The following is a 101418-nucleotide window of genomic DNA, read 5'->3' on the forward strand; positions in this document are numbered from 1 at the left end:
ACTAACAAGCACCTCCACAGATGGCACTTTTGTCCACACCAGAGGACTCCCCAAGCACCTCCACAGATGGCACTTTAGTCCACACAGAGCACCGCTCAAGCACCTTTACAGATGACACTTTAGTCCACACCAGAGCATTGCCCAAACACCTCTACAGATGACACTTCAGTCCACACCAGAGCACCGCTCAAGCACCTCCACAGATGTCACTGTAGTCCACACCAGAGCACCGCCCAAGCACCTCCACAGATGGCACTTTAGTCCACACCAGAGCACCGCCCAAGCACCTCCACAGATGGCACTTTAGTCCACACCAGAGCACCGCCCAAGCACCTCCACAGATGGCACTTTATTCCACGCCTGAGCACCTCCCAGCACCTCCACAGATGGCACTTTAGCCACTCCAGAGCTCTGACACAGATGACACTGTAGTCCACACCAAAGCACCTCCACAGATGGCACTTTAGTCCACACCAGAGCACCGCCCAAGCACCTCCACAGATGGCACTTTATTCCACGCCTGAGCACCTCCCAGCACCTCCACAGATGGCACTTTAGCCACTCCAGAGCTCTGACACAGATGACACTGTAGTCCACACCAAAGCACCTCCACAGATGGCACTTTAGTCCACACCAGAGAACTCCCCAAGCACCTCCACAGATGGCACTTTAGTCCACACAGAGCACCGCTCAAGCACCTTCACAGATGTCATTTTAGTCAACACAGAGCACCGCTCAAGCACCTCCACAAATGTCACTGTAGTCCACACAGAGCACCGCTCAAGCACCTTCACAGATGACACTTCAGTCCACACCAGCACCACCCAAACACCTCCACAGATGGCACTTCAGTCCACACCAGAGCACCGCCCAAGCACCTCCACAGATGGCACTTCAGTCCACACCAGAGCACCGCCCAAGCACCTCCACAGATGCCACTTCAGTCCACACCAGAGCACCGCCAAAGCACCTCCACAGATGACACTTTAGTCTATGCCAGAGCACCGCCCAAGCACCTTCACAGATGACACTTTAGTCCACTCCAGAGCACTGCCCAAGCACCGCCACATAAGACACTTTAGTCCACACCAGCACTGACCAAGAACCCCATAGATGACACTTTAGTGCACATCAGAGCACCACCCAAGCACCTCCACAGATGACAATGTAGTCCACAGCAAAGCACCTCCACAGGTAAAACTTTAGTCCACACCAGAGCACCTCCCAAGCACCTCCACAGATGAAATCTTAGTAGACACCAGAGCAACGCCCAAGCACCTCCAGAGATGGCACTTTAGTCCACGCCAGAGCACTGCCAAAGCACCTCCACAGCTGACACTTTGGTCCACACCAGCACCGCCCAAGCACTTCCAGAGATGACACTTTAGTTCACACCAGAGCACCACCAAAGCACCTCCACAGATGGCAATTTAGTCCAAACCAGAGCACCACCCAAGCACCTCCACAGATGGCACTTTAGTCTACGCCAGAACACCGCCCAAGCACCTTCACAGATGACACTTTAGTCCACGCCAGAGCACCGCCCAAGAACCTCCACAGATGACACCTTAGTCTACACCAGAGCACCGCCCAAGCACCTCCACAGATGACACTTTAGTCTCCGCCAGAGCACCTCACAAGCACCTCCACAAATGAAACTTTAGTCCACACCAGAGCACCGCCCAAGTACCTCCACCGATGGCACTTTTGTATACGCCAGAGCACTGCCCAAGCACCTCCACATAGGACACATTAGTTGACACCAGCACCGCCCAAGCACCTCCACAGATGACACTTTAGTCCACACCAGCAACGCCGGAGCACCTCCACAGATGGCACTTAAGTCCACAGCAGAGCACTGCCCAAGTACCTCCACAGGTGACACTTTAGTCTACGCCAGAGCCCTACCCAAGCACCTCCACTGATGGCACTTTAGTCCACGCCACAACACTGCCCAAGCACCTCCAGAGATGACACTTTAGTCCACACAGAGCACTGCTCAAGCACCTCCACAGATGACATTTTAATCCACTCCAGAGCACTGCCCAAGCACCTCCAGAGATGACACTTTAGTCCACACAGAGCACTGCTCAAGCACCTCCACAGATGACACTTTAATTCACGCCAGAGTACCTCCCAAGCACCTCCACAGATGGCACTTCAGTCCACACCAGAGCACCGCCCAAGCACCTCCACAGATGGCACTTTAGCCACTCCAGAGCTCCGACACAGATGACACTTTAGTCCACACCAGAGCACCGCTCGAGCACCTCCACAAATGACACTTTAGTCCACACCAGAGCACTACCCAAGCACCTCCACAGATGGCACTTTTGTCCACACCAGAGCACCGCCCAAGCACCTCCGCATATGGCACTTTGTTCCACACGGAGCACCACCCAAGCACCTCCACAGATGGCACTTTAGTCCACACCAGAGCACCTCCCGAGCACCTCCACAGATGGCACTTTAGTCCACACCGGAGCACCGCCCAAGCACCTCCAAAGATGGCACTTTAGTCCACACCAGCACCACCCAAGCACCTCCAGAGATGGCACTTTAGTCCACACCAGAGCACTGCCCAAGCACTTCCACAGATGACACTTTAGTCCACACCAGCACCGCCGGAGCACCTCCACAGATGACACTTTCCTTCCACACCAGAGCACCGCCCAAGCACCTCCACTGATGTCACTTAAGTCCACACCAGAGCACTGCCCAAGCACCTCCACAGATGGCTCTTTATTTTACACAGAGCACCGCTCAAGCACCTCCCCAGATGACACTTTAGTCCACGCCAGAGCACTCCCCAAGCACCTCCACAGATGGCACTTTAGTCCACACAGAGCACCGCTCAAGCACCTCCATAGATGATACTTTAGTCCACGCCAGAGCACCTCCCAGCACCTCCACAGATGGCACTTCAGTCCACACCAGAGCACCGCCCAAGCACCTCTACACATGGCACTTTAGCCACTCCAGAGCTCCGACACAGATGACACTGTAGTCCACACCAAAGCACCTCCACAGATGGCACTTTAGTCCACACCAGAGCACCGCCCAAGCACCTCCACAGATGGCACTTTTGTCCACACCAGAGGACTCCCCAAGCACCTCCACAGATGGCACTTTAGTCCACACAGAGCACCGCTCAAGCACCTTTACAGATGACACTTTAGTCCACACCAGAGCATTGCCCAAACACCTCTACAGATGACACTTCAGTCCACACCAGAGCACCGCTCAAGCACCTCCACAGATGTCACTGTAGTCCACACCAGAGCACCGCCCAAGCACCTCCACAGATGGCACTTTAGTCCACACCAGAGCACCGCCCAAGCACCTCCACAGATGGCACTTTAGTCCACACCAGCACCACCCAAACACCTCCACAGATGGCACTTCAGTCCACACCAGAGCACCGCCCAAGCACCTCCACAGATGGCAATTTATTCCACGCCTGAGCACCTCCCAGCACCTCCACAGATGGCACTTTAGCCACTCCAGAGCTCTGACACACATGACACTGTAGTCCACACCAAAGCACCTCCACAGATGGCACTTTAGTCCACACCAGAGAACTCCCCAAGCACCTCCACAGATGGCACTTTAGTCCACACAGAGCACCGCTCAAGCACCTTCACAAATGTCATTTTAGTCAACACAGAGCACCGCTCAAGCACCTCCACAAATGTCACTGTAGTCCACACAGAGCACCGCTCAAGCACCTTCACAGATGACACTTCAGTCCACACCAGCACCGCCCAAGCACCTCCACAGATGGCACTTTAGTCCACACCAGCACCACCCAAACACCTCCACAGATGGCACTTCAGTCCACACCAGAGCACCGCCCAAGCACCTCCACAGATGGCACTTTATTCCACGCCTGAGCACCTCCCAGCACCTCCACAGATGGCACTTTAGCCACTCCAGAGCTCTGACACAGATGATACTGTAGTCCACACCAAAGCACCTCCACAGATGGCACTTTAATCCACACCAGAGAACTCCCCAAGCACCTCCACAGATGGCACTTTAGTCCACACAGAGCACCGCTCAAGCACCTTCACAGATGTCATTTTAGTCAACACAGAGCACCGCTCAAGCACCTCCACAAATGTCACTGTAGTCCACACAGAGCACCGCTCAAGCACCTTCACAGATGACACTTCAGTCCACACCAGCACCACCCAAACACCTCCACAGATGGCACTTCAGTCCACACCAGAGCACCGCCCAAGCACCTCCACAGATGGCACTTCAGTCCACACCAGAGCACCGCCAAAGCACCTCCACAGATGACACTTTAGTCTATGCCAGAGCACCGCCCAAGCACCTTCACAGATGACACTTTAGTCCACTCCACAGCACTGCCGAAGCACCTCCACAGATGACACTTTAGTCCACGCCAGAGCACCGCCCAAGCACCTCCACAGATGACACCTTAGTCTACACCAGAGCACCGCCCAAGCACCTCCACAGATGACACTTTAGTCCACACCAGAGCACCGCCCAAGTACCTCCACCGATGGCACTTTTGTCCACGCCAGAGCACTGCCCAAGCACCTCCACATAGGACACTTTAGTTGACACCAGCACCGCCGAAGCACCTCCATAGATGACACTGTAGTCCACACCAAAGCACCTCCACAGGTGGCACTTTAGTCCACACCAGAGCACCTGCCAAGCACCTCCACAGATGACACTGTAGTCCACACCAAAGCACCTTCACAGATGGCACTTTAGTTTTCACCAGAGCACCGCCCAAGCACCTTCACAGATGACACTTTAGTCCACACCAGAAGACCGCACAATCACCTCCACAGATGGCACTTTAGTCCACACCAGAGCACCGCCCAAGCACCTCCACAGATGGCACTTTAGTCCGCACAGAGCACCGCCCAAGCACCTTCACAGATGGCACTTTAGTCCACACCAGAGCATTGCCCAAGCACCTCCACAGATGGCACTTTAGTCCACACCAGAGCATTGCCCAAGCACCTCCACAGATGGCACTTTAGTCCACACCGGAGCATTGCCCAAGCACCTCCACAGATGGCAATTTAGTCCACACCAGAGCACCGCCCAAGCACCGCCACAGATGGCACTTTAGTCCACACCAGAGCACCGCCCAAGCACCTCCACAGATGGCACTTTAGTCTACGCCAGAGCACTGCCCAAGCACCTCCACAGATGGCACTTTAGTCCATGCCAGAGCACTGCCCAAGCACCTCCACAGATGGCACTTTAGTCCACTCCAGAGCTCCGACACAGATGACACTTTAGTCCACACCAGAGCACCACCTAAGCACCTCCACAGATGGCACTTTATTCCACACAGAGCACCTCCCAAGCACCTCGACAGATGGCACTTTAGTCCACTCCAGAGCTCCGACACAGATGACACTTTAGTCCGCACCATAGCACCGCCCAAACACCTCCACAGATGGCACTTCAGTCCACAACAGAGCACCGCCCAAGCTCCTCCACAGATGGCACTTTAGTCTACGCCAGAGCACCGCCCAAGCACCTCCACAGATGACACTTTAGTCCACACCAGAGCACTACCCAAGCACCTCCACAGATGACACTTTAGTCCACGCCAGAGCACTGCCCAAGCACCTCTACTGATGACACTTTAGTCCACACCAGAGCACTTCCCAAGCACCTCCACAGATGACACTTTAGTCCACGCCAGAGCACTACCCAAGCACCTCCACAGATGACACTTTAGTCCACGCCAGAGCACTACCCAAGCACCTCCACAGATGACACTTTAGTCCACGCCAGAGCACTTCCCAAGCACCTCCACAGATGACACTTTAGTCTACGCCAGAGCACTGCCCAAGCACCTCTACAGATGACACTTTAGTCCACACCAGAGCACTGCGCAAGCACCTCCACAGATGACACTTTAGTCCACACCAGAGCACCGCTCCAGCACCTCCACAAATGACACTTTAGTCCACACCAGAGCACTACCCAAGCACCTCCACAGATGGCACTTTTGTCCACACCAGAGCACCGCCCAAGCACCTCCGCATATGGCACTTTATTCCACACGGAGCACCACCCAAGCACCTCCACAGATGGCACTTTAGTCCACACCAGAGCATTGCCCAAGCACCTCCACAGATGGCACTTTAGTCCACACCGGAGCATTGCCCAAGCACCTCCACAGATGGCACTTTAGTCCACACCGGAGCATTGCCCAAGCACCTCCACAGATGGCACTTTAGTCCACACCAGAGCACCGCCCAAGCACCGCCACAGATGGCACTTTAGTCCACACCAGAGCACCGCCCAAGCACCGCCACAGATGGCACTTTAGTCTACGCCAGAGCACTGCCCAAGCACCTCCACAGATGACACTTTAGTCCACGCCAGAGCACTACCCAAGCACCTCCACAGATGACACTTTAGTCCACCCCAGAGCACTACCCAAGCACCTCCACAGATGACACTTTAGTCCACGCCAGAGCACTACCCAAGCACCTCCACAGATGTCACTGTAGTCCACACCAGAGCACCGCCCAAGCACCTCCACAGATGGCACTTTAGTCCACACCAGAGCACCGCCCAAGCACCTCCACAGATGGCACTTTAGTCCACACCAGCACCACCCAAACACCTCCACAGATGGCACTTCAGTCCACACCAGAGCACCGCCCAAGCACCTCCACAGATGGCACTTTATTCCATGCCTGAGCACCTCCCAGCACCTCCACAGATGGCACTTTAGCCACTCCAGAGCTCTGACACAGATGACACTGTAGTCCACCCCAAAGCACCTCCACAGATGGCACTTTAGTCCACACCAGAGAACTCCCCAAGCACCTCCACAGATGGCACTTTAGTCCACACAGAGCACCGCTCAAGCACCTTCACAGATGTCATTTTAGTCAACACAGAGCACCGCTCAAGCACCTCCACAAATGTCACTGTAGTCCACACAGAGCACCGCTCAAGCACCTTCACAGATGACACTTCAGTCCACACCAGCACCGCCCAAGCACCTCCACAGATGGCACTTTAGTCCACACCAGCACCACCCAAACACCTCCACAGATGGCACTTCAGTCCACACCAGAGCACCGCCCAAGCACCTCCACAGATGGCACTTCAGTCCACACCAGAGCACCGCCAAAGCACCTCCACAGATGACACTTTAGTCTATGCCAGAGCACCGCCCAAGCACCTTCACAGATGACACTTTAGTCCACTCCACAGCACTGCCGAAGCACCTCCACAGATGACACTTTAGTCCACGCCAGAGCACCGCCCAAGCACCTCCACAGATGACACCTTAGTCTACACCAGAGCACCGCCCAAGCACCTCCACAGATGACACTTTAGTCCACACCAGAGCACCGCCCAAGTACCTCCACCGATGGCACTTTTGTCCACGCCAGAGCACTGCCCAAGCACCTCCACATAGGACACTTTAGTTGACACCAGCACCGCCGAAGCACCTCCATAGATGACACTGTAGTCCACACCAAAGCACCTCCACAGGTGGCACTTTAGTCCACACCAGAGCACCTGCCAAGCACCTCCACAGATGACACTGTAGTCCACACCAAAGCACCTTCACAGATGGCACTTTAGTTTTCACCAGAGCACCGCCCAAGCACCTTCACAGATGACACTTTAGTCCACACCAGAAGACCGCACAATCACCTCCACAGATGGCACTTTAGTCCACACCAGAGCACCGCCCAAGCACCTCCACAGATGGCACTTTAGTCCGCACAGAGCACCGCCCAAGCACCTTCACAGATGGCACTTTAGTCCACACCAGAGCATTGCCCAAGCACCTCCACAGATGGCACTTTAGTCCACACCAGAGCATTGCCCAAGCACCTCCACAGATGGCACTTTAGTCCACACCGGAGCATTGCCCTAGCACCTCCACAGATGGCAATTTAGTCCACACCAGAGCACCGCCCATGCACCGCCACAGATGGCACTTTAGTCCACACCAGAGCACCGCCCAAGCACCTCCACAGATGGCACTTTAGTCTACGCCAGAGCACTGCCCAAGCACCTCCACAGATGGCACTTTAGTCCATGCCAGAGCACTGCCCAAGCACCTCCACAGATGGCACTTTAGTCCACTCCAGAGCTCCGACACAGATGACACTTTAGTCCACACCAGAGCACCACCCAAGCACCTCCACAGATGGCACTTTATTCCACACAGAGCACCTCCCAAGCACCTCGACAGATGGCACTTTAGTCCACTCCAGAGCTCCGACACAGATGACACTTTAGTCCGCACCATAGCACCGCCCAAACACCTCCACAGATGGCACTTCAGTCCACAACAGAGCACCGCCCAAGCTCCTCCACAGATGGCACTTTAGTCTACGCCAGAGCACCGCCCAAGCACCTCCACAGATGACACTTTAGTCCACACCAGAGCACTACCCAAGCACCTCCACAGATGGCACTTTATTCCACACAGAGCACCTCCCAAGCACCTCGACAGATGGCACTTTAGTCCACTCCAGAGGTCCGACACAGATGACACTTTAGTCCGCACCATAGCACCGCCCAAACACCTCCACAGATGGCACTTCAGTCCACAACAGAGCACCGCCCAAGCTCCTCCACAGATGGCACTTTAGTCTACGCCAGAGCACCGCCCAAGCACCTCCACAGATGACACTTTAGTCTACGCCAGAGCACCGCCCAAGCACCTCCACAATGACACTTTAGTCCACACCAGAGCACTACCCAAGCACCTCCACAGATGACACTTTAGTCCACGCCAGAGCACTGCCCAAGCACCTCTACAGATGACACTTTAGTCCACACCAGAGCACTTCCCAAGCACCTCCACAGATGACACTTTAGTCCACGCCAGAGCACTACCCAAGCACCTCCACAGATGACACTTTAGTCCACGCCAGAGCACTACCCAAGCACCTCCACAGATGACACTTTAGTCCACGCCAGAGCACTTCCCAAGCACCTCCACAGATGACACTTTAGTCCACGCCAGAGCACTGCCCAAGCACCTCTACAGATGACACTTTAGTCCACACCAGAGCACTGCGCAAGCACCTCCACAGATGACACTTTAGTCCACACCAGAGCACCGCTCCAGCACCTCCACAAATGACACTTTAGTCCACACCAGAGCACTACCCAAGCACCTCCACAGATGGCACTTTTGTCTACACCAGAGCACCGCCCAAGCACCTCCGCATATGGCACTTTATTCCACACGGAGCACCACCCAAGCACCTCCACAGATGGCACTTTAGTCCACACCAGAGCACCTCCCAAGCACCTCCACAGATGGCACTTTAGTCCACACCGGAGCACCGCCCAAGCACCTCCAAAGATGGCACTTTAGTCCACACCAGCACCACCCAAGCACCTGCACAGATGGCACTTTAGTCCACACCAGAGCACTGCCCAAGCACTTCCACAGATGACACTTTAGTCCACACCAGCACCGCCGGAGCACCTCCAAAGATGACACTTTCCTTCCACACCAGAGCACCGCCGAAGCACCTCCACTGATGTCACTTAAGTCCACACCAGAGCACTGCCCAAGCACCTCCACAGATGGCTCTTTATTCCACACAGAGCACCGCTCAAGCACCTCCCCAGATGACACTTTAGTCCACGCCATAGCACTCCCCAAGCACCTCCACAGATGGCACTTTAGTCCACACAGAGCACCGCTCAAGCACCTCCATAGATGATACTTTAGTCCACGCCATAGCACCTCCCAGCACCTCCACAGATGGCACTTCAGTCCACACCAGAGCACCGCCCAAGCACATCTACACATGGCACTTTAGCCACTCCAGAGCTCCGACACAGATGACACTGTAGTCCACACCAAAGCACCTCCACAGATGGCACTTTAGTCCACACCAGAGCACCGCCCAAGCACCTCCACAGATGGCACTTTAGTCCACACAGAGCACCGCCCAAGCACCTCCACAGATGGCACTTTAGTCCACACCAGAGCACCACCCCAGCACCTCCACAGATGACACTAGTACACACCAGAGCACCACCCAAGTACCTCCATATATGGCACTTTCAAGGAGCAGGTTTGGCAGGCACCAGAGCCCTGTCAAGGCAAATCTTGTTCCACAGGGTCAGGCCCTGCACAACAGCTCCTCCACTGTCGTCACAGTGAGTCTTCACAACCAACCAATGTGAGGTTCAATCCCTCCCATCAACATGCCAACAGCAATCTCTCCAACTACAACAGAAGGTAACATACATTCCACACAAGGGACACACTTGAAACACCCTCCTCAGGTGACTAGGGAGACTATACCACTGGCCTCCCTAGGAGATCCACTCACAATGCCACTTTATCAAGACAGGAGACATAGCGGCTCCACGTAATACACAGAAAAAAAAAAATAGAGAGGCAGCCAGAATGAAGAAACAATCATATCCCAAATAAAAAGACAGAATAAAACTCAAGAAAAAAAAACTAAACAAAACAGACAAGCTATCTGCCAGATGCAGAGTTCAAAACACTGTAAGGATGCTCAATGACCTCAGTGAGAACTTCAACAAAGATATAGGAAACAAAAATGCAGGTAAAAAACATAAAGAAGCAGTCAGAAATGAAGACACAATAACCAAAATGAATGCCTTAGAAAGAATGAAAAGTAAATGAAGCAGGGGATTGAGTCAGCAGTTTGGAAGACAAGGTAGCAAAAAATGCCCAATCAGAACAACAGAAAAATAATTTTAAAAAATGAGAATAGTTTAAGGGACCTCTGGGACAATATTAACTGTACCAACATTTGCGTCATAGGAGTACTAAAAGGAGAAGAGAGAAAACAAATTGAAAACCTGTAATCTTAAAAGCAGCAAGAGAAAAGTAGTTAGTTACCTATAAGGGAGCTCCCATAAGACTGTCAGATTATTTCTCAATAGAAACTTTGAAGGCCAGAAGGGATTGGCACAAAATATTCAAAGTGATGAGAAGCAAAGACCTACAACCAAGATTACTCTACTCAGCAAAGCTACTATTTAAGATCAACAAAGAGAGCTTCCCAGACAAGAAAAAGCTAAAGGAGTTCATCACTACTAAACCAATATTAAAGAAATGTTAGAGGAACTTATTTAAGAAAAAGAAGACTGAATAATAAAATGACAATAACTATATATCTATCAACAATGACTTTAAATGTAAATGGATTAAGTATTCCAATCCAAAGATATAAGGTGGCTGAATGAATAAGAAAACAGTACCCCTATATATGCTGTCTACAAGAGACTTCAGATTGAAAGATACACAGACTAAAAGTAAAGAGATGGAAAAAGACATTTCATGAAAATGGAAATTAAAAAAAAGAAAAGCTTCAGTATACCAGACAAAGGCTATATATAACAAGAGACAAAGAACTCAGCAACTCCATTTTTGGATATTTATCCGAAGAAATCCAAAGCACTAATTTGAAAAGATGTATCCATATGTTCATTGCTACATTAGTTACAATAGTCAAGATGTGGAAGCAACCCAACTGCCCATCATTAGATAAATGGATAAAGAAGTGCTGTATATATACAATGGAATATGACTCAGCCATAAAAATAGAATAAAGTGTTGCCATCTGCAGGAACATGGATGGACCTACACAGGGTGCTTTCCTGGGTGAAATATTGTAGGTCAGACAAAGACAAATGTCGTATGATTTCACTTATATGTGGAATCTAAAAAAAATAAATAAAACAGGAACGAACTCAAATAGAAAACATTTTGATCATTGCCAGATAGAAGGGAGTTTGGGTGAATGGGAGAAAAGCAGAGGATATTAAGAAGTAAAAAATGGTAGTTACAAAGTAGTCACAGCGAAAAGAAAGTTACACAGAAAAAATTAAGTCATGAGGCTGTAAAGTACAGCATAGGAAATATAGTCAATGATATTGTAAAAACTATGTTATCAGGGTGACCACTTCATAAGTTATATAAATGTCTAACCACTATGCTGCACACCTGAAACTAATACAATATTACATGTAACTGTAATTGAATAATAAATTATTAAAAAGAAAATAAAAACCAGATAGTCTGTCAGCACCTTAAATACAGTCTGTCTTCTTATGTCTGGACTAAAGCAAAAGAATCAAAATATGTTGTAATATTTTGATTTTTGTGAAATGTTAAATGTCCTAACCACTAGAGACATATATCTATAATACATAGTAATCATATACTGATTAAATTAGTCCTCAGAGCATGCAGATATGCTCTGCATGAACCCTCTGTGCAACAGTCTGGTTCAGAGTGTTCCAAAATACTCCGACAGATGCGAAAGGAACTTCTGGTCTTATTTCCACTGGAATCCTCTTTTCTCCCCTAATATAATCCTTACTCTGCTGCTCATTTATCCACAGGGAGGTAGTAGCAGTGGGTCTTATACCCAAGGATTTGTACTCTGTGTTTCCTTTCATTTCTGAGAACCAAAGGCAACAGGAAGAAAAATCCGTCATGACCAGAGCTCACTCTGAGAGTCAACATAAACCGAAGTGTCTTATTTCACCCCCAGACCTGCTTGTTGCTATTTCTTTTCCCCAAGACCCTTTGAAGAGGATCAGTAACCTTGATATCAGATCTTGCCACTGGATTCCACACACACAACCCTGTGGCTACCTTCTCTGTGGGATGGTGACCTCACATCTGTCTCAATCATGCAGGGAAATCTTATGCTGGGCCAGGTCCCTTGCTCTTATGGTCAGTGGCTTTGCCAGTCCTGCTAATCACAAAGCTGTGGATAGGGAGGGGAGAAGTGCTTGACAAGTAAAATGATTTTAAAGAGTTCAGTATTGCTTCCTAAACTTGGCACCCACGCCCCTTGCTACATAGAGGGCAAAGGGGAAGTAGTGGCTGAAATGAAAAATCCATTTCTAATCATATTGTTTCTCAACCAATTAATCACAAAGGCCCTCAGCTAGTGTTTAAAGGTGGAAATTCCAACGATTTGATAGTAACAGCAGTTGGACTATTTTAAAAGTATAATTAGCCCTGGCTGGATGGCTCTTGTTTAAAGCATTGTCCTCAAGTGCAGAGGTTGCCAGTTCAATCCCTGGTCAGGGCACGTACAGGAACAGCTCCATGTTCCTCTCTCTCTCTCCTTCTCTCCCTCCCACCCTCCCTCACTCGCTTCCTCTCTCACTAAAATCAATAAATAATTTTGCCGGTTTGAAACCCTGGGCTTGCCTGGTCAAGGCACATACAGGAAGCAACTACTATGAGTTGATGCTCCCTGCTTCTCCCTTCTCTCTCCTCTCTCTAAAAATCAATAAATAAAATTTTTTTTAAAAAGTTCAATTGTAAAAAAATTTTAAAGAATTATTTTTTGTGATTATTAATTCATATTAAACACAAAATATGGCTAGGGGATTTTCAGTTCTGGACTAATCTGTATGAAAAGGTCACTGGCTCCTTTGACAACTTTTAAAGGAATCTATTCTTTTTTACCCAATAAGCAAAGCAAATTCTCAGGATTCACTGGACATATGGATTAAACACTGAGTGTCTAGCATATGTCTGGACACCAGATCACTGGGAAGACACCTGTAGTCAGACTGCCACCTCCACACTTGTTTGTGTCATTAAATACTTCTCACCAGTCCCCTTCAAACATTTTCTGTAAAGTGCCAAGTAGATATTTTAAGTGATACAGGCCATATGGTTCCTGTTGTAACAATGCAGCTCTGCCACTGTCTCACAAAAGCAGCCATAAACAATTATAAACAAATGGCCATCTTTGTGTTTCAATAAAACAAGAACAGAGCCTGATCTGGCAGTGGTGCAGTGGATAGAGTGTCGGACTGGGATGCGGAGGTTCAAGACCCCAAGGTCGCCAGCTTGAGCACGGGCTCATCTGGTTTGAGCAAAGCTCACCAGCTTGGACCCAAGGTCGCTGGCTCGAGCACTCGGTCTGCTGAAGGCCTGCAGTCAAGGCACATATGAGAAAGCAATCAATAAACAACTAAGGTCTTGCAACGAAAAACTGATGATTGATGCTTCTCATCTCTCTCCATTCCTGTCTGTCTGTCCCTCTCTCTGACTCTCTCTTTGTCCCTGTAAAAAAAACAAAAAAAACCAACAACAACTACAACAAAAAAACAAGAACAGAAGGCACAGACAAGATTTGGGCCACACACATAGTTTCTAAACTGATGGTGAAGCATGAGAAACACCTATCTATAAGCTTTTGCAAGAAGTTAGGCCAACTGCTGCCCGTGCTCTCATTTGCTTTGGTTTGAGGAAAGCTTTCTTGTGTGTTGGCAACTGCCAGGGGGACGTGTAGGTATCTCAGTGGTGCCTCTCAGGTTCAACTATCTGCACACAAAATCAACTTCTATTTAAAAGACACAAATCAATTTTATAGTGCCTCAGCTTTACTACTAGACAAAAAGCTCCTAAGCCATATAGGCTAGATTAGAAAATTCACCTCATGCAGCGTTAATGTCTAACTTTATGTTAAATACATACCGTACAGTATCTTAAAATACTGTATACAGCTAAATAAAAATCATTGTGTGAAGAGTGCGTTTTCCCACACAAAGTATAGTACTGAGCATTCATTTTCCATTTATTAAAAGTGAATCACTTGTGGGCTTGTGTTTCCAATGGCTTTTATTTGAGGGAATTGAAAACTAACAATTGATAAAATTCCATTATAACTTTTTTTCACCATAATTCTTAGAGCATTTTGATTTTCTTTCACTACTGTGAAAAGAAAATGTGTGTTATGTAAGGATTAGGGATCTAGAATCTTTAATAGCAAGTTTTCTTTTGTTTTATTGTTGCTGTTGTGACTAGGTTTCATTTCTTTTTAGTTGGGTTTAAAAATTATTTTTTATTTCTTAATTTTAGAGAGAGAGAGAAACATCAATTTGTTGTTCCACTTATTTATGTGAATGCATAATTCATTAGTTGATCCTTATATGTGCCCTGACTGGGGATCAAAACTACAACCTTGGTGAATCAGGATGACACTCTGAGCTACTGAGTCAGGGCCTTAGTTGGGGATTTCCTACTAAATCTGGAAAAAAATTGGTTGTTTTTAAGTACAACTTTGCAAAAAGCTTCATCTCACTGGTGGTTTTGTTTTATGAAAGTCTACATCAGTGATTTTCAGCCTTTTTTATCTCATGGCATACATAAACTAATTATTAAAAATTCTGTGGCCCACCAAAAAATATATTTTTTGCCAATCTGACAAAAACAAATAGGTGTAATTTTGATTTATTCACACCAGATGGCAGCTGTTCTGTTGGCTGTTGTCATTTTTTTATTAGACAATCTAAGGGAAAAGAGGTCAGTGCCCCTGACTAGTCAGGGACTGCACATTTGGAAAATACTTGTGGCACACCAGTGGAAAATCGCTGGTCTATACTAATAAAAATAGCTGAACTTGTTAAACTTTTCAGCCCCATTTAACAGGACAAGAGAAGAGTCATTCACTTATTGTTCAGTAAACCCCGGAAATGACACCCTTCCACCGTCTGCAGTTACAAGGCTAGCTCTGTCGCTGCCCCAGATTGGAATCTCATCATCTCTCAGTCTGGATGCTTGCCAGCCTCTCAAACATTGAAAAGAAAAAGCTGCAACTATTTATTGAATATTTTATATATGTTAGAGGTGGGGAAGGATGGAAGGGAGGGTATAAAAAAATCTCATTCATCTTAACAATATTAGAAAGTGGACAGAATCCTAATTTTACAGAAGAGGAAACTGAGACTAAGGGTCCGTTGCAGCCGAGTCCATAGAGCTCAGTGAGAAATCGGGATCTACGTGGCCCAGGTCCATCTGATCCAGGATGTCTTATGTAAGATGTTTTTTCTCTGCCCCCAACACTCCTATTAAATTTTCAAATTCTTCGCTTGTGCCTTACCTCCCCTTCATCCTCAGTGATCACTGGCTCTGAGACCCATCCCTAGCCTCACAGCCTAAAAACTTTCTGTCTTTCCTTTCTCTGCTACCCAGTCTAAAGGCCATGGTGGGCCATTTCATTCATCTGCTCTCCCCTGCCATAGATGCCCAACTCTCTCTCACCTTTTTTAAAATATTGAAGCTCCCTATATAGGCAGGGACCATAGTCCGTCGGCAGGAAGCAGTTACTGAAGACTGTCCTCCCTCATTCCCCCTAAAAGATTTCAGGGATGGAAGTCTGGGAGAGGGGGGATTGAGACAGGCCAGTAGCCAGGACATGTGGAATAGGGGAACTGAGACAGTTAAACAGCCAAGCATTTTTTACTACTTTACAGCCATATAGTAAATTACAAATTTCGGCCCTGGCCGGTTGGCTCAGCGGTAGAGCGTCAGCCTGGCGTGCGGGGGACCCGGGTTCGATTCCCGGCCAGGGCACATAGGAGAAGCGCTCATTTGCTTCTCCACCCTCCCCCCTTCCTCTCTGTCTCTCTCTTCCCCTCCCACAGCTAAGGCTCCATTGGAGCAAAGATGGCCTGGGTGCTGGGGATGGCTCCTTGGCCTCTGCCCCAGGCGCTAGAGTGGCTCTGGTCGCAGCAGAGCGACGCCCCGGAGGGGCAGAGCATCGCCCCCTGGTGGGCAGAGCGTTGCCCCTGGTGGGCGTGCCAGGTGGATCCCGGTCGGGCGCATGTGGGAGTCTGTCTGTCTCTCCCCGACTCTCCCCGTTTCCAGCTTCAGAAAACGAAAAAAAACAAAACAAAAAGTAAATTACAAATTTCTGTCTTCCCTAAACAAGGGACATTTAAAAGTAAATGGTTTAGCCCTGGCCAGTTGGCTCAGCGGTAGAGCGTCGGCCTAGCGTGCGGAGGACCCGGGTTCGATTCCCGGTCAGGGAACACAGGAGAAGCGCCCATTTGCTTCTCCACCCCTCCGCCGCGCTTTCCTCTCTGTCTCTCTCTTCCCCTCCCGCAGCCAAGGCTCCATTGGAGCAAAGATGGCCCGGGCGCTGGGGTTGGCTCCTTGGCCTCTGCCTCAGGCTCTAGAGTAGCTCTGGTCGCAACATGGCGACGCCCAGGATGGGCAGAGCATCGCCCCCTGGTGGGCAGAGCGTCGCCCCATGGTGGGCGTGCCGGGTGGATCCCGGTTGGGCGCATGCCGGAGTCTGTCTGACTGTCTCTCCCTGTTTCCAGCTTCAGAATAATGAAGAAAAAAAAAAAAAAAAAAGTAAATGGTTTACACTTCTCCCCAACCAAAGGGTTAATAGCTTAAATCTCCCTGCTCAGGAGACAGATAGCAGAAATTTAGTTAGTGTCATTTGTGCCAACCACACCCAAGTACCAATGAAGTCAGGGGAATAAATCTCATTTTGGCGCATCAGCCTAAACTGATGAATATTCCATTGAGATCTTCCCCTAAGATCTCCTCGAACGCCCAGCCTTTAAAACCCTCAAGAGGAAGGACCCAGCGCACTCAGCATCCCAGGAGCACATCCGCCCTTTCCCTTCCCTTTCTTCCTCTGCAGGCATGCATCTCCTAAACTTTGAGGGTCCCCATGAGACTTGCATCCAGGGGAGCAATGGGCAGTGGCAGTTCATCCTGGGCTAACCCCCAAACCTGTCTCCAAGGCCCCCTTTTCTCTCACTTTCCAGTGAGCTGCCAGCAGCCCCACCTTGACTCACTTCTTTCACGGTGACTTACTTCTCAGTGAGCCACAGCAGCCGTGCCTGGGCTCATTTCTTTCCAATAACATTTCTAGAAGCCACAGCAGCCCTGCTTTGGCTCTCTCATGTTGCTTCTTCAGCCTAAACCCTTTCTCATTTCACTGTCCCCAGTTTTAATAAACAGACTGTCAAAATAAAAGAAATAATAAATAAATGAGGGAATAAGGGGTCGTATTCAAGGTGACCCTAGAATTGATGTAAACACAATTAATTAAATTTAAAAAGAAAAAAGAAATAATAAATAAAATATTGAGGCTAACCATGATGAATACATCTAAATTCTGTCAATAACATGACCACCCTTCCTCTAAACCTCCCCACCTTTAACCTCCCATTTATTTATTCATTGACTCCATTTATGGGCACATTTGATAACTGTCACAACTATAATCCTTTTATCTCAGGTTTTTGTTACTATCTCATTTTTTCTTCTGGGAACATTCCTTCAAACACCGTCTTCTTAGTCACAATTTCTATCTCTCCTGGGCTATAGGCTCCTTGTCCTCCAGTCTCTCCACTCCCCCACCCTATCAGTCAGTTACTAACAAATTACTTCCTTAAAACATGTCAACTCCCTTTCCCCTTGATAAAAACTTCACTTTTCCTCTACATAGTCTATTACTGAAATCTAATCTCCTTGGCCTGGAATTCAAGACCTCACCCGACCCCCACACATACACACTGGAACTCAAGGCCTCCCTGTTACGTTCAGCCAGAAAAGGTCATAGGGGATCAACACTGATCAAAAAGAATATTTATCTGAGGCTTGTTTGAGCTGTGGGAGGTGGTGTCTTAAGGACAGCAACCTACCCAAGCTAACGTGGGGAGAGGTTATGGGTTATGTAGAATGTAGAGGAATGGTTCACGCAGGTAGCTGGCATCTGGTTAGGCTTATCCAGTGCTCTGAGGACAAGCACATTCTCATGAATGTTCAGGAACATTCCTTTGTGCCCTCGGGGATGGAAGCTTCCTTTCAGCCTGAGGTTAGAACTTACAGAAACTATCATGATTCACATCTAGTTATTCAAGTTATTTGTACAACTTACGGAGACTGGCTTGGGGCTAGACCATCTTGATTTTGTTAGGGACAGTTATTTTTGTTATTTTAACTGAAACTAGTAGCTGCTGGGGACAGCTTTTAGCTTAAGCCTAACAATTCCCCCCTGTTGTCTATGGAACTAATCTTAGAAATATGGACAAAAGTCTGCCTGACCTGTGGTGGCACAGTGGATAAAGCATCAACCTGGAAACACTGAGGTTGCCGATTCAAAACCCTGGGCTTGCCTGGTCAAGGCACATATGGGAGTTGATGCTTCCTGCTCCTCCCCTCTTCTCTCTCTCTCTCTCTCTCTCCTCTCTATAATGAATAAATAAAATCTTTAAAAAAAAAAGTGGAAAAAAAAAAAGAAATATGGACAAAGGTCTATGTTCTGTAACTTCTTCATGCTGAGTTATGGATGTAGAGCTGTCCTTGTTTGAGGGGGTTTATTGTCTGGCAGGTGCTGGGATGGCAGACGATGGGAAGGATAGGCCTGCATGCTAGGGCAATCTGTTTGTTTGTCAAGGCTTGTCCTTGGACTTAGATTTCGCATTGGTCAATAAATAAGAAAAAGCTTATAAGGCAGGGCCCAAGAGTAACAGGAAGATTAGAACAGTGAGAGATCCTAGCAGGGTTAGGAACCAGGTGGTATTAAGCCAAGAGGTGAGGGCATTTGTGGCTTTTTGGTTTCTGTGGTTATATTTATATAACTGTTGGTCAAATAAATTTTTAAATATGACATATATGTTTACTCGCTTTGTGTGTGGGAGACAGGCTATAAGCTGGTAAAGTCATTATAGCCTAAGACTTAGTTTTAAAACTAAGCTTTTCCCCATACCCTTGACTGTTGCATGATAGGGGGTGGTGCACTCTTATGAGGAATCCCATTTATATCTCAGATAAGTGACTTTTTTTAAACACTTTTTTTTAAAGATTTTTAAAATTTTTACTTATTGATTTTTTGAGAGAGAGGAATGAGAGAGAAAGAGAGAGAGAGAGAGAGAAGGGGGAGGAGCAGGAAGCATCAACTCCCATATATGCCTTGACAAGGCAAGCCCAAGGTTTCAAACCGGCAACCTCAGTGTTCCAGGTCGACGCTTTATCCCACTGCGCCACCACAGGTCAGGCATCAGATAAGTGACTTTTTATCAGAGACTTCCTTATTTGTATATTGGATTAAAGTTTTTGATTGCTACACTATAAAATGGGGACAGACCGGGGGCTTGATCTCTCTGTTCCTGCTATCACCATTGTAGGGGCCTCCCTGATCCCTTACTTCTCTTGTGATTTGCCTGTCTTGGTGAGACACCAATTAACAGAATGGCTCACCATCCTCCAACTCCGCCATTTCTTCACTGTCTGCCTGACACCAGTGGGAACCTGCATGTGAATGGGCACGATGGCGGCTCCTGGCCTTATAATAACCATTTACATTTAGCCTGTTCATAGATTCTTTTTTTTTTTTTTTTTACAGAGACAGAGCGAGAGTCAGAGAGAGGGATAGATAGGGACAGACAGACAGGAACGGAGAGAAATGAGAAGCATCAATCATCAGTTTTTTGTTGCGGCACCTTAGTTGTTCATTGATTGCTTTCTCATATGTGCCTTGACCGCGGGCCTTCAGCAGACTGAGTAACCCCTTGCTCAAGCCAACGACCTTGGGTCCAAGCTGGTGAGCTTTTGTTCAAACCAGATGAGCCCACGCTCAAGCTGGTGGCCTCAGGGTCTCGAACCTGGGTCCTCCGCATCCCAGTCTGACACTCTATTCACTGCACCACCGCTTGGTCAGGCCTCACAGATTCTTATTATGTTAGTTTCTACAAGTCCTGAGCTGTTTATGTATGTGCAGCAGGAATTATTGATGATTGCACACACCCCGCCCTTCTCATTTAGGAGATAGTAAAGGGCCAGTCAACTGTCCATTGACTAATGAATCTAGTGATGTGAAGCCAGTAGCCACGGCCAACATCACAGCCACCTGGCCCAAGCAGGTTCGCATTGGATTCGGACAGACGATAATGAAACAATGGAGCCAAGAACTGGTGGGCCATTAGCTTTAATCCAAGCATGCACCCAGCAGGCAAGAAATACACACAGCTGGAAAACACTTCACTTTCCATTCAGGGCTCCCAAAGCCACTGACTTATCCGAGTTTCCTAGAATCAAAGGTTCTACCTCACCAGCCTTATTCACCTCTCTTCCCCAGCTCCTTTTCTCTGCACAAACTCTGCACAAACTGGCTTCTCCTTCAGCACTCCATCATCTTGGCTGCTTCTCCTCTCCTCCACGTGGCCTTTCTCTGCTTTGCTCTCTAATGCTAATCTCAGAGACTGAGAGAGCAAGCTCCTGGTCTGCCCCACTTTATAGTGTAGAAATCAAAAGCTTTAATCCAACATACAAACAAGGAAGTCTCTGATACAAAGTCACTTATCTGAGGCATAATGGGATTTCTCATGAGAGTGCACCACCCTACATCATGCAATCAGTCAAAAGTGTGGGGAAAAGCTTAGTCTTAAAACTAAGCCTTAGGCTGTAAGAATCCTGCCTGCTTACAGCCTGTCCCCCAAACCCAATGCAAACTATAAGCAAGCAAACATATATATCATATTTACAAACTTATTTGACCAACATTCCACCCCTTTTGCTCACTTCACAGTCTAAAGCACAGGTATTCCTGCACAAGGAAATTGAACACACAAATTACAATGATATGACAAATCATACAATTTCAGCAATTACAAAGGTACCTTTCACCAGTCTTTGAGCACTTTGCCAAAAGCACAAAATGTCCTCGGCCTTCATTCTAGCCATGGGAAAAGCTTCCTGGGGCAGGGGAAGGGCCTCTAGCAAAGCCACCCCCACCCCCATCAGGGTATTTCACATTGTCCAAAATCTGTAAGTCCATCTAACAAAGGAGCCAGTGCCCACTCCGGTTGTAGTCCAGGAAATCAGTCCACGCACATGGGGCCTCAGCCACCCCCCTCATCCCTGCCATCCTGGCAGGTCTTACACTGTCCCAAAGAGGAGCACGTGGCAATGGCAGTCAGCATTTCCATCTGTGCTCCAGAGAGCATGATGGCATTCACCCCTATGTCCCAAAATCGCAGACCTACCAGGGCCATAGTAAGAACTCCTTGCTTCTGGGATCTCATCTTCTGGAGACTGGAGACTGCAACTCCAGCCCGATTCTCCTCATCCTCCAAAGAGGAATTGAAAACACCAGCTCCCACTGCTGGGCTCGAGCCCCGGGCTGCTGCTGCCTTCTGTTCCACAGACCTTGCAGCCCCAGCCCCAGCCTTAGTCCTGGCATCCTGACGCTGCTGGCTCTCCACAACGTCCAGGGCAAGCTGCAACTCATGGACCTGTGATTCCTTCTCCAACGACTACTCCATTTCCAGGCGAATCTCGCAAAGCTGGTCGGCCTCCTCCTCCAGTGCTTCCTCCAGCTCCAGGGTCAGCATCTGTTTCTCCCACATTTGCTCCAGCTCCTTCCACTGCTCGGTTTGCAGGTCCCGGGTAGCCTCTTCCACAGAGCTCTTGGTTTTCTCACCATGGCTGTAAAAATCAGCCAGCCTACGGTCCACAAAAGGACAGCCATGGGGAACCATAACAGCAGCCAGTCCTCTACTCCACTGCTCAAAGGTGGTGGTGGCTCCATACCAAACTGTATTGAATCCTGCCACAGACTACGCCAAATGGTTTTTTTGTTTGTTTGTTTGTTGTTGGGTTTTTTTTGTACTTTTCTGAAGTTGGAAACGGGGAGGCAGTCAGACAGACTCCTGCATGCGCCTGACCGGGATCCACCCGGCATGCCCACCAGAGGGCGATGCTCTGCCCATCTGGGGCGTTGTTCTGTTGCATCCAGAGCCATTCTACTGCCTGAGGCAGAGGCCATAGAGCCATCCTCAGTGCCCGGGCCAACTTTGCTCCAATGAAGCCTTGGCTGCGGGAGGGGAAGAGAGAGACAGAGAGGAAGGAGAGTGTGAGGGGTGGCGAAGCAGATGGGCACTTCTCCTGTGTGCCCAGGCCGGGAATCAAACCTAGGACTCCTGCACACCAGGCTGATGCTCTACCACTGAGCCAACCGGCCAGGGCCAGACTATGCCAAATGTAAAGCCAGTAGCCACGGCCACCATCACAGCCGCCTGGCCCATGCAGGTTCGCATTGGATTCAGACAGATGGTAATGAAACAATGGAGCCAAGAACTGGTGGGCCATCACCTTTAATCCTAGCTTGCACCCAGCGGGCAAGTAAAAACACACTGGGCTCCAAAACCCACTCATTCAGTGCTCAAAAAGCTACTGATTCATCCGAATTTCCTAGAATCAAAGTTTCTAGCTTACTAGCCTATTCACCTCTGTGCCCCATCTCCTTCTCTCTGCACAAACTGGCTTCTCCTCCATTACTCCACCATCTTGGCTACTTCTCCTGGCCTCCTCCATGTAGCCTTTCTCTGCTCTCTGCTCTAATGCTAATCTCAGGAACTGAGAGAGAGCAAGCTCCAGGTCTGCCCCACTTTATAGTGCAGAAATCAAAACCTTTAATCCAATATACAAAATAGGAAAGTCTCTAATACAAAGTCACTTATCTGAGGCATGATGGGATTGCACCACCCTACATCAAAAAGGGTGGAAAGGCTTAGTCCTAAAACCAAGCCCCAGGCTACAATGATCCTGCCTGCCCACAGCCCTCCCCCAACACACATTAATATCACCTGAGCAATGGGCTTCCACATGGGCAGCGCCATCTTTAACAAAGTGAGCATAATATATTTTATCTGCCCAACAGTTACACTTTTGGGAGCTTTTGGAGAAATTAAAAGGCTTGAATGTTAATGTCATTAAGTGGAAGCATAAAGGGGGGTTTTGTTCCCATCTGACTCGAAAAGAGAGGGTTGGGAGGGCTTCCTGAGGAATTTAGAGCCTTGACTAGAGAGCTATGGATATAGGCTATGACTGTAGGAGAGTCTTGTACCTTGAGGGGCATCTCAGGATTAGGATGGCAGATCCAGGACTGAGTTAAATTTTCTCCTGCCGCTGGAACCCTGGAAATGTTTACTAGAAAGTTGAAATTCCATTTCCTAAAGCAAAGCGCAAAGAGGGGAATAGCAAGTAAAAGTATGAGTAGAGGCGTTTTCATTTCTGGTTTTTTGGTTTTTCTGTTTCAAGATATAGGCAGAGTTTCTGATAAGTGTAGTGTTGGTCAAATAAGTTTTTAAATATGATATATATGTTTGCTCGCTTATAGTTTGTATTGGGTGTGGGGACAGCCTGTAAGCAGGCCAGGTTGTTATAGCCTAAGGCTTAGTTTTAAGACTAAGCTTTTCCCCACACCTTTGACTGATTGCATGATGTGGGGTGGTGCACTCTTATGAGGAATCTCATTCCTCAGATACGTGACTTTGTATCAGAGACTTCCTTGTTTGTATATTGTATTAAAGGTTTTGATTTCTACACTATGAAATGGGGCAGACCGGGAGTTTGCTCTCTCTCAGTTTCTGATATTAGCATTAGAGGAGAGAGCAGAGAAAGGCCCCGTGGAGGAGGCCAGGAGAAGCAGCCAAGATGGCAGAATGCTGAAGGAGAAGCCAGTTAGTGCAGAGTTTGTGCAGGAGAAGGAAGGAGATGGGGAACAGAGGTGAAAAAGTCTAGTGAGCTAGAAACCTTTGATTCTAGGAAACAGTTAAGTCAGTAGCTTTGTGAGCACTGAATGAGTGGGTTTTGGAGCCCAGTGAGTGTTTTTGGTTGCCTGCCGAGTGCAAGCTAGGATTAAAGCCAATGGCCCACCAGTTCTTGGCTTCGTTGTTTCATTACCAACTGTCTGAATCTAATGTGAACCTGCATGGGCCAGGAGGCTGTGATGGTGGTCCTGGCTACTGGCCATACATGTACTCTTAAAAGTTCCCCCGTAGGAACTTTCCCTAGGCCAAATAAAGTTAGAATGACTGAGAGTATTTGGTCTTCAGTTAGCCCTTGATAAGAGAGTCTGGGGGATAATCTTTGATGTCCTGTAGTAAGGTGTCAGAGAACTTTCCTGCTCTAGATACCATGTGGAGTTAGCAGTCAGTTTCTGAGGGATTTCCTCCCACAGTTGGCCCCTACCCCGAAAGGGTCCCCTCTCATGGTTTTCCTAGGTCTGGTCTGGTCCAGTTGTGTTTTGAAAATTTTTAAAAATTTTTTATTGATTTTAATTTATTGTGTTTGCATAGATTCAAGTGTCCCACCAAATATATCTCCCCCTCATCCCCATAAGTGTTTTTTTGTTTTGTTTTGTTTTTGGTTTTTGGTGACAGAGACAGAGAGAGAGACAGAGAGAGGAACAAATAGGGACAGACAGACAAGAAGGGAGAGAGATGAGAAGCATCAATTCTTCATTGTGGCTCCTTAATTGTTCATTGACAGCTTTCTCATATGCGCTTTGACCCGGGGGGGGGGGTACAGCAGAGTGAGTGACCCCTTGCTCAAGCCAGAGACCTTGAGCTCAAGCGAGCGATCTTGGGCTTCAAGCCAGTGACCATGGGGTCATATCTATGATCTCATGCTCAAGCCAGAGACCCTAACTCAAGCTGGTGAGCCCATGCTCAAGCTGGCAACCTTGGGGTTTCAAACCTGGGTTCTCAGCATCCCAGGCCAGTACTCTATCCACTGTGCCACCTCCTGGTCAGACTGCTTTGAAAATCTTGACTCTGGTTTCTCCATCCTTGTGCAGAGGTATTCTTCAATTGGTTCCTCCTCTTCAAATTGAAGAGACTTCAATTGGAGCCTCTTTGGGGCTCCTTTGGGGAAGGTTCTTCTGTCTTCTTTAGCCTAAAGAGATAGACCCAAGAAGGGACCCCTAGTAATCTGGCAGCTGTAGGGATAAGGATTACTTGGTATGGGCCCTCCCACTTGGGGTATAAGGATTGTGCTTATTCTGCCAGGACCTTTAAGAGAAACCCAGTCTCCCAGCTCTAAGGGTATTAGGGGAATATCTATCACAGCCACTGGTCTGGGTAAGTAGAAGTCATCATGTTTTAAGAGGAGATGCTCTTGGGAGATAATCTCCAAGGTGGGAATCATCAATGGAAAGAAGAGCAAGTCTGCCAAGTAGAAAGGGGGACCATGCATGAGTTCACAGGGGCTGAGGAAAGTCGGGGCTCAAGGTGCTGCATGAAGGTGGGTAAGGGCAGTGGGGAGAAGACAGACCCAATCTTGCTTAAGTTCACTGGAGAGTTTGGTGAGTTTTTTTGAGGGTGACATGAGTTCCTTCAATCTTTCCGGAAGATTGTGGCCAGTAAGGGTGGTGTAGACACCAGGTGATGCTGAAGGAGTGGGAAACCTGTTGAGTAATTTGGGAGACAAAGGTGGGGCCGTTGTCACTTTGGATGGAAGCTGGGAAGCTGAAGCAGGGAGGAGGATATATGTTGGGTGAGGGCCGAGGTGACCTCAGAGGCCTTTTCAGAGGAGGTGGGGAAGGCTCCTAGCCAGCCCAACAGTGTCAAGGAAGGTAAGGAGTGGTGGGAATGGACACGGGCATGTGAGTGAAGTCAATCTGCCAGTCCTGCCTGGGGAATATGTCTGTGGGCCTGATGGGAAGGGAAGGAATAGGGTGGCCTGAGACTTCCTTGGGGGTTAGAAGTTTTGCAGATCTGGCAAGATTGAGTAATTTTGGCCAGGAGAGATGACAGGTTGGGGTGAGTAATGGGAGGTCTGAGGAAGACAAGTAGACATCGGTGGCCAATATGAAGGGAATTATGAAAGGGGGTTAGGGCATCAGGGGTCTGGGGAGTGGGCAAAATGAGTTTGCCCTGGGAAGTCAGACAGGGCCCTTCCCAAATGGGTCCTGTTGTAAGAGACTTTTTGACTCTTTGGGGGCAGAAGAGGGTTGAAACTTTGGAATGGCTGAGAGCTCAGTATCTGGTCCCTGAAGAAGGATGGCCCTTCACCTCTCGGTCCACCTTGTTGCCAGGGCAATAGGTCCTGGGCCTTTGTGGTGTTGGTGGCAATGGAGAGTTATGACTCATCCAAATAACTGCAGGGCCTCAGTAAGGCAGAGGATAAAGGGGACAAGTGCCACGGGGAGCCTGGTGTGGTAAGAAAGCCACGTTCAGCCCAGATGGCTGCATGGGACTGGACTCCATGAACACAGAGGCGGATTAAGGTTGGTTGAGGCCCTGGGCGCAGAAGAAAATATTGGGCCCCTTAAAAAAAAGAGACAGGAGCCTGACCTGTGGTGGCACAGTGGCTAAAGCCATCGACCTGGAACGCTAAGGTCACCAGTTCAAAGCCCTGGGCTTGCCTGGTCGGGGCACATATGGGAGTTGATGCTTCCAGCTCCTCCCCCCTCCTCCCCCCCATCTCTCTCTCTCTCTCTCTCTCTCTCTCTCTCTCTCCTCTCTAAAATGAATAAATAAAATCTTTAAAAGAAAAAGAGACAGGAAAAATAAAATACATGATAACCATATTTTTAAATAAATAAAAAATATTGTGTACTATTAAAATTGCACATATGAAACCAAACTTGTCATTAGAAAAAAAGTGCACGATTGGGGTTTTGCGGGGCCCTTCAGAAGTCGGGGCCCAGGGTGTGCACCCGGTGTGGCAGGCCCTTAAATCTGCCTCTGCATGGAAAGTACAGTGTGTCCGTAAAGTCATGGTGCACTTCTGACCGGTCACAGGAAAGCAACAAAAAATGATAGAAATGTGAAATCTGCACCAAATAAACGGAAAACCCTCCCAGTTTCTGTAGGATGCTGTGGCAGCATGTGCACATGTGCAGATGATGACCGTGTATACAGCGGAGCAGCCCACGGCCATGCCAGTCGAGATGTGAATGGTACAGAGGAAAGTTTAGTGTGTTCTGTGGCTCGCTAAATTCGAATCCATGACCAAAGTGCAACGTGAATATCGGTGCGTTTATAACGAAGCGCCACCACATAGGAATAACATTACTCAGTGGGATAAGCAGTTGAAGGAAACCGGCAGTTTGGTGGAGAAACCCCGTTCTGGTAGGCCATCAGTCAGTGACGAGCCTGTAGAGGCTATACGGGATAGCTACCTAAGGAGCCCTAAAAAATCTGTGCGTGAGCCCACATCGAACTGCACTGAATAGGTATGAAACTGGGAGAGTTTTCCTTTTATTTGGTGCAGATTTTGCATTTCTATCATCTTTTGTTGCTTTCCTGTGACCAGTCAAAAGTGCACCATGACTTTACGGACACACTGTATATTTGGATTTGCTGTAGATGCTGACAGACTGGTCCTTAGTTGGAGTTAGGGCACGTGTGCAAGCGACGAGTTCAGCCTTCCAGGCAGAGGTGTTGGGAGGTCAGGGGTGCCTCAGACTGTAGGCTGAGGTGACAGCATAGCCTGAGTGGCATTCACCGTTTCCAGTGTAACTACAGCCATGAACAAACCAGGTGACATCAAGATCAGGGAGGACGCAGGAGGCCCCTAATCCTTCAAGGCATGAGTGGGAAATAGGGACACTGGTGGGAAGGAGAGTGGGAGGATTTGACAGGGGAATGGAGGAGGGAAGCATGAGAGCTACTAAGTATGAGTTGGTACTGGATGAGGCGACCGAGCTAAGAAAGGAAGGAGCCTTGTGTAGCAGGCTGCGGACTGCAGGAGGGGAGCAGACAGTGATGGGTTGGGAGTAGCTGAGTTTGGAGGCCTCTGTGATTAGGACAGTAGCTGAAAGAATGCAAAGTTGGGAAGGCCAGCCCCAGGCTGTGGGGTCTAGTTGCTTGGAGAGCTAGACCACTGCTTTGAAGTCTGATCCTGCCTTCTGTCCTAGGAGGCAGAGAGCAAGGCCTCTCTACCCTTCAAGGCTCATGGGTATAGAGAATAAAGGGTTTGGTGAGGTAAGGGTGTATATGGGTGTGTGCTGAGGTGAGGACAGCTTTGAGTTGAGTAAAAGCATTTTTGGTGAGGAAGGAGGGTAAGATGGGCTCTTGTAAGGAGCAAAGTGTAGCCTTGTATAAGGGTTTGGCAATGAGCCAGAAGTTGGGAGATCCGAATATGGAAATAACTTGCAAGGCCATGGAAAGAAAGGAGGTCCTGTTTAGCAGTGGGGAAAGGAATAGTGTCTATAAGGTGTTTTCATTGGGTGGTGATTTCCCGTTTGCCTGGAGACAGACCAAAGCTCAGATAGGTGATAGTGGGGGAGGAGAGCTGAGCCTTATTGTGGGAAACCTGCAGCCAAAGGAAGCCTGGTGGTTAAAAAGGAGGCATGTGTTGGATTGGGAAATTTGTGCCATGGGGCTACATAGTGGGAGGTCACCTACATATTGGAGGACAGTGGAGCCTGGGAGGGAGAAGGAGAACTTTCACAAGGCCTGGCCAAAGAGGAGGGGGCTATCCTGGAATCCCCAGAGGAGGGCAATTCAGGTAGTTATTGGGAGTGGTGGGTGTAAGGGTGGGTGTAAGGTGAAAGCAAAGAGGTCTGTGAGTCATGATGCAGTGGAATGGAAAAGAAAGCATCTTTTAAATCTAAGTGCAGAATTGTCAGTCAGGGGGAATTCAGGAGAGGAGGGTGTAAGGGTTAGGGATGACAGGGTGGGGAGGAACTACGGACTCATTTATGAGGAGAAGGTCCTGAATGGGCCTGTAGGAACCATCTGGTTTTTTGACAGGTAAGATTGGGATATTATAAGGGAGGAGGTTGGGCAGAGAATGTCTGCCTGAAGGAAATTTGGAGATAAGGTGTTTAAGTCCTATTTGTCCTTGCTATGGGACAGGGTATTATGCTCTGGCTGGGTAGTAGGATGGGTTTCTTTTTTTTAAGGAAAAAGAAATAGGGGAATGGTAGGTGGCTCTAACAGGTTGGGAGGCATCCCAGACGGGGTTGTCTGTGTCATCTAGCATGGGATCAAGGTTGAGATGAGGGCGTCAGGTTGGAGGAGGGAGTGCTGTACAGCAGTTCAATGAAGATGGTGTCAGAAGAGGAAGAGCAGACGGAGCAAGTACAGAAAGTAACGGTGGTGTGGAATTTGGTGATGTCTCATCCAATGATGGGATTGGGACATCGAGGAAGAATAAGGAACGAGTAGGTAGAGGTGACTTCCTAGATGACAGATGATTGGGGGGGGGGCATGATCAGCAGGTTGGAGAGAATACTTTCTACCCCATTAATCACGATGGAAGACAGCAGTCCCGAGAATTTGAGGAGTGCAGAATAAGTGGCCCCTATGTCTAGTAAGAAACAAATGGCCTGTAGAGTTACCCAAAGCTCCATTCAAATGGTGGATGCAGAGGCCTATGGTGAGGCCAGGCCCCTGTAGTCTTCTTCTTCCCCCAGGATGCCAAGTGCTGCTGCATCCAAGCCAGCACTGAGAGACCAGGGCTGGGGAAGGATGGCCCCGCATCTTGAGGGGCTCGTGGGCAGTCTGACTTCCAATGGCCTGCACAACCATAAAGAGGGCAGGGTCTGGTCGGTGGCCTGGGGTTGGGACAGGACCAGCTCCAGGGTCCCTGTTTGCATCTAAAGCACGCTTCTGGGGGAGGGCTGGAAAATCCCTGCTGGGATTTTTTGGGGGCCTTTGGGGCCTTTGTCTGGTTTTATAGCCTGGAATACTACTTTGGCAAACATCTGTAAGGCCTGTGTTTGGGCTAGTCTGTTTCTCCTCCCAATTATTTTAGACCTTAAAGGCCAGGTCTAGAGTTCCGTCTGGAGAGTCTGAGGGCCTTTTCCTAGTTTTTGAAGTTTAGGTATAGTGTCAGGAGCTGATGGAGAGATGAAGTGCATAGCCAAAATGGATTATCCCTCTGGAGATTCAGGGTTGAGGTTAGTGTAAGCTTGGTGGGTCTCTAAGAGGCAAGAAAGGAAAAGAGCAGGGTTTTCCTGTTTAGTTTGGTAAATCTCCCAGTTTTTCATAATTGACTGGATTTTGGACAGCAGATTGCATTCCTTGCAGGAGGCAAACTACCATGTGATCACGTTTGTGGTGACCGACATGACCTTTTGATAATCCCAATTGGGGTCCTGGGTAGAGACAGCAGTTTTGCTGGGTGGTGGGTATTATTTTGTCTGTTCATAGCTACCTCCTGGGCCTTGACAATATTGTGATCCTTCTTGTCAGAGGTGGTACAGATAGAGAAAATAACATAGAGATCCCTCCAGGTTAAATCGTAACTTAGGATGAGATATTCAAGTTTTTAAGTGAAGCGGGGATTGGCCAAGAAGGAGCCAAGTTTAGTTTCAGTCTCGTTGAGGTCAAACATGGAAGAGGGACCATGAACTCTAACGAGGCCCTCGGCTCCAGCAGCCTCCTTGGGTTAGCTGGGGGATGGTAAGAGACTGCATTTGTGGAGGGAATACAGAACTAGGAGGGGGCTGATAGAGTAGTTGTAGGGGACATGAGGGCCTCATTTTGGTGGTCAGGGAGGGTACTGAGATCGGAGGGGTAAAGAGGTGGTTGAGGACAGGGAGAGCGATCAGGGGTATCTGTGGGTTTGGGGTCAGGTTGAAGGGAGAGGTTTAGGTGAGAGAGGGTGGGAGGAGACAAGAGGTAAGGAGTTGTGTCTCTGCTTATATAGGGAAATGGAACAAGTCCCAACGCAGCTGAAAGAAGGCCAGAGTGTAGGGGACCTCGCTCTATTTCCCTGCCATCAGAGAAAGTTACAAAGGTTCTAGGGAACACTGAGGTCAAGGGTCCCATTTGTAGGCCAAGACTCATCATTATTTAACCTATACTGTGGCCAGGCCACATTACAAAAGGAAATGAGGTGTTTTGGGCAGTCAGGATTGATGCCTGCTCTGAGGCAGCTCAGGAGACATCCCGTGGGAGAATCTTTCAGTGAAATTAATATATTTTTTTTTTTTGCAGACAGAAAGAGAGATAGACAGGGACAGACAGACAGGAATGAAGAGATGAGAAGCATCAATCATTAGTTTTTTGTTATGTGTTGCAACACCTTAGTTGTTCATTGATTGCTTTCTCATATGTGCCTTGACCACGGGCTTTCAGCAGACCGAGTAACCCCTTGCTTGAGCCAGTGACCTTGGGCTCAAGCTGGTGAACTTTTCCTCAAACCAGATGAGCCTGCGCTCAAGCTGGCGACCTTGGGGTCTCGAACCTGGGTCTTCCGCATCCCAGTCCGATGCTCTATCCACTGCGCCACCATTGAGTCAGGCTCTTTCAGTGAAATTAAAGAGGAGGAAGCTTCCATGTGAAGCAAGACTAAAGAAAAGTCCAAAACTCATACCCTGGGATGGCTTCCAGGGACTCTGAGAGGCGTCCTTGCCAAGTTCCCTGTAAACAGGATACTAAGAATGACCAGCAAGGGAGAGATGTCCTTGGTCCCCACTGGCGGAGGGACCTGGTCCCACAGGTGGAATAAGCCTAGGACTAGGTCTTCTGAGGCAAATCTACCTGCTGGATGGGAAGGAATTGGACTTCCCTTGGTCTCCATGAGCCCCAGGAGGGCAGGGAGAAGGGATGGATAACAAACTCCCGTGTGGGCCACCAAAATGTTAGGTTCGGCCAGAAAAAAGTTGTGGGGAATGAAAACTGATCAAAAAGAATATTTATCTGAGGCTTGTCTGAGCTGTGGGAGGTCGTGTCTTAAGGACAGCAACCTCTGCAAGCTATGGTAGGGAGAGGTTGTGTAGGGGAATGGTTGGCACAGGTTGTCGGCATCGTCAGGCTTGTCCATGGGTCTGAAGATGTTCTCATGAACTTCACGAATGTTCTTTTATGCCCTCAGGGATGGAATGTTCCCTTCAGCCTAGTAAGTTACTTTTTAATTTTTTTAGAGAGAGGAGAGAACGGGGTGGGGGAAGTAGTAGTTGCTTCTCCTATTGTGCCTTGACCAGGTAAGCCCAGGGTTTCCAACTGGTGACCTCAGTCTTCCAGGTCGATGCGTTACACTGCACTGCCAATGGTCAGGCATAGTTAAAATATTTTTACAACTTGACTGCAACTGGCTTGGGGCTAGGGCACTGAGATTTTGTTAGGGTCAGTTATTTTCGTTAACTTCAACAGGCAGCTGCTGGGGACAACTTTTAGCGTAAGCCTAACACTGCCCCTACACACACACATACATGTTGTCACGGCGTCACAATCCATCTGTTGTACTATTCCTCTGTGCCTTATGCACCCATCCAATGGAACTAGTCATTTTACCTCAACAGCCCATTTTTTCTCTATACATTTACCTGTAATGCTCCCTGCATTAGAATGTGGGTTATCCTAATCACTAGGTATGTAAATTCTATTCATTGTTTTAGTGACAGTTCAAGTTCCACTTTGTTTATGAAGCATTCCCTCATTTCCCTGCCACAAGCTGTATCTTCTATGAATTTTGATAGCACTTGATTTTCTTTGGTTTTCACTTTATTATAGTTATGTATGTACATGTCTAGCATCACTACCCTAGAAGCACTTTGAGAAAAGAACCATGTTTTAGACATCTTTATAAACCTGAATATTTAATGGTATCTAATTTGTAGTATCTAGTAAATGCTCAATGAATTTTTAAAAATCAAAAGTGCACTTGTGAAAGGGAAATTTAAAGATTTATTGATAAAATTTCTTCATAGATTGTTTGAGTATTAATAAAACATTGTATTCTAATCATTCATTTATTATGCAAAGTTACACAAACTATTCCTCCATGAATTACGACTGGATAGAAACTATTTTCCTTATCCTCCTTTTTAAAATAAGGCATCCATTCCCGCCTAGTTCTTTAAAAGATCTGAAAATGTTTTCCCAGTTTTTGTTTTAAAATTTAATTTTCCATCCTTTGTTTCTTCTGTAATGGTTTGGAAATTCCAGGTAAACTATAAAATTTTATTTGTTGATATTGTCTATTTAATCTTCAGTATTTTTAAATATATACAAGCCTGGGTCAATTGAGTGTGGGGGGGGTGAAAGCTGCCGCAAATGCTGAAAGGGTCAGCTCTCCTACACTCAGACTGGCGCTGTGCTGTGGACCCCAGCGTGCCTGCCTGCCCAGGTGGGTGGGGGAGAGCTGTTTCAGGGGAGGCCAGAGAAAGAACCAGACACACTAGATTTCCTCAATGACCTTTAAATAGTGCCTTAATTAAACATCAAATTCTGTTTTAATGCCTACAATTGTTCAAATAAAAGTAGTTCAGCTGAACTGCCATTGATTAGCTTCATTTGCAAATTGGACCCTTTCTTCCTACCTATAATTCCCTACTACTAGGGAATATTTGTGGATCTTTTGAAAAACATTCAGCACGGCATGGCAAAGTAAAAATTGATTCCTCTTCCGAAGCTAAGCCTATAAAGAAGGCTGTTTTTTGACTTTACGTTTTTAAAGAAAACTGTTAAAGGCTTATGAAGACCTGTTATTTAGTGACACAAATCAGAGACTGTTAAGATATAAAAAGGCAGAGCAGTTTTACAGTCCTTTTACAGTGTGAGCTATCTAGTCACTGAAATTCTGGTGTGCCTCTTATGCCACTGATCCAGCGCCAAGCACCACCATCCAGCTTAACCTTTAAAAGGAAGTTCCTTTGCAGAGCCCTCTCCACCACCTCCCTCCGCTTTCCTCCTCTATCTGTGCAGCACTTTATTATTATTTTTTTTGTATTTTTCTGAAGCTGGAAACGGGGAGAGACAGTCAGACAGACTCCCACACGTGCCCGACTGCGATCCACCCGGCACGCCCACCAGGGGTGATGCTCTCCCCACCAGGGGGCGATGCTCTGCCGTGACCAGAGCCACTCTAGCGCCTGGGGCAGAGGACAAGGAGCCATCCCCAGCACCCGGGCCATCTTTGCTCCAATGGAGCCTTGGCTGCAGGAGGGGAAGACAGAGACAGAGAGGAAGGAGGGGGGAGTGGAGAAGCAAATGGGCGCTTCTCCTATGTGCCCTGGCTGGGAATCGAACCTGGGTCCCCCGCACGCCAGGCCGACGCTCTACCGCTGAGCCAACCGGCCAGGGCCTGTGCAGCACTTTAATAGACTATGACTACAAACCTCGATTAGTGGGATAAAAGCATCTAATATTTGAGAAGATGTAAGTTAAAATACACTGGATATTCCCATACCTATTCAAAATTACACTTGAGTTTCCTGAAAGAGCTACAATAAAGAATGCATAAACGTTCTTCACATCCCTGTGCAGCACCCTTCAGCAGCAAACATTCCTTAGGTGAGGGTGGCTCCCCAGGCAGCAGGGTTCCACAATGGAAAGGCTCCCCCGCCCACTGAGAAGGGTCTGGCATGGTACAGGCAAGCTGTACCCAATTTATCCAACTTCTCCACTTGCTGTTATAACCAAATTGGAAAACTCATAAACAGTGCTAAAACACAGAATTCAGAACACTCAAGCATATATCCAACATCACCAAATAATTTATTTAGAATCAGAATTAAAGAACATTTGACAGTTGTTGAAATGTATGTTTATTCTAATATTTCTGATCTATTGTACAACTTATTTAAGAAAAATTACCAGATAAATTTTACATTTCTTCAGGACTGAGGTTTTTCAATGGCTTCAAATTTGGGATCTAAGAAGGAAAAAAAAGGTTCATACTTAAGCCATACTGCAATAAAATACTTCACTGAGAAGGCTTCAATATTTAACTCACCAGTCTTCTGATTTTTTTTGTTTGTTTTTAATATCTACTGTTTCTAACAGTAGATATTAAAATATATAAGTTGCTTCAAAATTTATTCAGACCTTACTATAAGGCAGGCTATTAATTGACTTTACACATATCATCCAACTAAAACAAACACAGGAAGATGTCATAATTCTCCCCTATGTCAGATGAAAACAGGTACCAGTTAACTATCTAAGATCACACAGTTCATAAGTGATACTGTCAGGACTCAATATCAGGGAATTGAGATGGCTGTCACTTAACCCTCTGCATGAATGAATCTATGATTAAAGAGACTTACCTTCAAACTTGAAGTCGGGAAATGTATTCATGTCTGCTTTACCATACATTTGCTTAAGCTTAAAAAGTTCCCTCTCCAAGTCTTGCTGATACTCTGGGCCAGTATCAACTGGTCCTCCTGATGACCTGTGTGGAAACAAGCAAGTAAAAACTCATTTTATGCACTCATTTACGAATTATTTCCTACCCTCAAAGGTTTTACCATTTAGAAGAAAAAAATAACATGTTTATAAATATTTTTATACTGTAAGGAAGTTATGTGATAAGCTTCAAAGGCATAAGTTAACAAAAAGCTACTCAAGTTGGGGAGAATTTTTTTGAGCTATTCAGAAAATATTTCATTTTAAAAAAGTGGCATTTGATCAACCTAGAATGCTGAGACTGCCAGTTTGAAACATTGGGCTTGCCCAGTCAAGGCATGTACGATAAGCAACCAATGACCTTGGGTTTAAGCCAGCGATCTTGGGTTTTGAACCCGGGACCTCTGTGTCCCAGATTGACGCTCTATCCACTGCACCACCACCGGTTAGGCTGCTGCTGCTGCTTCTTCTTTTGAGTCTTATTTATGTTACAGAAATTTCCCCCCAAAATATTGACAGCTCTAATTTAAGAACTTATTAATTTCTTGTTAGGGACCCAATTTTCTACTAGATCAGCCTGTGCAATAAGTTTCTGTGATGAAAAAATGCTCCCTATCAGGGCTATCTAATATGGTGGCCACCAGCCGTATCTGGCTACTGAGCACTAGAAATATGGCTAAAGAGAGCTGAGAAAATAAATTTTTATTTAAACTTATTTGTAATTAATGAGAATTTGAGTAGTTGCATGTGAATAATAGCTGCTAAAATGCACAATGCAGAGCTTCATAGACCCTTCAACCAGATATTTTGGGGACTGCCCTCCAGCTCTGGGAGCCACAAGCTTTGAAACTACTTTGAGAAGACCCAGCCAGTCTCATCAATATGCTGACAGGTGGTGGCTATCTACCTCCTCACCTGACTGTAAGTCTCCCAGCCCGTCCTGTTCATTTATAGCCTAGGCTCTGTCAGGGGTCCCCAAACTTTTTACACAGGGGGCCAGTTCACTGTCCCTCAGACCACTGGAGGGCCGCCACATACAGTGCTCCTCTCACTGACCACCAATAAAAGAGGTTTGTGCAGTGGGGGCCAGATAAATGGCCTCGGGGGCTGCATGCGGCCCACTGGCCGTAGTTTGGGGACACCTGCATGGTGACTGGCACAAAGCAGATGCTTAAGGGAGACTCCTTTATTCATTAAAAAACAAAAACAAATACAAATCTAGAGTAATTTAAATACTAATGATAATTTAGTGAATCACTTAATCTTTATAACATCCTATGATACAGGTACTGTGATTATCATCCCCATCATACATATGAGAAATCTGAGGTACAGAGGTTAAATAACCTGTCCAAGATCACTGAGCTAGTAAGTGACAGAGCTGGATTCCAGCCCAGCATACATGGCTCAGAACACTTCTCCAAGCTGTTGATCCACACAAATGAATGAACCAGACTCCTTAGGTTCAGAGTATACCTAAGGACTGACTTCTTTTTTTTTTTTTTTTAATATTTTTTTATTAATTTTTTTTTTACAGAGACAGAGAGAGAGTCAGAGAGAGGGATAGACAGGGACAGACAGACAGGAATGGAGACATAAGAAGGATCAATCATTAGTTTTTCATTGCGCATCACGACATCTTAGTTGTTCATTGATTGCCTTCTCATCTGTGCCTTGACCCGGGCCTTAAGCAGACCAAGTAACCCCTTGCTCTAGCCAGAGACCTTGGGTCCAAGCTGGTGAGCTTTTGCTCAAACCAGATGAGCCCGCGCTCAAGCTGGTGACCTCGGGGTCTCAAACCTGGGTCCTCGGCATCTCAGTTCAATTCTCTATCCACTGCGCCACTGCCTGGTCAGGCAGGACTGACTTCTTATTGGACAGGCTTTTACGGACAGTTTAACTGCAAACATCATCAAAACTGTGATGCAATAATATCTCCAGACAGAAGACACTCAATTCCCCAACCAGTCCTGCACTCCGGCTTACTGAACAGGATGATTTTAGGCAAATTTCAACTCTTTAGCCTTAGTTTTCTCATATATAAAATGGGACTATCAGGAATAAGGTTGTTGTGTTTCATTAAAATTGCCTTCATTTTCATCCCTTTACTCTCTCCCTCCTTATTCCGGTAATGACAGAAACCTTTGTTAGTTCCCCAGTCTCTAGGCTCAGTGTTTCCACTTGTCACTTTTATATTCCCACTATGACAAAGACAGATTCTCATCAATCTATGCTTAGGTTATTACATTTTTCTATCTTTCCTCTTTTCCCATCCCAATTTTCCTAATACATTGTGATTAAAATTATCTTCCTAATACAGAGCAATCTTGTTCTATACCACAACACCCTGCTCAAAAACCTTTAGTTTCTCCAATGCAGAGGATCAATGAAACTAGGAGCTGGTTCTTTGAAAAGGTAAACAAGATTGATGAACTTCTAACTAGACTCACCAAGAAAAAGAGAGAGAGGATTCAAATAAATAAAATTAGAAATGAGAGAGGAGAAATAACAACTGACACAACAGAAATACAAAATATTGTAAGAAAATACTATGAAGAACTGTATGCCAAAAAACTAGACAACCTAGATGAAATGGACAAATTCCTTGAAACATACAATCTTCTAAAAATCAATCTGGAAGAATCAGAAAACCTAAACAGATCGATTACACCAAATGAGATCGAAACAGTTATCAAAAAACTCCCAACAAAGAAAAGTCCGGGGCTCGATGGCTTCACAACAGAATTCTACCAAATATTCAAAGAAGAACTAACTCCTATCCTTCTCAAGCTATTTCAAAAAATTCAAGAGGAAGGAAGACTTCCAAGCTCCTTTTATGAGGCGAGCATAATTCTGATTCCAAAACCAGACAAAGACAACACAAAGAAAGAAAATTATAGGCCAATAACTCTGATGAATATAGATGCTAAAATCCTCAACAAAATATTAGCAAACCAGATCCAACAATATATGGAAAAAATCATACACCATGATCAAGTGGGATTTATTCTGGGGAGGCAAGGCTGGAACAACATTCGTAAATCAATCAATGTGATTCATCTCATAAATAAAAAGGAGAAAAACCATATAATTTCAATAGATGCAGAAAAAGCATTTGATAAAATCCAGCACCCATTCATGATCAAAACTCTCAGCAAAGTGGGAATACAGGGAACATACCTCAACATGATAAAAGCCATCTATGAGAAACCCACAGCCAACGTCATACTCAATGGGAAAAAATTAAAAGCAATCCCCTTAAGATCAGGAACAAGGCAGGGGTGCCCCCTTTCACCACTCTTATTTAACATAGTCCTGGAAGTCCTAGCCACAGCAATCAGACAAGAAGAAATAAAAGGCATTCAAGTTGGAAAAGAAAAACTATCATTATTTGCAGATGATATGATATTGTATATAGAAAACCCTAAAGTCTCAGTCAAAAAACTACTGGACCTGATAAATGAATTCAGCAAAGTGGCAGGATATAAAATCAATACTCAGAAATCAGAGGCATTTTTATACACCAACAATGAACAGTCAGAAAGAGAAATTAAGGAAACAATCCCCTTTACAATTACAACCAAAAAAATAAAGTACCAAGGAGTAAACTTAACCAAGGAGACTAAAGACTTGTACTCGGAAAATTATAAAACATTGTTAAAAGAAATCAAGGAAGATACAAACAAGTGGAAGCATATACCGTGCTCACGATTAGGAAGAATAAACATCATTAAAATGTCTATATTACCCAAAGCAATCTATAAATTCAATGCAATACCAATTAAAATACCAATGACAGACTTCAAAGATATAGACCACATATTCCAAAAATTTATATGGAACCAAAAAAGAACACGAATAGCCTCAGCAATCCTAAAAAAGAAGAATAAAGTGGGAGGTATCACACTTCCTGATATCAAGTTATACTACAAGGCCATTGTACTCAAAACAGCCTGGTACTGGCATAAGAACAGGCATATAGATGAATGGAACAGAACAGAGAACCCAGAAATAAACCCACCGCTCTATGGACAACTGATATTTGACAAAGGAGGTAAGGAAATACAATGGAGTAAAGACAGCCTCTTCAATAAATGGTGTTGGGAAAATTGGACAGATACCTGCAAAAAAATGAAACTAGATCACCAGCTTACATCACTCACAAAAATAAACTCAAAATGGATAAAAGACTTAAATGTAGGCTGTGAAACCATAAGCATCTTAGAAGAAAACATAGGCAGTAAGCTCTTGGACATCTCTCGGAGCAATATATTTGCTGATTTATTTCCACGGGGAACTGAAATAAAAGACAGGATAAACAAATGGGACAATATCAAACTAAAAAGCTTTTGCAGAGCTAAAGACAACAAGAACAGAATAAAAAGACAAACTACACAATGGGAGAACATATCTGACAATACGTCTGATAAGGGTTAATAACCAAAATTTATAAAGAACTTGTAAATCTCAACACCAGGAAGACAAACAATCCAATCCAAAAATGGGCAAAAGAGATGAATAGACACTTCTCCAAAGAGGACATACAGATGGCCAATAGGCATATGAAAAAATGCTCAACATCACTAATCATTAGAGAAATGCAAATTAAAACCACAATGAGATATCACCTCACACCAGCCAGAATGGTGCTCATCAACGAAACAACACAGAATAAGTGCTGGCGAGGATGTGGAGAAAAGGAAACCCTCCTGCACTGCTGGTGGGAATGCAGACTGGTGCAGCTACTGTGGAAAACAGTATGGAGATTCCTCAAAAAACTGAAAATCGAACTGCCTTTTGACCCAGCTATCCCACTTTTAGGAATATACCACAAGGACACCATAGAACGGCCCGAAAAGGAGAAATGCACCCCCATGTTTGTGGCAGCATTGTTCACAATAGCGAAGATCTGGAAACAGCCCAAGTGTCTGTCAGAGGACGAGTGGATTAAAAAGCTTTGGTACATATATACTATGGAATACTACTCAGCCATAAGAAATGATGACATCGGATCATTTACAATAACATGGATGGACCTTGATAACATTATAAGTAATCAGAAATAAGTAAATCAGAAAAAAAACTAAGAACTATATGAATCCATACATAGAAGGGACATAAAAATGAGACTCAGAGACATGAACAAGAATGTGATGGCAACAGGGGTGGGGGGTGGGGGGAGGGGGGCTGGGGCAAAGAAGCAGTGAGGGGTTGGGGGAGGGGAGGGGCACAAAGAAAACCAGATAGAAGGTGACAGAAGACAATTTAACTTTGGGGGAGGGGTATACAGCACAATCAAATGTCAAAATAATCTAGAGATGTTTTCTCTCAACATATGTACCCTGATTTATCAATGTCACTGCATTAAATTTAATAAATAAATAAAAAAAACCCTTTAGTTTCTTGTATATGCTTTTCATATAATATCTTAATTGTCCAGTCTATAATCAAGGCCTTCCATAATCCCTTATTCTAACCCCATTCTATCTTTACTGCTCCTTATATTCTTCATAACCTTACAGTCTTGGGAAACAGCATGACACAATTTCCCAAATACACTTTCTAGTTTTCATGCCTTAGCTCACACCACTCTTTCATCTAAAAGACATCCTCTTCCCACCCCCATTTATCTGTCTAACCCTCACACCAACCTGAGGTAGACTCCTGGCTGTGAATGTCTATTAATGGCCTTATGTGGGTTTGAGAACCCTTTCCAGCTGTAAGCAAGATCATGTGAGTCAATTCTTCATCTTTTTAAAAAAAAAAATTTATTTTTTTATTTTTCCTGAAGTGAGAAGTGGGGAGGCAGAGAGACAGACTCCTGCATGCCCCCAACTGGGATAAACTCGGCATGACCACCAGGAGGTGATGCTCTGCCCACCTGGGGCACTGCTCTGATGTAACCAGAGCCATTCTAGCACCTGAGGCAGAGGCCATGTAGCCATCCTCAGCACCTGGGCCACATGTTCTCCAATGGAGCCTTGGCTGCGGGAGGGAAAGAGAGAGACAGAGAGGAAGGAGAGGGGGAAGGGTGGAGAAGCAGATGGGCGCTTCTCCTGTATGCCCTGGCCAGGAATCGAACCCAGGACTTCCACACGCCGGGCTGATGCTCTACCATGGAGCTAGCCAGCCAGGGCCCTCATCTTTTTTTTTAATGTTTATTTTATTGATTTGAGAGAGAGAGGAAGGAGGGAGAGAGAGAGAGACAGAAACATCAATCTGTTTTTCTTTATCAATCTGTTCTTATATGTGCCCTGACTGGGTATCAAACCAGCGACCTCTGTGCTTCAGGAGGATGCTCTAACCAACTGAGCCATCCAGCCAGGGCTCACCTTTTTTTTCAAGTGGGACGATGATACATAGCTGACTGTGAAATTCTCAAGAGATGAATGACCTCACACAATACCTTCAAATCCAAGAGAAAACATAGACTTTTCTAAGACACCTTCTAAAATGCCTCTAGCTAGAAAGGAGCATAACTTTCCTATGAACACGCCCATCACTGATGTGCCACTGTCTCAGCATCTAAATCAGTTTATCCTGCAGTGTAAATAGCTGTTTACAAACCTGCTGCCCTTAGCAGATACTAAGAATACTGTGGAAATGCAGTGTGGTTTCTTTCACTGTGGCCTACCACAGTTTAAACAGCCCAGTGCTTTGCACATGGTGGACTAATTTTTTTTAAAATGGACCTACAAACTGATGGATATTAATCTTCCAAAGATTTGAGGGTTGAACTTGATGATGGCTAAGGTCATCGTTCATATTCAAAACTATGTGGTGCTGTAATCATGTTTTTCCTGGACTTGCTTTATGTCATTTGAGAGTCTTCTACCTTTGATATTCTCAGAAATATATAAGAATGGCAAAAGCATTGAAAAAATGCTGTTTATACATTTCCCCTAACTCATGAAAAGGGCATGAGTTAGAATTGCGTTAGAATATCTTGATTGTTTTCCCCAAATAATGTAACGATTTTAGGCTAATCAGTGTCTAAGGACTTAGTTTTTCCAAATACAGTAGTTTCCCTTATCTGAAGGGGTAAATCCTAAGATTCTCTCCCTGGCCTGTGGATGCCTGAAACCATGGAGAGAAGCGAACCCTTCCTAAACTATTTTTCCATATATAAAATAAAGTTTAATTTGTAACTTAGGCACAGTAAGGATAACAACGATAGAATAATTATGACAATATACTGTAATAAAAGTTATGTGAACATAGCCTCTCTGATAACTGATCTGATGACAGAGATGGCTTCTAAATCAGTGGTCCCCAACCCCCCAGGCCGTGAACCGGTACCGGTCCGTGGGCCATTTGGTACCAGTCCGCAGAGAAAGAATAAATAACTTACATTATTTCCGTTTTATTTATATTTAAGTCTGAACGATGTTTTATTTTAAAAAAATGACCAGATTCCCTCTGTTACATCCGTCTAAGACTCACTCTTGACGCTAGTCTCGGTCATGTGATACATTTATCCGTCCCACCCTAAAGGCCGGTCCGTGAAAATATTTTCTGACATTAAACCGGTCCCTGGCCCAAAAAAGGTTGGGGACCACTGCTCTAAATGACTTACCAGCAGGAAGTAAATGCAGCGTGGACATACCAGAGGGATGATTCACATCCCAGGCTGGACAGAGCAGGACAAGAGGTTCCACCATGCTACTCAGAATGGCACACAATTTAAAACTTAAAAATTGTTTATTTCTGGAATTTTCTATTTGATATTTTTTAAATTGTGGTTGACCGCAGATAACAGAAACCCCAGAAAGTGCAGCCACACATAAGGGGGAACTACTGTATGGTGTCTTAATAATTTTTAAGATCCTACCTACCTCTATAAATGAACTTTAATTTTTATAATAAATAACATTATAATAAGGATATATCTAAAACAACAATAGATTTAATGGGATCCTCCCTTGGAACTCCTATAAAAAAGATAAAATTTATCAATAGTATTTAGGATCTTATCTCCTTCTTTTGGCATACCTAATGAACCTCTATGCCAGGGTCAGCTTAGTGAAGGGCTTACCACTTTCAAACACCAAGTAATTTTATTACCACCTCAAAAATGACATACGTTGAATATATGTATTTATCTACTTACTGTCTCTTAGTTCTGTATTCTCTGATTTTGTCCACGAAGAGTTTCTGGACAGGATCAAGTTCCTTATTAAACGCCACTGCTGTAACACCAATATTCCTCCGCAGGGTGACCAAGATCGCTGACTGAATAACAGAAGAAAACCTGGAGAGCCTCTGAAGAATCATGGTGCTTCTGTGACTGAGAGCAAACACCCCATTGTTAATATACTTTAATATGGATACAATTGTAAAATACCTCTAAAGGTACCACGTAGAAGGAATTTAGTTCTTGTTACAGAACTTAAAGCAAATCAGAACTCAGTGAACGCTAAGAACAGTCACTTAACCCCAGTTCTATTTCCCGCTCCAGTGCCCACTGCAAGTTTCGCTTCCTAACCAAAAGGCCCTGGGACCTACTAGCAGTTAGGAACTCGAACCTCTGTGTGGCTTTGCTATGGTTACATGTAGAAAGAAAGCACAACATATGAGATGGGCTTTTTCCTCTCCATGAACTTAGTTTTGGATCAGGGTAAATAGCCAAGCTAGGATTTTAGAAAACTGACCATCCCCAGCAGGAAAAGAACAACCCTGACCTTAAATTAATGTGTTAGGTTTCCCTGATCCCTCAAAAGGGAGTTGGGCAGTAACAATGGAGAGAGCTGCCCCAGTTAGAATTGATAGTCTGGAAGTTTCTACTTCACAGACCCACAGAGGGAGAAACTGCTCTGCCTGATACAACTGTAAATTTAAGTCCAAAAGAACCAGGGAGGAAAAATAGCAATCAGCCCAAGGAAACCCACCATCAAAAGAGGAAAAATCAAGTAGTATAACCTAATCAGTGAGCTAGAATTTGTAAAGGGGATGAAAGTCTGATTTTTAAAAATAAGGACTTAAAGACTTTCAAGTCCTTACACTTCTTGAAGTTAAAAGACATAATTTTCTTTTTTTTTTTTTTTAGTTTTATTTTATCTATTCATTTTAGAGAGGAGAGAGAAAGGAAGAGAGAGAGACAGAGAAGGTGGGGAGGAGCTGGAAGCATCAACTCCCATATGTGCCTTGACCAGGCAAGCCCAGGGTTTCGAACCGGCGACCTCAGCATTTCCAGGTCGACGCTTTATCCACTGCGCCACCACAGGTCAGGCCAAGACATAATTTTCTAATTAAAATTTTCAGGATTTAGAGGATCCTGAATTAGAGGATGATGTCAGTTGAGATGAAAGACCAAATGCAAAAAAATGTCCAAATTACAATATATGCAAACAGGAATCCCAAAAGAAAGGGATAAGGACACCATAAATAGAAGAAATTTCCCTCAGATTAAGAAAGACTGAGCCTGTTATAAAGTGAAAGGGCTTACCAAACTCCATACTGGAATGATAATGAGTCACACTTCAATATAGCCTTGGAAAAGTTCTCAACCTTAAAGTGAAAAATCTGATGTGCTAACACTGACATGTTGCAGCACCCCCTGAAAATTACCTAACAACAATCATAGCCATACTGACATAAAATCCCTATTATGTTACACTACTGCTGCTCAGTGTTGCTGGCCAGTGGTAATATACAAATTGTGTCACTGATCTAGAGTAACATGAAAATTGGGAATAAACATTTAGAAACTTTTAAGCAATTTGGCATATTAACACATTTGTTGAACTTAATAAAAAGTTAGATTTTATATTTTGTGTGTCTTCATTGTTTTGTTTTCCACATAATTTTTCTGGTAATTCATTTTTATTGTATTCTTCAAAAGTATCCATAAAGATTGGTGGGGGGGGGGGCGCCCTTTACCAAGGAGAGTTTGAGAAACAATAAGCAAGAGCAGCAGAGCACAGTTCTCCAACAGGGGTGGGGAGTATACTTCAGGAGATATTTGGCTTGGCAATGCCTGAAGACATTTTTGTTGTTCTTAATGGGGTGAGTGTTACTGGCTTTTTGTGGCTAGAGGCCAGGGATGCTCCACAACAGCCTATAACAATAACTACAATAACAGCCTTCCCCTAATAAGAAATTATTTAGTCCAAAATGTCAATAGTGCCAAGGTTGAGAAGCCCTGAACAGCATATAAAAACTAACAAAATAAATTATACTATCAACAAAATACTCTTCACCTGCCAGGTGAAAGCAAACTACTTGAAAAATACCATTCTTATACCCCATCAGAAAAAACACTTGAGAAAAGACTGCAAGCAAACAACAAATGACCTTACGCTGTTAATTATTACCATTCCCATCTTAGACATACAAAAACTGAGGTTTTGAGGTAAGTACCCAGTGCAAGGTTACACAGTAGAATCTGGACACAAATATGTGTATTTTTAAATTATATAGGTTTCCAGGGCACAATTCCCTCTCCCTCCCCACTTTTTAACGTTTACTGATTTTAAAGAGAGAAAGGGAGAAGAAAGAGAGACAGAAACACTGATCTTTTCTTGTATGTACCCTGACCCAGGATCAAACTGACAACCTCTGCACTTCAGGACGAAGCTCCTACCAACTGAGCTATCTGGAGAAGGCATGCAAATATATTCTTAACATTGTGCAACTGAACGTGTGTGTTCCTTTTAGGCAACTTCAACTTATGGACATGCCTAACACTCAACAATAAAGTTATCTACTCTAATGTTTGTCCAACCCTAGGTATTTACAAAGTACTTTCATATATTCTCGCCTTGCATCCTTACAGCACTCCTATTAAGAATAACAAGGTGTTCTTCTCCCTCCTTTACAGGTAACAAAACTCCGTCTAAGAAAGGTGATTAAATTGCTGATATTTCCACTTAATTTGCTCTAATTGCAAAAATGTCATTCCTCCTACAATATGAGTAAAATCCATTTTCATTTTTTTTCAATATCTATCATCTACATACTAACGATTCCCAAAATCACATCTAAATTATTCTTTTTCCTGAATTCCAAACTTTATACATTTAACAGCTCATGTCCCTTCATAAGTTCTTTAGGGCTCTCAAATTCAACTTGTCTGATAAGAAAATAATCTCACATCAAAACACGATATTTTTCTTTTATCCCCTTTCATTCTGTGACCACTGATTAACTATATACATAGTGAGTGTGGGCTGTCCACTGGCCCACAGAAGACACATGCTACTACACAAACAGGTGTAAAGCAGTAAGTTCTGTATTCGAGTGCTATGGAGTGTCACAAGAGCCTATGACAAGGACTTGACATAGAAATCGACTGGGAGGGCAGCAAGAAAAGGGGACAGCAAGTGCAGGAGCATGGCTCTCCTGTTTACAGTGGTGGGCCGACCAGCCAAAGGTCAGTCCTTTCGTTGCCTCTTTAAAGTGTGTTCTTGGAGTCAATTCACGACCTGCCTACCTGGACCCACTTCCCTTCCTGGAAACCTTCCGTGCTCGCATGCGCACTCGGGCCTCTCCCGTAGTTCAAGCACTTTCCTCCCCCCGCAGCGTCCTGTTACTCAGGGGGGGTCGATGCGTGGGATTGTGCAGGGAAAGTAAGAGTGTAGAAAGCACAGCTGCCTAACTAAGTTAGGCACTATCGACATTTTTAGGTGAGTTGCAAACTTTTAAGACGACTATCACCCTTTTCCTCTTACGGTGCACGCTCTGTTTTAAATAGCTCAGCACACTCTCCCACGCACCCACATTGGGCAAGCATGCAGACCTCCCCGCGGGCGTGACCTTGGGCTGCCCCAGCCGGGCTGCGGGTCCATGAAACCCCCCGTCCCTGCATCCCGCACCACCTGGCTTGCCCTCAGGGCGGGCATTATTATCAAGACTATATATCGAGCCAGTTGGCAAACTTCGAGGCCTAAAAGCGCCGAGGTATGCTGTGACCTCCAGCGAGGCCGTGAAGGTGCCTGGGCCAGAAAGCTGAACTATTATGAAGGGCAGAGGTAACAGGCAGCCCAGGCCCGGTGAAGAAACTCAGAACCCGAGTCCCAAGAGGCCAAACTAGTCCAGCTACCCTCTCAGTCACCTTGCACTCAGTCCGAGCTGCCAGAGCCACCGCCGCTACCGTTCCACTTCCGGCTCTGGCTCCGCCCCACCCGCCTATCCGCCCTCGCGATGCATTATGGGCCGCCGTTTTAGTCGGTCGGCGCTCACCAGGCAGGAAGCGTCTCGGAGACAGTCTGCGACCGGACAGCTCTAGGTGAGGCAGAAGGCAAACAAGAGGAAGTGGGGGGTAAGTGCTTCCGGGTCCCCTGGCGACTCCTCCGCCATCTTTCCTCCCCCTAATTTGATCTACTCTCCTTTTCCCTCCTGGAAACCTCCCTGTGTACGCATGCGCACTTGGACTGGCCTTTCCCTGAGTTCAGTCCCTATCGGCCCGAATCAGCAGTTCTGTTTCTTGCATTTTTGAGGTGTTTGAACGTACCGATAAAAATGACAGAGTAAAACAAAACGGACTGGGGCCTTGGGGGTCCTTTGTGCCTCGTGAGCCTCCGTTCCTTCGGACGTTTGTTTCGCGCAACCTGCTGGGAGTTGTAGTCCTGAACCCGGGGGTGCCTGGGAGGCGGGAGGGGGGGTTGGAGTTTCTCAGCGCGGATTCCGCGGGAAGGGCCCAGGGCCTTCGCACTGCGAGTCAACGGAGCTGCAGGTTTTACCGGGAGAGACGCTGCACGTGGAGCCCGCGCCGCTGCTGTTCTCAGCCGGCTCTGGAGCGAGGGCGACCGGGTGGATTCTTGAGCGGGTGAGTGCGGCCGCGGGAGCGGAGGGGAGCGCGGGCCCGCGCGGGCCAGCTTCGTTCCGGGGCCTTCTCCCCCAAAGCGGCCCCCCCGCGGCCGCCTCTGTTTTGTTTCCGCTGGTCCCCGGCGCTGTGACTCCCATTTCCGTTCGTGAAGACTTGAGGGAGCCAGGTGGGGAGGGGTGGAGGGGAGGGGCGGGGGGCGCGCGGCTCGAGCTCCCGGCCCGGGCTGTGTTGTCACCTCCCGCCCCTCCCCTCCCGCGCTGTCCCTTCGTCCACTGTCCACGGTGGTTCGCAGACTCTGCGGTCGGGATGTGATCTGACGTCCGGGGATTTGAAAGGAACATGCAAAACAAGTATCGTGGACTCCGTGATTCACTCTCACTTCAAGTCCCGTTGCCTTTCTAGAATTGCCCATGGTTGCATCAAAGCCACTTACCAATGTGCGAGGTGTCCGTTGGGTGTCTTTTAAAAGGAGGCAGTGAGACAAGGGGGAAACGATGGTTAATATAGTTTGCCAACTTTTTAAAGTATTTTGTATGCTGTAAGAAAAGCTGTTTGCGCATGTTTGAGTTTAGGGATCCCGGTTTGATTAGGTAGCGGCAGGAGGACACATGTCCAATGCTGCACTGCAAGATGCTGAGTAGTAATTTAGAAATCCACGCACTGGGTCTGGCCCGTGGGAGGAGCGAAGACTGAGAAGGGCGCTCTGGAGCGAAGAGAACTGGGCAGTGATAACATTCTTAGTACTGTGTTGTCTTCAGCTTCAGAACAAACTGGCCAGCACTTTCCAAACTAAGAGAAAAACTCCTCTCTCTTAGATTCGATCCAGACTTTCCAAGCTTATTTCCTTTTAGGCATATTCTGACACTAAGTGAACTGAAGTCGATTTTACCTGAGTTAAGGACTGTGTTGTGAGGAATATAGAGTCTTAAGTAAGAAACACGGATCCAGATGCTCAACTGAGGCTAGTCGCAAGAGCATGGGGAGCCGGAATACTAAATTAAAACTGTATTTAATTTATAAAATCCCTCCAACTTTTATTTATAAAACTGAAAATCTACAGGAAAACTGAAAATCACACAATAAAGTTACACAGTGAAAACACCTTCGCCTCGTGGGGGTCACCAAGTGTTAATACTTATCCACATTTACTCCTCCAGTACAGGAACACAAATATATATAGTTTTAAAACCAAAAATGGTTTTTAATTTCTTCAGGTATTTAAAAGTATTTTTTGTTTGAGAAAATAGTTGATTAGTGGGTACTCCCAGATGACACATATGTATATTAAGTATGTATTTATTTTATATACTATATATTTAATACATATTGTGTGTTAAGTATAGATTTATATTAAATATAAGTATTGTCCTTATTGGGAGAAATTGTCCTAAACTCTAATAATGTCAAGTTTATTTTTGTCATGGTTTCAGTGAAGAAGTTTATCTGTTGCTCCAAAAGACTATTGAATGTTAACTATTGTAAAGAATAGTAGCCTTTTCTGGACTTTCTAGTTAAATTTAAGTTTAGTTTGTATGCATTTTGTGAAGTGTTTTGAACTCCAGTTTAGATTTAATCTAGGAAAAAACCAGGGTGTCAGGGGCAGCCTGTAGGTGGAAGGGACTCCAAGTGACGTTCTCTCTTCATTTTAAGTTTTGAAAAAGAATCCTGGTTCCAGAAAAACAGCTGAGACCCACCCCAGCAGTGATATTAACAATTTGGACAATTTCCCAAATCTCTCTTGCTTTGGAGGCTAAATTTAGAGAACTGAGAGAGAGAAAAGGCTCAAGTTAGAGACTAGGAGTCTTCTTTCCCTGAAGTATGTATATAGAATTCATTTGTTTCTTTATTTGGCACTTAGGAACTGATCTGTGACTTGTTTGGAAGATCATAGGATAAATTTTAATAACTCCCTGTTTTAGTGTTTATATTATGGGGAACCACAGGGAACCCTGCTGATAAGCCTTTTGAGCCATTTCTCAGCCTCTGGTTACTTCCTCATATTCTTTATTTTTTCTAAAGTTCTGAGAAAATTCACTTGTTCTCTAAAACTTTTTTTTAATTGATTTTAAAGAGAGAGGAAGGGGGAGAGAGAATGAGAAAAATATCAATTTGTTGTTTCACTTATTTATGCACACATTGGTTTATTCTTTTATGTGCTCTGCCTGGGGACGAAACCCACAACCTTGGCAACATTGTGGGGGGGTGATACTAACCAACTGAGCTACCAAACCAGTGCTCTGATCTTTTTATTTTTATTTTTTAATTTGTTATAAAGAACGGAGTGGAACTAATTAATAGGCCCTGAAAATAAAACATAAATATCTTTTAAAGTTCTGATCTGCTGTAGACCTTACTGTCAGTTCTTTTTCAGTACACAACAGTTTTTATGATTTTGTGTATATGTAAATTATTTCCTTGTTTTTAAATTTTTTTATTTATTTATTTTTAACTGCTACTAAAGTTCCTTGGTGTGTGCTGCTTTCACGTTTTCTTGTATCGCAGTCCTTTCTTACCATGGATGCCTTTATTGGCTCCAGCTGCCAGCTACCACCATCAGTACTACCCTGAACATCCATCCTTATCTATGAGACCGTCTCTGGAATGCTTATCTAAAAACAAGATTGCTGGGTCATAGGTATAAGTGTGCTTGATTTGAGCAAGTGCTGCCAGATTTTTCTCCAGAATGTCAGGCATGTCTGTACTTCATTAACTGAGGCAGATGATTCTTACATCCTCACGTCCCTGCTAATTCTTTTCAGTATTCAATATTCCAATTTTTTACATACAAATGGTATAAAGTGGTAACTCCTTGTCTTAAATTTTATTTTTGAATTACTATAGTTCCCCATGTATAAGATGCACATTTTTTTCGAAAAATTTAGGGTCTAGAAACTGGGTGCATCTTATACAGTGGTGGTAGATTTTTTTTCCTTGCATTTCCTGCTTTTTTGTGCTTGTTTTTGTGCTCATTGTTGAAGACAGTGATTCGTCATCAGACACAGATGAGGACAAGCTAATGGATAGGAGTTTTGACAGTGATGAGGAGTTGTATGAATTTTAAGATGGATAAAACTTGAGTTTAATAACTATATAATCCATTCTTTTTCAAATTTTGGGCCCCAAAATTAAGGTGCATCTTATACATGGGATCGTTTTATACATGGTGAAATGGTGAAATACGGTATTTGAATTTGAACATTTCTTTATATCCTTAGCCATTTTGGTTTCTTTATATTAATTCCTTTTCCTTTACCTACTTTTCTAATTTGTCCTGACTTTTGGAGGTTGTTATCAACTTGCAGGAGTTTGCTATCTATTCCAGTTACTATTCTCTTGTCGCTTCAGGATATCGGAAATATCTTTTCTCACTCTATAGTCTGCCTATTGAACATAAATCTTAATTTTTATGTAATCAAATCCATTAGTTTGTTTTTTCTTATGCTTTAATTTTTGGAGTTTTACTTAAGAAATTCCTTTCTATTAAACCACAGAAAATCCCCATCATTTTCTTCTGTTAAGCTTTATAGTTTTACTTTTCATATTTAAGCCTTTGAGGCATCTAAAGTCAATTTTATATGGTGTAATAGTTCTTACAACATTTTTTTCAGTATATTTTAAGAGTGCCTACTAAGAGTGAACCACTGTTCAAAGTATTTTGTATATATCTGTAACAAAAAAAAATATCCTTCAAACTGAGTGGAGCTTATGTTCTACAGGGTTACCACCTGTTTTTCTGTAATGCTCAGGATGAATTCCACAGTTGTACACATATTATGCTCAGGAGTAGACTTTGTTGGGGAAAGAGAAGACTTACTAGGCCAGGATCAGAACAAAAGAAAAAAATCCTATATTCTTTTGTTATCCCATACAAAAGTCTGCTGGGGCCTAGGTGGTCTGCTGGACATGCATGATATATATATCATGTTTTATGGACATGCAACATATATATATATGTTTTACTGGAGACCTCTACCCTCTTACTAGTCTTCCTTCTTATAAGGGACATGTGAGAGCGACCTTAATAATGTGAGAAAAATCAGACCATTTTCATATCAGGCAGTTTAGATTTGAACACCAGGTAAATATGGACTAAGCTGTGAGAAGAGCAGTTGGGGATATTAAGACCTGAGGGGAGAGAGGTACAGCCCTTTCGAAAGTGGAGAAGAAGACTGCATTAGTGTCCTAGTGTCACAGTAACGAATTACTACAGTAATGTGCATCTTGATAACTATTTTGTTACTTAATTTTGCTGTTTTAAAATATTGTATTGGCACTTATAAGATATGTAGTTTGTAATGGATCATAGCTAGGATTAACTTTATATCACTCTGTCAGTCCAATGCCAATAAAGTACATTCTTTATTCTCTGCTAACGAAGTATAGCTTTTAGCTGAACAACTGTGGTTCATCTCCATGATGGGTTTTAAGCTGCAGGGTTGAATCTGTTATTGAGACTGAAGTTGCTGTAACGTAGTTGATATACTTATCACTTGATTTTGAAGTAACTCGAGTTAATTTGTTGGCTGAAATTGGGCTGAAAAATTGCCAAAAAAATCTAATAGAGAATGCTGAAGAATTCAGATCAGGTCAATAAGCACTATCTAAACAAAAACTAAAAACTAGTTTATCAGTATCATTTGTGGATTTCCTTTTACATGTGAGGATTACTTCCTCCTGTTCTACTTGCTCTCTGCTTTTATTTGAATTCGGTCTCAACTTCTTGTGTGGCATTTCTGTTTGTGCAGGTAATTTTAAAATGTTTTAAAATTTAATTTTTACAGGGCCGAGGTTTTGAAATTCTTCAACCATGACAAAAAGAGAAGCAGAGGAGCTGATAGAAATAGAGATCGATGGAACAGAGAAACCAGAGTGCACAGAAGAAAGGTTGATGTTATCTGGATTTACCACCTTTTGCATTATCAACATACGTGATTAGAATTAAGAATCAAGCTGGAGTTCTTTGGGGGTCTTTTTTTTCCAACTGATGTTAGCATTTTGGGGGATAATGTATTCCTTTCTTTTCTCTGACTTAATGAATTTGTAGCTGGGAGAAAAAGATAGTTTTAAACTAAAAATAGTATTATGCATAACTAGTAATGATAAAGCAATTGATTGTGATGGTTTTCTATTCCTTAGGGTACTTTTTGATTCTTTTTCTTTCATCAGTGCCTGTTACTTTTATTTCCTAAAGAGTTTAATTCACAACCTGAACTAATTTAATAATATTTATAAGTAACTGCTCTGAGCTGTCAGGAGTATACATGAGATAGTAATCGGTGGAGTCTAAATTGGAATTGAGGAGGCACACAGGTGTGTGAGTTGCCCTGTGCATGGTACTAAGCATGTAGAGTAGTGAAAGGTGTTAGTTCTTGGAATAGTAATAGAATATTACTTCCTCCATTAAGGAAGGAGGGAATAGTTGTAAGTTCAAAATCCAAGGGGAAAATATGGATAAAATTAGAGATTTGGGAATCAGGAAGGTTGAGGCAAATGGTCCTACTCTAATCGATAAAGCAGGAGATGAGATAATATGCTGAAAGTAAAAGGGACTGAAAAGTAGTAGAGGGTTTCTGTATAGTAGTAAAACTTTGGCATAGCTGCAGTGAGAATGGACCAAGTTACTAAGGTTGACTAGCATGCTGAGTGTTGGAGTACAGCTGAAATTTGAGGCCTTAATTATTTTTAAAACTTGTTTTACTCTGATAAGAACACTTTTTTTTTTATAAGAACACTTAATATGAGATGTACCCTCAACAGTTCTGGTGGGTTTTTTCTGTGTTTTTCTGGAGTGAGAAGTGGGGAGGCAGAGAGACAGACTCCCGCATGCGCCCGACCAGGATCCACCTGGCATGCCCACCAGGGGGCGATGCTCTGCCCATATGTGGCGTTGCTCCGTTACAACAGGAGCCATTCTAGCACATGAGATGGAGGCCATGGAGCCATCCTCAGCACCTGGGCCAACTTTTTGTTCCAATGGAGCCTTGGCTGTGGGAGGGAAAGAGAGAGAAAGGAAGAGAGGAAGGGTGGAGAAGCAGATGGGTGCTTCTCCTGTGTGCCCTGGCCAGGAATCAAACCCCGGACTTCCGCATGCCATGCTGATGCTCTACCAGTGAGCCAGCCAGCCAGGGCTTCCACAAATTTTTGACTGTACAATACTGTGTTGTTAGCTATAAGTACAATATTGTACAACAGATCTCTAGAATTTACTCATCTGGCATAATTGAGATTTATACCAGTTGTTTAGCAACTCCTCATGTTTTCTGCCAGGAGGATGTGGTTACTCATGTTGCCTCTTCTCAGAGGAAAAGTCTGGCTCTAGGTTGTAAGTCAAAACTTGTTTTAGTTGTCCTCAGTCCTGTCCTCTGCCACCATGCCCTGGCTCAGGAATATTTTCCTGACAGAAAGGGTCATGGCTGCCTGAGAGACCTTACATTTTTTTTTTTACTTTTTTTTTTTACTTTTTTTTATTTATTCATTTTAGAGAGGAGAGAGAGAGAGGAGAGAGAGACAGGGGGGAGGAGCTGGAAGCATCAACTCCCATATGTGCCTTGACCAGGCAAGCCCAGGGTTTCGAACTGGTGACCTCAGCATTTCCAGGTCTACGCTTTATCCACTGCGCCACCACAGGTCAGGCACGAGACCTTACATTTTTAATAAAGGGTTTCAATATGTTTGACTCTCCTGTTTTTCTAGCAGAAGAAACAATAGAGACTGCATGTCTTTTTAATTTTCATATGTATGTACATATGTGTGCATTCATTCATTCATTTAACAAATTACTTTAGAACTTAGTTCTGGCTCAGGGTATTTCATGAGCTTGCAGTTAAGCTGTCATCTGGGCTCTAGTCATCTGAGGAGTTGACTGGAGCTAGCATCTCTGTTTCCAAAATCATCCTTCAGGAGACGGGTGGCAGGCCTCCTCCTTTCCTCACCACAAGGGCCTCGGTAGGGCTGCTCATGACGTGACAGCTGGCTTCTCCTAGAGCATATGGCCTAAGAGAGTGTGCTCACCAAGGTGGAAGCCACAGTGTTACTTTATATAACCTAGTTTAAGAAGCAGTAGATCACTCTGCCTTAGTCCTTTGGTCATAGAGTCCAACCATGGTAGGATGTAGTTTGGAACTCGAAAAGGATTTGAATGTTAGGAGGTAAGGATCATTTGAGCTGTCTTGGAGCCTGCCATGTGTATATTTATTTTTATATACACGCTCACATGCACAAGTGTTCCACAAAGCCTAAAGTTTTTACTATTTGACCCCCTAAGAAAAGCTTTGCTGATGTCCCGTTTCAGTAAGAGATTGGTAGTTGCTCTGTTGACCTGGGGAGCAGCCGTGTAGAGGGAGCAGTTGTCCAGCTGTAGCAGTTGTTACCCTGTAGGAATTTGTTCCAGATTTCTATATTAACTCTTCCAAGGATTAAATGGTGGCAACAGAGTATTTTAAAATGTTTTCAGTGTTGAGCTTATGTAAAAAAGTGGCATCTGACTTTTTTGTAAAGAATCATTGTTACAAAAAAAAAAACTATTGCCCACTGAGCTATAGCTGAAGAAGTTAATAAAAATACTTAGCCAAAAGACCTAATTATTTTATCTAACTAATAATATTAATAGTAATTTACAGATATTTTAAAATAATGTGTTATTAATCTTGAGTGGTCTATTTTATAAATTTTAGAAGTTTTGGAAGGAATTTAAGCAATATATATTCATCAGATGCCATGTATTGCATTATACCTGAAATTTTTTTTCTAATTTTTATTTTTAATTTATTGTTCTGACATGGTTTCAAGTGCCCCACTCTATAACACCTTCAGCCCCCTGCATCATGCTCCCTGTCCCATGCAATGCAATGTCCTTTTCATTCCCATTTCACCCCCTTGTCCCCTCTCCCCCACTTCCATCCCCCCTTTCCCTCTGGCTATATATTATGCTTGGAATTTATGTGAAAATGGAACTTGACAATTTTTTGTTTCTGTTTTTTTTATAAATAAATTTTTATTTTAGTGGGGTGACATCAATAAATCAGGGTATATATATTCAAAGAAAACATGTCCAAGTTATCTTGTCATTCAATTCTGTTGCATACCCATCACCCAAAGAGAGATTGTCCTCCGTCATCTCCTATCTAGTTTTCTTTGTACCCCTCCCCCTCTCCCTCCTTCCCTCCCCCATCCCCCCGTAACCACCACACTCTTGTCCATGTCTCTTAGTCTCATTTTTATGTCCCACCAATGTATGGAATCATACAGTTCTTGGTTTTTTATGATTTACTTATTTCACTCCTCATAAAGTTATCAAGATCCCACCATTTTGTTGTAAGTGATGCGATGTCATCATTTCTTATGGCTGAATAGTATACCATGGTGTATATGTGTCACATCTTCTTTATCTAGTCTTCTATTTTTTTTTTACAGTGATTAAAGCCTTTAAGCAAACTCTTGGCCAATACAGCAAGAATTCATAAAAGAGTAGTGTCCTTAACATGTTCACCAAGTCCAAGTTGGCCCCAACACCATGCCAAATCCCTGAAAAATGCAACCCAACCCCAGTTGAGTCTGTTAGGAGCTGTCACAAGGAGCAGGAGTCCAGGAAAAGCCCACATCCAGGAAAAGTCCGCATGGCACTGGAATTGTTGTCACAATTCTATACTTTGCAGCTCATGTCCAAGTCCCAATGACCGCTGCTTCTAGCTGGTAATGATTCAGGTAGATTGGAACAGCCATCTACAGCATGTGTGGATATGGAGCTTCTGTTCCCCTCTTCCTGGAGAGATGAGACCAGGTTGCTTTTCCCTGGAGCTCTGCGACTGTGGCTTGGTAAAGAGAACCTTGGGATACACTAAGCTGGGTGGCAAAGGTAGATTCATAATAGAAGTTGGCAAAAGGGGGAAAGAGAGCTCTAAATTAGGAGTAGGTTCCAGCCTGAAATATAAGTGGGGCATTGAGGTAGGAGGGATAAGAACTTGACAAATTTTTAAGGATATGTTTTTGACAACTACAAATTATATTTAAAATCATATTTAAATTAAACATGTTTTTTTGAAATTTAATTGAATTACAGATTTAACAATTGAGCAAGTATTACCTCGTGTCCATCTTCTATTTACAAAAGGTATAAAATTATTTATCAAAGGTTTTAACTTAAAGGAAGTTATAGTTTCATATGTCAAAATATGAAATGACAATGCAAAAGAACCTAAGAAAGTTTTAAAGGAAGAATATATTTTTTAATGTGAAGCTATGCTGATTATAATCAGTAGTTATCAGATTAAACTATGTAGAAAGTATTTTTATAATTTATAATTTACATTAATTTATGTTGGGAAGGGAAATAGACTAGTAGAGATGGCTTACAAATTCTGAGGAGACATTTTTTTATGACTTACATAATTTACTTTTTTAATTGAATTTATTGGGGTGACATTGATAAATAAAATTCTATAGGTTTCAGGTGTACAACTTTATAACACATCACCTGTATATTATGTGTGCTCACCACCCCAAGTCAAGTCTTCCACCCCCATTTATCCCTCACACCCTCCACCCAACCCTTTTCCTTTTGTTAAGACTTTCTTAATCTTCCTCTCTGAGCCTAAAATTCTTCAAAATAACTTGAAAAATATAATATGCAAACATTCTCCCTTGAGTATTGTATATGTAACATTTATATGTATATATATGAGATGTACAAATATTTGCAAAGGTACTTTAAATTTCAAGCTAGCATTTCTTTGTGCAATTTAGTATTCAGTTTGGCAATGCTAGTTGATAATGCATCTAACACTGAGTGAATGATATCTATGCAGAAATGAATTTCAAAGACCAGAAATGTGTGTTGGTATCCAATTTTGGTTTGAGAATATTGTTGCTTTAATTTTCAGGGTAAAAATGTAATTGCTAATCATTATATTCTTTAACATTTAGCATTGTAGAACAAACCTATGCTCCAGCTGAATGTGTAAGCCAGGCCATAGACATCAATGAGCCAATAGGCAATTTAAAGAAATTATTAGAACCAAGACTACAGTGTTCTTTGGATGCTCATGAAATTTGTCTACAAGATATCCAGGTAATTTTTTTTTAGATTTATATTTCAGCATTTAAGTCTGCATTAGAAGTATTTTGTTGTTGTTGGCCTTGAATTTCTATAGCTGTAACCTTTATAACTATATCTGACCTGTATTAGAAAATTAACAATTAGAAATAAAGAGAATTCTCTGCCTGCAGGCGGTGGTTAAGCAGTGGATAGAGTGTCAGACTGGGACTCAGGGAACCCAGATTCGAAACCTCAAGGTCGCCGGCTTGAGCAAGGGCTCATCTGGCTTGAGCACGGGCTCACTAGCTTGAGTGTGGGGTCCTGGCTTGAGTGTGGGATCATAGACATGACCCCATGGTCTCTGGCTTGATCCCAAAGGTCGCTGACTTGAGCAAGGGATCACTTGCTCTGCTATGGCTACCCCCCCCCCTTCGCCCCAGTCTAGGTCCATATGAGAAAGCAATCAATGAACAACTAAGGTGCCGCAACAAAGAATTGATGCTTCTTATCTCTCTCTCTTCCTGTCTGTGCCTATATGTCCTCCCTCTGTCTCTGTCACAAAAAAAAAAAAAAAAAAATAGAATTCTCTTAGTTCAGTTTTCTTCATTTAAAATTATATTTAAAAGCTTGAGTACTAAATCAAACATTTCATTTTTTTTTACTTTCACAAATGTAAAATGGGAAGTTTTAAGTTTGAAGCAGAGCTAAACAGAGTAGTGGGAAGTACACTGACCTTGGAAACTGAAGAAGTGTGTCCTTCTTACCCTCTTTGTAACTAGCTTTTCATTTCTCTGTGCATTATTTTCCTCATCTTTAAAATGAGATCATTTTACCAAATGTGTTTTATATTACCTTTCACCTTTGTTTCAGCAGTAATTTTGGGTAAGAATTCAAACATCATATTTATATTTCTTGAAGTGTATTATAGTAGGATTTTACCTGTTATAGTATTATAATAATACATTATGTTTGCAGCATGTTTATATTCATATTTTTTAATGTATAAAAGATGGTAGCCTAGATAGGATTGCTCAAAAGTTTCTCCAGACTTTCACTTGCTCACGTACTATAGTTTTGTTCAGTTTTTAATACTAACTTACACTAATATTTGGTGTGTCATCTTTTGGATTGTTTGGTTTGTTCTTTATTTCTCACATATATTATAGAACTTTTGCTTTTGTTTTTTAAAAATTAAAATTATGTACCTACTATTTTTAAACAAGATTTTGATGTACAATAAGCTGAAATATTTTAATGAAATTTGTGCATTTTAGTTGACATTTAACCATGCTTTTATCTTTTTCTTTCAATAAATCTAGTCAGTGATGGGGGAGGGAAGAAATTGCTCTTCTAAAACGAGGGATTGTAGGTAGGTCTAATACTATTATAATTGTAGGATTTAAGATTTTTTTCTCTCAACAGTGAGAGGATAAATTGACCTACTTTTTCTTGGAAGGGGATTTAGCATTTAGTGTCTGTTAATCTTGAATGTGAAGTACCTAGCAGTTCCACCTCAATGAATTGTTCTTACAGAAAGGCTCATTTGTGTGAGCAAAGGTGTACACCTGAGATGTTCATTGTGTGGATGTGCAGATGGTGAAAATAATGCAATTATTCTAAAACCAAGGAATTAGATAAGTAAATGCCTTAGATTGGAATTCAAGGCAGCCATTAAAAATTGGTGAAGTAGACCTATATGAGCATTTTACATTGAATGAAAATATAATTGAGTAACTGCTAGGTTATCTTCTGTAATCTTCACATCAGTCTTTATCAGCACATTCTTAATAATACTCTGCAGATATAGAAAATGAGATTTAAAGAGGTCAAATAGTTTCCCAATATGTAGCTGCTACACAGGACTGCAGTGGAATTTAAACCCAAGCCGTTATGCCCTTGTGACTTCAAAACACTTCATTTGTTTGAGGCAGACTTTTTTTTTTTTTATTTTTTTTACAGAGACAGAGTCAGAGAGAGGGATAGACAGAGACAGACAGGAACGGAGAGAGATGAGAAGCATCAATCATCAGTTTTTCATTGCGACACCTTAGTTGTTCATTGATTGCTTTCTCATATGTGCCTTGACCATGGGGCTTCAGCAGACCGAGTAACCCCTTGCTCGAGCCAGCAACCTTGGGTCCAAGCTGGTGAGCTTTGCTCAAACCAGATGAGCTCGCGCTCAAGCTGGAGACCTCAGGGTCTTGAACCTGGGTCCTCAGCATCCCAGTCCGACGCTTTATCCACTGCGCCACCGCCTGGTCAGGCTTGAGGCAGACTTAAGAAAGTTTGTATTGAGTAACTCAATATCACTTATGATTTTCTCACATTTAAGATAAAGGGGAATCTGGATTGGATTTTTTTTTAATATCCCCTAATTTTTATTTATTTATTTATTTATTTTTTACAGAGACAGAGAGAGTCAGAGAGAGGGATAGACAGGGGCAGACAGACAAGAACGGAGAGATGAGAAGCATCAATCATTAGTTTTTCGTTGCGACACCTTCGTTGTTCATTGATTGCTTTCTCATATGTGCCTTGACCGCGGGCCTTCAGCAGACCGAGTAACCCCATGCTCGAGCCAGCAACCTTGGGTCCAAACTGGTGAGCTTTTGCTCAAACCAGATGAGCCCGCACTCAAGCTGGTAACCTCGGGGTCTCAAACCTGGGTCCTTGGCATGCCAGTCCGATGCTCTATCCACTGCGCCACCGCCTGGTTAGGCTCTGGATTGGATTTTTTGTCTTTCAGCTCTAACACTTTGTTTCTTTTACACTTGATCTTAGCCAAAAGGCAGAGAAATGATTTTATTGCTTCTTTTATAATACCTGGCCTAACCAAATTGCAAGTATGACCTGCATATTATCTAACCTATCATAGATTTTCAATAAATATTAATTGAATAAATGGAAATATGCATAATTCATAGGATCATAGAATTCAAAGCTAGCCTTGAATCTAGAAGGCATTTTGCATTCTTACCTGTCCTTTCAAAAAGGATATGGACAGCAACTTCTATTCTCCTGTCAGTTAATGCACATAGACATTTGGAGTCAGAGTGTTTGCTGCTTGAGGTCTTGCTTTTGTGTTTTCAGATGAATGTTTACTTGAAAGCTGATGGAACAGCTGAGGTGCATTTTTGAGGAGTCTGACCCAAGATGAAATACCATGCTTGACTTTTGTACTTGTGTCAGGTCTTACTGAACTAATTGGTGTGTTCAGTACCTGAGAGCTTAGTTTCAGAGTTTCACATGCCATCACTTCTCATGAATCTACCAGAGGGGGGAAATCTTGATATTAGGAGAATTTTTAACCAGGCAGAGACTATTATAAAAGAGTGAAACTGCCAAGTTTGACCTGTGTTGGCAGGGTCACACAGTTTATCTTTTTCCTGAGTGAGTTAGATTCAGAGTCACTACATAGGACATTTTTAATACTAACAAAAAGTGTTTGTCCTTTAACTATAATATTGACTGAACTCTTGGGAATGAGAGTGGGGGGCTTTGTACTTTCAGTTGTATGATATGCAGACAGAGAAATATATGCTATTCAAGGTAATTATAGTGGTACCTTGAGATATGAATTTAATTAATTCTGTAACCGAGCTTGTAGGTCAGTCAACCTTATAATAAACTGCCGATACTGGACCCGTGCGCCAACTAGTGGCAGTTTTCCGAATCACAACTCATATCTTGAAATTTCACTTGGATCTCAAACAAAAATATGGACCAAGTCGCAGCTCGTATCTTAAAAAATTTGTATCTCGGCCCTGGCCGGTTGGCTCAGTGGTAGAGTGTCGGCCTGGCGTGCAGAAGTCCCGGGTTCGATTCCCGGCCAGGGCACACAGGAGAAGCACCCATCTGCTTCTCCACCCCTCCCCCTCTCCTTCCTCTCTGTCTCTCTCTTCCCCTCCCGCAGCCGAGGCTCCATTGGAGCAAAGATGGCCCGGGCGCTGGGGATGGCTCCTTGGCCTCTGCTCCAGGCGCTAGAGTGGCTCTGGTCACAACAGAGCGAGGCCCAGGAGAGGCAGGGCATTGCCCCCTGGTGGGCAGAGCTTCGCCCTTGGTGGGCGTGCCAGGTGGATCCCGGTGGGGCGCATGCGGGAGTCTATCTGACTCCCCCCCCCCCCCCCCCCCCCGTTTCCAGCTTCAGAAAAAAAAAAAAAAATCTCAATGAAAGCTTATTTTTAAACTAGTGACAGAAAATGTCTGGAAGTCAGAATTACTTTTTATCATCAATTTGTCATTGTATGAAATGAAATGCATTTATGAAGTGATATGAAGGAAAAAGCACTGATATTTAAAAGACATAGAGCTAGGATTAAAGGTATTTATATCTAGGTCAGGTAGTGAAGTCATAAGTCCTTTATTAATTTTGTTAAGAGAGATTTAACAATAGCCCTGATCTTAAATGTATATCACTGGTTATAAGGGAGGTACAGCAAATATATTAATCTATTTAAATTGTCCCCACTAATTAAATACCCTTGCTTTTTCATCACAGATAAATTGTATTATTTTCTACTTTAAATACTTTTATGAAATAAACAATCACCTTTGACGTTATTTAAAAGACTGCAGAGCTAAATAAAACTGCCGTTTAAAATAAATTCTGTTCTTTATGTTGTCCTTAAATACTACTTCAGTGGTTTAAATTTTTTAAATTTTGGCAAAGAATTAAATGATAGGGCAACTTGAATAATTAAATGTACTCTAATAATTTAATTAGTATGCCTCAGTAATTAAGGCTAGTTTGATACATCCATTTTTATTAAACCAGATGATTATGTGAAAATAACCTTATCCATTTTACCATATTTAGCTGGATCCAGAGCGAAGTTTATTTGACCAGGGAGTAAAGACAGATGGAACAGTACAGCTTAGTGTGCAGGTCATTTCTTACCAAGGTAAGTTAATTTTAGTGTACTTATTTATAACTTTACTCATGTTTTTCTAATATGAGAACTCAGTTTTGTAAGTTTTTGGTGTTTTAGATGTACTCTAAACTATTGAACTTAATGTGATGTTATAGCCAAATATTCATGCTTTTGATTTAATTTCATCAAGGTGAAGCAGGTAGTGTAACACATTCTACCTGGTTTAATCAGGAAGGGCTATCTTGCAGGGTAGTGAGTAACAGAATCACAGAGAGGGCCAGAAGAACAGGTTCTGGTTGGCTTTCTAAGAATTTCTCAGCCACACTCAGCACAGGGCTGCCAAGGAAGCCACTGCCCTGCCATGCCCTAGAATATGCCAAGTCTGACAGCCACCACTAAGCAGTCAACTTGGAACAGTGCTGCCTTTTCAGTGACCCACAGGAGCCAAAAATGGATGCCTGTGCCTGCTTATCCCCTCTTGGACTCATTTCTCAATAGAAGGCTCATGCCAGTGATTCTAAAGCCTTAGTCACCTTGGGAACCCTCACGGCAAGGAGATCTAATCTCTGCGGTTAGGACAAAAAGAGGAATATTCAAAGGAGATTGCTTTATTTTCTTCCTTGCCTCCACATTATTTTTTTACCTGTTTACGCCTAAGTTGCACACATGATCTTCTATTCCTTAACACAGCAATGCATGTTTTCTAAAAACAAGGAATCTTTATGCTTGCTCTGTCATTTGAGAGCATATAAACTTAGCTAAATTTTATTGTTAGTGACTTTTATGTTTTCATTTAGATTTTATTTTTTTTAATTCACTGTTAAGGAATTGAACCAAAGCTCAATATCCTTGAAATTGTTAAGCCCGCGGAAACAGTTGAAGTAGTTATCGACCCAGATGCTCACCACGCAGAAGCAGAAGCGCATCTTGTCGAGGAAGCTCAGGTGATCACTCTAGACGGCACAAAGCACATCACAACCATTTCGGATGAAACCTCAGAGCAAGTGACGAGATGGGCTGCCGCGCTGGAGGGTTACAGGAAAGAGCAAGAGCGCCTCGGGATACCCTATGGTAAGAAAACACATAATTACATGTTAGGGAGAACTGTAAGAATTAAGCTTGGCATAGCAGGTAGTAGGGTAAGTTATCAATCTCTGTTTTTTTTGTTTTTTGTTTTTTTTTTACAGGGACAGAGAGAGAGTCAGATAGAGGGATAGATAGGGACAGACAGACAGGAATGGAGATGAGAAGCATCAATCATCAGTTTTTCGTTGCAACACCTTAGTTGTTCATTGATTGCTTTCTCATATGTGCCTTGACCGTGGGCCTTCAGCAGACTGAGTAACCCCTTGCTCGAGCCAGTGACCTTGGGTCCATGCTAGTGAGCTTTTCTTTTTTGCTCAAGCCAGATGAGCCCGTGCTCAAGCTGGCAACCCCGGGAGTCTCGAACCTGGGTCTTCCGCATCCCAGTCCAACGCTCTATCCACTGCGCCACCGCCTGGTCAGGCAATCTCTGTTTTAAATGTAGAATTTTTGTGACTATTAGCACCTGCTAGACAAATACTGTCTTGGGTGCTAAGATGACAGGGATACATTTTTAGGGATACATTGTTAGTCAATTTTGTCACTGTGCGAACAGCACACATACACAAACCCACATATTTAGAATTTAGAATTAGGCTCTAAGTTAGGTAGAGCCTAACTTAGCTATATGGTATAGCCCAGGGTTAGTCAACCTTTTTATACCTACCGCCCACTTTTGTATCTCTGTTAGTAGTAAAATTTTCTAATTGCCCACCGGTTCCACAGTAATGGTGATTTATAAAGTAGGGAAGTAACTTTACTTTATAAAATTTATAACACAGAGTTACAGGAAGTTAAAGCATATAATAATAATTACTTACCAAGTACTTTATGTCGGATTTTTGCTAAGTTTGGCAGAATAAATCTTTATAAAACAACTTACTATGGTTAAATCTATCTTTTAGTTTATACTTTGGTTGCTCCTCTATCCCCCACCGTGAAAGCTGGAACACCCACTAGTGGGCAGTAGGGACCAGGTTGACTACCACTGGATAGCCTATTACTCCTAGGTTACAAACCTGTATATCATATCATGTTACTGTACTGAATACTCGAGGCAGTTATAATAATGGTAAGTATTTGTGTATCTAAACATGGAAAATGTACAGTAAAAATACAATATAAAAGATAAAAATGGCACACCTGTGTAGGGCACTTACCATGAATGGAGCTGATAGGACTGGGTGCTGCTCTGCATGAGTTGGTGGGTGAGTGGTGAGTGACTGAAGGCCTAGGAGGGCGCTGTACGCTGTTGTAGACTTTGTAACCACTGTACACTTACAGTATGCTAAATTTACAAAACAAAATCTTTCTTCAGTTAATTATAATTAACCATAACTTTATCTTTTTTACTTTATAAACTTTGAATTTTTTTTACTTAGTTTAAAACACAAATGCACTGTAAAGCTATACAAAAATATTTTCTTTAGATCCATATTCTATATGCTTTTTAAAGTTAAAAATTTTTTTTTACTTTTTAAACTTTTTTTTTTGTTATAAACTAAGCCAAACACATACATCAGCGTAGGCCTGCACAGTGTCAGAATAATCGGTATCACTGTCTTCCGCCTGCCCATTTATCCCACTGGACGGTTTTCAGGGGAAGTAAGTGACACGCGTGGTGCTGTCGTCAGGGAAGGCGACAGGGCCTTCTTCGGGAGTACCTCCTGCAGCACCTGCTGGAGGCCCTAACTGGAGAGGTGTCCCTCTTTTTAGAAGTATGTCCATAGTGGTTTGCTTAGTCTTTTGTGTATTTATCATAGATTTGTTTGTAAGCAGATAATGAATGTACTGGGGACATTCCTCTCTGTTAATGAAAATCTTTCAGTGTTGGGGTCCATGTTTTCAAATTTTTTAAGGAGCTTGTTGAGGTCTGCGAAAGATTCACTGTGGATTTTCCTGTGGGTGTCTTTTTCTTCTCCTGTAGTTTCTTTTCTCTTGCCTCTTCAGCTCTGTGTTCCTCTTCTAGGTTCCTCAGCTCCTCATTAGTTAGTTCCTCAGGAGCCACCTTCAGGAGCCCTACTCAGTGTCCTCTGCCACACCCAGGTTAAGTTGTTTGCCATCTCAACCACACCAATTGATTTTTGCAGCCTTTGCACTTCAGTGTTACAGTGGTCAGGTCACTAGGTGATAAGAATATTTCAGCTCTGTTAAAATCTTAATGTCATAAATGTGGTCCACTGTTGACCAAAATGTCCGTTATGCATCACATGGTTGAATATAAAAATAGTATCTACCTTCAGGGTATTCACAATGTAGTTGAAGTGAGAAATGGTAGATGAAGAGAGATAACTGCTATAATGGTAATGATAACATGTTTTTAAGCTTTTAGTAACTGTTATAAAGGAAACACCATTAGCATCTCAGTAGGTCCTACGGGCCTGGAGGTAAATAGGGAAGGGGTTCAATTTCAGGCAGAGAAGAACATGCCAGACAGGGAAAGTATGCAAAGCTGGGAAATGGGAGAATACATGAGTAGTGAGGAGGTTTAGTGGATAGTTATTTTGTTGCATCATAGAACTGTTTTTGATTGATGGAAATTACAATTGAAAATGAATGTGGCAGTGGTGTATGGCATGAATTGGAACAGGTAGAGTGAAGGGGCGGAATCTGGGATTGGATTTTCAAGGGAAGGTATTGATAATATAAGGTCTACCAGAAAGTTCTGTCCGTTTTTGGAATAAAACAAAATACAAATTTTTCTTACCGTCAATAAACTTTATTAAATAATATAATTGCCATTATTATTAATGATTTCTTGCTAGCGTGAGGGCAATTTGTATATCCCATTTTTGAAAAATGTTTTATCTTTTGATGTGAAAAATTGAACCAGTGCTTGTTTGATATCTTCTTCCTTTTTTAATTTTTTGCCCTTCAAAAAATTTTGTAAGGACAAAAACAAGTGATAGTCGGAGGGTGCTAAGTCCGGGGTATATGGTGGATGTGACAGACATGCTTCTGTAGCATTTCTTCCTTGTTGAAATTCGTAAAAATTACAGTGGCATAAATGAACTTTATCAGTAGCCATGGGTACACTATCGCTTCACACATACGACTAATGTGAATCAACTTTGTTTTAGTTAATTTGCTACGTCAGTATGTATACATTAAGTGATTAAAAATAGAGAGGCACACATGCGCCAAATAAACATGTGCTTACGTGTCGAAACTTGTTGTGATAGAAGCAGACAGAACTTTCCGGTAGACCTTATACTTGATTTTGAATTCATATCATAGTACATATTCAACGGGAGGTAGCCAGAAAATAGTTTCAGGTGCACAGGATTTGGTTGCTGGCTTGAGCAAGGGGTCACTGGCTTGGTTTGAGCCCCCTACTCAAGGCACGTATGAGAAGCAGTCAATGAACAATTATGGTACTGGCTGGTTGGCTCAGTGGTAGAGCATGGACCCAACGTGTAGAAGTCCTGGGTTCAATTCCTGGTCAGGGCACACACAGAAGTGATCATCTGCTTCTCCATCCCTACCCCTCCTTTTCTCTCTCTCTCTCTCTCCCCTTCTCTTGCAGCCATGGCTCGGAGCAAGTTGGCCCCGGGCACTGAGGATGGAGTCACCTCTGGCGCTAAAATACCTTGTTTGCTGAGCAATGGAGCAGGGACCACAGATGGGCAGAGCATTGCTTGTAGGGGTCTTGCTGGGTGGATCCTGGTCAGGGTGCATGCAGGAGTCTGACTCTCAGCCTCCCTGCCTCTCAAAAAAAAATGAACGATTACAGTGAAGCAACTACATGCTCTCTCCTTCCTCCCCCCTTCTCAAAGAAAAAATACTGCTGCCGTCTTCTCAGAATTTTCCTCCCTTAACTTCTTTGTGAAAAAATCAATTTTGTGACTATTCTATTTTCTTACATTGATTCATTTTACTGTAAATTGGCTCTTGATAAGTACATAATGTTATTTTCCCACTTATTTTCTTTTGAATAGCATGCATCTTGATGGCATATAACCAGTATTATTTGGATAGGTCATCTTCATGCACCAATATCTATACCCAAATTAATTCTTCTAGTATTTATTAAACACTTAGGAGAAGAATGCTCTATTAGGACCCAGAGATACAACAATGAGATATTTATACATGTTGGCCATTTTTATCATTTGTGAATTTAATTAGTAAAATATGATAAGGAAATGAAATTATTTGGATTCACTTTTTGTTGATGCAAGAAATGTATGCTTAAGGCACTGTGGTGAGTTGTGAAGACAGAATGGTTTTCAAGATACAGTCCTTGTATTTAAGACCATATTGTATTGTAGGGGAGACAATTGAGTCTCCCCTACATGTCGTATGGTAAGTACCACCATAAGGGTAAGTGTAGGAGCAGCCAGCTTTTTACAGCAAGCAAAAGGCAGGAATGAGTACATTGTTCACATTTTGGAAAAATAGTCTAGCTGCCTAGAAACCCCTTTTATGTACTTATTTTTTCAGTGCACCACACCACACACTGCTACAGGACAGTTTTTAAACTTGATTAGCTTTCTCTCCTGTGTACTCACATATTTTATTCCATTTGGCCCATTGGAGAACAATTTTGCATTTTGTCTTAATAAAATTTCATACTAACTGATAGAAAACCATGTGACTCTATCAAAAATTTAGATTAAGAAACAAAGCGGAGAAAAAAAGTAGTATAAATATCTTTTTACTTTATTTACTAAATTTATTCACTTGGGTGAAAAAGCTGTCTAGATTGTGTGTGTGTTTGTGTGTGTGTGTGTGTGTGTGTACAAGTTAACTGTAAATGTATATAATATATAAGATGAACTAGGCTAATAGTAATATTTTTCTTTTTAGATCCTATACAGTGGTCTACAGACCAAGTCTTGCATTGGGTAGTTTGGGTAATGAAGGAGTTCAGCATGACTGATATAGACCTCAGCACTCTCAACATTTCAGGACGAGAATTATGTAGTCTCAACCAAGAAGATTTTTTTCAGCGGGTCCCTCGGGGAGAAATTCTCTGGAGTCATCTGGAGCTTCTTCGAAAATGTATAAAATGGAATTATTATCTATTTACATTTTAACTTGTTTAATTTTATTTATGACTTTATATTTATATTTTATTTATATTTTATTTATATTTATATTTATATTTTATTTATGACTTTATATTTATGACTAATTGCTTATTGATAACGGCAATAATACTTAACATTTATTAACTATAAAAGACTGTGCTTAGAGTTTTATGTGTATTATCTCATTTAATCTCTTTATTAAGGCCTGACCTATGGTGGCACAGTGGATAAAGCATCGACCTGGAACGCTGAGGTCGCTGATTCAAAACCCTGGGCTTGCCTGGTCAAGGCACATATGGGAGTTGATGCTTCCTGCTACCCCTCTTTCTCTGTCTCCCCCCTTCCTCTCCTCTCTCTCTCTCCCCCTTCCTCTCTTTTCCCTCCTTCCCTACCTCTCCTTTCTCTCTCTCTCTCTAAAATGAATGAATAAAAAAATTAATATCTCTGTATTAAGGCTACAGATGAGAGGAATATGATATTTAGAGTGCCTACATGCTCTTATACCAAGCTTTTAAAACCCCTTCTCTTTCCATGTTATGGCTTCTATTTTGAGAGTTTCTAGGACACAGATGAAATCCTTTCTGAGAATCAGGCCTAGAAGCTGATCTTACAGATTGGTCACTCCTGTGCTATATGGTGGTAACACTCTTTTGCCTCTTTTAGGCTAGTGCACCTTTGTTCATTTATAGTCACAAATGAAACAGTTTAAATACCACTTTGCCTCTTCAAGGTACTTTGATAAAATTTTGGGGGGAAATCTGCCACAAACTTAAGGCACGGTTTTTTCTTCAAGAGAGACATCAGTTCTTGATGAGAATGCTCAGAACTAGGAATGTGGATAAAACAATAGCCATCTTCAATTTACTGAAAAATTAACTATGTTTCAGGCAGTGTACTTCTTTTTTTTTTTGTATTTTTCTGAAGCTGGAAACGGGGAGAGACAGTCAGACAGACTCCCGCATGCGCCCGACCGGGATCCACCCGGCACGCCCACCAGGGGGCGATGCTCTGCCCCTCCGGGGTGTCGCTCTGTTGCGACCAGAGCCACTCTAGCGCCTGGGGCAGAGGCCAAGAAGCCATCCCCAGGGCCCGGGCCATCTTTGCTCCAATGGAGCCTCGGCTGCGGGAGGGGAAGAGAGAGACAGAGAGAAAGGAGAGGGGGAGGGGTGGAGAAGCAGATGGGCGCTTCTCCTATGTGCCCTGGCCGGGAATCGAACCTGGGACTTCTTTCTGCACACCAGGCCGACGCTCTACCACTGAGCCAACCGGCCAGGGCCCAGGCAGTGTACTTCTTAAAGATATTTTCCTTTAATCCTCAGGAGAACTTTGTTAGGTGACAGGTGGGGGATATCTCGTTTAAACATGATGAAGTTAATGTTCAAGTTGGTGGAATAACAACTAAAGTCATTGAGTGCTCAGATCAGAACCTAGATCTGTCTGGGGCTATTCCCATGTAATAATTTAAACCCTCACACTAAGGTCCCCCAAAGAAAACTCCCATCTCACAGGTAGGATTCAGACTTCATTTTAGTTCCCCAGCTCTCTCCAGCTGTGTGTCTGGAATTGGATCCTGGCATGGCACTATAAGTAGAACTCTGTTGGGAGTCCAAGTCCCAGGACTCTCTCAGCACGCAGATGAGTGCTGGTGGGTGCAAATTCAATTTCAAGACAAATTTCCAGGCCATGATGGGCAGTAAGTAGGCTAAAGTAATAGAGATTGGGAAGTGTATATCTCTTGTTTGAGAAGTAAATAGCATTTGAACGAGGAATAGCAATAGATGAGTAATGAAGGTTTCTCTATCAAGTTATATTAGGGCCCTTTATGATGTAACTCTTATGTTGAGAGCTTGTTTATAACATGTTAAATTATCTAGTTCGGGTGTGACATTTAGGACAGTTTGTTTTATTGAAAACTAGTTATCTTTAATAAAGCATTGTCACATTGAAGCAGTTTTATTTTAAAAGTGGATATTAGAACAGATTATTAAATTATGAAGATTTCTCAGATCATCTTGATGTAACCTCTTTTGGTGAAGAATGTATATCTAAGTACTTTCAATGTGGTATATATTCTTATACCTGATCTGATTCTGAAGATTTCCATGTTTTACATGGGTTTATATAGATAGAGAAAAAGATTTAGATGCAGATATTTACATTTAGAAAACTGGTTCTCCGAGTAATGACCTCTAAAAGAAATTGAAGCTTTTCTTCTGTTACTTTTCTTTAAAATTTCTCTTCATTGTAAAGTGACTATCAAATATTTTTTAAAGTTATTGTGCCAATCAGTTTTAATTGTTTGAGGTTTTGCTTTTTTTTTGTTTGGTTGATTTCGGTTATAATTATGGAGTTTCTTTTAAAAAGATCATGTAAGTTCACTTACTGGGGTTTGCATTTCTGGTTTTAAATGAAAACAAAAAATTTTATGTGTTCTTCAGATGTATTGGCAAGCCAGGAACAACAGATGAATGAGATAGTTACCATTGATCAACGTGAGTATTCATGCCCAGAATACATGGCCCATTAATCAATAAGAAATATTTCATTAGTCAATACTGCAAGATAGTAATGAGAAAAACTATTTTTAAAATATTTATGAAGTATTAAAGAAATATAATAAACTAGAACCAACATCTGTGTACACGATACACTATTAAGAAATTGTTACATATAAAGTTTACCTGTTGTAGATCACATCTTATGTGACTATCCTGAATTGGATGGTTATCATTCTATGAATATTTTATGTTTTTACCAACTATGTAACCTTAAACACTTTATAATGTTCTGCATGTTTAAACTTTGTGGGTAAAATTATAATATACTAAGCATATTCTTTTGTAACTTGCTTTTTTTGTTTGAAAGTTATGAGACTTACCCATGTTGATACTTATAGTGTGATTTAATTCATTTTCACTGCTGTATATTAAAACTTTGTGAACATCATTGAGTAAGTATTTGTCAGAATGTATATTAGATTCACTGGCTGTGGTATCATGACATTTCTACCTTTTCAACCTTACTAGGTATTACCACAGTTTTTTTCTCAAGGTGGTGGTGTAAGTATTGACTCTCATAAATAGGGAGTGTGAGTTCTCATTTGTCCACATCTTCCCCAACATTTGCTAAACCACTGTTTTTTTCTTCCTTTTTTTCTTTTTTTCTGAAGCTGGAAACGGGGAGAGACAGTCAGACAGACTCCCGCATGCGCCCGACCGGGATCCACCTGGCACGCCCACCAGGGGCGACACTCTGCCCACCAGGAGGCGATGCTCTGCCTATCCGGGCATCGCTATGTTGCGACCAGAGCCACTCTAGCGCCTGAGGCAGAAGCCACAGAGCCATCCCCAGCCATCTTTGCTCCAATGGAGCCTTGGCTGTGGGAGGGGAAGAGAGAGACAGAGAGGAAGGAGAGGGGAAGGGGTGGAGAAGCAGATGGGCGCTTCTCCTGTGTGCCCTGGCTGGGAATTGAACCCGGGACTTCTGCACACCAGGCCGATGCTCTACCACTGAGCCAACCGGCCAGGGCCTGCTAAACCACTTTTAATGAACAAATGGGTTTTTTGGGTTTTTTTTTTTTTTTTTGTATTTTTCTGAAGCTGGAAATGGGGAGAGACAGTCAGACAGACTCCCGCATGCGCCTGACCGGGATCCACCCGGCACGCCCACCAGGGGGCGATGCTCTGCCCCTCCAGAGCGTCGCTCTGTTGTGACCAGAGCCACTCTAGCGCCTGGGGCAGAGGCCAAGGAGCCATCCCCAGCGCCCGGGCCATCTTTGCTCCAGTGGAGCCTCGCTGCAGGAGGGGAAGAAAGAGAGAGGAAGGAGAGGGGGAGGGGTGGAGAAGCAGATGGGCACTTCTCCCGTGTGCCCTGGCCGGGAATCGAACCCTGGACTTCTGCACGCCAGGCCGACGCTCTACCACTGAGCCAACTGGCCAGGGTGAACAAATGTTTTATAACTGTATGTACACTATTATATCAGAAATAGACCAACTCTTACTAAGTTGAGATACATAGCCTTGAAACTTTTCTTGTAATTTTGTTGAGAAGTATTGTGGATTAAGGCTTTTTGAAATGAGTCTTACTTTTGTTGAAGTAATAAGAGGGGCATTAGTCAGACTAATTGTATTTTATGTCTTTCAGTAGTTTTTTTCACTGCTTGTATTAGAAGGGAAACAGTTTTTTCTTATCTTTCTTTGCAGCTGTCCAAATTATTCCAGCATCTGTACAGTCTGCTACACCCACTGCCATCAAAGGTATAAACAGTAGTGCAAAGGCAGCCAAAGTGCAGAGAGCTCCCCGGATTTCAGGGGAAGACAGAAGTTCACCTGGAAACAGAACAGGTATTTTTTTGTATTATCATCAAGTATTTATAAAGTTGTCAAATTATATGTATTTTGTCTTATTTTGCTATGAAAAATGTGAGTTTGGACTATTTATCTGGCAGTGCTTAGATAGCATTTGACAAAGCATGTGCTCTTTGCATGGCTGAGATGGGAGCCAGGGAACCTGTTTGTTGCCTTTGCCCTCTCTTAATTCATAGCCCTGTGGTCAATACTGTTCCTGTCTGTTTAGGAAACAACGGCCAGATCCAGCTGTGGCAGTTTTTGTTAGAACTTCTCACTGACAAGGATGCTCGAGATTGTATTTCTTGGGTTGGTGATGAAGGCGAGTTTAAGCTAAATCAGCCTGAACTGGTTGCACAGAAATGGGGACAACGTAAAAATAAACCTACAATGAACTATGAGAAACTCAGTCGTGCATTAAGGTAAGCATTTATTACTTTTTAAAATAAACATCAATTTTTTCTTAAAAATGGCCTTTTATTCTAGGTATAAACATTGTTATATAATGATGTTAAAATGCTTGACTAGTTCATAAGATGTTTTCTTTATATATAAAAACTAAAATTGTTCACACTTTTTAAGATTTTTAGTAATAAATTTGAGGTACATAGTGTTTTTGTTTTTTGTTTTTTGGGGTTGTTTTTTTTTTAACAGAGACAATCAGAGAGAGGGACAGATAGGGACAGGCAGGAAGGGGGAGAGATGAGAAGCATCAATTCTTTGTTGCAGCACCTAAGTTGTTCATTGATTGTTTTCTCATGGGTGCCTTGACCGGGGGACTACAGCAAACTGAGTGACCCCTTGCTCAAGCCAGTGACCTTGGGGTCATGTCTATGATCTCACGCTCAAGCCAGCGACCCTGCACTCAAGCTGGTGAGCCTGTGCTCAAGTCAAATGAGCCTACACTCAAGCTGGTGACCTTGGAGTTTTGAACTTGGGTCCTCCAAGTCCCAGTTTGATGCTCTATCCACTGTGCCAGTATCTGGTCAGACTCTTTTGTTGTTGTTGTTGTTTTAAGATTGTTTTTGTTTATCAGGGGAAACCTTTATTTTTCCTTTACATATGAAGGTTAACTGCTGGATAAATTATTTGTGGCTGCCAGTTCTTAACGATATATTGTATGTCATTTCACTCTCTCCTGGCCTGCCATGTTACTGTGAGAATTCTGCTGATAGCCTAATGGGAGAAAATTACTTGTTTTTATCTGATTAAAAAGCATATACTATGAACAAAAGGTTAGGGAGTTGTCCTAGATTCATTCTCAGAATGTGGCCTCTAGACCTGCAGTATCAGCCTCACCCCTCGCCTGGAGACTTACTGGAAATGCAGGTGCTCAGGGCCTAACCCAGACTCGGAGTCAGACTCAGAGTTCTTACAGGGTCCCTGGTGATTCCTCTGCATGTTCAGTTCTGAGATGCTCTAATATAATGTGCACTTCATCCTCAAATTTCCCCACTTGTCCCAGTTGCATTCCTTTTGGCTGTTTCCCACCCCACCTAACCCCAAATCTGTCTAGCAAAGTATCACACATTGCATTTGGTTATCAAAAATCTTTAGTCTCTTTTTACCTAAAACTGTGGCTCTCAGACATTAGCATGCATCATCACTCGGAGGATATGTTAAAACACAGACCCCTGCCTCCCCCACATACATACATCCACCGTCTGAGAGTTCCTGTAGGTGAGGTCACATGCTACTGGCCCTGGGACTACGCACTGAGTAGCAAGGTATTAAGTATTAGTAGTAGTTCACTGTTAAGTGTGATAATCTTGTTTCTATACGAAAATTGCCTTTTTTGAGATTATTGCTAGATGGATGGATGGATTGTGGATACGTGGATGGATGGTGGATGGATGGTTGGATAGAGCAAACATGGCAAAATACTAATCCATGCACATAGATGAATAGTGCACATAGTAAAGAAAAGAAATAGTTGAGATAACATGTAAGCAAAGAAACTGTAGGAGAGGAAAAATTTCCTCTGCTCTATATCACTGCCCGGGCCCCTGCAGATTAGATGGCAAAAGACAGATTAACCAAAGGGAGGGGACAAATGCTACCTACCCTGTTTAAAACCAACATGTTTAACCTCTGAGTTTTCTATCACTACCATAACAGATAAAGTTCCTGTCATTTGCTTGGGGGAATTGAGTGTGAACTTTAACACATATGCAGATATTTTCTATTTTTGTAATTAGAGCTGCAAAATGTTGACCTATTTTCCTGTTTTCTTTTCTCCCCTTACAGTCTGCCTAAATCTGCATATTCAACCTTTACATTGATAGAATCGAAACAGAATAAAATGATTTGTAATTTCTCCTAGTAATATGAAATTTTTTGATATAATTATTATGAGAAATTACGTTTACTACAATGATGGAAATTCAGTGTGTGTATTTAAGCATTTGGGAAGTAGAATATATAGGAATATCATACAATTATGTTCGTTTTTAAGGAGTGAATATAGTATAGTAGTTCTGCAATTTACTTCTGTGTTTTTAAATAACGTTTTTACTGCTGTTTCTTGTCTGACGTGGATGTTGGGAATGAATTTCACAATGAAGGAGTACGATTCACCTCTCCTCTCCTCACACACCCTCTGTCCCCCCCTTCCAGTGTAAATATATGGAAGTGTGGGTTGGATCATAAAATCTAAAATAACACGACCACACAGTAAAAGCAGGAAAGCACAGGATAAACCAAGGTGAAGCACAGATGCTCACAGACAGTTCAGAGTGCTGGCTCGATGCGAGAGGCTGAGTGTAGTTCCCCGGGAAGGGGCTGAGGGCCGCTGCTTGGAGGGCGCGCTGCCTCCCTCTAGGGTGGCTCGCTGTAAAACAAATGCTGGACACTTATTTTTGCTTTACGCCTTTTTTTAGAAAAGTGAAAATACTCTTCAGATGTTTTTCGGTTAGCAAAAACAGGTACTGAAGCGTTATACATGAACTTTGGGGATGCACAGGATACCTGTATCTGTCAATAGTAGAGTGAATAGAGAAATTGTGGTGTGCCATAGAATATACTGTGTATCCATGACAATGAACTGTTGCCACAAGCACTGATATGGGTGAACCTTATGAACATAATGTTCCGTGAAAGAATCCAGACCCATTCATATACTGTAGGATTGCGATTATAAAGTTCAAAAAAATAGGAAAACTAAATTATAGCATTTAGGATGCATGTTTGTGTGATAAGAATATAAATAAAAGCACTGATACTACTATCATGAAACAGGGTTGTATTTATTTTTTGGAGGGTGGTGATGATTGGGGGACCCTCGGGCGGGGATTCTAGGGTGCTGGCAATGTTCTCTTTCCTGACCTGAGTCATAGTTACCATGTGAATGTGCACTTGTAATAAATCACTGAGCTGTCCACTTTTCTGTCTTTTCTGTGTGTGTAATATAATTCACAATTTAAAAGGTTAAAAAAATACAAGTTTTTAAAAAAGGGAAGAAAAGGAATATCTATGAAAATATAGGTATTATGTGCCTTTCAAATTTCTTCATTTTAGAGAGGGAACAAATGCAGTGAACTGCTATATAGTTGTATGATTTATCTACTAGATTGAAGGAAGTATTAAATAAAATTAAAACTATGTGTATTTATTATCTCTCTTATTAAGAAACATAAGATTATACCAATGTAATTTTCCTCCTTGGAATATAAAACCACCTTTCTTCTTCATTCTCCTTTTTCTCAAGTGTCTTTTTGTTACAGCCTTACCTATTATGTAGAAATTTTCTTGAGAAATTGAAATGCTTTTTAAACTGGATGAGAAGCATTTGGTGGTCATCTAAATGAGATCTTTACAGCCTTACCTATTATGTAGAAATTTTCTTGAGAAATTGAAATGCTTTTTAAACTGGATGAGAAGCATTTGGTGGTCATCTAAATGAGATCTAAATTCTGTATTAAGGTAATTGGCACAAAGGAAACAAGACCATGGCTAATGTGTTACATCTCTTACTGGGAAAGTGAATGTAACTTGTTTTTGCTGTTCTGCATTTAAGGAAAAATGACATGATTTCCTGCATATAGTCAATCATTTCATTAATGGACTTGACTAAACTGAGTGATTTTTATGATATAATCTTGCTAAACATGGGAGCTTATACTACTGGTACTTTTGCAAATGTTTCTTTTGTAATAAATCACTAACAGCTCTTTGTCAAATGAGCGCAAATGGGCAGTAATTTTAAAATAAAGGCTTCACAGTCTGCCAACCCAAAAGTCTTCAGTTATCCGCCCCATTATTGAAATTGGCAGTATAGTGGTATTTAAAGTCTCTTTTCCAAATTAAACTGGACTTCTTGAAGGATTTCCCCAAATGGAACTAATGTAGGTTTAGGAACATTGTGGTTTTTTTGTTTTTAATTTTCTATTGATTGATTTTAGAGAAAGGAAAAGGAAGGGAGAGAGGAAGAGAGGCAGGAACATTAATCTGTTCCATATGGGCCCTGATCCGGAGTCGGACCGGAAACCTGTGTTTCGGGACAACACTCTAGCCCAGGGGTCCCCAACCCCGGGCCGCGGACCGGTACCGATTCGTGGGCCATTTGGTACCAGTCTGCAGAGAAAGAATAAATAACTTACATTATTTCCATTTTATTTACATTTAAGTCTAAACGATGTTTTATTTTTAAAAAATGATGAGATTCCCTCTGTTACATCCATCTAAGACTCACTCTTGACGCTTGTCTCGGTCACGTTATACATTTATCCGCCCCACCCTAAAGGCCGGTCCGTGAAAATATTTTCTGACATTAAACTGGTCCGTGACCCAAAAAAGGTTGGGGACCACTGCCACTGAGTTATCTGATGAAGGCTAGGAACATGGCTCCGTAATGATGTCTGATTTCCATTTTTTCTATATTGCCTCTTCTGGCCATTTTTTACTTAAACTTTTTTTTTTTTTTGGTATTTTTCTGAAGTTAGAAACAGGGAGGCAGTCAGATCCATCCGGCATGCCCACCAGGGGGCGATGCTCTGCCCATCTGGGACGTTGCTCTGTTGCAACCAGAGCCATTCTAGCGCCTGAGGCAGAGGCCACAGAGCCATCCTCAGCCCCCGGGCCAACTTTGCTCCAGTGGAGCCTTGGCTGCGGGAGGGGAAGAAAGAGACAGAGGAAGGAGAGGGGGAGGGGTGGAGAAGCAGATGGCGCTTCTCCTGTGTGCCCTGGCTGGGAATTGAACCCGGACTCCTGCATGCCAGGCTGACGCTCTACCACTGAGCCAACCTGCCAGGGCCTTTACTTACACTTTTGAGGTTCCTTATCGAGTTTGGAGAATTTCTCTGAAAGGCTGTGTATATTACATGATAAAAGTGAAGGCATGGTTATACAATACAGGATTTTGTACAAGACAGAAAAGAAGTGGACATTCTGACAATCCATAAAATATGTATGCTAAAAAATTTCTTCATACTATATGGAATTTTAATTGTTAACAGAACTTATATTTATAGAGGGTTATGTACCAGTTATTGTGTGCTTAGCACTTCTAATCTTCAGCAGTTCTATGAGGGTAAGTACTGTTTTTTAGCCTCATTTTATAGATGAGGAATAAAAACTTAGAGAAAATGTGTCTTTCTTCTGGTTACAAAGGAAGTAAAGAGCTAAAATTTGAATCTCAGCATTCTGACTGTTAGCCCTTGCTCATAAGTTCTGTTACTGCTTCCAAGGTTTTTATGTTTTGTTTAATAATGTTTATTTTTTAATCAGTGTTTTATCTTAATGATGTAAAATGTGCTTTGAAACATTTGTATATAAAGTTTTAGAGCACTGAGCATTGAAATTTAAGTAAATAATGTTTTGAAGTTTCCTTGGATAGTAACACTGAATATTTCTATATAACTTCAATGTTAATTGCTATTAAAGTAGATGTAACACTCTACTAGTTTTTTGCTTATGGATGAGTCTGTGAAATACTATAAGAAGTCCAGACTCTTTATTTTTTATATAGTACTGTTGTCTTTTTTCTTTTTAAAGGTATTATTATGATGGGGACATGATTTGCAAAGTTCAAGGCAAGAGATTTGTGTACAAGTTTGTCTGTGACTTGAAGACTCTTATTGGATACAGTGCAGCAGAGTTGAACCGTTTGGTCACAGAGTGTGAACAGAAGAAACTTGCAAAGATGCAGCTGCACGGAATCGCCCAGCCAGTCACAGCAGTAGCCCTGGCCACAGCTTCTCTGCAAACAGAAAAGGATAATTGAGCCCAGGACCTTCTGGGAGTTCGAGATCTTTCTTACATATTAGAGCAAGTATTGCTCTTACCTTTATTACTGAATTTGAATCTTCTTTTATTTCTAGACTGTACAATCTTATGCATGATTTTTTTTATAAATATTTCATACTCTTGTGAATTTGGATCTTTTTACTTTAAGCATATATTTTAGAATATGTGTATGTTAAAGGATCACCACAATGGCTTCAGTATGAGGACAGATTCATTGTGGGATAGTTTGTTAACAGTCAGGAAAGCTAAACTGGTCAGTATTAATATCTAGCCCTACCAAAAATAGCCAGTAGTGTCTGAGGATGAAAAATAAATGAAGTGTCTCCAGGGAACAGTCTGGCTTAACTATTTTTGAAATATCACTGTTTCCCCTCTCTGCTGCTTTAGATGTTGCTTTATATAGAACCAGAAAATGGAGTTTTAACAGTTAAAGCATGTGTGCCTGTTTCATCTAATCAAGCAGAGCTAAAATAGTCATATCAAATAAAAATATATTAATAAATTACTAAACGAATAGTATCCACTTATTAAAGTAATGTATATATTTGCAAGCAAAGGACATGAGTTGACTGGTGGAAGAGCAGCCTGAAGAGGGAGGCCCAGGTTTCAGTCTGGCCTTACTCGAGCCGGTTCTAAGGGTCTTCTGTAGAGGTTATTCATAATGCCAGGCCAAGAAGTTATTTAAAGAGAGGCATTTAATTCTACTAAAGCAACTATAACAAGAATTTTGAAATGATCTGTTTTCCCTGTCAGAGATTTAAACACTGAGAAGGTAAGCCTCAGTCAGAAAATTGGTTTGGTTTGGCTTCCCTTTTGTGTGTGTGTGTTTTCATTACCCTTTAGTGCCGGTTTATTAAGCAAAGCAGCTTACATAGTCATTATGTTTCTGAAGAAATGAAGTCTTTAAATAAGTCAGCAGTACTTTACCTTTCAAGACATTAGTAAATCACTTACCAATAGTTTAAAAAGGAAATGTTGACCTCCAGTACAGGCACTCTTCTCTTAAAACAAAATTTCCAATTTGTTTAATTTTTTTCCTTTTGGATATTTATATCTGTGAGTATATATTATCAATATATGTGTCCATTTGACCATTTCCTATAAATGCAAGTACACAGATATGAAGACGTAATATTCAAAAGGAAACATTTCAAAAGGTAATAACTCATTTTTTAAAATGTTAAAATAATTCTTACATATATATGAAACTCTTTACTTACCACAGGCTAACACTAAACAGAAGAGTTTAGAAATGTCTTTCTTTTTGCTTGTTTGCTTGCTTTCCTTGCTTCCTTTCTTGTTTTATTGTTTGTTTTAAAGTATTATGTACAAATCCTGATATGAGATGCTGGCAAATAACCTCTAATCCTCTTATAGCAGAAGATTCTCAAATATTTATGCACCTTCTCCCTCAGCATTTACTTTAAATTTATCCCTCTAAACAGCTTTCTAAGAGTTAGGTTATGCTGTTGACTAGGAGGAAAGGGCTGTGGAGATACAGGCAAGGTGGCAGTGGTGCCTGTCGCTGCTGTCAAAGTAAATGGTGGTTTGGAATGAACCACAGGAGGCAGGGCTCTTAGGAACAAGGAGGAAAGGAGGGATCTATAATCTCCTTTCTTGAACCTCACATTATAATCCTAAATGCTGTGCTATAGGATTACAGAGTGTAATGTCTGTTCATTTTATTGTATTAAGTCCTTTAAGACCCTGCAGTAGGTAGCTAAAAAAAGAATCAAATTTGTAACTCCTCATTTTTACCTTTTTATAAACACACACAAAATAGACTGGCAAATTGTCAGTGCATGTTGGGTGCAGTGATTGCAAAACTGAGTAGACTAGCAAGAAGAAATAATACGCAGATGGTTTCAGATAACAGGTGGCTTAAAAGGTTTTGCACCATCCATTTATGGCCTGGGGACTTGACAAGTCACTTAAGAGTATTAAAAAATAATAAAGTATACTATTCTGGTATATTATCAAGAACTTAAAATACTTGACTTTTAACATGCTTATGGGGTGACATTATGTTAAAATTTTAGCCTGGATGTCAGACTTCCTTTATATCTCAATATATACACATATATATACATATATATATGTGTGTGTGTGTGTGTATATATATATTTATATATATATATATATATTTTTTTTTTTTAGGTCAGGCGTCCCCAAACTACGGCCCACAGGCCGCATGCGGCCCCCTGAGGCCATTTATCCGTGTGTGTCCCGTCCCCCCCCCCCCCCCCCCCCCCCCGCCGCACTTCCGGAAGAGGCACCTCTTTCATTGGTGGTCAGTGAGAGGAGCACTATATGTCTATATGTAGTGGCCCTCCAACGGTCTGAGGGACAGTGAACTGGCCCTCTGTGTAAAACGTTTGAGGACCCCTGTTTTAGAGTAAGGAAAAGCCACATTTCTTTTAGGTCTCTAAAACCAAATTATTATTTCTTTTCTCTTTTAAGCATTTCTCAGATGCTTAAAAACACACACATTCTGTCTTATTCCTTTAGTTTTTCTCATTATAATTTAAACAGAGACAGGTCTCATGCATGATTGGGTGCTTTTCTTTTCCTTCTTTGCCCCTCTTCATCATTTAATGGGCTGTAACATAGGCGAAGTAATGAGATTAATTTCCCCAGTTGATTCAAAAAACTCTATTACTTTGTCTCAATATAAACTACTTTCATTGTCCTTATTGAGGTTAGAGTTACCAGCAAGTCAGGTAGTCTTTTCTCTTATTAAAAGATGGTGGAAGAAAAGAAAATTCATGCTATTCATTTTTTCCTGTTTTTATGAATGAATTTTCCATAGGAGAATGTACAGTATATTCAAAGGAAGGAAGGTGAAATTATTGGTTATCTTTTGTATCTTACAAGTACAAGAATAATGAAATGCTCACTTTTGTTTGAAAACTTTTCACATGAGGCTTCATTGAGTCACTTTATAGGGTATCTAGCAAGCCTGAAGTTTGGACAGTTGTGTTGGCATCAGAACCTCCAAGTAGGCAGAATTTCTACGAGTGGCTGATCTTCCCATGAATCATCAACTCATCACGCTCATTTTCTATTGGTCTATGGCAATTAATTAAGAAAATTTGTTCGGTTGTTTTTCTCCCCTGGTTAACAGTGAAACTCAAGTATATTTCTTTAAAGGGTTGTACCTCCAAATAATTTTGGTGAGGTCTGTTATTTTTCATATTCATAATTTTATGCTCTGCCTTTTAAAAAGAACTAGTGTATCTTTCAAATAGCACAAAAATGTTTTTAAACTCATAATTGCAAAACAACCTGTGACTAACTTAATGTCTTCATATCTAGAGGGTATAAAAATATTGATATTCAGTGATATTTCACTTGCTGCCAGAAAAAAAAAATCTCAATTTTTTGTAAAAGGGAAGAGGATTTTTGCATACATTTTTACTCTTTAAATAAAGATACTTATACTGTCATAATAACAATTATGTATTTCTTTGTGGTTTTTATTTTTTTTGTAATTTTACATAAAATGGTTATTTTTACTCAGATAAAATATTTGTGCATAAAATGTAAAAATAGTAAAATGAGAAAAATAAAACTATTATACAGTATTTCTGTGTTGATAGAAGTTTTATTCCTGCAAGTATATAATCTCAAATCCCAGGGGTATTTGGTAGATAAACATATCATAATCTACATCTGCTGTAATAATAACATTCCCACTTAAAACTATCAATTTGTGAAGAACAGATTTCATGAGCTAATATTGGGCAGTGGAGTTTAGTCTTTAAAAAAAAAAAAAGAAATCTCATCCACAAAGCTGAATCATTGTAGAATAAAATGCTAAGACTTACATACTTGCCAAAAGTAATTACTTGTTGGTGATGGCTGAAACTTCAGGCAGGACTGAAGTATAGAGGAACCAAAGGAGACAGGAGAGAATGAGTTATGCTGTTGTTGATGATCAAGCAGTGGTCAGGCTTTGATGTACTTAAAAAAGAAATTATGGTTTGAGTGAAATAAATTGCTTTAAAAACACTCTAATTTTACCTGGTTTGTAGTGATGAAACCATCAGTTAGGAAACTAGTGAATGTATAGTTCTCTCCAGGCGCCGATTTTTTATGTGTAGAAATTTCAAGTTTAATTTGCAAGCCAAGCACACCTTAAAAATGCTTTCTTTTAAGCCTCTTCAACAAATGGTGTTGGGAAAACTGGAAAGCCACATGCAAAAGAATGAAACTCGACTACAGCCTGTCCCCGTGTACTAAAATTAATTCAAAATGGATCAAAGACCTAAATATAAGACCTGAAACAATAAAGTACATAGAAGAAGACATAGGTACTAAAATCATGGACCTGGGTTTTAAAGAACATTTTATGAACTTGACTCCAATGGCAAGAGAAGTGAAGGCAAAGATAAATGAATGGGACTACATCAGAATAAAAAGTTTTTGCTCAGCAAGAGAAACTGATATCAAAATAAACAGACAGCCAACTAAATGGGAACTGATATTTTCAAACAACAGCTCAGATAAGGGCCTAATATCCAAAATTTACAAAGAACTCATAAAACTCAACAACAAACAAACAATCCAATAAAAAAATGGGAAGAGGACATGAACAGACACTTCTCCCAGGAAGAGATACAAATGACCAACAGATATATGAAAAGATGCTCAGCTTCATTATTTATCAGAGAAATGCAAATCAAAACTACAATGAGATACCACCTCACCCCTGTTAGATTAGCTATTATCAACAAGACGGGTAATAGCGAATGTTGGAGAGGTTGTGGAGAAAAAGGAACCCTCATTCACTGTTGGTGGGACTGTAAAGTAGTACAACCATTATGGAGGAAAGTATGATGGTTCCTCAAAAAACTGCAAATAGAACTACCTTATGACCCAGCAATCCCTCTACTGGGTATATACCCCAAAACCTCAGAAACATTGATACGTGAAGACACATGTAGCCCCATGTTCATTGCAGCACTGTTCACAGTGGCCAAGACATGGAAACAACCAAAAAGCCCTTCAATAGAAGACTGGATAAAGAAGATGTGGCACATATACACTATGGAATACTACTCTGCCATAAGAAATGATGACATCAGATCATTTACAGCAAAATGGTGGGATCTTGATAACATTATAAGGAGTGAAATAAGTAAATCAGAAAAAAACAAGAACTACATGATTCCATACATTGGTGGAACATAAAAACGAGACTAAGAGACATGGACAAGAGTGTGGTGGTTACCAGGGGTGGGGGGAGGGAGGACATGGGAGGGAGGGAGGGAGGGAGAGTGTTAGGGGGAGGGGGAGGGGCACAGAGAACTAGATAGAGGGTGGCGGAGGACAATCTGACTTTGGGCGAGGGGTATGCAACATAATTTAATGACAAAATAACCTAGACATGTTTTCTTTGAATATATGTACCCTGATTTATTAATGTCATCCCATTACCATTAATAAAAATTTATTAAAAAATGCTTTCTTTTTACTTATAAACTAACTGATTTAGATCATTACTTTTAAAACTTTCTGAGCTGAAGAAACTTTTTATTTTCAATTGGTCACAGACTGAAATTTTTATAAAATTTTTAGAAGTGAATTAATGGGTAGGGTGAAATGAGTCATTTAATGGATACACAGTTTCAATTATGCAAGATAAAAAGTGGAGATTGGTTGCACAACAACAAATATATTTAGCCTGACCAGGCAGTGGTGCAGTGGATAGAGCGTCAGACTGGAATGTGGAGGACCCAGGTTTGAGACCCCGAGGTTGCCAGCTTGAGCGTGGGCTCATCTGGTTCGAGCAAGGCTCACCAGCTTGAGCCCAAGGTCACTGGCTTGAGCAAAGGGTCACTCTGCTGTAGTCCCCCAGTCAAGACACAGATGAGAAAACAATCAATGAACAACTAAGGAACCGTAATGAAGAATTGATGCTTCTCATTTCCTTTCCTGTCTGTCTGTCCCTATCTGTTCTTCTCTCTGACTCTGTCTCTGCCACAAAACAAACAAACAAATATATTTAATGATACTGAATGGTACACTTATACATGGTTAAAAGGTAATTTTGTTAGGTGTATTTTATCACAATTATTTTTAAATATGAATTACCAAAATTAAAAAATCAGTGTAGCCTGACCAGGTGGTGGCACAGTGGATAGAGCGTTGGACTGGGATGCAGAGGACCCACGTTCGAGACTCTGAGGTTGCCAGTTTGAACGGGGGGCTCATCTGGTTTGAGCAAAAGCTCACTAGCTTGGACCCAAGGTCACTGGCTCCAGCAAGGGGTTACTCGGTCTGCTGAAGGCCCGTAGTCAAGGCACATATGAGAAAGCAATCAATGAACAACTAAGGTGTCACAACAAAAAAATCATTGATGCTTCTCATCTCTCTTTGTTCCTGTCTATCTGTCCCTATCTATCCCTCTCTGACTCTCTCTCTGTCTCTGTAAAAAAAAAAAAAAAATCAGTGTAATTTACCAAATTAACAGAATACAAGTGGTGGGGGGAGACACAGTCATCTCTATAGGTACATAAAATATGTATAATAAAATTCAGTATCCATTTATGATAAAAAAAAAAGCTGAGCAAACCAGAATTATAAGGCAACTTTCTTAACATGACAGTGTCTGAAACACCTACAGCTAATATCATACATGATGGTTTGATTTTCTCCTAAGATTTGGGAAAGGTAAGGAGATGTCTGCTGTCATCATTTCTATTTAATGTCCTAAAGATCCAACCTATGAAATAAGAAAAAAAGCATACGTGTTGTAAGAAATTAAACTCTTTGCAGAAGACTTAAACATGTTGAAAATCTTAAAAAAATAGAATTATTAAGTGAGTTAGGTAAGGTATGAGGTCAGTATACAAAAATTTTATTTCTACGTGCTAACAATGTATAACTGGATATCGAATTTTAAAAGCTACCATTCACAATTAGAAAACATGAAAATAATTAGGAACAAATGTACAAAATTTGTGCAGGACTCATCCAGTACAAGCCACAGAAATTGGTTAGAGATGAAAGAAAATCTAAATGGATGAAGATACACCATAATTGTGAATTGGAAGACTGGCTTTTATAAATGTTAATTGTCCCTAAATAATACAATTTAACTAAAAATTCTGGCAATCATTTTTTTTTTGTAAACAAACTGATTATAAAATTTATGTGTAAGTGCAAATGACCCAGAATAAACAATTTGAAGAAGAAAAAATTCAGGAACTTGCACTATTTCTATAAATCTTTGCTGTTTAAAGCTAATGTAATCAAGATATGGTATTGAAATAGAGATGCACCAGTGAACAGACCAGAGAACAAACAGACTCACACTTGTATGGCTTACTTATTTTTAATAGATACCAAGACAATTCAATAGGGAAAGGAACAATTGGATATATTTATGGAGAAATATGGACCTCAATTCTTACCTTATAGCACACATAAAAATTTGATAGGTGAAAATTGATCATTAATCAGCCTGACCTGTGGTGGCACAGTGGATAAAGCATCCACCTAGAATGCTGATGTCACTGGTTCAAAACCCTGTTCTTGCCTGGTCAAGGCACATGTGAGAGTTGATGCTTCTTGCTCCACTCCTCCACCCCTCATTTCTAAAATGAATTTTAAAAAATGGATCATTAACCTAAAAAGCAAGAAGTCTAAAACTTACAGAAATAAGAATTTTCATGACTTTGGGGTGGCAATGATATATTAGTTAAGATGAAAAAGCAAAGTAAGAAAAACAGCCTATCCTCTGGTGGCACAGTGGATAAAGCATCGACCTGAAAAACTGAGGTCGCTAGTTCAAAACCCTGGGCTTGCCTGGTCAAGGCACACACAACAAGCAGTCCATGAACTAAAGTAAAGCAAATAAGCCCTGGCCGGTTGGCTCAGCGGTAGAGCGCCAGCCTAGCGTGCGGAGGACCCGGGTTCGATTCCCGGCCAGGGCACACAGGAGAAGCGCCCATTTGCTTCTCCACCCCTCCGCCGCGCCTTCCTCTCTGTCTCTCTCTTCCCCTCCCGCAGCCAAGGCTCCATTGGAGCAAAGATGGCCCGGGCGCTGGGGATGGCTCTGTGGCCTCTGCCCCAGGCGCTAGAGTGGCTCTGGTCGCAACATGGCGACGCCCAGGATGGGCAAAGCATCGCCCCCTGGTGGGCAGAGCCTCGCCCCTGGTGGGCGTGCCAGGTGGACCCCGGTCAGGCGCATGCGGGAGTCTGTCTGACTGTCTCTCCCTGTTTCCAGCTTCTGAAAAAATGAAAAAAAAAAAAAAATTAAAGTAAAGCAAATATAAGTTGATACTTCTTGTCCCCCCCCCCACCCTCTTGTCTCTGTAAAGTCAGTAAATAAAATCTTTAAAAAAAAATCAGTCAAATGACTTCAACATTTTTAAAAACTTGCTTTTAAAAGATACCATATTTTTCACTCCATAAGATGCAACTGACCATAGACACACCTAGGGTTTTAAGGAGGAAAATAACAAAAAAAATATTCTGAACCAAATGGTATGTTAAAATATTTAATAAAATACTGTATTTTTCACTCCATAAGACACACGGACATGTTCCCCTCTACTTTTCTGAGGAAAAAAGTGCGTCTTATGGAGCGAAAAATACGGTATATAAAGTCAAAACAATTTGGGGAAAAATACTTGTAACATATTTTACAAAATTCTTATTTTTTTTTAAATATATGGAACTATTAAAAAGACAATATAATAACATATGGCCAAAAGATTCAAGATAACTCAAAGAACATACACAAATAGCCAGTAAACATAGGAAAAGTTGTTCAGCATTACTAGTCATTAGGAAACATCACAATTCAGTATCTCTAAATACCCATTATAACTGCTAAAAGTTAAAAGTCTCACAAGTGTTGGTGATGACAAATGAAAATCATACACATTGTTAATGAAATTGTAAAATAACACACTACTTTGAAATAGTTTTAACACATTTTTGTCACAACCCAGCAATTCTAATTAGGCATTTACCTAAGAGAAATAAACACAAATCTACTAACAGACTTGTACACTAATGTTGATAGTAGCTTTATTCATAATGGCCCCAAAATGTAAACAATCCAAATGTCTTTCAACAGGTTACTAAGTAAGCAAATTGTGGAGATCCATCCAGTGGAGATACCACTCCTCAGTGAGGACTGAGCAGAAGGGAACTGGGAGGGCGATGAGCATATAAAGAAGCAAATTATGGAGATCCGTACAGTGGAGGTACCACTCCTCAGTGAGGACTGAGCAGAAGGGAACTCGGAGGGCGATGAGCATATTCTACATTTTGCTCTGTTGATTACATGGGTAGACAAATTTTCCAAAACTCATTTACAAAGATAAAAATACATACCCACTTTTTAAAGATTGTTAGGTTCCACAGCCATAAGATTACTCTGTCAAATTGCTATAATTATTTCAATGTCTGTCCTTACGTCCCTGTGGACAAATAACAAACATTTCTCAGATTGACACTTAGCTACAAACCACACTGATTTAGAACATTTATCATTAAATGATGAGCATCAGTTGCAACTTAATGATTGTGGAAATGTCAGTGGTTATGCAAATTTGTAATCTGAGAAAAGTGCTTTCTAATAGCTGCTGACAAGGTGATTGATTTGGTTTTTATTTTTCACTTCACAACAGATAACTCCTGTGCTATTTCTATAGGTAATGTAACAGTAATTAGATAGGAATGGAGTAGAAAAACACTTAAAGAAAATAATTAATCATATCCATGAGCAGCTCTTTAATTCATTTGCTTAGGAATCTTTGCAAAAGCTTGGTTCTATTGTCTATACTAAGGGGAAATGTAAAGTCTCCTATCGCCAAAGTTGGTATTACCTTATGATGAAAGGGTATGATACACATTCCATTAGTATATTGATCCATGTGTTATTGTATAGTTGAACCAGAATGTACACTTGACTTAGTGGTTAGAGAAAAAAGCTATACATTCAGAACACCATAGTTGGATTTTTGTCTTCAGCTCTCCAATTTTATAAGACTGACATGCTACCTACTGTGCTAAGAGGACATCTCAGCTCTCCAATTTTAAAATAGACTATTTTAGCCTGATCAGCCATTGGCACAGTGAATAGAGCATCGGAATGGGACACAGAGGACCCAAGTTCAAAACCCCAACGTCGCCAGCTTAAGTGTGGGCTCATCTGGCTTGAGCACAAGCTCACCAGCTTGACTGTGGGGTAGCTGACCTGAGTGTGGGATCATAGACATGACCCTATGGTCGCTGGCTTGAGCCCAAAGTTGCTGGCTTGAGCAAGGGATCATTTGCTCTGCTGTAGCCCCCCAGTCAAGGCATATATGAGAAAGCAATCAATGAACAACTAAAAAGACTAAGGAGCCACAACAAAGAATTGATGCTTCTCATCTCTCTCCCTTCCCGTATGTCCCTATTTGTCGCTCTGTCTGTGTTTAAATAAATAAATAAATAAATAAATACATAAATAAAATGGAGAGACTATTTTAAAGAAAATTCTTCAAGTGAAAAAATTTGCCCTGTTGTCCTGAACTCCATTAATTTATTAACTGATTATGAAATACCTAAGTGTGGAAAACTATAAGGCAGTGTGTCAAGGAAAGAGCCAGAAGAAATAGGTTATAGTCCTAGCTTTGCCACTAACTAGATATGAAATTTAGGGCAAGTCATGCCTGACCAGGTGGTGGGGCAGTGGATAGAGCGTCAGACTGGGATGTGGAGGACCCGGGTTTGAGACTCCAAGGTCGCCAGCTTGAGCGAGGACTCATCTGGTTTGAGCAAAACTCACCAGCTTAGACCCAAGGTCGCTGGCTTGAGCAAGGGGTTAGTCGGTCTGCTGAAGGCCCGCGGTCAAGGCACATATGAGAAAGCAATCAATGAACAACTAAGTTGCCGCAACGAAGAACTGTTGCTTCTCATCTCTCTCCCTTCCTGTCTGTCCCTATTTGTTCCTCTCTCTGACTCTCTCTGTCTCTGACACACACACACACACACACACACACACACAAAAAGAAATTTAGGAGCCCTGGCCGGTTGGCTCAGTGGTAGAGCGTCGGCCTGGCATGCGGGGGACCCGGGTTCGATTCCCGGCCAGGGCACATAGGAGAAGTGCCCATTTGCTTCTCCACCCCGCCCCCCCTCCTTCCTCTCTGTCTCTCTCTTCACCTCCCGCAGCCAAGGCTCCATTGGAGCAAAGATGGCCCGGGCCCTGGAGATGGCTCCTTGGCCTCTGCCCCAGGCGCTAGAGTGGCTCTGGTCGTGGTAGAGCGACGCCCCGGAGGGGCAGAGCATCACCCCCTGGTGGGCAGAGCTTCGCCCCTGGTGGGCGTGCCGGGTGGATCCCGGTCAGGCGCATGCGGGAGTTTGTCTGACTGTCTCTCCCGGTTTCCAGCTTCAGAAAAATACAAAAAAATAAATAAGAAATTTAGGGCAAGTCATTTAGCCTCTCTGCTTCTCCGTATCCTCCTTGCAGAACTAGAATTGTTGACATATTTGCCTACAGTACAGAGCTATTCAGAGGATTAAATAAAATTATGTATATGAAAGCATCTTACAATCATGTAACACTAGATAAACATAGGCATCTGGAAAAGAAAAACTACCTTCCAAAGAATCCAGTTTTTTTGGGGGGGTGGGTTTTTTTGTATTTTTCTGAAGTTGGAAACGGGGAGGCAGTCAGACAGACTCCCGCATGCACCCGACTGGTATCCACCCAGCATGCCCACTAGGGGGCAATGCTTTGCCCATCTGGGGCGTTGCTCTGTTACAACCAGAGCCATTCTAGCACCTGAGGCAGAGGCCATAGAGCCATCCTCAGCGCCCGGGCCAACTCTGTTCCAATGGAGCCTTGTCTGCGGGAAGGGAAGAGAGAGACAGAGAGGAAGGAGAAGGGGAGGGGTGGAGAAGCAGATGGGCACTTCTCCTGTGTGCCTTGGCTGGGAATCGAACCCGGGACTCCTGCATGCCAGGCCGATGCTCTACCTCTGAGCCAACTGGCCAGGGCTAAGAATCCAGTTTTTTATTGTTGAAATTGGTACTCATTTAATGATGAAATATGGTAAAATGCTAAAATGTTATGAAAATGACCACATTGTTGAATGGCTGAATGGATGACTAAAAGAATAGTGACTAATTCTGATCACTTATATTGTGTCAAGCACTTTATTTGCATTCTCATTTATTTCAATTGTTTGAAATGAATATGAGTATCGTTCATTTTATAGACGAAGAAATTGAGGCATAGAGTGGTTAGACAACTCATTCAAGGTCACTTCAAGCTAGACTTGAAGCCAGTGGTTGGGCTTTTCATTAGCAGGAAGTCAGTCTTAATACAAAATTGCTGTCATGCCTGTTCTCAACAAAAAGGAGATGTGTTTAACACTTTTAGGAAAGAATTGCAAACTTTGCATAACTTTCTCATTTCTCGTGGCTTTTATTTGTCCTATCCAAAGTGAGAAGCTTGCATTATGTTTTTTTTTTTTTGTATTTTTCTGAAGTTGGAAATGAGGAGGCAGTCAGACAGACTCCTGCATGCACCCGACCGGGATCCACCCAGCATGCCCACCAGGGGGCAATGCTCTGCCCATCTGGGGCGTTGCTCTGTTGCAACCAGAGCCATTCTAGCGCCTGAGGCAGAGGCCATAGAGCCATCCTCAGTGCCTGGGCCAACTTTGCTCCATTGGAGCTTTGGCTGCGGGAGGGGAAGAGAGAGACAGAGAGGAAGGAGAGGGGGAGGGGTGGAGAAGCAGATGGGCACCTCTCCTGTGTGCTCTGGCCGGGAATCAAACCCAGGACTCCTGCATGCCAAGCCGACGCTCTACCACTGAGCCAACCGGCCAGGGCCGCATTACGTTTTTCTTTAAGACCCATTCATCTCTAAGTTTATTTCAGTGAATAAAGTTTTATAAAATACCCTCAGTAAGATAATGTATTTTGGCAATCATCACTAACAGCTGCTAAAACTATAGCAAGAAAAAAAAAAGTTGGTGATACATTTGATAAAGAACACTTGAAGGCACTGATCAATTCTACTATCACAAAAGGAGAAAAAACTAGATATGTACCCTCTGATATGATGCGTGGAGACTATTTTAGCCAAAAATTAAATTGAGTCTGTATTTGATAAATCCCCAGAATACATGCCAGCTTAGAGGAAATACAGGCAACAGAGAAACTGTCATTACAATGGATGCAAATCTGTAAGATACAAATGAAGACAACACAAGTACAAAAAAAAATGAGAAAGAAAATCAAGTACAAAAAAAGAAAAAGGAGAGTGTACAGATTAAAAAAGATTTAAGACTCTTCTTCTAGCCCCAGCCTAATAGCTCAGTTGGCTAGACATTGCCCTGATATACAGAAGTTGTGGGTTTGAGCCCTGGTCAGGGCATACAGTCCATGGGACAAGAACCTGCCTCTGGGAGGTAGGATAGGTTTCTAGCTGAGAACTTGCAAGACAATGTGACCTCAGTCCTACAACTGCAAGAAAGTCAATTCTGCCAACAATCCAAGGACGGTTAGAAGGGTTTGTTTGTTTGTTTGCTTTCTAGTGGAGCCTCCAGATGAAGACATTGCTGGCTGGCCAGAAACTGGATCTCAGCCATATGAAACCAGAGCGGAGCAGCCAAGACATTGGGAGAGACAATGCATGTGAGTTTCTGGTGATTTGTTACACAGTGATGCAAAACTAACCTACTCCTTTTATACAGACTTCTCACTCCAGCCCCTTTCCTCTTCCCTCCCATACCCACATTTGCCAGATTTCCCACTTAATGGTTGATTTGATTTATCCTCCTGTGAACAAGCAATGAGAATGTCTGTTTCTACCCATGCTCTCCAACAATACAATTTGTCAAGCACTTAAATCTTTGCACTGTGACAGGTCACAAGTTATATTTCATTGTTTTGATTTCCATTTCTTGAAACTAGAGAAGCAATGTTGAAGGAGGTGAAGTGATTTGATGAGAGTTACACAGAACACCAGCTGAGCTAGAACCTGGTCTCTTGATTTCTAATCTAGGACCATTGCCATGTGATATAAAAAGGTTTGGGTTTATCCTTTCAGTGTTTGTGTCTTGGGGAGAGGGACGGTTGTGGTAGAGAGCAAGGGGATTGAAGGTTATAGGCAATAATATGAGAGGGGCTCAGCTTTCAATGAATGGAAAATTGGGGCATAGGGTCAGGCAAGAGAAGAATAGCCTGAAATACATCTCAGTGCATACAAAATGTTTTATTTGTGGCATTGTTTCTCAAAAACACGGTGAATGGTATCTTATGTCATTTGTTTTACAGATAAAAAAATTTATTGTACTGGAGAACTGTTTTTTTCCTATGGTTACTAAGGATAGAATTCTAGTGATACTTGGGTTCTGCTGTTATTGACAGCATAAGTACAACAAGGAGAAATACTTTAAAAAAACTAATTAAAAAAAAACAGAAATAACTTTGATCACATTTGTCCACTTGGTACAGAAATTATGTTTTATTAATTAAAAAATACATTTTTATTAAAATATTTTATCTTTCTGACACAAAATACAATAAAATAAAATGTTGTGAAACTTTTTCTTTTCCCCGAAGTGAAAAGTGGGGGAGAGGCAGACAGACTCCTGCATGCGGATCCACCAGGCATGCCCACCAGGGGGCAATGCTTGGCCCATTGCTCTGTTGCAATTGGAGCCATTCTAGCACCTGAGGTGGAGGCCATGAAGCCATCCTCAGTGCCAGGGCCAACTTTGCTCCAATGGAGCCTTGGCTGTGGGAGGGGAAGAGAGAGAGAGAAAAGAGAGGGGGAAGGTGGAGAAGCAGATTGGCACATCTCCTGTGTGCCCTAGTCGGGAATCGAACCCAGGACTTTCACATGCGGGGCTGACACTGTACTGCTGAGCCAAATGGCCAGGGCTGAAACCTTTTTTTTTTTTAGAAGCCTACATGGTAGAGCATGCTCACTGGAGTGATTCATGCTTGGGTAAGAAGGGGTCACAAGGGCAGCCTTTCAGCATTTTCATGCTAATTTTGTTCCATATATATTTGGTTTTCACATCCACCTTTAAAAATCAATCTGAGGAGTTATTTTGTAGAAACTCATTTTGAATTCAAATACTTTCTCCACAGTAGAAATTTTAGGTTGTATATTGATCAATCCCCAATGTGATTATGAAAACATGTTGACTGATATCAATGGTTTAGGTTTGAGAAAGTGGAACAGATCTGATGATCTGTGGTCTTTTACAGGTTCAGTCAAGACTTGGCAGAAATAGCAGGATTGTCCTCCAGCTAAGATATTATTCAGGTACTCAAAATTTCATATTAACTTTTCTTGTTCTGTAAACTGAAAAAAAAAGCAGCTGTCAAGCAGAATTCTTGCAAGAAGTTCTTATCAAATTCTCACTAAGGAAGCAAGGCAATGTACTATTTGAGAGCAGGAAGCTTTCAGAAAAATTTAGCAAATAAATCAGAAAGCTCTCAGACAAAACATTCACCTGACTGGATTTAGGGCTGTAATATTCCATAACATGGATTTAATAAGCTTCCATCCTGCTGAAAAATCAAATTCTCTCTCATGTTTATTTCTTGTATAAAAATTAGCTCACTGCATCCCTGTTGAGAAATAAATAATGCCACATGTCTTTGCAAAGATAAGTCAAAGTAAGATTGTTTTCTACATTGGACCTCGCCTAGGAAGATAGGAGAATTTCCTATGGCTATTTGGTGTTCAAGCCAATGGCGATATCTTTGAAACAGAATGCTCCCAAGTGTTCTCTCTCAGATGAGGGATAGTTGAACTTGGATCACTCTGTGGGACCTACTGAAAGTAAATTGATCCATCATGGAAGCTGAGTATGCTCCTTCTGAAAGTCAACGTTTATCTCGGGTTGCTAAACAGCTGAAGGATTTATTGTGTGCTTTGGAAATCTTTACTTCAGACACAGAATACTTCAGGATTAGTAAATCTTTCTGATTTTTTTCCTTTCCTCAAAAGTTGAGAGCTAGAAGATCAATTTTGTGTCTCTTTTGGGGTGGAGCAGAAATAGGAACTTATTTCTTCATTCTGTTCCCTCTGATAGAAATGCTTTTTTCTCTTTAACTTTCCTTTTCCTCTCATTTATCTGCCTGAACCTTATCCTTTCTTGTCCTGAACTGCCCACCCCTCCTGGCACACACTATCTCTGAAATTACAATCACTGGATCTTCCCGCCTCAGTGGTCTCTCCTCTCCGGCTCAGTACTTACTGGACCCCCGTTCTTTCTCTACCTCACATTAGGTGACTATAACTTTACAAACCATCTATGCAATTATAAATCATAATCTCTAGACTTGACTGGGGAGTCTAGACAGCTAGTGTTTGCAGGTTAGTCACAGAGAGAAGAGGACGGCACAGAGACAGCCTCTGGCAGGCCTGCTGGGGTTCCCCGGGAGTCTTCAGCTCAGTGCCAATCTCTACATATATGTAGGGACACTACCCAAGATGAGAAAGGACCACCTGCCAGGAGCCCAGGAACAATGCTCAGAGCTCACACAGGGCCAGAAATACTGCTTTTACCAGGGACAGAGGAGAAACTGTGAGGCATTGAGTTCAAAGAAGACTAGCAACTAAAGACTGCCTTGGTCCCACCTAACAAAACTTAAAAAGCAAGACTAGTTCCTTATAGGAATAAAAACAAAGTATTGCTTATTTGCATTATTTAAAAAAAACTTACTTATTCTTCAAATTCCAACTAAAATGCCAACTGATTTTGTTCCTTTAAATTCTTGTTGCATTCTTTTATGATAGTTCACACAGCCTCTATTTTATGGGTTTCATCCAATTGTATTGCAAATATTTTATCTAGTAGTATTGTAAATTCCCAGGAGACAGAAAACACCCATATTTCATGCATATTTGTAGTCCTCTTGCATTGTTGATGCCTTACACATCTAATTTTAAAATATATATTTGCCTAATAAATCAATGACTATTCCAATAAAGTTTACCCAAAAGTATTAAGTATGAATTGCCTATAATTTTATAATACATTTATTTCAAAACCTACTTTTTAAAAATGTGAGCCATCTGAAGAATCAATTATATCATTATTGCCAATATGTTTTCCAAGCACAAGTAAAAAAATATGGACTAATTAGTTCTCACACTTAATTTTATAATAATAAAATCTATTATTTTTATTGCAATTTAAAAGTTCTTTTTTCAAAGGCAGCTGAGATTATCTTTGTGGTTCTCATACAAGGATTATTTGAGTAGCACTTATAAGTAATATAGAAAAAATGTGAATTTGGGAGTCTCTGTGACATATAAAGTTTCCAGTTCCAACTTTTTCCAGTTGATGTCACTATGGCAAAGGTATCTTAAACATCTAGCATAAAGCAACAGAGGGAAGAAGATATTCATCTAGTAACATGGCTGAACTGAAAAGCAGCATATATTTTGGAAGATGCTGCTAAATTAGGGGTGGGGAACAAGGCCAAACATTTGAATTCAATCTTGGAATCAGAGTAGCTGAGTGAATGCATTTATCTGATCTTATATGAGTCAGCAAACCAACAAACACGTCTATAATGAGTTTGGAAGCTGCTGATGTTGCTGCTGTTTGCAATGACATAGCAGATAAATCTTCCCACGCTCTGAACTGCCTCGTGGTGCAGTTGAGGTAGATTATTACCAGCCTTTTAGTCTTGCTTCTATGCTCTTTAGAAAGTAGTAAATAGGACGCTTCAGGCTACACTGGCAGCCACGGTCAGATTGACTGTCCCTCTGTCTGCAGGAGGTCAGGACACAGAACATGGGAACTCCACAACAAGGACAGCTCTGTTTATTGAAAGATGTGGTGCCTGACCAGGCGGTGGCACAGTGGATAGAGCGTCAGACTGGGATGCGGAAGACCCAGGTTCAAGACCCCAAGGTTGCCAGCTTGAGCGTGGGCTCATCTGGTTTGAGCAAAAATTCACCAGCTTGGACCCAAGGTCCCTTGCTCAAGCAAGGGGTTACTCGGTCCGCTGAAGGCCCATGGTCAAGGCACATATGAGAAAGCAATCAATGAACAACTAAGGTGTTGCAATGCGCAATTAAAAACTAATGATTGATGCTTCTTATCTCTCTGTTCCTGTCTGTCTGTCCCTGTCTATCCCTCACTCTGACTCTTTCTCTCTGTCTCTGTAAAAAAAAAAAAAAAAAAAAAAGTAGAAAGATGTGGTAATGGTACAGAGAGCTGGTAAGTTAACAGAAGTTGGAATAAGAATGTCTGCCTGGGCACTTTATGGCTCCCAAGTAAATAGCATGTGCTTGCATTTTAGCATCTGTTTAAGGATTTCTGCATCTTTGGGTGTTAGTTTCCACAGCTAGGTAAAGGCGCTTAGGTAACCAAGCTCTGTTCCTCCACAGGCGTTTACCGGTTATTTTTCTGAAACAGGAAAACATTTGTTTTCAGATATTATTCAGCTGTGCAGAGAGGCAAACAGATGTATCTATCAATGCTCCCCACGGAGCATATCGTGATATTCACAAGTGGGAAGTGCTGGAGCTGAGGTTACACAAATGTTTTCTGTTATGAAAACTGCCTCCACTGGGGACCAGAATTTTTGAGGAGAATCTCGTTTTAGACCGTTTCCTGCTGTCACATTTGATGTGACAGGTGATTTTTCCTAATTAAGATTGTAAATCACATTTTACTCTGCTTTTAAAAAATGACTATTTGTTGTTGTTCTGCCTAAGAGTAGGTAACTAAACCTGCTTGAAATTCGATTTTCCATGCCAGGGTCCCGGATGCCCTCAGGGAAGAAACGGTGTTTGCAAAGTTGAAGGGTATTCAGCTCCATTCTGTGAGGTGTCTGGTTCTAAAGGCAGAACTAAAAACATTCACCAAGAATTACTGTTTCTGTTTCAAACCTATCCACTAGGATGAGCATGGAGGACAGTGTGTATTTGGAATCCTGTCAGAGAAAATCAGGATCGGGCAGTCCTCTATCACCCGTCACAGCTTTGGGCAAGGGTCATAGTGCCCGAGAGATGGAGAAGTGGGGGAATCCAGTCTCTCAGTGAGCTCACAGGTGCTTCAGAAACAGGCGCTGAAACAATAACATGGGTTTTAAAGGCACAGAGACCTATGTTTTCATGGCCTTGACCAGGAATTGGTTGCAAATAGGATTCCTTGACTAGGTGGCTAGGAAGACAGTTGGTTCCTAGAAAGTGTCTGTGAAGTAACTTCATTTGTGAAGAAGGCAGACAAAAAAACCCCCTGGAGTGGGTAATAATAATCACAAGGGTGAAGTGCAGAATGGAAAAAAAAGAGAGAGGAAATGATTCCTGATCACAGAATAGAAACTAGAAGGGAGAATGGTCCTTGTGAAACAAATTCTGTCGCATGAATCTTGTTTTACATATTTGGGTTTATTATTGATGATAAGATAGTTGTCAGTTTGTCTGCTGGGTATGTGTTGAAACATTTTCTTAATTTCCCCTTTGATCTTTCTGGGATTTTATTTTATTTTATTTTATTTTTTTTTGGTATCACAAGTTTTCAACAAACACTACCCTGTTTCCCTGAAAATAAGACCTAGTGCAATTTTTTTCAAGCTTAGGAATATAAAGCCTCCCCTGAAAATGAGACCTAGCGCATCTTTAGGAACAAAAATTAATATAAGGCACTGCTTATTTTCGGGGAAACAGGGTAATTGTCTACTCTGCTAGGAGAGACAAAAGAAACATTTGACACCCTTAGCAAGGCAAAACTGCTTACCCATTTACAAAACTGAGATGAGATTCCTAAAATCTTGGGATTTCACAGAAGGGAAAATGATGAAAACAATATAAACAGCAGCACGTTAGTTTGCTAGGGCTGCCATAACCAAGTAACACTGACGGGTGGTTTAAACAATCGAAATTTATCTTCTCACAATTCTAGAGACTCTCACAGGGTCTTCCCTCTCTGTGTGTATGTGTGCCCTAATTTCCTCTTCTTATGAGGACACCAGTCATACTGGATTAGGGTCCAGTCTAATGACCTCAGTTTAATGTAATTCCCTATTTAAAGATCCTATTTCCAAATATAGTCACATTCTGTTGTATTAGGGGTTAGGACTTCAACATATAAAACTTTGGGGGGGGGGGGAATCAGCCCATAGGAAACAACAACAAACCCACAAAGCAACAACTCTAAGTAACTGATTCATGGTTTTAAACTTTTATTTTGTTTAACCAGGAATTTAAAAAAACACAATAGAGGACAAAATTACTGTAACTTGGTGCCCTAACCCAAATTTGTTTTAAATATTTTCAAAACCTTAATCACACTAGTGGACACCTACCAGGAAGTAGAGACCTGAATATATCCTGAGGCTGCTGTTCCGGGGAACATCTGGGAAACATTGAGGAATAATCTTGCAGAAGCGATTATTTGGCAATCCATATACTATGCAGATACCTTAAACTGGAAGAGAAGTTCCTCAAGATGTATAACAGTCTGTAATAATAATTGAAGAGAGAGAGAGAAGAGAGACATGAAAGCAGGGTAACATTTCTAGAGAGAGTGTCATATTTCTCTATTTGAATTTAAACTTCACTCTGCCTGTGCTCTGTTCCTGTTTCTTCTCTCTGTGTGTGTGTGGCTTGATTTTGTTGCTTCTGTTATTTGAGAAGTTGTTCGTAAGTGATCAGGAACTGAGACTTTGGAATGGTGAAAACCACATGAAGGCTAATCTTCATCTCACATGACAAGGGAACTAAACTGGCCAGATGGAATTCAGCCTGGACTATGCTGTTCTGCTTGTGTGGCGATTAAAACAAAATCATCCATATTTGGTGAAATGTTCTGACAGCAGTACTAATGTGTTCTGATGTAATTTCTTACTGAGGTTATATGAGGTTGTAGCCAAGGCTTTTGTTGAATAGAGGGGATATTCTTACCATCAATTATTCCCAGGAAGAAATGGATTCTAAAGGAGAAAATTAGGACTGATAATTTAGTCCTTAAACTGGCTTGCAATCTAAGCTATTCTAAAGGGATATTTAAGGAGGAAGTGGATGGATCCTTGTTCTGTTGCGTAGATCTTCTCTTGGGAAGGTGGGACACTAATGTAAGAAGATAAGCACAAGGGTGCTCTAAGAGCAGGGTTAGATACCCTCTATCCTCAGGCAGGCTAGGCCAATGCACCTGGTGAGGATGACTCTTGTGTGAAGAGCTCTGAGAGCATCAACATCCATTGATAGTTAAAGTAAAAATGCTTGTGTCTGATATTAAAAATACTTGAGTGCTGGCCGGAGAGTATAAGGTCAGAGAATGTAAGGTCAGTGGATAATGGGGAAAGGTCAGGCCCAGGAACTTTGGCTAGGACTGCCCACAACCAAGCGCACCAAAAGAAACTTCCCAGGAACCCTTTGGAAAACAGCGACCATCTGGCAGCCAGTGAGATT

The 101418-nt window shown here is 42.4% G+C and overlaps 2 protein-coding genes across 5 annotated transcripts; one reads left to right on the forward strand and one right to left on the reverse strand.

Annotated features, from left to right (window-relative positions):
- Positions 1-34985: 34985 nt before the first annotated feature.
- Positions 34986-48213, reverse strand: ATP5PF (ATP synthase peripheral stalk subunit F6). Of its 3 annotated transcripts, none has more exons than XM_066259106.1 (4): positions 48089-48213; positions 43748-43924; positions 35559-35683; positions 34986-35161 (listed from the first exon to the last, which is right to left on the reverse strand). In XM_066259106.1, the coding sequence occupies exons 2-4, from the start codon at positions 43909-43911 to the stop codon at positions 35124-35126; spliced, it is 327 nt and encodes a 108-aa protein (XP_066115203.1). In that variant the 5' UTR covers positions 43912-43924; positions 48089-48213; the 3' UTR covers positions 34986-35123. The 3 variants fall into 3 exon arrangements, with proteins under 3 accessions (XP_066115203.1, XP_066115204.1, XP_066115202.1); XM_066259107.1 differs by lacking the exon at positions 48089-48213 and adding an exon at positions 47818-47840; XM_066259105.1 differs by lacking the exon at positions 48089-48213 and adding an exon at positions 47690-47829.
- Positions 47796-83285, forward strand: GABPA (GA binding protein transcription factor subunit alpha). 2 transcript variants are annotated; one of them, XM_066259103.1, is made up of 10 exons: positions 47796-47896; positions 53185-53287; positions 58325-58469; positions 63253-63337; positions 64133-64378; positions 69200-69394; positions 71862-71915; positions 73626-73766; positions 73999-74191; positions 79761-83285. In XM_066259103.1, the coding sequence occupies exons 2-10, from the start codon at positions 53211-53213 to the stop codon at positions 79987-79989; spliced, it is 1365 nt and encodes a 454-aa protein (XP_066115200.1). In that variant the 5' UTR covers positions 47796-47896; positions 53185-53210; the 3' UTR covers positions 79990-83285. The 2 variants fall into 2 exon arrangements, with proteins under 2 accessions (XP_066115200.1, XP_066115199.1); XM_066259102.1 differs by lacking the exon at positions 47796-47896 and adding an exon at positions 48264-48403.
- Positions 83286-101418: the final 18133 nt, after the last annotated feature.

Source organism: Saccopteryx bilineata, chromosome 2, assembly GCF_036850765.1.
Source record: "Saccopteryx bilineata isolate mSacBil1 chromosome 2, mSacBil1_pri_phased_curated, whole genome shotgun sequence".
NCBI classification, from domain to species: domain Eukaryota; kingdom Metazoa; phylum Chordata; class Mammalia; order Chiroptera; family Emballonuridae; genus Saccopteryx; species Saccopteryx bilineata.

Coding starts and splice junctions, on each gene's coding strand:
- ATP5PF (XM_066259106.1), bottom strand. CDS start 43,911: ATGATTCTTCAGAGGCTCTCCAGGTTTTCTTCTGTTATTCAGTCAGCG. Junction 35,684..43,747: donor GAATACAGAACTAAGAGACA/GTAAGTAGATAA, acceptor GTTTCCACACAG/GTCATCAGGAGGACCAGTTG. Junction 35,162..35,558: donor TCCCGACTTCAAGTTTGAAG/GTAAGTCTCTTT, acceptor TTTCCTTCTTAG/ATCCCAAATTTGAAGCCATT.
- GABPA (XM_066259103.1), top strand. CDS start 53,211: ATGACAAAAAGAGAAGCAGAGGAGCTGATAGAAATAGAGATCGATGGA. Junction 58,470..63,252: donor TTTGTCTACAAGATATCCAG/GTAATTTTTTTT, acceptor TACCATATTTAG/CTGGATCCAGAGCGAAGTTT. Junction 74,192..79,760: donor AAACTCAGTCGTGCATTAAG/GTAAGCATTTAT, acceptor TTCTTTTTAAAG/GTATTATTATGATGGGGACA.